At 42.7% G+C, this 144,179-nt stretch overlaps 1 protein-coding gene across 1 annotated transcript; it reads left to right on the top strand.

Moving 5' to 3' along the window:
* Positions 1–38,840: 38,840 nt before the first annotated feature.
* PALS2 (protein associated with LIN7 2, MAGUK p55 family member) lies at positions 38,841–138,971 on the top strand. Its single transcript, XM_074984621.1, has 12 exons — positions 38,841–39,003; positions 90,328–90,446; positions 96,203–96,355; positions 99,018–99,170; positions 99,814–100,041; positions 111,775–111,906; positions 115,868–115,967; positions 116,750–116,818; positions 117,417–117,578; positions 120,702–120,904; positions 121,359–121,487; positions 125,913–138,971. The coding sequence occupies exons 2-12, from the start codon at positions 90,330–90,332 to the stop codon at positions 126,087–126,089; spliced, it is 1,623 nt and encodes a 540-aa protein (XP_074840722.1). The 5' UTR covers positions 38,841–39,003; positions 90,328–90,329; the 3' UTR covers positions 126,090–138,971.
* The last annotated feature ends 5,208 nt before the right edge of the window (positions 138,972–144,179 follow it).

Raw genomic sequence — 144,179 nt, 5'->3', positions numbered from 1 at the left:
TAGTCACTTAGGGCAGGGGCCAGGGTGTCTCCACTCCAGGGTGCTCTCTCCTCACACCGGATGTTTTCCTGAGCCACTGATCACCTCATAACAGTTCAAATCAAATACAATTTATTCCACAGCAGCTGATTAAAAAAGAAAGGATAAGGAAAAATGAGAGAGGTTAAAAGAGAACAAAGAGCCCCACTCTGTGGCACGAGGCCACCCAAACAGCAGTCTCCTGAGTGTAAGCACAGTTCACAGTCTGTTCCTCTGGAGTCCCAGGGTGCTCTCTCAGGCTATGGTTGTGCTGTGGAGGTGAGGCTGGAGACTAAGCATGTTTGCTCAGGCAGTCACCACAGGACTTCAGGCTCTAAGTGGCAAAGCTCTTCTCCCAGTTGCAGTTACAATCCCTCTCCAAGTCTGGCCCGCAAGGCCTCCAGGCTGTGGTGTCTCCCTGCCCAGAGCCTCTTCCCCACTTTCTGCGTGTCCCAGGTGCTCACCATCCAGCTGCAGACTACAAAAAAGCAGTCCAGTAGCACTTTAAAGACTAACAAAATAATTTATTAGGTGATGAGCTTTTGCGGGACAGACCCCCCCCACTTCAGGGTCTGTCCCACAAAAGCTCATCACCTAATAAATTATTTTGTTGATTGTTTTTTTGTTTTGATAACATACAGACTAACTCGGCTATCTCTCTGTCACTATTCAGCTGCAGACTCTGTTGCTTTGCCAGCCTCCAGCTCCTTGCATTGCTTCCCTGATCCGTTTGGCTCTCTGGTCATGCAGGTCTGCTTCTTAGCACAGGATCGGCGCTCTTTGGGCTGTGTGGACCTCTGGTTCTCTCTCCACAGGTTTGCTTCCCAGCACAGCTGTGCTCTTTGGGCTGTGTGTGTCTCTGGCTCTCTCACTGCAGCTCTGCCTCTCAGCACGGCTGCACTCCTTGCTGCTTTTCTTAGCTCACTCTCCTCTTCCCAAAGAGACCCAGCCAAAACCCAGCTCACATGGAGGATGGGACCTGGCCACCTAATTCTCTCATTGGCATATCCAACCTGTCAGGCTGGCTGACCTGAAATGTAGGCTTCTTTCCATTGTCCCTGGGGACTGTCAGTCTCAGGGCCCTGGTTTCTCACAGACCCTTTCCCTTTTAATACTGGGAACTAGCCAACCAAAACCTCCCACTGAGTTTTAGTAAGGAGCCAACAGTCCCCTTACACACACATAGTAGCTATGACATGAGATGTCTTGTGACATTCCTGGAAGTGCTGACCACAGTGGAAAGCTGCTTTGGGCTTGGGCAACAAGCACTGAGTAGTGGGATCATTTCATGCAAGCCTATGATGAAGAGCAGTGGCTGCAGCACTACCGGATGAGGAAAGCCACTATCACAGGTCTGTGTGATGAACTCACCTCCACCCTGTGGTGCCAGGAAACAAGAATCAGAGCAGCCCTGCCTGTGGAGGAGTGTGTGGCATTGGCACTGTGGAAGGTGGCTGCTCCAAACACCTACCAATTTGGTCACCAATCAGTCTGGAGATGGAAAGTCAACCTTTGGGCTCATGTTGACGGAAATGTGCAGGGCCATTAATTACATCTTGCTCCTAAAGACTGTGATTCTGTGTAAAACGCATGAAATAGTGTATGACCTTGCACAAATGGGCTTCCCTAACTATAGAGATGTGATAGATGACACAAATATTCCAGTTCTGGCAACAGGTCCCCTAGTCTCTGAGTATATTAATGGGAAGTGGTATTTCTCCATGGTTCTCCAGGTGATTGTGGAGCACCATGAGTGTTTCACAGACGTAAATGCAGACTCATCCGGAAAGGTGCATAACACACACATCTTTCAGAACACTGGCCTGTTCTGGAAATTACAAGCATTTTCTTCCCAGACCAGAAGATCACCGCAGGGGGGAGTCGAAATGTCCATTGTGATCCTGGGAGATACCACCTATCCCTGAATGCCACAGCTCACGAAGCCGTATACTGGATGTCTTGACAGTGGCAAGGAATGTTTCAACAACAGGCTGAGCAGTGCAGAATGACTGTGGTGTGTGTTTTTGGCCATTGGAAAGCCCGCTCATGATATCCCTGGGGGAATCTGGACTTAACTGATGACAACATTCCTATGCTTATTGTCACATGCTGTACCCTCCATAATATTTGTGCAGGAAAGGATGAACGCTTCACTCAGGGCTGGACCACTGAGTCTCAGCACCTAAAAGCTGAGTCAGACAAGACCTATTAGAGAAGCACAGCATAGGGCCGTGAGGATCAGGGGTGCCTTGAGGAAGCAATTTGATACTGAAAGCCAGTAATATTTGCTGCTATGCACAGGACTGCAGAGGCTGCAATGCTTGTAGGTGACTGTGATTTGTTTGTATGATGCACTGACTAGAAAAGTACCTGATGCTTCACTGGGCTCTGCTTTCTCCATGTAATGGAATGAGATTGCTTTCAAACTCAAGATTTTCATTTACTGAAAACAACGAGTGTAGGATGCACACACAGCTTAAAACATCTGCACTTGGTGGGAGGGTGAGGGAAAGGGAAGAAGTGAGGTCCCAGCACTTTTACAAGTTTTTATGTGTCCAGGTATTTTATGCAGCACGTTCTCTCCCCAGCTCAGAATCTCTGCACCAGTCACCACTGAAGTCCGCACATTTATGACAGGTTGTATTCATCCTGGAAGATATCTTGCAAGCAAGGGAAGGTTTTCTACCACACTGCGGCTTCTGTCCTGGCCCTTACATGGCTTTCCTCTCTGCAGTTGTTCCTCCCACCTCTTATGGCACCTTGACATGGACATGTTACCCTTAAAAAGACAAGGAACACAGCAGCTTTGCCAAGGATTGCCCAGAATCAGAATGACACATTAGATCAGATCTGTGAGGCCAATTACCATGAAGTGAGAGCTTCTATCAACATCCTGTTCGCATCTGATGAGCTCTGTGTCAGTACTAGCACCACACAGACCCATGCCTGCTTCCTGCAACCCTCCCACCCCCAACAATTCACTTCAGTGCTTCCAAAAATCAAAGACATTCACCAGAGGCATCCTTTGGTGTCTGCGTTTCCCCAGGCTCTGCCTTCTGTAAATGGCTAGTCTCCTCTGGGGTAGAAAATTGCTCCTGACTACACGTGTCTGTGGACACCGAGGTGTCCTCTGGGTCTGGGATCCCCTCCCCCTCAACACCCTTGTCCATGTTTTCCTCCTCTTTACTCAATCTACTCTGAGATGGCCCCGGAGCCCCCCAAAGTATCCACAGAGATCTCTGGAGTGGAAGTGGGGTCCAGCACCTCAGCATTGGTCCAAGTAGGTGATCCCCTGGTATGTGGAGCAGGCATGGTCATCTGGAAAGATGCCCTTAGAGCACTCCAGCCATCACTGAGCAGACAGGAAGAAGACTTCCAAAATTCTAAAGGAATGTAAAGGGCAGGAGTGAAAATTGGTCACCTGAATGAAGGGCGGTAGAGTTCAAACAGATGACCAGAGAGGGAAGAACAGGTTTGTAGGACAGGTACTGGAGGCCAGTCCAAGCACTATCATAGACCACAACATCCGCACGGGCCTCTCATCGAGATGGTTTGCCTGACGCACAGAAACTGGTGTGCATTAAGTGCCTTGCCAGTGTGGACACCTCAGGAGTTACAGTGCTGGCAGCTGATTTACTGGCCTGTCTCTCTCTCTGGTTCTGGGTTCTGCTGGCACAGGTTCACGTAAGCCATTTTGTTTTAGATGGCAGATTTTGATTAATATATCTTTATAGGTAGAGAGCATGTTTGCACCCATCAATCAAAATGAGATTTCAGTTCACTTTAACCAGGTTTTACTTAGCTCATAACAATAGAATGTGTAAGGCCAAGGGACCCAGGTCACTGGCAGGAGCAAACGAACCTGCCATCTCAGGTACTAAAGCCTTGTGTGCTACTACATGAGCTAGAAGCCAGCTGGTTGTCAGACCAGGCTGTAGAGCAGTCACTCTCCATTGTCAGTGGTCCCAGTGCCTCTGGGGTTACAAATGAACAGCCCGCTGCCCTTCACACATCAGTTGCTTCCTTTCTTAAGAATTAACGTTTCCTTAGCTCAGGAATACCGCAGAAAAGCCTGATATGTGGCAGGTGGCAAACAGCACAGGTATAGGCAGGGTTCTTTCTAATTTTTTCCATCCATGAGCAGACTGATACGGTTGTTGAAAGGTATGAGTGATAATGCGGAGGCAGCAGTGAGAACATGAGGGGAGTTGGGAAGTTGGTTTAAAACAAGTAGAGGTACAAGACAAGGAGATCCAATATCGCCAAGTATCTTCATTGCACATCTGGAGAGAGTGATGGACAAGGTCAAGGAAGAGGTAGAAGGGATATCTGTGCACAGGAAAACAATTAACAACTTGAGGTTTGTGGATGATATAGTTATCATTGAGGAACATGAGGAGAAGCTAGCGATGGTGCAGGTGCTAAGCGAAGAAGGGAAGTGGTACGGACTGATTATGAACATTGATAAAACAAAAACAATGGTATTTGGAGATAAGGAAATAGGAAGGAAGATCAGTGTTGATGGTATTGAACTAGAAGATGTGGAGAAGTTCACATATCTGGGGAGCAACATAACATATGATCTAGACTGTAAGAAGGAAATAGCGACTAGAATAGCGAAAGCAAGAGCGAGTTTGAAGGCAATGGATGAGATCTGGAAAAGCAAAGCAAGTAGCTTAAGAACAAAGCTGGGCATCTTGAAAACGTGTGTATTCAGCAGCATGTTGTACAGATGTGAGAGATGGGTGATAACGAAAGATTCGAAAAGAAGAATATTGGCGTTCGAAAGGAGTTGTTATAGAAAGATTCTGAGAATAGGATGGATGCAGGTCACCAATGAGGAATTACATAGGAAGACACAGCTGAAAGAGAACCTGCTGCAGAAGGTTATAAAAGGGAAGCTACAACTATTTGGACATATTTGCAGAATGAATGACGAATGAAAAATCAAGACCCTGGTACTCGGCATAATGGACAGTTCCAATAGGAGAGGCAGACCCCACAGAGAATGGATAGATGATACAATAGATTGGCGTGGAGTTAGTCTACAGAAACAAAGCCGCTCTGCACTGGATAGGGAAAGATGGAAGGAAATAGTGAGAGAGGCATCAGACACCAACAGGCTTTGAGTCTACGGTTATTGATGATGCAGAGTAGCAGGGCTCCACCCCTCCAGCATGGCACTTACCCAGCTGGCGGGAGGCAGGATGAAGAGCTCTGTCTCCCTGTGGCCACTGGGTTCCAGTTGCAGCTGCCCCCAGTGGTCACTGCAGAATCACTGTTCCCTGTAGTCACTGCCTCCAATGGTGAGTCTGAAGTATGTTGCCCCTCTTCTTGGTGCTCCTCCCTTTCCATGTTCTGGAAACTCCTTGGATCTCTTGCACTTCCCTCTGTCCATGTGTAACTGCCTACAGGTGGACTCAAACCTGGGACCTCTTGAACTTAGTGCAGGAGTCTCTGCAGTTTGCTCTAAAAGCTGTGTAAGTGTTCTAGGTGCTATAACATTGGACAGAGAACTGCACTCCAAGGTGTGGGGGTTACCTATTTTCCCTAGCTGAGGACATGCATCCTCAAGCTTCAGAGACCCAGTTGAAATTCCAGACCAGCTCCCACTTGTAACTGTCCACAGGCAGACTTGAATCTGGGAGCTCTGGAACTTAGTGTAGGAGCATCTACATTTGAAGCTAAAAGCCAGTTGGCTTTCAGCTAAGGCTGTAGAAGAGATTCATTCTTTTGCTGTGTAATCATTCTAGGTGCCACCGCATGAGACAGCAAACCACAGGCCAAGGTGTGTGGGCTACATAGGCACATCCAAACTCTGACCTTAGTTCAAGTTAGTGTCAGAGGAAGCTGCATACTAAAATTTGTGGTTGTACCTCTTACAGTTTAAGAAGAGTTCTTGAACATAGCGCCAACAGACAGACAGAGGCACTCTTTAAAATATATAGATAGACTAAAATACACTTGGAGTACCTTTCCCAGACCTGAAGAACTGTATGTGGCTCTCAAAAGCTTGTCTCTCACACCAACAGAAGTTAGATCAGTAAAAAATACTACCTCATGCACATTGTTTCAAAGATACTAAACATTTACAATGCCATTCCAGACCTGTTTAGTGTAGCCACTGAGTAAAGGAGGCAAAGAAAGGCTTTGTAAGGCGCAAGATAAAATAGGCTGCAAAATAATAAAACAGTATGTGTGAATGACCGCAATTGCAGTGGGAACCTTTTCCTAAAAGCATGATGAGGCTGTAGTATTTTGTAAAGCTGTGATAAGCTCCAGTGCTTCTTTGCAAATCTCTAGACTACAGGCAGAAGTGAGCTAAGGTTGGTGGCTGGTTGCTCCCACAGCTTTCAATAAAGGAGCTCAAAATGGACCCTCTAGTGACAGCTCTGTCAAAGAATAAGAGTCCGAAATGATCAAAGACTCATCTCTCTCTCTCTAATTTATATACTTGTAGGTGCAGGAACAATAAAGTGCTGGTATCAAAGGAAACAACAATCTCAGAGTTCTTAAGATGAATGGTTGGATTCTAAACAAACTGAAGCTGTTACAGGTAGTGCTGGATATTTTTCATCTAGTTTCCAAAGCATGATTTTCACTTGAGATGAGAACTGAATACAAATATAGGCTAGGGAAGTGACTGAAACACTGACATCACCTTCCAATGGGAAATGTGATGGGTAGTCATTGTCAGTACCTTATGCTTTAAAAACAAAACAAAACAAAACAAAAAGTCCCCATTTCAGAGTGGATCAGCTGCTAGAGCATGGTTTCCCAAACTGGGGGGCATGCCCAGCCCCCCCATCATTCCCCCACCCAAAGAAAGATCCGGCCTTTGCTTCTGGCTGTCAGCACCTGCTATTTTACATGCGTGACCCAATTAAGCCACTATAAAAAGCAGGCAGCCGGTGAAGACCCACATGCAAAGATGAGTGAATGTGGGTTGGGGAGGGAGGAGGAAGATGGTGTTAGATGTGGGGCTGACGGTGCTTGGCTTGGATAAGGGGGATTGAGTAAGAGTGGGAGATGGTGGTGCTTGGCTTTGTGGGAGGGAAGGGGCTCAGGCAGGCGGCTCAAGGGAGTTGCGGAGCTCAGGTGGCCAGCCAGCTTTCAGGATTCACGGGGCTTGGGTAGTTGGCCCCAGCATCGCAGAGGTCAGGCGGCTCGGGCTGGCAGGCGGGCGGCTGACTCTGGTAGCTCGGGTGGCTTGGGCTGGGTAGGTTGGTGGCTGGCTCGGGCAGCGTGGGGCTTGTGCAGGCAGCTTGGGTAGGTGGTCTGCAGCTGGGGTGGGTGGCTGGTAGGTGAGTGGGTGGCTGGTCTGGGTGGTGTGGGGCTTGGGCAGGTGGTTCTGGCAGCGCAGGTCTCAGGCGAGGCTGGGCAGCTGGCAGCAGGAGTTGGCACAGGGCTCAGGTAGCTGGCCAGCTGGGCTGCACCAGGCACCCACGAGGGACCAAGGAAAACTATTTGTGTTTATTTTTAATTTTAAATAACATTTTTATATCAAGATTTTGTGTTTATTGTAAACTACAAATTGACTTTTTTGCTAAAGGGGGGGGGTTGAACGATGGTAAAGAAGAGGTGAGGGGCATGAGGGTTTCTCAAAAATCAAAAGGGGGGGGCGTGATGCCAAAAAGTTTGGGAACCCCCGTGCTAGAGGGATGGGCCGAGTGGTCTTGTGAATCTGACCTAAGAGCGAGCAATATAAAAACCACTTTCTGGGCAAGATATTTCAGATTGCAAAAAATCCGTTGGTGAGAGAGACTTAATCAGAACCAGATCAATACTTTGTGATGCTGCTGGTTTTTTGACAGACAGCTGACAGATCCCTCATCCATTTTGTAACTGGAGACTGTGGTGTGCTTCTTCTATTGAACAGTACAGCACAGCACAGCAGCATGAGTTCCAGAGGAGAACCAGGAGCTTCTCTGCAGTTATGGAGGGTGTGAGTAAATGGAGCTACATGTTTATATTTCTCACAGAGGAAATGGAGACTCTCTTTTGGCTTGTAATCTAGTCTAGTTACAGGAAGAATATCATGCTGCATTGTATCTTATGCAATCTACATGTATTGGGTGTTTCTTCACAGTCACCCAAAGAGTTAAAAACTCCTGGCTTAAAAGAAAGGCTTCCTCTTCTGGATTCTGTTCAAGAGTGGCTGGTTGAGCAGCCTGATGGAACTACTTGCTAATGGAAAAATTAAAATAGATCTGGTTTGGCAAATAAAGGGCTCTGAGTCCCAGTGTCTTTCTTACATTTCTCAGGAAGTTTCAATTCCCTGTGTGATGAAGACAAAGCCGTGGCAGATATCGGAAATCGGAAATGGAAATGTCACAGTGTTATTCTAGAATTGTTGTTAGGTTTACAGTTTTCAGTTTTTATCTCTGACCTTTGACAAGCAAATTTGTAGAGAATGTGGGAGCCGTAAGGATGGGATAATTATTTTGTGGGGAAAGAGGCATTAGTCCTTCAGCATTAAACCTGGCAGTTCAGTTTTAAAAAATCACACCACTTTATGGCCCTGATTCTCAGAAATACTGAGTCTGCACAGCTCCCTGGTTCATCATTGTGATATTTCTCCTCCGTGCCCTGCAATGAATTGCGCCGGTGCAGAAGGCATGTCTGCCTGGCACAAAAAGATGACTGTCACCTCTGTGTTGCGTCTGCAACAGCCCCCTGTACAGGGGGCATTCCAGGGGCAGAAAGTGGGTCACCAGCAGACTGGCGGTCGCTGCAAGCCTTGGGGGAGAGGGGACAGGATGCATGTGGGACAGGTCCTTGGCTCAGAAGGGGCAGAGCCTCAGGGTGGAAGGGGTGGGACTCTTAGTGCTGCCCAGAGCACAGTGCTCTCCACCCCTGCCCTAAGAAGCCATGTGGAACAATAATCCCATTGTGTTTCAAAGGGGCCCAAGCTCCTGGCCGCTGCCAGTGCTAATGCAGCCGCAGTGGTAGCCAGAAGCTCAAGGCCCCTTTGAAATAGTGGGCCCCTGTGCAGTTGCCTGCCCTGTACTGCTCTCCCATTGCCGGGCCTGGAGATCACCGTGGGAGCGTGTCAGAAGAGGGAGGGAGAGTGGACAGGGTAGACTGGAGCTTTGATGATCTTGCACCCCTGCATCGCTTCACAGTAGTCACTGAAATCAGCGGTACTCATAAAGGAAGCCCATGTGGGTAAAAGGGCTGAGCCAGCCTCCGAACGCCTTATGCAACAGGCACCATCTCCAGCAGCAGTATGTCCACCCTGCAGTCCTGGGGTGTGATTGCAGCTTGTGTAGACACACCCAAAACCAGCTTTAATCTAGGTGGCTTGGGGAGTGAAGCCGTGGCTGAACAGGCTTCTGTGTGGGCTAGCTGTCTGAGTAACTAACCCAGGTTCCCAGGTGGGCTCATGGACCCAACGCTACCATCACTTTATGATTCTGGTACCAGATAGATTAAAGCTAGCTTGTGTCTGTCTGCAGGAGTTGCAATCACATCCTGAGTCTGCACTAAAACACATCTGCAGGAAAGAGGGTGTCACCTCCTTACTCAAAACCACTGCCCGGAGCATGCCATTGGCTTGTGGAGATCTCCCACTGGAGTGCAGACCTGTCGCTATTCTATTTGTCTGAGAGCTGATATGAGGTGATCAGCCTCTGAAGTGGTATCTTGATCGTTGCTTTTGAGTGAGTAAACTCACACTTCTCTGAACATATTAGTGTTAAATCCACCCAGTCAGTCTCATGTAATAGTTCGTCCTTGTTCTGCTGCACAGACACACATAGAAAACGGCACCTCCTCTCAGTCACCTGAAAGGAAGCACTACCTGTAGAAATGACGATTCAGTGCGATGGGAGTGCAAGCGCTATCTTTAGTAAGAAATGTACTGTGTAGGAGATGACTCAAGGTTCTCTTACGTTAATGATTATAATAATACATCTTTATATAGAGCCTATCTGCATGGCGATCTAAGTGCTTCACAGAAATGAGAGATGACAGCAAACAGATTGAAACATTACAATTCATCTTAAAGGGAGAGAAAACAATCGAATGAATCACAGAGCCACGGAAAGACAAATCATTGTTTCAGAAATGCCATAAAATCAAAACAAATGAGGAGTATGCGCTATCTGATATGCTAATATCTGAAAGAATATATTAAGTGACATTCCCACCCCTGTGAAGGGACCCAACACAAGCTCTATGCAACATCTAAAGCCCACTTCAATTATGTTTGGGTGGCTAGAATGACACTTCAGTGGTGCAAGGATTTTGTGCTGGCCCCCTTGCACAAAAGTGATATTCATTCCTTGAGTGCTTACCTAACGCCATCTCTCCTAGATGTTACATTATCCCTGCGGGATTCACTGGTACAAAGATGGGACAACTAGATCTGCCAGATTTTAACCCCACCCTCAAACATAATGGATTTAAAATGTGACAATAATGGGGAAGAACGAGTTAATATTTAAATGCTGTTTTTGCCACATGAAATTCACCAACTTCCTCAGCTGTAATTAGGTTTCATGGTGCTGTTGGTCACAACCAGTTCTGTTGTCCTGTATTTCACTTACTCCTTCTGTTTTCATTCCCTGTGCCATTATTTATTGTTATTATTTTATACCCACCCTCAATCCCAACTTTTCTAGCCATTACTTCTCCACATTTCAAGTCCCTCCAATCTCAATTTTTGTGAAGCCCTCCAAAAGTGAAAAAAAAAAATCATACACAAATAAACTCTCTGCTTCAGAGCAGGAAATGTTCTCATTTAAAACAGAGCCAAACACAATGTTGGTACTTAATAAATAATGAGCCTGATTCTGCACCACCACTTCTTAAGGCACTGTACAGCACATGCATAGATCCTGTTACTTGATCCAAACCTGCATTTTTCAGCAGAGAAAAGCTTTGGCTGAAAAATGTTGCCCAGCTCTACTTACAAGCTGGGCAGCATAACAGTGTGAATGGTGTTTGTTTGCTGTGCTTCTGCTAGAGGACTTCTCAAATTATTGTAGTACATAAGGGTTCACATGTGCGGCCCAATAAGCCTGTGGGAGTCGTGGGTGTGTGTGTGTGAAAGAACCTGCTCCAGTTACAGAAACAGCAGCACTGATATCTCTGTCAAGTTAACAAAAATGGCAAAACACCACAGTTAGGATTATCTGGAGGCCCCTTCTTTGTTTGCATAAATCTAGATCTCTGAGTATAATTAACAGCTTAATTTTGCTGTTATACATTATACACTATATACATTAACAGCTTAATTTTGCTCAGTTGAAATTGATGGCAAAACTCCCTTTGACTTTGTGTATGTTCAAAGAGGGTTACAGTACACTTGTGGTTTTAATCCTGCTTTAAATATAAATGGCCAAGCTTGTGGAGGAGAAAAATGAGTATATCACTGATTTAACAGAGAAAAATATGAATACCTGAAATTACTATGTGTCAGATCCTTTCTATAGTTCTCCTAGATGTTGACATACAGGTAATGGCAGGGGACTTAGATTGGAGGAAGTATAGGTGTTAACACTAGGAACCACTAAGTTATTTCCTTGCCATTGAAGGGGCCTCAGTCACTACTGCACTTCAGTCCCTCCTATTTTCTGTCAGCAGCACATAACATTTGGGCTGTGACACTTTGGTCTACTTTTAGTTGTTGGCTTAGTCTGAGCAGGGTTGAAGGACTTTGGTGGCTTGTGGCAGACAGGATGTCAGACCAGTGATCCGGGAGTCCATGTGGCCTTCACCGCTGTGACTCCAGTTTCTCTTAAGTGAAAGTGAAAGACCATGTGCAAACATCATCATGTTCTGTTACAAACAAATGGGTGTGAAAGGTGTGTACCAAATTCCCAGTTTCGGGTGGGCTATCGTGAACATTATGTGGCTCTGTAGGCCATGAGCTGGTCGGCCATGAGCCGGCCATGAGTATCAGCGAGCTAATAGGCACCATGTCAGGGTATTATAGTTATCTTTGAGACAAGGTGGGTGAGATAACATCATTTATTGGACCAACTTCTATTGGTGAACGGTACTAGTTTCTGACTTATACAGAGCTTTTCTTTGGGTCCAGGGAAAAGAAGTAGATGGTTAAACAGAATAGGTAATACATGCTGTTGGTGGTTATTTAAAATGACATGGACAATTGGTTAATATGCATCAAGTGTTTGAAGTGGGCGCTGAAGGACGGCAGGTATTGTGCTATGTTACAAATTGTTGTAATGAACCATTAAACAGGCACCTCTGTTGTCATTTGGAGCCTAGTGGAATTGTGCATTTAAGTTATGTTGCTCACCTTTTGAAGGTGTTGTACAGGTCTTGCTTGAGGACAAGTAGTGAAAGATCAGATGTGAAGTGATCGCTTTGGGAAAAGCGTTCACCCCTCGGTGATATGGTGGCTTGTCTGTTATAATTTGTCTGTGTGAGTTCATTCAAGAATGTAGTAATTGTCTGGGTTGACCCATATATTGGGGCATTTGATGTACCAGATCATGTATACCATTTGCTATGATGAGCATGTGCAGGACCAGTAGGACTTGGAAGGTATATTGTGAGGATTACTCATGATAACAGTGGAGGTATGACATAAGTTCTGGCAGTGTCTGGTGCCACTTTGAGTTGCTGTGTCAGGTTCTGGGGGAGCTTGCTTCTGATGGTGAGACAGGTGAGGCTGGGGGTTGTTTGAAGGATAGAAGTGATTTAGGAAAGGTTTCTAGCAGGATGAGCTCACCATCGAATATGCATCATAACTGTCTGATGAAATCCTGTACTGGATACCATATGGGCTAGTAGGTGACAGTTAGGTGTGCTCAATCAGTGTTTCCTTTTCCTGTTTTGAATCATCTGTCCTTCCCATGATGTGACCTATTTCTCTAGTGGAGTGTCTTTGTTTCGTGAAGGTGGCTTTAAAAGTGTTTAGTTGTGTACCCTGGCCTTTTTCTTCCAAACAAATTCTGTGCTAGCTGACTGTCTGGGTCTAGATAATAAATTTTGAGGGGGTGTCTGTGAGGATTACTGGAACTGAGGAGGTAAGTGTGGGTTTCTTGTATGTGGTTGTAGATTCCATTGCTGAAGCTGATTATGGTGCTTAGGATGTTAGTGCTAGTGCATTCCAGAGAGAGTTTAATGGACAGGTGCTGCAGTTGTGGTGGCAGTCTATAAAGGAGTTTAGATCTTCAGCTTAACAATCTGTCCTAATGTGTACTCAGCTCAGATACTCTGCTTCTATGACTGCCCTCAGGTAGGCTCAAACCTGGGACCTCAGTGCAGCCACCTCTACAGCTTGAGCTAAAGACCAGCTGGTGCTCAGCTAAGGCTGTAGGGAACATTTATTCTTCCTCTGTGAAGTGGTCTAGGTACCACTACATGGGATAGTTAACCACACATAGGTGTGCGGGTTACACTTCCTCAGACCTGAAGAACAGCTCTGTGTAGCTCCGAAGCTTATATCTTTCACCAACAGAATTTGGTCCAATAAAAGATATTCTCTCACCTATCTTGTCTCACTCTTGTATCCTGGAACTAATATGACTGAAATATCTCTCAAATAGCTTTCCCTCTGACCCATACAAATCTTTGAATTGACCAAAGTCCAGCAACACACAGAAGTGCTAAAATGGGCAGGATGACTAATTTTGTTATATTGGTGGCTTGTTTAATTTAGTCACTTAAAAGTTAACCCCTGTTTAATATAGTTGTTTCTACAAATATTAAATATCAGATTCTTTATTTCTGCTACACTGCACTGCATATAGTCTTTTATTGTGAAAGGTGGGTGTACAATGCTACCAGATCAGAAGGGTAGTATTTTACACCCATTGGGCAAAGGAGCACATGTCTACACAAAGTGCAAGGCAGTCAAGAACCAGGTCATGTATCTGTGTGTGGAGGAACTGAGATTTTTCTTAGGCCAGGTCTACACTACAGAGTTAGGATGACATGAGGCAGTTTATGTCTACCTGTTATTGTCTACATTAAAATTTCACTCCTGCCCATGTAATTCACCCACTATACAAGCTTTTCCCAATTTTATTTGGCCACAGAACTCTTTTAAACTTGAAAGAATTTTGAGGACCCCCATCTCCAGGCTCTACCCACCTCAGCCCTCAAATCTGCCGCCTATCCCCAAGCTTTACCCCCCACATCCTGCAAACCTGCACCCCCATAGAATCATAGAACAATAGAGCTGGAAGAGACCTAAAAAAGACATCGAGTCCAGCCCCCTGCTCTAAGCAGGACCAAACCCATCAGATCAGCCCAGCCAGGGCTTTGTTGAGCTGAGACGTAAACACCTCCAGGGACGGAGACTCCACTACTTCCCTGGGTAGACCATTCCAATGCTTCACCACCCTCCTAGTGAAAAAGTTTTTCCTAATGTTCAACCTGGACCTTTCCAACTGCAACTTGAGACCACTGTTCCGTGTTCTGCCATCCGTGACCACTGTGAACAGACCCTCTCCAGCCTCTTTGCAGCCTCCCTTCAGTAAGTTGAAGGCTGTTATCAAGTCCCCCTTCAGTCTTCTCTTCTGCAGACTAAACAGTCTCAATTCCCTCAACCTTTCTTCATAAGTCATATGCTCCAGCCCCCTAATTATTTTGGTTGCCCTCCACTGCACCCTCTCCAGTGTATCCACATCCTTCCTAAAATTGGGGGCCCAGAACTGGACACAGTACTCCAGATGAGGCCTCACCAAAGCCGAGTAAAGAGGAATAAAGCCGAGTAAAGAGGAATAATCACTTCTCTGGATCTACTGGCAATGCTCCTCTTGATGCAAGCTAATATGCCATTAGCTTTCTTGGCTACAGCGGCACACTGTTGACTCATGTCCAGCTTCTCGTCCACTACAACTCCCAGGTCCTTTTCTGCAAAACTACTACCAAGCCAGTCAGACCCCAGCCTGCAACAATGCTTGAGATTCTTCTGCACTTGCCCTTATTGAACCTCATCAGATTTCTTGCAGCCCAGTCTTCCAATTTGTCTAAGTGATTGCGGACTCTGTCCCTACCCTCCAGCGTATCTACCTCTCCCCCTAGCTTAGTGTCATAAGAACATAAGAACATAAGAATGGCCATACTGGGTCAGACCAAAGGTCCATCAAGCCCAGCATCCCATCTGCCGACGGTGGCCAATGCCAGGTGCCCCAGAGAGGAGAACAGAAGACAAGTGATTTATCTCCTGCCATCCATCTCCTGCCCTTGTTATGAAGGCTAGGGCACCATACTTTATCCCTGGCTAATAGCCATTTATGGACCTGACCTGCAAAAATTTATCAAGCTCTTTTTTAAACCCTAATAGAGTCCTGGCCTTCACAGCCTCCTCGGGCAAGGAGTTCCACAGGTTGACTGTGCGCTGTGTGAAGAAAAATTTCCTTTTATTAGTTTTGAACCTACTACCCATCAATTTCATTTGGTGTCCCCTAGTTCTTGTACATCCACAAACTTGCTGAGGGTGCAATCCAACCCCTCATCCAGGTCATTGATAAATATGTTAAACAGAACAGGACCCAGAACCAAACCTTGGGGCACTCCACTAGTAACCACCGCCATCCTGACATCGAGCCATTGATCACTACCCTCTGGGCCCGACCTTCTAGCCAGCTTTCTATCCATCTTACCGTCCATTTATCCAATCCACATTCCTTTAACTTGCCAAAAAGAATATTGTGGGAGACCGTATCAAAAGCTTTGCTAAAGTCAAGATAAATCATATCCACTGATTTTCCCCTATCCACAGAGCCAGTTATCTCATTGTAGAAACAAATAAGATTGGTCAGGCATGACTTGCCCTTCATGAATCCATGCTGACTATTCCTGATTACTCTCCCCTCCTCCAAGTGCCTCAAAATGACTTCCTTGAGGAGCCCCTCCATGATTTTTCCAGGGCCTGATGTAAGACTGACCAGCCTATAGTTCCCTGGATCATCCTTCTGCCCTTTTTTAAAGATGGGCATTACATTTGCCTTTTTCCAATCATCTGGGATCTGTCCCAATCTCCACAACTTTTCAAAGATAACAGTCAAGGGCTCATCAACAACATAAGCCACCTCCCTCAGAACCTGAGGATGAATTAGGTCCGGGCCCATCGATTTATGTACATTTAGCGTTTTTAGATAGCTCCCAAACTGTTCTTTCCACAACAAAGGCTGTCCACCTTCATCCCACAATGCATCACTTATCGCATTAGCCTGGGAGCTGTCTTTGTCCGTGAAGACAGAGGCAAAGAAAGCAGTAAGTACTTCAGCTTTCCCTACATCATCTGTCACTGGGTTACCTCCCTCATCCAGTAGGGGCCCCACGCCTTCTCTGATCACCTTCTTCTTGGTAACACGCCTGTAGAAACTTTTCTTGTTGTCCTTCACATTCCTCGTGAGTCGCAATTCCAGTTGCGCTTTTGTCTTCCTGATAACTGCCCTACATTCTCGAGCTATATGTTTATATCCCTCCCTAGATATTTGTCCCAGTTTCCACTTTTTGTAAGCTCCCTTTTTGTGCCTAAGTTTTCCAAGGATTTCCCCATTAAGCCAGTCTGGTCTCCTACCATATTTGCTTCTCTTGCTGTGCATCGGGACAGTTTCTTTCTGTGCCTTCAGTAGGGCTTCCTTAAAATACTGCCAGTTTTCCTGGACTCCTTTTCCCTTCATGGTAGCATCCCAGGGGATTCTGCCCATCAGGTTTCTGAAGGAGTCAAAGGTGTGTAATTTGTTGCTCTCTTTCCTTCCTTTGGTCGGGATCCTGAAGTTTACCATCTCATGATCGCTGCTTCCCAGGTTGTCCCCCACCTCTACCTTCCCTATTAGTTCCTCCCTGTTTGTAAGCAGCAGGTCGAGCCGCGCACGACCTCTGGTCAGGTCCTTCAGCACTTGTACGAAGACGTGATCCCTGACATTCTCCAGAAATTTCCTGGACTGCTTGTGTACCTCTGTATTGGTCTCCCAACATATGTCAGGGTAATTGCAGTCCCCCATGATAACGAGAGCCCACGATCTGGAAACTTTTCTCAGTTGTCTAAAAAACGCCTCATCTACCTCATCATCCTGATTTGGCGGCCCGTAGCAGACACCAACCACCACATCTCCATTGCTGCCTACACCACTAAGCTTGACCCATAGATTCTCAACAGGCTTTTCTCCCTCTGTGTACTGGAGTTCCAAGCAATCATAGTGCTCTCTTACATACAGTGCAACTCCTCCTCCTTTTCTCCCTTACCTGTTCTTCCTGAGCAGTTTATACCCTTTCATGGCAGTGTTCCAGTCATGCGAGTCATCCCACCAAGCCTCTGTTATTCCAATCAAGTCATAGTTCTTGGACTGAGCCAGGGCTTCTAATTCCTCCTGCTTGTTACCCAGTCTTCTGGCATTGGTGTACAAACCCCTTAGGTAACCAGTCGATCTCCCCGCCCTCACTACTCGAACCAAGGGTCCACTTTTGTTGTACATTCCTCTTTGCATTTCTTCCTGGTCTCCAAGTTCCTTTCTACCCACAGGGTTTCAGTCACCTTCTCCCAGCATTCCTAGGCTTAACCCCTCTCAGCCCAAACCAGCCCCTGGGACTAACTCATCTATGGCGCTGGCTGGGGACCTTATGCCAGGCAGCCATGTGCGCCAGTGGAAGGAAGTGTTCTTAATGTGGAGGTGTTCTGCTGGGGGGATGAGCCGAGCCACACCCACCAGAGGGGTGTAGCTGCTCAGGTAGCAGGGCATAAGAGGGGCTCTCTGCAGCTCCCTGACCTGCTGCTGCTCAAATAATGGAACTAAGTTTAATTGATTTAATGGCCGTCTCCCTCCACCACCCTGCCAACCATTAAAACAATTAAATTTAGTTCTACTGTTTCAGCAGCAGCAGGGCAGGGAGCCACAAAGGAATTTTCTAGTGGAACCCTTATTTTCACTTCAGAGAACCCCGGGGTTCCGTGGAACACTATTCGGAAACACTGCACTACACCAACTTAAAAACTCCACCTCCACAAATGGCACAGAGTCAACGTCACCGTGGTTAAGTCAACACCATGTCAGCGTATATACTGTATTGCTTACATCTACTGTTGCTGGCTTTCCTAAGCCATCCTGCAATGGCCCACACTGATATTTCAGCTGGTGCGAATGAAGTAGGGCGCTGCTGACACAAGCAGCATAGTTTAGATGCTAAGAATCCCTTAAACTCAAGCAATAACTTGTACACGCAATGTAATTACTATGGTACACTTATGCCAACATAAATTAGATAGGCTTAATTTTGTAGTGTTAACAAGTCCTAAGTTGGTTATTTTTACATCCAAAAGTTTTAGTTCAGATATCATTACATTTTGCTTTACAGAGGTGCTAAGGATCAGCCTAAAATCACCTACAGAGGAAAAATATATCAGAAGTCTTAGTAAAAGAATAATTTAACAAAAATTTAACTCAGTATCTTCAAAATATATAAAGTAGACATTTTTAGCGTTAAGGTATTCTATTTTAGCATCAGAGGGGAAGCTGTGTTAGTCTGTAACTTCACAAAAGCAAGCAGTCCTGTAGCACCTTACAGACTAACAAATTTATTTTTTAGGTAATGAGCTTTCATGGGAAAGACCTACCTCTTCAGCTTTGGACTGGACACACCATCCAGGGGAAATAAAAGATATTTTTGACCGCCAAATATGGCTCACATATTTTTCCAGGAATACACATTATAGAGAACGATAAACAAATCAATTAAAAATTGAATATAAGGATTGTGAGGTACAGAGTGCATTTTATAGTGAATATCAAAATCAACACATGAAGTAATTTAGTAAAAATTTAAGTTAATAGTCTGTGCTTTAGTTTTTCAATAAAAATAGTCATTCATGTACTTTTGTTAAAAGTATTTTGGAATTTATAAGATAATTAAAGACTCTAACCTGCCTTCAATACCTCAATACCACAGCTCTCCAATATCACATTCTACAAGCCACTATCCCAGGATCCCACTGAGGAATACACAAAGAAACTACAGCATCTGCTCAAGACCCTCCCTATAAAAACACAGGAACGGATCTACACAGACACACCCCTTGAACCCAGACCAGGTTTATTCTACCTTCTACCCAAGATCCATAAACCTGGGAACTCCAGACACCCCATCATCTCAAGTATTGGCACTCTCAGCACAGGATTGTCTGGATACGTGGACTCTCTACTTAGACCCTATGCTACCAGCACTCCCAGCTTTCTTCAAGATACCACCGACTTCCTCAGAAAACTACAGTTCAGTCCTAAAAACATCATCCTGGTCACCATGCATGTAGAGGCCATTTACACCAATATCCTGCATGAAGATGGACTCCAAGCTGTTAGGAACATTATTTCTGATGAGAACAAGGCACAAATGGTGGCGGAGATTTGTGACTTTGTCCTCGCCCACAACTATTTCAGAGTTGAGAAAAATCTATACCTTCAAACCAGTGGCACTGCTATGGGCACCCACACGGCCCCACAGTATGCCAACATTTTTATGGCTGACCTGGAACAACGCTTTCTCAGTTCTCGTTCCCTAGCACCCCTCCTCTACCTGCGCTACACTGATGACATCTTCATCATGGGAAGGAGGCTCTTGAAGAGTTCCACAATGATTTCAACAATTTCCACCCCCTCATCAACCTTAGTCTGGACCAGTCCACACAAGAGATCCACTTCCTGGGTATTACTGTGCAGATAAGTGATGGTCACATAAATACCACCCTATACCGAAAACCCACAGACCACTATGCTTATCTACATGCCTCCAGCTTCCATCCAGGGCATATTACATGATCCACTGTATGCAGCCAGGCACTAAGGTACAACCTTATTTGCTCCGATCCGTCAGACAGAGACAAACATCTACAAGACCGTTACCAAGCTTTCCTCAAATTAAAATACCCACCTAAGGAAGCGAAGAAACAGATTGACAGAGCCAGACGGGTGCCCAGAAGCCACCTGCTACAAGACAGGCCTCACAAGGAAAATACGAGAACACCACTGGCCATCCTATACAGCCCCCAGCTAAAGCCTCTCCAATGCATCATCAGGGATCTGCAACCCATCCTAGACAATGATCCTTCACTCTCACAGACCTTAGGAGGCAGGCCTGTCCTTGCCTACAGACAGCCCGCCAACCTTAAACAAATTCTCACCAGCAACTATAGACCACAACACAGTAACTCCAAACTTAGAACCAATCCCTGCAATGGTCCTCACTGCCAACTCTGCTCACATATCTATACCAGTGATATCATCACAGGACCTAACATCAACCACACCATCAGGGGCTCCTTTACCTGCACATCTACTAATATAACATATGCCATCAAGTGCCAGCAATGCCCCACTGCAATTTACATTGGCCAAAGTGGACAGTCTCTACGTAAAAGAATAAATGGACATAACTCAGTTGTCAGGAATGGCAACATACACAAACCTGTAGGAGAACATTTCAATCTCCCTGGACACTCAGTAATAGATTTAAAAGTAGCAGTCGTACAACAAAAACATTCAAAAATAAAATGGAGAGAGAAATCTCTGAGCTGCAATTCATTTGCATATTTGACTCCATCAAACAAGTATTAAACAGAGACTGAGAGAGGCTGGCTCCTTACAAAAACAGTTTCTCTGTGATGGAAGTTCACACCTCCACATTAGAATCTGACAATGGGCCACATCCCCCCTGAGTGATCTGACTTGTTTTTTCTCCTCTTTTCATCTAGTAGTGATACTACTGATCATACTACTGATAATGGGACATTTCCTTCCTGACTGAATAGACCTTGTCAGCTCTGGACCTCCCTTTTACTGGGACCCCACTCTTTAAATACTCCTGTGAACCCCACCCTCCCACTCATGCAGCTGATGAAGCAGGTCTTTGTCCACAAAAGCTTATGCTACAAAATATCTGTTAGTCTACAAGGTGCCACAGAACTTCTTGTTATCCTGCCCTCAATTTCACAGGTGTAATTGTTATCATTCCTATTGCGTACCTAACAGCAGGAGAGGATCCTATGTAGCAATGGATTTGACACAAAGAAAATACAAAGAAGTTTTAAGAAATAAAAATACAATGTGCTTGATTCTCCTTTCACTTACAACTCTTCTACATGAATGTTAATTCTGTCATTGTTCCTTCTGATTTCCACTGTTCTAAACTAGCCCAGCTCCAACTTTTGAATTGGGTACCTTTTGAAATGGAAAACGATCTCTTTCTAAAAGCAGATATAAATTTGTATGAGCCATTCTTGCTGGAAATTAAGGACCTGATTGTGAAAAGTGTTGAATACCTCTTTAGAGGGACTGAGAATTCTTAACTCCTACTGGAAGTAGAGTACGTTAATGGTGTGTAGGCAATCCAGTCCTAAAATCTATTGCCTTTGACCTGTTGACCTCATTGGGAACTGAGCACATGCAGTGCCAGGCAAAAGGTACTCAGCAGAAGAAGGATTAGATTTTTCTTTTGGTTACTACATGAATTCCTATAATTTGATGATGGCAACAGAAATATATTGAATATTTTTTAAAATATTAACAGAAAATACATTTTGGAGCTCTAGGATGCAGTCCTGAGAGGTGCTGAGTACCTCTGGAAAGTTGCTGAGGCCCCTCATCTCCTTTTCAGGAAGCGCTTAGCTCTTCATCTGATCAGATTTCTGGAGTTTAAATTAAAATTCCCTTATTAATAGTAATGCACCATGCTCCTAATTAATAATATCTGTATTTATCCTAATTTAATGAAAATTGTCATTAATTTTCAGATTAAAAATGTGAGTTTTAAATGTTGGTATCAACAACACAAACATGAAGATGAAGAAACAAATTTCCTTCTCTTTTGTTCATACAATTTTCTGATAAATAGGGCATGCAGAACCACAGTTTTATCTCTCTCATGTTAAAGTATATAGGTACAAATCCATCCAAACAATACAACATTAAGGTTTAATACTGTCAGATCAATATGTCAGATTCCTCCTTGAGTTCATTTCTGAGTAGGGATTCTTCTTTTTTTGCTAACTTGGTTTGAATCACTTCCATGTCTCTCTCTATTGTCATAATTTGTTTGCTTCACAGTATTTTGCAGCACTAAGGTATTCTTCTAAATGCACTAGAATGGGTGTGTGTGTGTCTGTGTGTGTTTGTGTTCACTTTGGCCTATTTGCAAACTATCACGGTAGACTAGTTTTCGGGCTGCTATGATTATTATTTGTTTTGCTGAGAATTGAAAAAAGTATGACAAATATAAAGACAACCCTTGGCTCAAAGATCTTATAATCTAAAAGACAGACACATAAAATTGGATTAGGATCTCTAGGGTGAGTAGTAAATTTAGACTGTTTTAATTACTCTGCTCTCGTTAAAGAGATCCTTTCTGTAATTTGATATGCTCTGCAGTCTTGGAAGTAACTAATTTTCAACCCTCGTAACATTGTCTGAATGTTGATACAGGGAGAAGAAATAGGGACACATCATCATGACTTTAAAGCTAAATAGCTTAACCACCGGTCCCTGAAGAGATACCCATGGAAGGGATAAAGGACGCAGTGGATCAAAGAAACTCCAAAGATGATTTTTGATAGAAGTGTTCCTCAGCTCATCCTGTTTAGGAGGAGGGACTAGGGAGTCCAAGAGAGATGACTCAGAAATCTGTAGGATCAGGACTGAAAACAGCTGTACCCCTTAACCATTCTCACTCACGTTAAAGTAATACAGAGGCCCTACCTACAAGACTCCAGAGGAAGTGGAGAGAATGGTGGTGGTGGTGGGGCGGTATGTTTCCTATTCCTTCTGTCAGTCAGACTATCTATTCTTGAGTCATTCATGCACCCCACTGAGGAAGAGGGGACAATCTGACTCAAAATCTTTCTGAAAAGTTCTAGACCTTTTCAGAAATTCTACATTTTTCTGGTTCTCCCATCTAAAAGTGGAAAGTAGCATCTTTGGAGAACAGTGCTGTTATTTATTCCCTAGCTAAACGTATTTGATGTGGTGTCATCTGAATTCTGCTTGTTTCATTCCAAAAGAGCTTCCAGCAGTTCTTGTTAATTCAGATAATGGATTACTTCAGCAATAAGACGCAACAGGCCTTGCTTTAATGGTGTATTAAAATGGGCCTTATGTGCATTGTGATGCAAAAGAACAAGTAAAATTCAACCACCCAAGAAGTATATTAATGGCCAATTAACGTATGCCTTGTTGTGTCTTATCACTGTAACAATACAGATCCCCCTCCCCCCGAATTTACAGCTTTTAACTTTTTATTAAAAACCCTCTGAACTTTTTAAGACCCTTCAAAATTTGACAATTATTAATTTTAACACCCCCCCAACGAATATGGAAAAGAAGCACTGCGGTGGATGAAGTGCTTTTGAAAAACCACGCAAGCACTGATGACAGCAAGAGACCTGTTGAAATCTGGGGTCAGAGCAGGAAGTCTGAAAGAAGAAGTGAGAGCCAAAGTGGGCTTTCAGGTAACAAAAGAAATTAAAATAATATTACATTGTATTATTTTTATGATAGTGTCTAGGAATTGACCAAAGACAGGGCTCCATTGTACTAAGCACAGTTCAAATACACAGTTGTAGGCAACCCTTGCCCTGAAGAAGTGACAATATAGAAAAGACAAAGTGAGGAGAAAGATGATATAACATTAAAAACACTAACACAGGGATATTTTACGTTGAATTAACATATATTTTAAATTACACAACATTCTTCTTCAGAGATCTTGGTGTCTTCTAAACTCAGTGAAATATAAAGCATCAGACATACTCAGGCTAAGTTTACACCGCTGCTTTACTGTGCCGCAGCTGTCTGGTTCAGGGGTGTGTAACTGACCATCCCACCCAAAGCCAGCAAGTCCCAGCCATGTAAAGCACCAGTGTAAACCAGGCTACCGTGCTTGGAACATGCCCAGCGCAGTTAGCTACTCCCCTCACAGAGGTGGCTTACCTAGAGCACTGGATCGGGTTGTCCCAAGGGGCAGGCAGGGCCCGGGGAACCCCCTGTGCTGCAGGCCCTGCCTCTCCGCCACTTGGCCTTCACCCTGACCCCTTACATCTTCCCTGAGCGACCGGGCTGGGATAATCTGGGGCAGGGTGCAGTGGGTGGCGACAGCGACAGGGGTTTGCCTCTCTTCAGCTCTGCCCCACGTTCACTGTGCAGGAAATGTGTGTGGCAGCCTTCTCCGCTGCACTGCACCCTCCTGGCCTGCTGAGCTCCACTTCTCTGCAGGTGCCGGGGAGAGGAGACTACTTCCTGCTACTGTGGAGAATTGGGGCTCAATGGGCCAGGAGGGAGTGGAACAGAGCAGGCTGCTGCTCATGCCACCCACAGGGTGAGTGTGGGGGTAGGGAGGAGGACGGGAGGGGAAAAGGGAGGTGACCCCCTGCTGCTGCCTCTGCCTACCAGCATGCCCCACCCCAGCTAATCCTCCCACTTCCTATTCATAGGATGTCTGGGATGGCCGCCACAGCACTCCCAAGAGTGCAGGGCCTGGTGTGGCTGCCCCAGTTCATCCTATAAACAGGACGGCTCTGGTGCTCTGCGAGCTTCCTCCCAGTCCTCCTGTAGTAGCCACACTGCCACATTAAAGTGATGCTGCAGCAGCCCTGATGCGGCTGCGCCTTACAGTTGCAAGTGTAGACAAAGCCTCAGTTCAGTTTTGATTTTAGACTCAGATTAGTCACTGGATGTGAAAAGGGAATAGACTTCTTAACTGTGAGATGTAAACATTAACAGGGGAATTCAACCAGTGCAAAGGACTGGAGGGCTTCCACCTCCCCTCTTCACAGCACTGCCAAATTGCCAGTTAGGCCCGGAGTGCAGGCTACAGCTTTCTTAATTTTGTTCCTACTGCAATGACACTTATGGGCCATTGCAGCAGCAGAGAATAACTAAGGCATCAGGATGCCCTGAAACGCTTCTTGTGCCATAGCTTCCTGTCAGAGAAAAGATAAGCAGAGCTGGTTCTGTGGCTCCCAAAGAAGGTTTCTGGTATTACAGGTGTTCCCCATGGGTCATGCTTCTGATCTGCAGCCCACTTACATGAGAATAGCTGGCACAAAGGGACAAGAGACCACAACTCCACCTTGGCTTTCAGGGATTCACTTCATAATGTAAATGATGCTGTAATGGGAGTTATACCTGCGGACATATGGGCGATATTGGTCCTTATGAGCCAAGTCTTCACAACTGGCTTCCAATTTCATGCCTGAAATTAATCACAGGAACAAACAGCAGGATCTATATGCCAAACTAACTGCACTGGGTAAGCTAGATAGTTAGATTTCTGTATTTTACCACTTGCATCTACAGCTGTAATTGCAAAATTACAGTTTGGTTGAAGCCTCCCTGAAAATTTGCCCCCCAAAAGTCAAACCTCCATTCCAAAGTTAATATAGGACGAACTAGCCCACATCCTAAATCCACAGGTTCTGACTCTTACAAAAGTATATGAAAATTTATGAGAAAAGTAAGTAGGAAAGGTGTGCAAGGTTGAGCCAGATTATTTCATTGGATATACACTTGCAGCTGCCGGTGATGTCATGCCTATCTGAAGTGAGAATTTGGTCCTTAAATGTGGTTGTAATTAAAATAAACACTTTTTAAGTATGTGAAAGTCAGGTACTGTACAGTAAAATTCCTATCCTAATCTTTCTCTCAAAGCGTCTAACTTTGAAAGTTGCCTCAGATTTTGTCCTCTGTGATTTTCTTCTTTCTTCATTCAAGCAGAACATCTCCTTTGACACTGCTATAATTCTTGCCAGACCTGCTTCTAGTTCCCTTAAAATGAATTTGCCATGGCAGACAGCAGGGAACAGCAGCAATGTTTGCTACAGAAGATCCTCATTGTCTGTAAGATTTTCATTAGACACTTAATTCTTTCCATGGTATGCCAAGAAGCTGTGTGGATGCAGAGCAATATTTTCTGACTTGAGAAGATTTGCAGCAGGTCAAGGAGATCTGGAAAAGATCTGCCTTTTGCAGACATAGATATTCGCAGTACAGCGATAGTTTTTTGTTTGTTTGTTCATTTTTGTAATGTGAACACCAACCTATTTGGAAATTAACTAAGTCCATTCATGTTGCTCAACAAATTGTAGCTTTTCTAATGTGTTGAGATCCACAAATTATTGACTTCCAAGTTTATTTGAGGTTTTTAAATTAAAAGTCTTTGCCTTTGTGCTCTGATTCTACTGAATAAAAAAAAGGGCCTCTGGGGACTTGATTCTTATTTATACTAATGGCCCTATACAACATTCTGGCAGTATAAAAAGAGTGCTTAATACAAATGAGAATTGGGGTCTTTGTATTTATTAATTTTTAGTGAACTTTTATTTGTCAGAAACAAGGAAGTGTTGTTGAAAAAAGGAGTTGCTATATTTGGTTGGAAGTGATTATATTCAAATATGAACACCATAGTGACATCTGCCTCATTGAGGCCTAAACTGACTTCAAAATATGCAACAAGTGCTCAAATGAGGAACACAACAAAAACAGAGAACAAAGTATCAATAACCTGGATGGCCCTTGCAATTCTGCCCCTCTGGAATAATGGAACGATCAACCTTCAGGGTGAAGTCTGTCTGGCTGGAGACTGGGCTTTCTCAGAACTTTCCCCTATAACTGTGGAAAACACTACTTCAGAGAGCCTGATTCACCATTGCCCTGCAATTTTGTAATTATTTACAGTAATTAAAAATTGTCTTAAAATACTACCATTTTGCTCTGGTAGCCTTCTCACTTTGTACTCATTGTAGTGCTATAAATGACTATATACAGTGCAGGATAATGGTAAATTAGACCCTAAAAAGTAAACACAATCCTCATTTGTTTCTGGTCCAAATGCAAAACCCCATTTTCTTTCTTTCTTTCTTCCTAAAATACTTACATGGCATGTCTCACTGTAGTTTCCAAGCACCTAACAATCCGTGACGTGTTTATACGCACAATACTGCTGTGAGGCGCAAGAGTGATATTATTCCCATTTTACAGAAGGGGAGCTGAATCAAAGAAGTTCAGCAACCAATGCAAGTTCACGCAGAAAGTCTGTGGCAGAGCAGGAACTTAAAACTAGATCTAATTTCTAGACTAGTACCCTAACCACTGGAAGATCCTTCCCCTTTAATTGTGCTTTCCTGCATAGCAACACAGAGAATATTATTTAGATTTAAATTAATCCAACCCTCCACATAGATCATTACCTGTGTAAGGTACAAGTGCAGAGAGAACACATGATCAACATTAGTCTCCTTGTGTATTTTTTAACATTGGAAGCTACTTGGACATCACAGTGAATGATACAGTATAAGAACCTGAATAAAATGAAGCAAGGATGATTTCTTTAACATAAATGATATTATTACAGTCTTCCCAGGACCTCAGAATCCTTCATAAATATTAAAACATATAACAATCTTAAGAGATAGATACAGACTAGCATAATTTTAGTCCATTTTGGAATGGCTCAATCAAGGCAGTCAAAAATGGAGAACTAAAGCGACTTGCATACTCATGCAGACTTAGTGGAAGAATTAGGAATAGGGTCCAATAACCATGACTTACTGTTCTCTCCTCTAAACACTACCACTTCCTCAGTTTCATGATCCAACATGAAATATTAATACTGTACAGTAAGTGACACTGGGATAACACCGGATTTGTATGGGACAGGAAAATTTTAATCTGAACTAAATGAACTAATCAAATGCATTAAACAACATTCATACTTCTATGGGCATATGCACAATATTTTCAGTTAGAAAATCTGGATCTCATCTTGCAAAAACCAAGGAAGAATGTTATTGAATTTACACCCTTTTTGTAGGCTAGTTTGAACTGCATATGATAAAAGTAAATGTATAGCTAATGAGGAGATACATTTTTTAGAATTCCCCTAATTTTTATCTTGAATCGAAAAAGTCGATTATGTGGAAACAGGTTTTGAAAGGCACACTGCATTTTTATAGTATTTCATGATAGATAACACAAGTGGAAAGTGACTGGGATGCATACAACCAACAGGTTTGGAGCAATAGGTCAGCAATTGGTGGACAGCAGATGACTAGTCTTTTTAAAGTATTGTTGCACTGCAGTTACTGCAATTCTAAAACAATCAATTGCCTTCGTACGTAATGCCTTAAACAGTTTTGATAAATATAGTTTGTTATGTATTACTCCTTAACATTTTTGTTTAGGAACCCACTGGAACCTAAAACCCAATGTGATATTCCTTTGCGTCATGCCAAATCACCACATGAAGGTCTTTGGCTTTAATTGACAACTGAATGAGAAGTAAATGGCCCTCATTGCTCATTGTTAGAGAACAGATGGCAGGTTTGTAAGTATTCAGGAGTGAATGTTGGGCCTCTGTCCAAAATCCAATTTGGATGATTCCATTCTACTTATACCTATATTCTCTCTGCAGGTTCAGCTAGATATTAGGTTCTTTGTCATGTTCTTTCTTAAAGTGTTTTGAGGTGTTACGGTGTGCTGTTATGCAACTGCCAAGGATTTTTTTTTTCCCATAAGATTGTTATACTTCAGTCAGAAGTGAAATTATCCATTTTTTAAGATGAAAAAGGTATAAAAATGAAAATAGTATCATCATTCTTTTTCAAGTTTAATTTGCCTTGTTTCCCTTCTCTCTGTTTTTCGCTCATTTTCATATTTCACCTTTTTGGGGGGATGATGGAGGAGAAAGAGAGAATTTTTTTTTATCTGACACATTTTCCTTATTCTTTTTTAGTTTCTGTTTTCCATTAAAATGGCTAAATTGCATAAAATTAGCTTAAAGTAATCACATTTTTTCTTTCAAAACACCCATTATTTATTTCCTGTGCTTTATTCCATCTAGCTTTTTACAAGGTGTGGGGAACAGTTCACCAGTTGCAAGTTACGAGCAGGTAGCTTATTATCATTAGCTACACAATTGTCAAAGGACAGAGGGGGTGAGTCCCGCTGACAGGATCCAAGACCAAATGGAATAGCATGTATTTAATTTTTCATGGTTATGCTTTCCTATGAATAATCTTCGTTCAGTACTAAAACCTGCAAATATCTTGGGGAAAGGTGTAAGATTGGAAAGAAGAATATTGATCAGAGCATATGGCATTTTTAACTACAGGCTGAACCTCTCTAATCTGGAACTCTCTCATCCAGCAACATCCATGGTCCAGCATGATTTTCGTTAGCCAGACAACTACTTATCATGAGCGTGTCCAAGTTTCCCATGGTCCCATAAAGTTTGTTTACAGCCTCTAGTCCTGGGTCTCAGTGTTCTGTGCTATTATTTAGCTGTAGTTTACCCCTAAATGTCTTCTAAGAGCCCAGTAAGCAGTGTAAGTGCTAGACAATATTAAACTCCCATGGTTTGGAAAATTCTTTTATCCACACCAATCAGGTCATGAGACTGTTGGATGAGAGAGGTTCAACCTGTATATCCCTTCATTGTGAACATTATTTCAGTTTCTTTCACCTAATTGGACAAAATGTGTGTGTAATAGGTTGGCAATATTTGCCTGAAATACTCCAATCTCTTATTAGTTAGTGATCCTTCTGGGGAAGGCTTGAGGAGATTTGTTGAGGTTGCTCAGTGTCCTACATGAGCACGAGGATAGGATGGAGTTGAGAATGGTTGTCTATAAATAGAGAATCTAGGATGCTGTGTAATCCTCAAGTAAGACCCACTGGAACATCCACATCTGAGGATAAGGTCTGAGACTAATTTTATGTCATGTCATCTCATGCTGTTTTCTTTGTAAACAAAGCCACCCCCAAGTAGGGGGGAGAGATTTTGATTCGAAACAGTATTTGATCTGTGAGCTGAGAATGTACATGGGCTATGCACAGAGGAGCAGATTTATACACCAGAAAATAATAAACGTTTGAAATTAGTATAATTGTGGTAGAGAGCACAAATAGCAAAATATTTTCACTTATAACTAACATCTTCTCCCTGATGCACACACTGAAGGAAAATAAAATTCAAGTGTACACACAGAACACCTACAACAATATGTTCATGCAATTAAAGAAAATGAACAGTACTTCTACAACTAAATATTCCAAACGTATGTGACTTTAGCGTCTAGCTGAAACAGCCAATAATCATTTGAGATTAGGAGTTTCTGCTTGAGCTATCACACAGAAGCAGTATTTAGGCAGAGTCCTGAGCAATATTGATGTAAACAAGTTATGATATATGTCGCAAAAGTTAAAGACAAGCCACCTGAAAACTCTTAATCATTCCCATTCTTGAGTCCAATCAATGCCTGCTATTTTTGAGATGGTTTGCCTGGAGAGCCCTTCTGGGGAAGGTTTCTGACAAATAGTTGGCTATTGCATAATAATGGTTAGTGAGGAAAGTAATTTAAAATAAATCTTGGTTATTAGATTCCTAAAATACTAGACCTAACAGATGATCAAAGGGGTACAGAAGAGACATAGAAGATAATTGATCTTGCATATGTCTAGCCTACTGGTCCATCCAGTCCAACAAGTATGATATCCTGATGCCAACAGCAGTCAGTACTTCTTGCTTTAGAGGAAGTTATTTTTCCCTTCTACCCCATCCCAATAACAAGGCAAGCTAATTGTGCAATGTTGTATAGAGGTGAAAGACCCTTTCTTGATGCCACAGGCAAATAGTTTTCTGAAGCATAAGATTTTATTAGCTTGCCTCATTACCAATATTGTACACAATCATGCCACTATCCAACCCTTTAGAGATGTAGCCACAATGTTTATCTTGATTACCTCCTCCTGTGGAGCTGAATTCCTCATGTGAAAATAACACATTGATGGAATGAATGAAAGAGCCTAAAAAAATAAACTTTATATTTTATAAAGGTTAATTCCCTTTTACTTGTTCAAAATGTACTGCCTTTTAATATAACAGAATGTTCCCCTAAATATCTTATTTTGGGTCAGAAAAAAGGAGAAATTCATTAATTTTCACCTTATACATAATACTAATGGCCCTTTTATATTCTTTTTCTTTTCAGCTAGAAACTCCTAAAATTATGAAATTTCTCCTTGAATGTAGATTCCATTCATGTTGCTTAACACCTTCATAGCCTTTCACTGGCCTTTGTTAATTCTCAATTTGAAGGATATTTCATGAGGCATCACTTCATATTATGAGCTTCAAGCTCCTAGCTGGATCCTTTGCCATAAAGAAGAGTATAAAAAGATCACTAATGCTCATTATGATTGCCTTGCACAGTATGTCAGCAAAATAAACGAACTAGGGAGCCAATATCTCAGATGTTGGCAAACACGGCAAAGTAATTTGTCTGTGTATAAACTGCAATATATTATCATATGACATGTACAGCATACTCCACAGGTTACCCAACATGACTGTAGACTGTAACTCATCTAAGTAGTCATAACCACCACATTTCATAAAAAAACTCACTGTACTTTAATAATTTGCCTTCACAAAGCTTGCGTGAGGTATGTATGTATTATATCCATACTACAAAAATGCAAACAGAAGCACAGAAATTACAGTATTTGCACTGGTTGCATAGTGAACCAGTAAAGAGATGGGAACATTGCCAAAGAGTATACTGATGCCTAGTCCCTCATTTTAACAACTCAGTCTCAGTAACTCACAGCAGTATTATACACAGGAATCACTTTGCCAAAGGACAGGCTCTCTTGAAACTAGACTCTCAGCTAAATCAGCACAGGTTTAGCCTCTCTAGTCCAGCATTCTCTGGTCTGGCAACATCTGTAGTCTGGCATGATTTTAGTTAGCCATATATCCACTTATCATGGGCTTGGCCATGTTTCCCATGGTCCCAAAAGTTTGTTTACAGCCATCAGTCCTGTTATTTAGCTCTAATTTGTCTTTTAAGAGCCCAGTAAGTGGTGGGAGTGTTGGCAATAATGCTAGACAATATTGACCTCCCATGGTTTGGCAAATTCTATGGTTTGGCACTGGTCAGGTCCCAAGGGTGCCTGACTAGAGATATTCAACCTATAGTTATAACAAGTATTCAAACTCTGCTGGAATTACACAGATAGGAACTGAATTTGTCTAAAAGATAATAGCAACAGGAGCACAATAATAGATGCATATGCCTTTTCCACTTTTGACCCAATGCTGAGACTATTAGATAAGTGAAGAGACAGAAATATACCATTATGTAACACTAATATGCTATTTCTATGCAGCAGGAGCTATTTTGAGATACAGTGGTATCCCAAAAAAGCTGCCTCGTGTCTATGCAACACACCCATCATTTCAAATATTGTTTGAAATAACTGGCATGCTGTTTCAACAATCCTATATACTTCATTGCATTTCTATATGTAGTGCTGTTTAGACAGCACCACATGCCAAAATAGCCTATTTTGAAATTGACTGGAAGTAAGCTACACAATTTGCATAGTACTAATAGAGTAGCTTATTTCGAGTTTAGGCTGTCATGTAGGCATAGCCATAGAGAGTTAACACAAAACTAGCAACCCTCTTTCATTGTATTTAGAGGGGTGCTGAGCATCTGAGCACTAGACTTAGTAAAGAGATGATTTCACCCAAATGAAGCCCATCTCCTCAGAACACAGAGGACTGAACCCACAACTTTTTACAGCTGTGAATTCCAGTCTAGCCCAATGTTATGTGTACAAGACTGGATGACGGGGACAAAGCCCTATTCATGCTCCCATTCTTCTTTGCTGAGAAATTGTGAGAGCATTGTAAGCTCTTTGAGGCAGGGACCATATCCTTCTATGTGTTTGTACAGCTCCCAGTACAATGACTCATCTCTGATTGGTTGCAATTGTAATTCAAATAGTAAATACAGTAATTATAGAAGAAATTTTACAGCCTGGACTTCTAACCTAAGGCTGTACATACAATGGCAAGACCATGCTTACAGTGTGCATTTACTTGTTATTCTGAAGAAAATCTTTAACATGCTGGCTGCTATTTCACAGTTTCTTTTGCTGTGCACATTGCTTCCTTCGATTCTTCTGGCTGCATAAAAATCAGCTTGTTCGTTATCTAGTGATACAGCACAATGCCAATCTGTTAAATGAAAATCAAAATCTAGCCAATTTTTTTCCAAATGAACTCTACCCTAAATTGCTCTGACTGTGGAAACCCATATTGCTCCTCCCACTTACTGCTCCCGCTGCAAGAGCCAGCATGAATTGTATTGAGCCATTACTCAGAGTGATCATGTGTTCATCACTCTATCTGGTTTTCTTAAAGTGGTGTAATCATATAGATTAAGTCCAAAAATGTATGTTTAATTTCGAAAATGGTTTTACAAACTTCACAGTTTAAAAAAAAATGTTTTTAAGTGAATACAGCTTGTGGGATTTTTTGGTGGTTTTAGATTGAAATATTTTTCTTGAATTGGGTCTAATTCTTCCCTTTTATATGCATATGGCTTTTACTGGCTTTAGTTGGAGGTTTGCAGGCATATCTAATCTAAAGATATAAATTAGTCCAGTGTTTGCAACTCAGATATTGGCCGCAATGCGTGCCTCAATGTGAAATTCTCTGTGGCACAGACTATTAACGAAAGTGAGATTAGTCTTTTGTCATTGGCCAAACTGAGTAAAATGCAAAAATAAACCATAACTACATGTGGAGAGGGAAATAAGATTTTCAAATTTCCATTCTTTCCATTTGTCGGTGTCTTTCAATGGGTGGCTAAGCACAGCGAGTGGGACCCACCATGGGACTTCGGCACCGAAGTGCTCCACATCACAATGCCTGACATTTAAGTACCAGAAAATCCACAGAAAACACTCCATGCTTCACAAACCATGCATTAGCAACCTAGACTCCTTATATATAATGAATGGGGAAAGATACGTGTCTTAGGGCAGGCATTCCAAACCTATGGGTCACCACCTAAACATGGGTCATGATTAGATTTATGAAGGGTCACCAGCAGCTTGGAGCTGCATGTGGTTCTTAAAGAAGCTATTTGCATCTCCTTAACGCTGCCACATCCAGCAGCTATCTCTAGCAATAGAGAAGCAATTACACATTATAAAAACAGTTTCTTCACCTTTGATATTTGTAGCCATCCCAGGCAAGCCACTTAATAGACTCTTGGAATGAGTAACTTTCCCCTGGTAACTCCCTTCCTCCCTTTTGCCCCACCTCTGCTTCTGTTCTATGTAACTGATTCGACAGTTTTCATTTTTTTGTTTGTTTCTCCCCACAGCCTGAGTGTGACCACCCCAGGCCCTGTGTGACTCATCCAGACCCTCCAGCCTCTGAGTCTCATCTTCCCAGCCCCGCAGCCTTAGTGTGACCCCGCCCCAGGCCTGACTATGACCCCCAGTCCCCCAACATCCCCAATCCTGAATGTGATCCTCCCAGGTCCTGAGTGTGACCCCCCAGCCCCATGTGACCCCCCCCCCAGCCCCTGAGTGTGACTCACCCAGCCCCTCCAGCCTCTGAGTTTGGGGTTTAAGCTTGGGAAGGTGTGAGCGAGCCATTTGGAGATGAGGGTCTTTCCCTCACTACAACTCAGATCAACTATAATAAAAAAATAATAATAAACTATAATAAATGTAGTGTTATTATTTTATTAATGTATTTTCCCTTTTCCTATGAAATAACTACTAGTAGTAGGTAGTAGGCATCCTTCGATCCCAAGGGATCATGGATTTGCACCCCAGTTGGACTGATTTGAGCAGCATCTTCTGTGGCTGTGCAATCCAATCCGGGAATGGCAGTCCTTTCCGCACTGTGAGCAGCAGTAGGCAGATGTTATTCTGGTATCACGGACACGGATCTTCCTGAGGGCTCTCCTGTCTTCCACTTCCTTCACCAAGGTAATTTCATACACAAGAGCTTCCTTCACTCCCTGTTTCCAGGCATGCCTGTCTGAGGCGAGCGAATGCCAGGTGTTCACACTGATAGAGAGAGCACTGAGGTCATGCTTGCACATGTCCTTGTAGCGTAATTTAAGTCGCCCTTCTGGCCTCTTTCCAGATGCCAATTCGCCAAAGAGGAGGTCCTTCGGTATTCGGCCATCCATCATGCGTGAGACATGGCCCAGCCAGCGCATACGCCTCTGTTTGAGAAGGGTGAATATGGAGGCAGTGCCTGCCTTCTCAAGCACTGCGCTACTGGGGACCTTGTCCTGCCATGAGATACCGAGTATGCGCCTAAGGCAGCGCATGTGGAATGTGTTGAGCCGCTGTTCTTGTTTGGAGCGCAAAGTCCATGTTTCACTGGCGTACAGAAGTGTGCTCAAAACACAGGCTGTGTAGACCTGCACCTTGGTGTGTACAGTGAGCTTATTGTTAGCCCATACTCTCTTCGTCAGCCTGGAGAACGTTGTGGCGGCTTTTCCAATGTGCTTGTTGATCTCGCTATCAAGTGACAAGTTGTCCGAGGTTGTCGAGCCTAGGTACACGAACTCATGTACGACTTCCAGTTCGCAGTCTAGCACGCTGATAGATGGCTTGTTACCCATGTTTTGGCCCATCACCTGGGTCTTCTTTAAGCTGATTGTGAGGCCAAATTCCATGCATGCTTCTGCAAAGTGAGTTATGAGTGACTGCATTTCCTGCTGAGTGTGAGCAGCAACAGCTGCATCGTCAGCAAAAAGGAAGTCCCTTAGACGCTTTGTAAGCACCCTGGTCTTTGCTCTAAGCCTCGACAGTTTGAAGAGGTTGCCGTCTGTTCTCGTGTGGAGACAGATGCCCTCTGTAGCAGTTCCAAAGGCATATTTGAGCAAAACTGCAAAGAAGATGCCGAACAGTGTTGGAGCCAGCACACACCCCTGCTTCACTCCGCTGAGAATCTCAAAGGGTTCGGATGTGGATCCGTCGTATACGACGGTCCCCTTCATGCCTTCATGGAAGGACCTAATAATACTGAGCAGAGTTGGGGGACAGCCGATCTTAGCCAGAATCGCAAACAGACCTTTTCTGCTGATAAGGTCAAATGCCTTGGTCAGGTCGATGAAGGCAATATACAGAGGTTTGTTCTGCTCCCTGCACTTTTCTTGTAGTTGCCTAACAGAGAAAACCATGTCTATGGTGGACCGTTCAGCTCTGAACCCACACTGAGACTCAGGGTAGACTCTCTCTGCAAGAACATTGAGCCTCTTCAGAACAACACATGCAAATAGCTTCACCATGGTACTGAGAAGGGAGATGCCGCGATAGTTGTTACAATCACTTTTGTCACCCTTGTTCTTGTAAACAGTAACAATGTCAGCATCCCTCATATCTTGTGATACGCTGCCTTTTCTCCAGCATTGGCAAAGTATTCCATGCAGCTCTGAAACTAGGGTACCGTTGGCGCATTTGAGGATTTCTGAGGGAATACCGTCCTTCCCTGGGGCTTTTCCAGCAGAGAGTGCTTTTAGCGTGTCGCTGAGTTCCTCCAAGGTGGGATCAGCATTGAGTTCAGTCATGGTGGGCAGAGGCTTGATGGCATTCAGAGCTCTCTCTGTAACTACGGTCTCTCTGGCGTACAACTGTGAGTAGTGTTCCACCCAGTGTTCCATCTGCTTGGTTCCATCTGCTTGGCCGCACATTGACACTGGCAAGACTCGTGACCCTTCAAAAGCATGCGAGTTTGTCCAAGCACTTGAAGAGGCCTTGCCCTGCCCAGACAACACTGATATCAGCAAGAGATGGGAACAATTATAGGACGCTATCTACAATACTGCGATATCTACCTTTGGGAAGAAGACAGTCAAGTCTGCTGATTGGTTTGAAGCCCACACTGAAGTTCTGATGCCCCTGATTCAGAAGAAGAGACAGGCACTGGCTGCATACAGGTCCTCTCCCAGTGAGGTGAACCTGCAGGCACTCTGGTCTGCTCGGAGTCAAGTGCAGCAGGTTGCTCGGCGGTGTGCCAATGATTACTGGCTCCAACTCTGCTCCAAGATTCAGCAGGCCGCGGACACTGGTAACATGTGAATAATGTACAATGGTATCAAGCAGGCCATCAGTCCATTACAAAGAAAGACTGCCCCACTTAAGTCGGCCACAGGTGAGGTCTGGAAGGAAATAACTAATATGAATATATAAACATGAGGGGGCCCAATTTTATATTCTTGCCTCAGGTGCAAAGTTAGCTAGTTACGGCTCTACGCCCCTGCACACCCATGTTTGAATTGCCTTGGGTCACCAAGTCTTACTGAATTGTCAAAATGGGCCCCCATCTGGAAAAGGCTGGGAACTGCTGCCTTAGGGTATGTCTATACTATCCCCCCAATCAACACTCTAAACATCAATCTTCTAGGGTCTGATTTAGCGTGTCTAGTAGACTTAATTTGGCACTGAGCTAGGTGGAGAGGTAGATGTGACAGAGAGTAGGGACAAGGTCCAGAGTGACCTAGACAAATTGGAAGATTGGGCCAAGAGAAATCTGATGAGGTTTAACAAGGACAAAGGCAGAGTCCTGCATGTAGGACAAAAGAATCCCAAACACTGCTACAGACTAGCTAAGCAGCAATTCTGCAGAAAATAACCTGGGCTTTACAGTAGAGAAGAAGATGAACATGAGTTAACAATGTGCCCTTGTAGCTAAGAAGGCTAATGGCATATTGGGCTGCATTAATAGGAACATTGCCAGCAGATCTAGGGAAGTGATTATTCTACTTTATTTGACACTGGTGAGGCCACATCTGCAATATTGTGTCCTGTTCTGCCCCCCCTCCCTTTCAAAAAGGATGTGGATGCATTTGAAAGAGTCCAGTGGAGGGGAACAAAAATGATTAGGGGCTGGAACTCATAATTTATGAGGAGAGGCTGAAGGATTTAAGATTATTTAGTCTACAGAAGAGTGAGGGGGGATTTGATAGCTATCGTCAGCTATGTTAAGGCGGTTCCAAAGAAGATGGAGAGAGACTGTTTTCATGGCGACAGATGACAGAATGGGGATCAATGGTTTCAAGTTGCAGTAGAAGAGATCTAGGTTGCACATTAAGAAAAACTATTTCACTAGGATGGCGATGAAGCACTGGAATAGATTACCTAGAAGATGGTGGAATCTCCATCCCCAGTGGTTTCTGAGTCCCGACTCAACAAAGACCTGACTTAGTTGGGATTGGTCCTGCTTTGAGGTCTCTTTCAACCCTGATTCTGTGACATGCTAAATCCTACATTCAGGGCACTCCTGTACTCCTTGCAGTTGCACTGTGGGGATGGTAACAACATTTGAATCAAGGTATGCCAACTCCAGATACATAATTAACGTGGTGGAGTTGTGTATCCTCATTCAAACTTACCTCCTACTGTGTAGACCCCTCCTGTGAAAGGGAGCCACAAAACCAAGTATTTTAGAGCTTGTCAAATCAGCCAATGGGAGACACCACCCAGCTGAGTGTGTGTCAAAGCCCTAAATCAGGAGATCAGGCCCCTAAACACATTTGAGCCCATGCCTCGGGGCACACCAATCCTTAGCCTAGGCCCCACTTATTCCGTGGAGCCCCAAACCTGCTCAGCCAGCCGCAGAGCCAGGGGACTAATGTGCTGTGCAGGGCTGGATCGACAGCTGGGTTTTGCACAACCTAATGAAGGGTGCGACCCGGCCTCCACCCCCTAGCTCCAAGCCGCCCATGGCCGGGCCAAGCGCCAGCGGCTGCCCCCTGGACAGAACGCACACACCGTCCTTCCCCTGCAGGGACCGGGCCAAGCCTGCGACCCCTCCGCAGCGCGACGCCAGAGTATCACTCCGGGGAACGTGCCAGCACGCTCCCGAACTCCAGGCAAGCCGCCCGGGCCCGGAAGAGTTAAAGGGGCGGGGCCCGAAGGGGGCGGGAGGAGGCGTGCCCGCGCTCCCCGGCTCCAGCTGCTGGTTGGGCGCTCGGCAGAAGCGCGGCCGCCGCTCAGGGCAGCGCTCGCGCGCCATAGTGGCTGCGGCCGCGCGCGCCGTGAGGGAGGCGGGTGAGCGCGTGCGGCTGGAGCACGAGCCGCAGGCGTGCAGGCGCTGCCGCCTCGGCTGTCGGACCCCGAGCGGCCGACTTTGTCGATGGGGCTGAGCCGCGTCCGCTGAGGAGGAGCCGGGCGAGGGCGCCGGGGCCAGCCGGTGAGTGCCGCCCGTCACGCGGCGGGGTCGGCGCGGGGCGCTTGGCGGGCGTCCCTCAGAGAGGGGCGGGGTCCTGTTGCTGCTCTGGCCGCCCTGTGGCGACCCTCGCCCCCCCCCCGGGCTGCTCCGCTCCTCTCCCATGCCCGGCACGGGCGGCGGGAGCGTGGGGGCCAGCCGGCCTCTGCGCTGCCAGGCGGCTCCTGTGCTGGCGGGGGGCGGGGGTCGAGCCGCCCCGGGTGTGAGCCGCTTGCGCGCAGGCCCGCCCCGGCCACGTACCTGCGGGGAACGTGGTGGCGCTGGAGCGAGGATTTGCCCCCTCGGCTGGGCACTGGCCGCTGCCGGGTCCCCAGCCATTTCCTGGCCGCTCGGGATTCTCTGCCACCCCCGTCCCCTTTCGTCTCCTGGAGATTATCCGTTCTCGCCCTGGCCTCCCTCCCCGTGGGTTAGCCCCTTACCCCGGCTTCCCTTCTCCCTCCCCGCTCCATCCCCGCAGGGCTTCTCCTCCGGATTGTCATCCTTCCCGGCGGGGTTGTTCATGATCGCTGCCTCTGCGCGGCTCCCCCCTTTCCCCGAGGAGTTATCTCCCCTCCCTGCTGCAGTCCGCAGTGAGTTAGGGGAAGAGGCATGAGGCTGGCTGGCTGTAGTTGCTCCAGGGCCCTCACCTTGCTAGGTTTTGTACTAGTACTACAGGCTGATAGAAGTATACGATGTGTGTTTTTTGGGGCGGGGGAGGGGAGTGGGAGGATACATGGCAGAGTTAAGGCTGCAGTGTGTGTGCCAAATGCAGGAGGAACTGTCTCGCTTCACCAAAGCTTTAATGCTTTTGATGTTGCTGCTGGTGAGTGCAAAGAAGCTGGCTGCCTGGCATTCTGCTTTATGTATGCAAAGATACCTTGTTGTTGGCTTGTGGAATCTCCTTTCCAATCATTTATTTTTAGTTAGTGTCTGTAGAGAAAATTACTTAGTCTCCAGGTGATAAAAAACCCTGTCAAACACAGTAACACCAACAAGATGCTACATCAATGACATTGCTGTTGTGCAGGGTCACACGTGAACAGAATCATTTCTCTTTTGTTTTTTAAAGCATTTGGTTGATTAAGTGGAGAAAAAGCCAAATACCTTTTGCACCAGCACAGGTGTATGTGTATGGACTAGTACTGCAGTGACACTAATTGAGGGAAAACCAAGTTGGCGCAATAGGGTAGAGGTAAAGGTGACCCTTTATGTATGGCTTCCACTTGGGTCAGACCACTCATCTCTTTTCTCTCCCTAGTTGCTATGGTATAAGGTCATCTTTGCATGAGAACTGTGGAGATTCCTATTTGAGCAGATCAGGGCCCAGGATTACATCCATTAAACTTTCCTTGACTTCACACTGGGAGGCAGAGGGGCCAAGGAAATTGGAGAGAGGTTGGGTGGCTATAAATAGATGTCTAGAGGGGGCTTTGAACAAGCCTTAGTGTGTTTAGTTATGAATACACCATTAAACTGGTTGGTTGTCCATAGGTCGTAATGTTTCCTTTTATTTGTGTTCGACTGGTTGGCTTTTAATACTCTTCAGCGTTCATAGTTTAGCCAACATTTGTCACCAACCTCTTTTTAGAAATGTCTTAGAGAAACTTTACATTTTAAATATAATGTTGATTCATAGTTGGTTTGTGACTACTCTTTCGTACACATTGAAAACAATTTTAAAAGGCTCTTAAAAGACTGTTGACTATAGAGTCTCACTCTGCTTTTATTTCATGCTTGAGCCTCCATATGGAACCACATAAGCATAGATTATTTGAGATCGTGCATTGCTTAGAGATGTCTGCAGTGTCAAAGTACAATGTCATGAATAAGGCTGAACTGTCAGTCGGGGCTTTGGCTTTAATTGGCTCTATTTTAGAGGAGACTCTACAACTCTTAGTTGAAAATCAAGTATCACAAAAATCACTCCCCTGATATCTTATTGGATGTATTGAGCCTTCATCTCCTTTGAATTCAGTATATTTCCATAGGCTTTGTATCCCACTGATAACTGTTGTTTCAGTTTATCTTGTCAAGAACAACATTACATAAAGGTTATTGCCAATTAGATCATAGCAGCTCCTTAAGAGCTGTATTTGTTCTGTTGCCGTACTTGTGGACTATCTGTGCATACCAAAAATTTCTGAAATGATTGAAAAGCTGTTGCAGCATATGTGCAGTAGATCCTCTTCTGAAGAAAATTACAATGTATTTATTTATTTTGCAAACAGCTGATGCAATTATTGTAGGTGATGGATTAACCACCAGAACCTTTTCAATAAAAAAAGATAAATTACCAAAGTGCACAAACCTCAAGGTGTTGGTGAAGATCTAGAAAGGCTGAATCTTTAAAGAAAAATGACTTACAAGAAATTTTGCCTTTAAAAAAATTTACCTTTGGGTTAACTGTATCTCTGGTGGTTTGGAACAGAGCCTGGGTGAGTTTGAAGTATGCACAACTCAGATTTATTCTTGAAGTCCAAAACTAATTATAATAAGATAATATAATAACCTAATCCTAATAATATATGATGCACCCCCAATTATGATTCAGAGTGAAATGTGCCCATATAAGGGTCCGATCTCGCAAAGTTTGAATGCCATTTGCAAGCATCCTGCAGTTCTGTTTGTGGCACGCATCAAAATTCAACTTTGATTACATCCCCATTGTGCTAGGCACTGCACAAATTCAGAGTAGGACCATTCTTGGCCCAAAGAGCTGGCAGCATAAAGAGAGAAGATAGATGTAGAGTGGGAGGGTATACAGGGATGCAGGGATATGGCTTGGCCAAGGTCACAGCAAGAAGGTGGTAGAGCTGGGTCTAGAACCAGTGTGATCAGTCCACTTCCCTGCATCCCATTGCTTCTCTGTACAGGCTTGCTCATTTATATTTCAGTCAAACAGAGAGGTGAGTTTCTTTAATAGTTGAATGTCAGTGGTACCTATATGATCGTAACATTTTTAATTAATGCTATAGTAGTTGGATGTGCATGGGATATGGACTGTTTTTTCCTATGGCTATATCTACCCCTGTCCCCTTCTTCAAAGGGGGTGTGGTAATCAGCCTGAGCAGAGAACACTAATGAAGTGCTGTGATGAGTATGCAGCAGTTCATTAGGCTAATTCTCCCCGCAGCAATTTTGAAGTTGCAAACTGCGAAGTGCTGGCATGTCGTGTAACCGTGGGCACTGCGAAGTGCCCTTAGTCCCTAAAATTTTGCTGCTGTACTGACATATAGGCTATGTCTACCCTAGGCCCCTTCAAAATGTTGGGGCCTGCTGACACTCTGCAGTTTGCCACATCAAAGTTGTCATGGGGAGAATTAGCCTAATGAAGTGCTGCATATTCATCACAGTAGTATTCACTGCTCAGGAGGATTGCTGTGCCCCCTTTGAAGTGTAGGCATAGCCTATATGTAGGTACAGTAGCAAAGGGCTTGTGTGCAAAAGGCTGGGGTTGGGTTGGAGGCCATGTGCAAGTGAGAAGCCCCCCCCCAAAAAAAACCAAAAAACAAAACCTGCAGTGCCCTCACTGACTTGGCCCCAAAGTAAGGAGGAGGAAAAACTCCTCACAGGTGTGGCCTTCAACTGAGAAGCAGAAGACAATAAAAAGACACTTTCCCCTTACTGCCCTTAAGCTCCACCCCAGAGCCTAAGGGGACTGGTGGTAATAGATTTTCTTGAGTGTCCTAGACTCTGAGGTATCCCAAAAATGAGGGGTTCAGTGCGTGGGAAGGGCCTGTCAGGGCTCAGGCCGGGATGGGGTTATGGCACCTGGGCAGGAGGTGGGACATAGGAGAGGGCTGGGGATGAGGGTGAAGGGTCTTGGTGGGACTTGGGGTACAGCAAGGGATGTGTGGGTTCTGGGTGGGAGGGAGAGTACAGGAGTGGGCTGGAAGTGGCAGTGCAGGGTTGGGGAGGGAGGGTAGGTGAGTGGGGTCTGGATGGGAGTGTGTGCAGGAGGGGAGTGGGGGTAGGGTTGTGGGGTCTGGAAGCGGGGTGAAGGAGCAGAGTGGAGGATCTGAGTGGGAGGGAGGTACAGGAACGGAGTGGGTACTGGGTCTGAGGGGGAGGTGCTGGGGGATGGGATACTGGTACCTGCCTGGTTCAGCTCCTGGCATGGGTGATGCAGTTCAGCCAATGAGAGTGGCAGGGGTTGGTGCCTGCAAGGAGCGCTTGTCTGCAGTGCCCATAACTGCTTCCTCCTGTCCCTGCCTCCTCCCTGTCCCTGGCCACGCTGAATTGAGCCCAAGAGGGTTGGTGCTCAGCTTCCGCTGTGGGGAGTCAGGGCTGGAGCACCAGTGCTGGCTTGTGCCAAGGCATGAGCTTCATTTGCAGGATTTGGCCTGTGGGTTGTATGTTTACCACCCCTGCTATAGACTGAATCGGAGATGGGTATAAAATGCAGGAATTTGTTGACTGGCACTAGTGTGTGTTCCACAACTGCCACAGTAGAGAGCAAGTTTTTGTTATTTTACATAAAATACATAGTTTCTAAGGAAGGGATTTGAATGAGGAAAAGGTAGTGGGCCAGTGACCAGTTCAGCAGGAAGTGGGTCTGTCCCACAAAAGCTCAGCACCAAATAAATCAGTTTGTTAGTCTTTGAAGTGCTACATTTCTGCTGCTTTGTTCAGTTCAGAAAGATTGTTCCACGGAATAGGGGATGCCGTAGAAGAGATTGGTATCACTGCGAGAGTTGAAGAGTGTTTGGTATATTAGAGAATAAAGTTGGCTCAATAGGGAGTAGTAGTTACGTAGCATTGAAGGTAAAATGTTTCAATATGTGATGGGAAAGACATCCAGTGGTGGGATTCAAAGGATGTGCATGCACTACTGCTGAGGTAGAATTCCGAGCATGGGTAGACACACTTGTACTAACTACATTGGAACCAGCACACTAAATATAGCAGTATGGCCATTATGGGATGGGTGGCAGCTCAAACTAGCGCCAACTCTTGGCACATATCTAGGCAGCTAGCCTGTGCTGCCATAACCATATTATTGTGTTAGATGTTAGCTCAAGCAGGAAAAAAAAATCGTGTGTTTACCCTTACCAGGAATTACTTTCCAGTTGCTGTGATGACATACCCAACGTGAGGAAAGAAGGCCAGTTAGATGAGATAGCAAGGTGACCTTTGCAGTTGTCTTATGTGAATTGGAAAGGGGCATGGTGATGTGCATCAGGATTGAGAAGGCATAATGTGTTTGAGGGTGTTCTGAATCAGCCTTAGTTATATGAGTAGAACAAAAAACCTGGATTTCCGGAAATCTTGGTGCAGGGTTGTGGAGGAGGAGAAGCAGTAGATTTGGATATGATCTATGGTGTGGGGAAGAGTGAAAAATGACCCCATGATTAAGACCCTGCGTGAGAGGGAAGCTGATGGTGGTGTCAGCAGTGACAGTGGAGCATAGGAATGGTGAGGGAGATGGAGGAAAAGGAGTTTTGGTAGTGGTGATTTCATGGAGATGGGCTGACACGCAGATGTCAATGTACGGGGAATAGACACCAATGGGCTTTGTCTTCACTGACACAGGTGTTTTGTTTTTACTGCAGGATAATTAATTTACATCAACTTTCCTGCTTTAAGCTCCTAAATGGAGACAAGGCATTTGTAGTGTTTACCCAGCATAGTTAAGTGATGTCAAGATTACATTCATGCCAATAGTTGACCTCACATTAAATTTAAAACTACAGTTCCTTTTGCCCCTGCTGTGTTTTTACATCAAGATAGTTAATGCGTGTTGGCTGTCCAGAGGTAACAAACCTCTTTTTGTTAATAGACACAAAATATTAGTTGTTAGTATAGAGATGGTAGCTGAAGCTGATGACAGCTGAAGGAAGCATATATGAGAGGGTGTGTGTGGGTGGGAGAGGCGAGAAACAAGGGGACCAAGAATAAGATTGTAATAACTCTTCAAAAAAGAGACATACTGCTTTTATAGGATAAGTACTTGTACTTTCACAAGCCATATGAAATAATCCAAAATGGTATGGGTAAAAATAGAATTTAAGTTCTTAGAGTTTAAGGTGGAAGGAATTGAGAGAGCACTTCCTTGTAGTTAAATATGGACCATGTACTTTCAAGACCTAATTAAAGAATGACATGTCTAAACCATGAGGGAGGCTGCTAATGTGAAATACTCTATGTAATATAAACAGTTTTAGAGTGACTGCTACTTTTAATGTTGCTTTTGAGATTCTGTTGAAGTGCTATGAAAAGAAAAATATATTTCATTGGAATTAAGTCAGTTGATATCTGATAGCAACACTTGATTGATAAAACTACCAAGGTATGTCTCATTAAAGTAAGCTTATTTTAACTTTACTCATCTGACTCATCTAGCAGTTTTTTTGAACGGCAGGAATGGTATAAGAGTTCTGTATGCTTGCTGGCTGATTATCATCTCTTTTTTCCATAAGTTTTATGAGGCTTAATTTAGCTTTGACTTTTAAGGCTTCTTGCATCTTGCACTGACTGACCTGTCAGTTTCTGCTTTAGTTTAGCTACAAAATCTCAGAGGACCAAATCTTGCTTTAGCTTTTCTGCTAAATTCACTTATCCAGCACCTGGAGACAAATAGTCGATCTCAAATCAGTTTAAACCTTTGCATTATGATAGAGTGCTGCTGATTATGAAGTAAATGAAGACATGCTTCTATTAAAGTGTGCTTGACTGAGAAGCCCAAGAAGAGTGACTGCAGTCAATTTATTGGTTTATAAGTTGTCCTTTTATGGCTATATTGCCACCTTGTGGTCAGATGTGCTTAACAGAATATGTAAAGTGTGACATGAGAATCTAAAGTCCAGGTGCAGGAAAATGTACTAAGCGTAAGGAGCATGATGGGGTGTGGGTGTGTGGGGTGGTTTGTTTGGTTTTTTTTTTTTTTTTTTTGTGGCAAAGCTATCTTTTAAAAGAGAGGAGTTAATTGTACAGTATAGAATGTAGTCATGTCATGGGGCTCTTGTATAGCATCTACTGTCCACTAGAAAAATAAAATAGGAGAGGTGGGGCGTGAGAAATAGTTTTGATTGCCTTATTACTGATACACTATTGTCAGATCTCCAGAAAAGATCTAAATGCAGCCATGTTGATATGTTTATATTTATTTATATGTATATATTCTGATTATAAACAAAGAAGTGCAATTATTCAGTCTTTATCACACCAGCAGGATTCCATGGATTTGAAGAGGTCCCTGACAAATTTTTAGCTTGTCTTAAAGAAACATTGATTAAGTTGTTTGAAACTAATTTTTAGAAAAATCCAATTACTGATAAACCTTTAAATGGTGTCTTTGCTTAAACTTCCTTCAGATAACTTAAAATTTTCCTGATTTTCTGTTAATGTTTAATGAGACCTTTTCAACATGAAAAGCTAACTTGGGGTGGCCAACATGCAACTCTTGAGCTTCGTGAGGCTCTTTGAACAAAGAAATGCGGCTCCTGCTCAGAGCCATGCGACAGGAGTGCTTTCCGCCACTTTGCACATGCCCCCAGCACTTGGAGGGAGAAGCACGTGGAGGTGGCGGTGGTGCTGGCTCTGGTGAGTCACTGGCATTGGGTTAGAGCGGGTGTGGCAGGGGAAGAGGGAGGGTGGCTGGGGGTGCCTGGCTCTGAGGGAGGAGAGGGCAATGAGCCATGTATTGTACAAAAAAAAAATTATACATGGTTCTTTGCACTGTTCCAACATCTATTTTGGCTCTCAGGCTCTAAATGGTTGACCACTGCTGCACTAATTGCTTATACAGCAGAATCAGTGATGCTAATGGTACACAAGCTGCAGTCAAATATACAAATGGTCGGATAGAAAAACTAGAGAAATACTTCCTAGCAAATCTAGGTTACAGTAATCTTGGCTGTTACTTGTAACTAGGCATAGTGTTACACAGATATGACTTAACTCTGTGTCCAATACGTGTAACAATATCAGTCTGTACTTTTGCCATCCATGGTGGTTGAAATGCAGGGGGAAAAAGGAAATTGCCCACTTGAGTGGGCAGTCTTGGAGCATTAGAGGAGGGCACTCTTTCTTTATGTAGAATTTTGTTTGTCAGTTTCTATTCCTTCTGGCTGCAAAAAATACTCGTAGTATGATCTTCCTCAGCATTCAGATAGGCAGCTTCTGCAGCTTCTTGCTGATCGCAGCTTTGCTAAGCTACAGCAGAATAAAATGAACCACACTCACTTGGCTCAATTAATTTTTGACAAGGTTTTTAAACTGCCATCATCACCAGTAGCATTTGAGCACTTCCAGAAAATCATGCTGTTTACTCTACAGGCGCTGCAGGGGCACAGAAGTGGGTGTCTCTACCCATGCTGCTGTAACATTGTAGTGTAGACACTTCTTGCAAAGCTTTTTTTCCCCCATCTCTCTGAGTGGCAGTAGCTAGATCAACAGAATTTTTTTCATCAACCTAGCTACATCTTCATGGGGCTTAGGTCAGCATAGAGGCAGTGCTCAGTAGTGTAAATTTTTCATGTCCCTGATTGTCGTAGCTACATTGACCTAATTTTTAAGAGTAGACCAGACATAAGGGATGTGACGAAAACTTTTCATGCATGTACTTCTCTCAGGGGAAAACTGACTGTCTTTAGTATGTCACATCGGATTTAAAAAAATGCTCTTAAATAAAAAATCAAGTGGGGAGTTTGTGATATTTAATGTGAGTGTAAGTTCCCATGAGAATTTTTATGTGGCTGGTACACAGATGATATTTAAAATTAAAGTGGATTCATTGTGCCTGAGGAATGGAATTCTATTTCATGGTTTTAATTCTGGAGCTTCAGGCAGCCTTTTGGGTATGTGGGGTCCAGTTCCTTCAGTGCCTTGAAAATGAAGAAAACTTTTTGACTTGCCAGCCTATAGGTTTCTAGGTAGAAAATAGAAGACAGTTTGGTGTGATGAGTTTATAGTAGCCTTTGGAAGTAAGATGATATGACCCATTTGATGTTTCCCAAGGACTGATGGTAATGCTGTAGTCACCTTGATTGTTAAGAATCCTGTGGGCAGCAGGGCATGTTCAGGTTTGAGGCCTGTCAAATTCACACTACAACTTGGTAAATTTCACAGTCAGAGGATTTTAAAAAAACTTGTACTTCAAAAATCTTGCATTTCATATTTTCAGGTTTAAATATGAAATGTTAGTGTTATAGCTGGGGGCAGAGGGTCTGGCTCCAAAAAGGGGTCATGTGGGGAGCGGGAGCCAAAGTATTGCCAGTACTTCTGCGCTGCTTGTGCTGCCTTCAGAGAGAGGCAGCTGCAGAGTGGTGGCTGTTGGCTGGGAGTTCAGGTCTGGAGGATGGTGGTATGGTATCATATTGCCAAACTTACTACTGTGCTGCGTCAGAAGGTTGGTCTGACCTGGCTCTGGGAGCAGCCTGTGGAAGGAAGAGAGGAAGGCTTGTTGCGCTACAACTCTGCTGGAGCAGCTGGAGCCTGGCACGCAGTAGGAGCCCCCATCCCTGCTCCTCCCCATTGCTTAGAGGGTAAAAGGGCCTTGGGCTGGCTGTGTGTGCAAGTCGGGGTAACTACCCACCCTTGGCAATCACCATCTGTAAAGGTAGCCTGGTCCCCTCCCAAAACAGTGACAACTCCCCATACTATGCCATCCTTATTTCTGTGTTGCTGTTGGTGGTGGTACTGTTTTCAGAGCTGCGTGACTGCCTAGCAGTCACTGCTTTTGGGCCACCAAGCACACACAAACAAGAACAGTATACTGCAACTGACCTACAACAGTCAGATTCCATTGTCTGTGACATCTTTTTCACAGCCATGAATTTGATAAAACCATACTCCTTGTTCCTGCTTCCTGGGTTGGGGGGAAATGTATGAGGTGCAGCAAGGAAAAACTGTGGAGGTCCCAGAAAAGGAGGTTGTGTGAAGGAGTAAAACAGAACTCTGGAAAATGAACAATCTAGTTACTTTTAGGGGCCTAATTCCATACAACAAAAGCTATTCTCTTGCTCTTCTCACCTCCATTTCCACAAATGCAAGATGCAGAGCCCAGGGACAGTACCCTCATGGAAATCCCAGATACTGTAATGAAAGAGCAGCTGGCTATTGCTTTTGGACCTCTTGGGGAGTGTGTTGCTGGTGTTGAGGCACATCTGGCTAATAGGGTTATTACATGGTGCCTGAAAAATTTATCAGTATAGAAAGGGTTCTTTTTAGAAGCAGAACACTTGATGCAAAACAAATTAAGCTAGAATACTCCCTCTAGTGTTTGAGCGGTGGTATCTAAGTAGTCGTCCTGGGAGTGGTTGTAGGGTGTGGATGCTGTGTGAAGCTATGTAGGTGTTCTGTGGCTAACTTTTTAAAGTTATTTGTTGTGTTTCTTAGGGAAGCCTAATGCATTTTTAAAAAACAAAATGACAAAATATAGAAGGCTTCAGCAAATGTCATGTAACAGGTATGCAAGTGAAATTTGGAAGCCCAGTCCAGCAGTTCTTTCTCCCTGACAAGAAGGGAAGTTAGTACAACCCCACTCACAAAACACATATGTTTATTTTAGCTCTGATCTTCTGAAGAAAACTTTCTGAAGCTTAACACAACACACAAATATAAATAAACGGATATTTTTGTCAGGTTCACAACCTACCTTAAGGTTCTGAGTAGCAAGCCAGTTTTCACTCTTCTGCCATAAGAAAACTGAGCAACAGGAGTAGAGCAGTGAAGTTGTGTGGAGATTTAAAGAAGTCAATGCGTTCAGGCAAATTGGTGTGTGTGGGGTGGGGTGGGTGTGGAATGAGGGGCTCAAAGCAGAAGCTGGGTGAAGACATATAGGGTATCTGTTGTTCTAAACCCTCAGCAGTTATGAAGCTGTGGAGTTGGTGGTAGAACAGAAAATGTATTTCCAGCAGTTGTGGGCTTCAAACTAATCATGCACACCTACTTAAGCAGCAGTTGACAGAAAAAAATTGAACCCTTCAACAGTAACTGCATCCTGGCAGAAATCCAACAACTCCTATTCTTCCCAGACCCAGTCTGTATTTGATAAAATTGTGATGGCAAAATCTCCTTCTACCGTAGATTCAGTTATGTTGGCAAAAGCACTCCTTAGGGTAGACTACTAAGGTAGGAATTTTTTTTCTTCTTCCCCAAGGTCATTGGAACCCAACTACCTTTCATTTGTCTTCTGTCTAGAAATTTTGAGAACCTGGTAACTTTTATCAGGGACTGATTATTAGGGATTTTTAGTCTGTTAAAAACAAAACAAAAAAAAAAACCCCAAAAATACCGTCCAAAACTTTGCAAGTGCATTTTGTGGGAGTGAAAAAATGGACATGGAAGCTGATGTTGAGCAGCTCAATACCAGGCTATTGGAGAGCCACAGCAATGGACAGTTTGAATCAAGGAAACTGAGGCAGTGCTTTGAGAATGAGAACCAATAAAATATATTTCTGTGGTGCAAACTACAGTGCTTCATTAAACTGAATTTTCCTAGCAAGCACGTGATTCAGGACCTAGGATCTCAGGCAGCAAAGGATTATACTGCCTGTTGTGACAAACCACTCAACCATCCCCTAAAGGGTCCTGTGCTTCTAGATGGCTCATGGTGGGCCTCAGACTTCCCAAAGGCAAGGGACTCCCTTTACCAAGCCGTGTTCATCATAGGGCAGTCTGAATTTGGGGTGGAGGAGATTCCCTTCTCCTCCTGTCTTGAGCTGTTCTAGCCCTACCCCCTTGGTCAGCCCTACCAGGGAGAGTGAAGTGGGGGCAGGGGAATCCAGTCCCACCCACTGCCCTGGACTCCAGCCCCGGGACCCGAGGTAGGGAGGGAACCAGTGGAGCTTTTTGCCCCTGCCCCACAAGAGCTCTCTTTTCCTGGGCCTTTTCACCCCACTGCCTCCTTCTGAGACCTTTTCCTGTGCTGTGCTTGGGTCGGGTCTGGTCTGGTCTCCACACCTCCAGCCTCATTCTCTCAGGCCACCATGCCTCTCCCCTCTTGCTGCCTGGGGGGGAGCCTTTTGTAGAAGCGCCTGAAGGACTTTATTGGTTTCAGGTGCTTTCACTCCAGCCTGATGCTGGCTGACCCCTGATGAACCCCAGCTGCCTAAGCAGCCTGCAGGACTGCGCTCTCTGGGAAGTTGTAAGGGGAACAAAAAGGGGGTTCCTCCAATGCACAAAATGTTCCCCTTCCCCCAGGCACTTGTTAGCTGCAGACTGAGCTGCCACACAGTGTTATGTCTTGCTGCCCCAGTGTTTCAGCTGAACTTTATTCATGTCCTACCAGCTGTCATTCAGATTCCTTGGAGTTCTAATTATTAAAAAATCAACACGCACGTGCTTGATGTGAGGAGGGAGACCAGGGAACAGCAGACCATCAGAGCTATGTATAGGTCCAACTGTCATTTTGAAAGCTGTCCTGGGGGCGGAGTGAACAGGAAACTGAAGTTTTGAAAAGTGTCAGGGAACCTGTGGATAGGGTTGGAGGAGGAAGCATGGAAAACAGTTCTGAATGTGCTGCAAGGGAAGCTGGGCATGCATCTGTTCTGACTGCAGTTACGAGGGAGTTAAACATGTCTGTTTGCATTTCCATTATTTTTATAATTCAGGCAGTGGCATCCTTAACAAGAATCCTATTTTCTTTTCTGTCCTGCCTTTCTGTTTCTCTCCACTCTGTGTTCCCTTTTTTCTGCATCGGAATATTGCAGGATTTCTGGAACATATCCTCCTTCTCATATGGAAGAAGGTCCCCTGAGGGCCTATTGTTTGCACGTTATTGATCCGTTATAGTTTAGCCAACCTCTTCTTAACATACTAAACACTTCTACCTTTCGCACTGCCTATTGGCAAGCAGACATCTTGGCATGTACCACAGGCAATGGTGAGTTTAGCCAGGATGTTCATATTCTCTCTGGTGTAAGTGGCACTACTGCTTTTGAAAGGGTTGAGGTGTTGGTGAGTAGGAGCAACATTTGAAAGCTAGGAATGCTCACTCATCAAGAAGACCCTGGTAAAGATTGGGTTGTCATAAGCTGTTGCTGCAAGTATCTGATCACAGTGATGCTGTTTAGTGTTAGGAAAACAAGACTGAAGAGAAACTGGTGCGTTTTCAGGTTGGTTAAGACTGTAATATACAGGCTGTTTTGATCGTAGGTCTGGAATACTATCTGCTACAAGGTCTTATTTTAATCATTGACAGAAGATGAAGGCTGCCATAAGGAAAGACAGATGACACCACAAACACCATATATTCAAAGTTTATTGGGATTGCTAATTAATGGACTGATGTGTCATGTGGCACCTTAAAGACTAGCAGATTCATTTGGACCACAAGCTTTTGTGGGCAAAGATCTACTTTGTCAGATGCGTGGAGTGGAAATTACAGAGGCAGGCATAAATGTACTAGCATGTGAAAAGAAAGGCTGCTACCTTATCAAAGGGATATAATTTCCATTCCATGTATCTGTTGAAGTGGGTCTTAGCCTACAAAAAGCTTGTGCCCAAATAAATAGTTCTTAAGGTTCCACAGGATTCCATGTTGTATGTTTGGTTACATACTAACGCATCTACCACTCTACTTACACACTGATGTGTTTCAGTGGAGCATAGTTTGTATCCTGTAACTCTCTCTACATCTGACTCTTGCATACTTGTTTGGAGAGATCAAGGTCATACTCTCACATCTGCTCCCCTAACTGGTGGATGCAGAGAACCTGATGTTCCCCCCTGCTAAAGTAATTCTGCGTTTGTGGACAAGGCATGCACTGGGGATCCTCAAGAGCAGGCTTTGCAAGCTGGTAAATTAATCGGTCAAATGACCTACTTGTGGACTTCCATGATCAAATACCGCTGCAGGCATGCCCTGATGTAAACAACTTTTTTTTCCCCTGATTACATCATGGTACCATATGTAAGCAAGCCTGCTTTTTAATATTTTGATCACTCAGGATATTACATGCTGATGCCACCTGTCATGAGGGCAAAGGTGAACTAACTGAAGGCTAGCTAACGTTTTCTAGTGCAGATGTTCGTATTTGTATAAGAGGCTGTCAATGTATGTGGCAGTCTACGAACCACATTAAACAAATGAAAGATATGGGCCTGGCCTCAAACAGCAATCAATCTAAATTGAGGACAGGCAACGCAGAATAGTGGCTGGGCTGCATCAGTGGCTCTCCTTCACCTCAGTGGCCTGCAGGAGACTGTGGCCCACTGGGGTCCACCTGCAGCTCCCTGACCTGTGTGCTTCTCCCCCTGCTCCCACCTCTCGCACACCAGAGCTCTGTACTTACCTGCTCCTTCCCCTCCTTCTCAGCACTTTTGGAGAGCGCAAATAACTTGAGTTGCGCTCCTTCCCCGCTCCTCCCCTTCTGTTCTAGAGCTGGACGAGCTGGTTTGTGATGTTCCAGAGCTGGAAGGGAGTGGGAGGAGTGGGGAAGGAGCGCCAGGCAGGTGAGTCACACTGCTTGGAAAGCAGTGGGAGTTGGGGAGCAGAAGTTAAGAAGTGCGGGGCCCTGGTATGTGAGAGGCACATGGGGGAGGGAGGCAGCTGGAAGTCCACAGCCCATAGGTGGAGTACCTAGTGGGCCACAGGCTGCCCACCATTGATCTAAATCGGTACTTTCCAAACTTTAACATGATGCCCCTGCTTTGATTTTCACTAAATCCTCGTGCCCCCTCATGTTTTGATTGAAATGAATATAACCCATTGGACTCATATTTATATTATTCATGATCCATTAGCTTGTAATTATTTTTCCAGTTTATCTGGTGCATATGGAGAAGATTGAACAGTACGCATAAAACATTACATATTTATTGAAAAATTCCAAACGAACAAAAATTTCTCTGTCTGTCTGTATATCTATATATTGAAGAAAATGAGGAGAAGCTAGCAAGAGCGGTACAGGTGCTAAACAATGGAGGGAAGTGGTATGGACTGATTATGAACATTGATAAAACAAAAAAATGGTATTTGGATATCGGAAATAGGGAGGTGATCAGTGTAGAGAGGCTTGAACTAGAGAATATAGAGAAGCTCACATATCTGGGGAGCAACATAACATGATCTAGACCACGGGTGTCCAACCTTTTGGCTTGCCTGGGCCGCATTGAGTGAAGAGGAACTGTCTTGGGCCGCATATAAAATATATAATATAGTTAATGTATATAAATAACAAACTTCCTTTTTTATATTTTTTACTATAACATTAAAACAAAAGAGGGCAATATAAACATAAAACTAGTGGGATATTTGAGCTTGTTTTTGTGAAACCAATGCATCAATGTCTGGTTTGATGGAAGTGGTCGCAATTCTTAGTGAGTTCTCAAGGTGCTTGTCAGAACATTTTGATCTAATTTTACTCTTCGTGTGCTTCATCCTTGAAAAAAGTTGTTCGCAAATGTACGTACTGCCATAAAAACAATGACATGAATAAGGTGTGATTGTGAAGCGAGGGATATTTTTCTCTGGGAAGATACGACTTATAAAAGTCTAGTAAAGAGACATGATCAAATTTTTCTTTGAGTTGTGTCTGATTGCAACTCTATACATTCCATTTGAAAATTCGCAGGTAATGTATTTATGTTGACTGAAAATGGAGTCGCAAATATACCAAAAAATTGATTTTTTTCAAAAATCTTGAAACCTATTATCAAATTCCTGTATCAAAACGGAAAGCAAGGCTGCATATTTTTCACTGTTCACAGGACTGTGTTTAGCCAACATATCAAAATGCATAAAATTATTTGCCATAACTTGAGCTATCCATAATTTAAGTTTCATTTCGAACGCTGTTATGGTTTGAAACGTAGCACAGATAAGTTGATTTTCACCTTGAAGATGCATGTTTAACTCATTTAAATGAGTGGTCAAATCCACCAAAAATGCTAAATCTGTGAGCCATTTTTCATCGTCAAATTCTGGCACAAATTTTCCTTTTGATTCCATAAATGACTTGATTTCATTTCGCAAATTTATAAAATCTTTTCAACATTTTACCCCAACTTAGCCACCTTACTTCAGAAAAGTAAATGATGTCCCCATAATCAGCATCCATACTTTTAAGGAACTCCTGGAATTGGCAATGATTCAATCCCCTGGATCTTATGAAATTCACAGCTTTGATGACAATTTGCATGACATCATCCATTTTTAAAGCTTTCGCACATAAATTTTCTTGATGTACGATGCAGTGATATTTCATCAAATGTGAGTTTCCGGCAGCAATTGCTCCGTCTTTTATTAGTTTTATAAGTCCCTCTTTTTTACCAACCATAGCCAGGGCGCCATCAGTGGCTATACCAGATATGTTGGCAAAGGTTAAAGAAAATCCCTTTAATGTAATTTTTACTGCTTCATACAAATCAAGAGATTTAGTTGTCTTTTAATGGCACCAAAGAAGCCGCTTCTTCAGTGAGATTGTATTCATTATCAATACCCCTAATAAAAATGTCAAGTTGAGCCATATCTGTAGCATCAGTACTTTCATCTATCGCCAAAGCATAAAATTTGAAATTAGCAGCTTTACTCTCCAAATCTGTTTCGATAGATTTTCCTATTTCTTCAATTCGCCTGGCTATAGTCTGGCGAGACAAACTGATTTTAGAAAAATCCGTTTTTTTTTTTTATCAGGACAAATTATATCTGCCATGCTTTCCATACGTTGCTTAATAAATTCACCGTCAGTAAATGGTTTTGATTTTTTTGCAATCAGATTTGCTACCACATAACTAGCTTTTACAAGAGAGTCTGTTTGAGTTGTAATTTAAAAAAAAAAAAAAAATGTTGAGATGACAGACTTTTTTCAGTTCCGCTATTTTGTCTTTACGAAACATTCCTTGATATGCATTGAATTTGGCAGCATGTTTTTGCATATAATGTCTTTTCAAATTGTAATCTTTGAAAAGTGACACGATTTCCCTACAAGTTAACCATAGTGCATTATTTGTCTCGACAAAAAAGTATTCATCTGTCCATTTTTCGTTGAACACTCTTCCTTCATCCATGATTTTTCTTTTTTTTGGGTTCTGTTTTCTTTTGACACGACGTTGAAGCCATGCTTGGGTAAAAAAATTAATAAATAAGCAACCATTTATTTTTCTAGTATTAGTGATGTTGTATATGCAATTATCAATATCATGAGCAAAAAACTATTTGATTCATTTTTGTACTTACTCCACCACAGCTGCTAAAAAACTATTTTAACTTATTAAATTATTTTACGAAGTAATACAAGAAGCCCAAGTACAATAATTAAATAAGAAAACTTACGTCTGCTTCCCAGCAAAAAAAACTTAGCGTTTGTTTGCTGGGTTAATAACAATAAATGCCTGTCTTCACAGGCACACACACGTCATATTATCACACACGTATTATCGGCAATCATTGTGTGTTACTCGCCAAGTCGCACAAGCGCATATAACATCTGACACGCGGGTTTCGATGCGACTGTGTGTGGCGGGCGCGGGAGGCGAAGTTAGCACTGCGCTGTGCCCTCCCCTACACAGCATTCTGTTGTTGCCTACACAGTCCACGCTCGAGTACCATGCAATTGAGTCATGAAAAATATCGCTAAAAATAACATAATAATGTTAAAAGTGTACAATCTTGTGGGGCTGCATTACTAGCTGTCCAGGGCCGCCCGCGGGTTGGACACGCCTGATCTAGACTGTAAGAAGGAAACAGCAACTAGAATAGTGAAAGCAAGAGTGAGTTTGAAGGCGATGGATAAGATTTGGAAAAAGCAAAGCAATTAGATTAGGAACGAAGCTGAGCAACTTGAAAAGTGTGTGTATTCAGCAGCATGTTATACGGATGTGAAACATGGGTGATAATGAAAGATTTGAAAAGAAGGATATTGGCATTTGAGAGGAGTTTTATAGAAAGATTCTGAGAATAGGATGGATGCAGAAGGTCACCAACAAGGAATTATATAGGAAGATTCAGCTGACAGAGAACTTACTGCAGAAGGCTGTACAATGGAAATTATAGCTATTTGGGCATATCTACAGAATGAATGACTGACAAAAAAATCAAGACCCTGGTATTTGGCATAATGGATGATTAGAATAGGAGAGGCAGACCCAACAGAGAATGGGTACATGATATAGTAGATTGGTGCGGTGCTGTTCTACAGAAACTAAGCCACTCCATGCTGGACAGGAAAGATGGAACGAAATAGTGAGGGAGGCATCAGATGCCAATGGGTGCTAATCCCATAGTTGCTGAAGATATTTTAATCAACACTCGTATAATTCTTCAAATTTTGAATATAACACTTCAAATTCAAACCATTTCAAAACTTACTAAAATTGACGAAACTGCAGTGAACAGAATGAGACTGCAACATAATGGTAGTTATGGTTAACTGAATTTTTTCCCAGTCATTTACTGTTGAAGATAAAACAAAAATGTTTGGGGAAAAAAACTAAGCAAATGAAAACAATTTGAGTTAAATAAATTTAAGGAGACACTGTTTTTCTCACACAAGCTCAAAAATTCCAGGTATGCAGGATGAACAAGCACAACGCAAGTCATTTTCCAGTTACAGCTGATTTAGGTGTTTTTGTTTTTAATACAATGAGAGTTGAAAAACCACCTTCACACAGTTAAGTAAATGAAAATGGAGTGATCAGTTGCAGTGCTGCTTCTCTAACTTTGTGGTAAGTTGGAAGGTATTCTACCCAAAACTTTTCCAGACCCATGGTTTTGAAATTATCCTCTGCATTTGAATCACATTTCAGTTCAATGGCTTGTTCTTGCAAAGGGTCCAATAATGAATCTACATTAATGTTGAATAGATTTTGCACCAGTTTCCAAATGGGATTTTCAAAATTGGCATCTAGAAAATAGTGCATGAAATCCTCAGCAGGGTAATACAGATGAGATAAAATTTTGTTCTTTTGATCAGGTAGTGTTGATCAAGATCATCTTTTTCAGCTAGGAGTTTGTTGAGGTGAGGAAATGACTAAAAGTTTCCAACTTGAAGTTGGCACTTCATGAAATCTCTGATTGCGTCATAGTGGGCAATGATGTTTGCTCTTCTTCCTTCCAGCTGGAAACTGTGTTTGTTGATAGCCTCAAAAAGGTCCACAGGGTATGCCAGTGAAAGCTGAAACAGTCTGTGAAAGCATTGTACATTTTTTTTTTTCTTGACTTTGGAGAAAAATTTCCACTTCATGCTTGAGTTTGTAGAGTCAGCCCAGCATATTTCCTTTCAAGAGCCAGTGGACTTCCATGTGAAAAAAGAGCTTTATGATCCGCTCCCAAATCTATGCCAAGAACTGCAAAAAGCCTGGTATTTAAAGCACTTCTCTTCACAAAACTGACAACTTTGATTGCCAGATTCAGTGAATTAATGGGTTATCTGGAAGGGTTGTAGCAGCCATGTCTTGTCTGTGGATGATGCAGTATGTCCGACTAATGGTTGGATTCTTTTCTTTGACCTATATCAGAGTGGTAGCCAAGTTAGTCTGTATCTTCAAAAACAAAAGTCCTGTAGCACCTTATAGACTAACAGGTATTTTGAAGCATAAGCTTTCGTGGGCAAATCTGCTTTGTCAGCTGCATGAGTTTTGGGGCGGGGGGGGGAAACGGGGAGGTTCAGAGGAGGATTTGAAGAGGGAGTCTCAGTCAAGGGGGAGGGCAAGAGCTGACAAGGTCTGTTAAGGCATGATGGATGGTGGTTCATTATCAGTAGCTAGTGTGAAGGTGCGAACATCAAGTGCGGAGAGATTGTTTTTGCAGTGGGCCAACCACTCCCGGTCTGTTCAATCCTTTGTTGATGGATTGCAGCTCAGAAAGTTCTCTTTGCAGTTTATTTTCGATTTTTTTTTTTTTTTTTTTTTTTGCTGTAGGACTGCTACTTTTAAATCTGTTACTGAGTGTCCAGGGAAATTGAAGTGTTCTCCTATAGAGTTTTGTATGTTACCTTTCCTGATGTCTGATATATGTCCATTTATTCTTTTACATAGAGATTGTCCAGTTTGGCCAATGTAAATTGCAACGGGGCATTGCTGGCGTGTTGTGGCATATATTAGCATATATTATATTAGTAGCTATGCAGGTGAAAGAGCCCCTGATGGTGTGGTTGATGATAGGTCCTGTGATATCGCTGGTGTAGATAGCTGAGCAGAGTTGGCAGCAATGTTTGTTGCAGGGATTGGTTCCAGGTTTAGAGTTTACTGTGTTGTGAACATCAAGGGTGGCGAAACTATAGACCACAACACAGTAAACTCTAAACCTGGAACCAATCCCTGCAACAAACTCCACATTAACTGCCGATAATGGGCCACCCTGACTGAATAGACCTTGTCAGCTCTGGCCATCCCCTTGACTGAGACTCCCTCTTTAAATCCTCTTCTGAATTCCCCCCCCCCCCCACTCATGCATCTGACGAAGTGGGTCTTTGCCCACGAAAGCTTATGCTCCAAAATATGTTAGTCTTGTAGGTACCCCAGGACTACTTGTTTTCTTTGACCTGTTTACTGTTAGTGTAAACAGCAAGTAGCTGTATTTAGCTGTGGCACTCTGAGTGCCTTCCCAGCCCTCACAGAGAGCTCTGACTAGCTGCAATCTTTGTATGCCAACAAATTGGTACGTTAAAGGCATATCTACATGTACAGGGCTACAGTGATGCAGCTGTATTAATGTATTTGGCCATTGCAGTGCAACTAGTGAAGACACTGCTTTTTTGGGACTCCGTTTTGCTGCATTTAGCATTTTTCACGGCTAAAGTAACTCAGTTAACTAATTCGATTGTTGGTAAGTAGGCATAAATATCTATCTAGTGCTACTCTCTATTGTAGTTCTTGTTAAGAGGAAAGTCCTGTGGTACCATACAGGTTAACAGATTTTTGGAGCATAAGCTTTTGTGGGCAAAGACCCACTTGGTTGGATGCATCAGTTGTTTTTGTTGCTACTATTCTAGAAACTGATCCTTCTCTGGCTAACACACAGGGCAAGTCTAGAATATAACGCTGATATCAAACTTAATTTGACTTCATGTCCAGCTCCTGCAGCAATTAAATTGCTTTTGCATGTCTCCATTATGCTTTTTGTGTTAGTGAGCATCAATGCAGAAAGTGGTGCAATGTGGGTAGTTATCCTACTGTGCAATTTGCTACCATCTAGCACAGGGTATTTTGGTAAGGGTTTATGGGCATCATGGGATCCAACAAATAGTGCAGGGGTGTCTGGGAACATGGCTTAAGCATCCCTTAAAGCGGTGAGACAGAAAGAAACAACTCAAGGCAGTTATTGGCATTCACTGAGCAGCTTCATATGGTGGCACACTGGTTTTGAGCTTGAAAAGCTAGCAGTGACTAGTGGTATCACATTGTTATGCAGGAATGGGTTTGTGAGCAGTGCCTGCAGAACTTGAGGGAAACATAAGTGTGTGTGGAGCTTTCCCTAACCCCTTAGTGCAGCAACACCAAAATGAGAACTACACTGACAGTGGAGAATTAAGTGGTAATTGCTGTGTGGAAGCTTGTAACACCAGATTGCTTCCAGTCAGAAATCGGTATGGATTTGGGGAAATCTACATGGAGATTGCTGTGATGCAAGTGTGCAGGTCCATTAACTGCTTCCTGCTACAAAGGACTGTAAATCTGGATGATGTGCAGAGGAGAGTACATAATTATGCAACAGTGGCATTCCTGAATTGTGGTAGGGCAGTAGCGCATGTGGTCAGATTCCAAACTAGGGACACGTTGCTGAGACCATCAAAAGAAAGGGTTTTCTTTTCTGTGCTATTGCAAGCATGCATAGATCACCCAGGATGTTTTACCGACATCACTATGGAATGCTGCTTGCATCTTGAAGAACAAAAGTCTGTTCAGAAGCCTGCAAGTAGGGGCTTTTTTTTTTTTCTAGGCCCGAGAATGTCCCCTATGGGACATTGGAATGTGCACATTGATCCTGGGGGACCCAATCTACCCCTGTGGCTCATGAAGCTGCATACCACACATTTCAACAGTAGACAAGGAGCACTTCAATTACAGCTTTAGGTACAGAATGACAGTTGAATGCAGCTTTGGCTGTGGCTTTTGCTGTTTGTAAAGCTGCTGGTGCTGTGTGCTCCTGAGATTAGATTTCAGTGGGTGGGTGGGGGGAAACAAAACAGATATAGCTGTCTACTATGTGCTTCATAATATATATGAAGCAGAGAGAAGAAAGTCTTTTGCCTAGGTGGATTGACTGTTGGCTGATCTTGAACAGTCAGATAGATCCTAGGGTTGTAAGTACAGCTTAATGGGGAGTTAGTGTTCAGGAAGGCTTTGAAAGACAATTTTAATAGTGAGCCACAGTAATATGTTGTAGTGTTCTCTGCCTGAGATTAGGTTTTCTTGCATCCAGGTATGAACCTTGTATGAGTGGTTTGTATATTATAACATTACAAATGCACATATTGCTATTATTTGTGAACATCAGCCCCAATCAGCATATGTTGTGATCAAATAAAATGCACTATATTTCCATAAATTGATCCATATTCCAAACCCACAGAAATAAGTGCAGTAAACACTTGAAATATGTGGCTTCAAGTTGTGCATAACTCACTTTAATGCAAGTTAAGTGCAACTTGAAGCTGACCTCCTCTGCCCCTATGGCCCCCAAGCCACGCTCCCCCCGCCCGTATCTTGGGACTGCTGTATGCCGGACAATCAAATTTTGCCACATTTTCTCTATAAATGGGACTATTTTTGCCAGATGCCAGACTGTCAGGATTTCCTAATCATCAGAGGCTGGATTAAAGGAATTTTACTGTATTCTTATTATTAAGAACAAAGTACATATCAAAAATGCAATAGTTGAACAACAGTTGTCAACCAGAAGTCCAGAGGTCCCTGTGGGGCTATTATCCAAGTTTCAGGGGTCCACCAAAATAATCCAGAGAGTAGGGTTAGCGTTAGATTCACTGGGGTCCAGCACAAAAAGCCAAAGCCGTAGCAATTAGGCTTTGTGGGGTCATGGGCAGTTGTTCTGCTTGTTATCTTCTAATACTGGCTCTGGCTTTTAATCTACTGAAAAACAGTTGTGGCACAGGTGGGTCATGGAATTTTTATGGCATGGGGGAGGCAGATTGAGAACACCTGGTCTAGAATACACCAGAACAGTGGTGAGTAAAGTGGAGTGCGGGCCCCTTCAGGGGGGCATGACATTTTGTCAGAGGGAGTGCAGCACAATTAGCTGCTGGGACTCAGGCTCAGCCGTCTCCTTAAAAATGTTGAAATATGTTACTGTTTATATGTATGTGTATTCACATTTATATGTAGATTAATAAAGTTTTTATATTTTACACACTTACTTTCTTACACATGCTCAAAAGCTTTTTTCCCCCCCATAAGAACATAACCAAAAGTTCCATCAGTTTTGATTGTTAGACAGATTGGAGGCGGTGCTAATTGCAGGGATGCAAAGTGGGGCCTGACCTAAAAAGTTTGTTCACCCCTGCTTTAGAATATTAGTGTCCAAAATTTGAAATGGTGTCAAGTTACAACAACAGGTTTCTTGTGGCCAGCGTTTCTCTTAACTGCTGGAGAATTTTGCCAGTGAGTCCTTCACTCATGGAAAATCCAAACTGCTCCAAAGTGCACTCTAACTAAACTCTTTATATGATTTCTTCAGATCAAGGACATAAATCATAATAGTGCCTAATAAGCTTGCAATCTTCCTAGCAATAACAAATAGTTCATTATTCTACTTATCAAAGCAACTTCAGAAAGAAATATACAGATACAAGCACCCAGATCAAGGGCATCCATTCACTCTCCTTTCCCCTCTGTCCCCCTAGAATCTTAGTAACACTGCAGTTGTATAGGTGGTTTTGTTCCAGCTGCCTAAGCTAAGGTGAGATTTTCATGACTCTATCTTCACTTCCAGCTTATTGGAGCTAAGTGCAAAAGATAGTTGCAGGTTATGTCAAATCCAGTTTGCTCATGTACTGAACTGTGAGAGACAGTGTTGTGTGTCTGTCTGCTTTCTGTGGAGGCGGAGTGGTATGAGTAGTGCAGTGGTTCTTGACTCTGTGTGGAATTGTGGGAGTGAGGGGAGCATAGGTAAGACATAGAACGCAGTCTTTTTGGATTGTAGGGGGAGGTGAGCCTAGGTCTGCTGAACTTGAAAGGTCAGCAGGAGCTTCCAGCATGTTTGTTTGCTTGAGAAATGCTATCATCTCCTGCTACACCTCACTCTCTCCTTTTTCGGGTGCTTTTCTCCTTCCTGAACTATCCTGTTTGTTCTGAATGTGAGGGTGAGCCTCGCCGTTCAAAGCACCAGAGGCTTTCAGAGTATCTTGGAACATTTCATCCTGCTGGTAAGGATGGAGAGACGCTCCAAAACCATGTTTGCAAATGGTACAATGCATAGAGATACAGTGATACTGTTGTGAGTGTATTCATGAGATAAATGGGAACTTGGCATACAGAACAAACTCTCCTTAATTCACACAAGTTACAAGCACTATGTTCTCATTTCTTCTTTGGATTCATGCAGCATGATGGCAGTCCCAGCCAGCGTTTCCTCTAATTTTATTATGTCCATGTGCAGAATGAATTTTGTTAATGTGCATTAATTTGGAGTTGATGTGACAATCACCTCCATATTTGTGCACAGAAAATTCATTCTGCACATGGATGATCTGTGGTGAGTTTGGGGCTGAGGGTTCAGTGTGTGGCAGGGTATCTAGGGTTGTAGGGAGTGAGGGCTCTGGGGTAGGGCTGGGGATGTAGTGTTCAGAGTGTAGGAGGGGGCTCCAGCCTGGGCCCAGGAGTTTTGGAGAGTGGGTCCCAGGGTGGGAGACTGGGGTGGGGGGTGCAGGGTCAGGGCAGGAGTTAGGGAGTGGCATGGGTCTCAGGCTTGGGGTGTGAGGTCTAGGAAGGAGCTAGAGTGGTGAAGAGGGCTGAGGGCTGCCACAGAGGTTAAAGTGTGGGACATTTAGCTGGGGCAGCTCTTGTTTAGCAATGGTGGAGAACACTTGCTCCGTTTTGCCCTGCGGTCACTTGCAGGGACATTGCTTCTTGGCACAAGGGTATGGAGACGGTGAAACAGCAGTGCATGCGGCCCATCTCTCCTCCACACATCCCCACCCCTGCCAAGAAGGGCTGGCCGAGAACACAGTATCTTTTCAGGCTGCAGCCTCCGGTCCTGGGCTAAAGTGGTCCCTCCAGTCCAGGGCCTGGGGCTGCAGCCCCTAAAGCCCCTTTCCTTAATCCAGAGGAGCACACCTCTCCTTCTCAACTGTGGCAGCCCTGAATGCCTGCACAGGGTTTATTAGGAACCTGTGCAGCATAAAGGGAGCCTTGTTCCAACCACCATGAGTACAGCCTGGGGCAGAGGGCGAGGAATTTGACAGGGTAGCTTGTAGACCTGAGCAAAGTGGATAGAGCAATTGAGCTGGAATAATGGCACTGTTTTCATCAAGCAGCAGTGATTTTAACCAATAGCTTACTGCTGTGGATAATGGAGGCTGAAAGGAAACAGCTCCTGCAAGTATTTGGCTGCAGACTAGGTCTGTATGCTGCTAGCCAGCAAGCTCTAGTGGTGCCTTCTGAAATAATTGCTGAATGGCATTGAGAAGTTTCCTACCATGGCAGAAAAAGATAAGGCAGCCCTCCCCAGAATTCTTCTGCAGAAGATTGTGGACTACCTCTAGAAACTTTCATTGCAATGTTTATCAAGGATTCGTGGGACATCCTATTGCACATATACTGTTCTGCTGGGACCTTTCTTCTTAACTCTTCAGCGGAATGAGAAGCAAATAAGGACTCTACCTCTGTTGGTTATTTCACTGCCTCTTCTAGCACAATTTTAAAAAATGAATGAACAAGATGTGTGTCTGTGATATCAAACCAAACTTTATACTTACCAGAGGTTCATTCACCTGCCCCAAGTTCACCTGTGCTGACTGTAAAAACTGTCTTTCCTTCTTTGGAGACCAAAATGAGTCCTTGCTTGCTTTTCTGTAGTTGCTTATCTCTTTATATGCTTTCTTAACATCTCCTTATCACTGTTCTCTCATGGGAGCCTGTGACTCAATTCCTCTGAATTAACTTTTAGGGATGTAAAATGCCATTTAAATAATCAATCAGTTAAATGTTTAACCAGTTGACCAATTAAATGGGGGTGGGGCAGGCAGTCATGGTTGCAAGATGTGGCACATGGGCTAGATACCGCCTGACAAGCATCTTACTCTCTCTACTGGCCAGCCCTGCAGCACAGAGCTGAAAGCAACTGGTGGCTCCCTGTGGCTTGCTACATTGGGTGTGGGGGTGTCCCTGCCTCCATGAAAATCTCCCAACTCCTATTGGCCAGAGACTGACTGCTGGGAGTTAAGAGATTGTGCTGTAGGCAGTAGTAGTTCAGCACAATTTCTCAGCTCTGATTGGCTGGCTTTTGGCCAATAGGAGCTGAGATTTTGCTGGTGGTGTAGGTGGAAGAGATGCCTTCCCCCCCCTCAGAGTGCCACATGGAAAACACAGCTGCTTTGAGTGGTCTGGGTCTGCTGGTAGACAGGGAAGCCTGTGTCCAATGCTGCTGACTGGGGGCTGCTTAGGTGAGTGCCTCCTGGTCAGAGCTTGTGTCTGTCACTCCACCCTCCCAGCACCCCAAGTCCATCCCAGACCTCCCCCAAGCCAGAATCCTCTCTTGCACCCTTACCCGTTCTGAACCCTGCAGCCCAACACCCTGCCACGGGTCACAACCACCTTCGTTCAAAGTCCCTCTCAGACTCCACACCTGCACCCCAGTCCTCTTCCCTGAGCTCTGTTCTGTATCCAGCCTCCATCCCAGACCCCTCACCACCTTCATAGAAAAGTGCACCTCTTGACCATTTTCCAAAATCTTGGAGCGGGCCCAGATCACAAATTATTGCTCAACGCTGGCCTAAGGGAATTCATTTTCATAAATCTGAAGGAGAACAGTCAGCTCTATGTCGCAGAAAAATAAATCAACCTCTGCTAGATAGAGAAGTGATTCTTATTGCGACAAGCAATTTGTGGTTATAGGTGTGAATTGTCTCAAAGTGGCATATATTTAAATGCATTAGTCTTAATTAGGTCTGATTTCAAATGCAGTCAGTTTACTCGTCATCTAGCAGTCTGTGGCCACGAGTTGCCTGTAGGTTTACCTATTTTCTTGACCAAGAAACATTTCCTTGAAGTCATTCAAGCAGTATGATGAAGCTATATTTGCATGTTTTAGTCCTGTTTCTTCAGGCTGAAGTACCCTGTATGGTTTCTCAGAAGGTATTAGAAGGAGTAGGGTTGCTGCACTGTAAAACATTCAGTATGTGCTCCAGAAGTCATGATTTAGATGCTTGTAACTAGCTGTACCATTTTTTTTTCCCTTGCTGCTGCAGGATCCTCCCAGAGCTTCCTGCCTGGATTTGTGGCTTACATTACTTACAAGACTGAATTCTGGTCTTGGTCTGAACTTCCAGTGAGTGCCTGTATCAATATTAGACTTGGTGGGGCCCAGGGCAGAAAGCCAAAGCCCCACTGCATGCCCAGAAGCCAGTCTGAGCCAACTTACTTTTGTCAGGTCCTCATGATGTGAGGTTCTCGGCAGTTCCCGTTTGCCATCCCTTAGTGCTGGCTTTGGCTTTTATGTGTAGAAAAACAGTTGTTGTGGCACAGATGAGTTGTGGGGCTTTTTATATCATGTTGGGGAAGCCTCGAAGAAAAAGCTGAAGGACCCTCATCTGCAGCCTGTCTTTCAAAAAAAAAAAAAAAAAAAAAAAAAACACATTGCATAGCAGTATGCAAATAAGACTTAAGGCCTTTTTACGCATGTTGTGAAGTAGCTATTGTCAGCAGCTCTTCATTGTGAAGCTCTCATTGGACCAAAAGTACTGCATATTTCTGTACAACTTCTTGTTTAAAATATTCCACTTATTGGTCTACAACATGGGAGTCCAATGTGTGACCTGTAGACTAGAATCTGGCCCACAGGGCTAGTAGCTGCACCATTTTTAAAAGGCAGTTGCACAGCTCTCGGTGTTGGGTGTGGCACAGCTTGGTGTGGCTCTCAGGGCTCTGGCAGGAGGGGGTGGGGTGGAGGGTGCCTGGCTGCGGGGGGGGGGGTGGGCAATACACCTGGGTATGGTGTGGGGCTGTGGGGGCAGGATTTAAGCCTGGGGGCAACTTGGGGTGGCTGTTTGGGGCTATTTTATGTTCAGCCCCCAGAACATACAAAAAAATTGCCATGTGTCACACCAATGTTTTTTGTGCCCATAAAGACACCCCTGATCCACAAACGGGACAGTCAGCATTTTAATGGAGTGGGCCATTCTGTTAATGACTTAAAAGTTTGTGTCTTACTGAAGAGGAATTTTCATAACACTCTTCAAATAGAGGCTGCTGAACTCTTTTATATTCAAATTCGCCACATTAGTACGTGGTTTGAACCGAGATGGGAATTTTCTGGGTCATTATAGGGGCTCGTCTGCATACTTGGTTTAATCTAACTTTTGTCTCCCTGCCCCCCCGCCCACTCTCTGATTTGCTCACCTTGGTAATTTTTTTTTCTGATTTGTCCACCTTCATCACTATATTTTGGTTCTCTGTGCCTTAAATATTTAGTCTGTTCTGGTATGGCTATGGTCTGAAGAAGTGGGTCTGTCCCATGAAAGCTCACCTAATACATTATTTTGTTAGTCTTTAAAGTGCTTTAAAGTACTTGACTGCTTTTTTGTTTTGATAGCATATAGACTAGCATGGCTTTCTCTCTGTTACTATAGTGTAATAGTTATGCATGCTTTTAGTGACGCCATACAGCCAACATTTGCATGCCTAAGTAGGCATTTCCATATTTAATCTCATTGAATGTCCTTAAATTTAACCTTAATTCTGGCTGTCTTTTGAAATGCTCTATTTTTCAGGCAACTGAAATGGTTGTGATGCTTTTCTCTTACCTCCAGTTTAATGTGTATTTTTAATCTGGGAACTCAGTAAATGCTGTATTATAGCATTTAGGCCTAGATTTGTATTTGAGTTCTCTTTGTGGTGAAGAAATAAATGTAAATATTACATCAAAGAAATTAAAGTGTTCAAACTCTTCCATGCAATGTATTTGTCAAATGCAACTTCTTTTACATGATATCCCCAAAGCTACTCTTGTGCAAACTAACATTAAGAAGAGTGCATGTTGAATTATTTATGAATATTCTAGCTAACATTGTTATAGCTGTAAGCGTTATTAAAATTATGCAAGGGCTTATGGTGCCTAATTTTGGTAATGCATTGGCAAATTTCGGTAGACTTGGCTTGTGACTGAGGCTGTGGTCCATCGGTCTACCTTTCACTCTTTTTTTCTCTGTTTTCATTATCGAAACTGTGTTTCACAACCCTTTTACTGTTGGAAATGTCCTACAGGCCTCAGTTGGTGGCTTTTTTTTGTTTTTTTTTTTTCTTTTTTTTGTTGCTGCACTGACTGTAATCAACCCCCCCCCCCCCACATCACAAAAGATCAAGAAGGTGTTGTGGATTGAGGCAGTTTTCAACATTTCAGATGATTTTAGAACATCCATGAAATCGATAGAGAACAGAGAAGGAAGGTTGCTGGGCATGGGAACTACGAGATTATGCTGGGGCAGGACTAGTGGAGGGAGCTATCTACGTACCAGGGATACAAAATGTGACAGCTGACCATCTTAGTCAGAATTTCTGTCACAACCATGAGTGAAAACCCAGCTCAGAGGGGCTTTGACATTTATTTGCCTTTTGGGGAGCCCTGACTGCAGATCTTTATTTACTGGAACAAGAAATGTCCTCTTTACTGCCCCAGGCCTGGCTTGGAATAACATTCATTGGGAGGTGCCCTCACCCTCCTGTGGAACGAGAACCTCTTGTATGCCTTTTTCCAGTTTTCTCTTCTATCCGAGGCTATGTTGGAAATTCAGCAAGACAGTGAGTTATTCTGATTTATCCCTTTTGGTCAAGACACGTGTGACTCCTTTGCCTGACAGAGATGGGAGAAGCCCTCATGTTTCTCATGAGCTCATTCCTCACCTGGTCTCTCAAAACAGTGGGCTGCTTCTTTACTCAATCTGTGAGTCCTGCAGGTATGGCTCCTTTTCAGTTCCACGGCTTAGAGAAGGAGTGTTCTGATGAGCTAAAAGATGTGTTGCTACATATCTAAAGTTGACCACTTAGGCTATGTCTATGCTAGCCAAAAACTTCAAAATGGCCATTTTGAAGTTTACTAATGAAGCGCTGAAATACATATTCAGCGCTTCATTAGCATGTGGGCGGCCGCGACACTTCGAAATTGACGCGGCTCACTGCCATGTGGCTCGGCCAGACGGGGCTCCTTTTTGAAAGGACCCTGCTTACTTTGAAGTCCCCTTATTCCTATGAGCAGATGGGAATAAGGGGACTTCGAAGTAGGCAGGGTCCTTTCGAAAAGGAGCCCCGTCTGGACGAGCCGCGTCAATTTTGAAGTGCCACGGCCGCCCGCATGCTAATGAAGCACTGAATATGTGTTTCAGTGCTTCATTAGTAAACTTCGAAATGGCCATTTGCATGGCAGTTTCGAAGTTTTTGGCTAGTATAGACATGGCCTTGATGTACTTGCCTAGGAAATGGAAACAATTCCAAGTTGTTGTGGTTCTACACACACAGATCCAACCTCATCATCCCTCCCTCTTTTTTACAGTACAGGTGGTCCCCGGCTTACAAACACATCAACTTATGACCATCTGTACTAACGACCAACCTCCAGTTTAACACTCCTCTGTGCACCAGCCCACCTCCCCCAGTGGGAGGCTCCAGCCACTTGTCTGGGGCTCCCTTCCAACCCCCATGTTGCCCTAGATCACCCCCCTGACGTGCCTGGCTCAGCACACTTGGGGTTCCAAAATTTTGAGGAATAAGGGGACTTAGAAGTTGCCCCAGCACTTCGATGTACCGGCGGGTGTGCCATGGCTAGACATGTACCAGTACTTCGAAGTTTAAAACTTCGAAGTTGCTGCAGGGGGGAATTTGCTTAATGAAGTGCTGCCTCTGCAAGGCAGCACTTCGCTAGTAAACTCCCAACACACTAGTTAACATCCTTCCATCGAAGGAAGGTGGTAGTGTAGACACAGTCTAAGAGAGTTTGAAGTCTGCCCAATATACAAAGCATGTGGGCATTGTTGGCACATGATGGCATATATGATGTTAGTTGAAGAACATGAGAATGTGCCTGTGATTCTGTGAATAAGCTGGTTAGGTCTGGTGATGGTATCACCAGAACAGATATGTGGACAAAGCTGGCAACGGGCCTTGTTTCAAGGAAAAGTTCCGGGATTGGTATTCTTGTAGTATAGTCTTTAGTTGTTGGTGAGAATCCTCATAAGGTAGGGAGGTGGTTGTCTGTAGGAGAGAACAGGCCTGTCACCTTGGGCCTTCTGGAGTTTGGCATCCTGATTAAGGATAGGTTGTAGGTCTTTAGTAATGCGTTGCAGTGGTTTGAGTTGAGGGCTGTAGGTAATGGCCAGCGGTGTTCTGTTCTTGTTTTTTTTGGGCATATCTTGTAGTAGCTGGTCTCTGGGTATTCGTCTGGCCCTGTCAATTTGTTTTTTTTTATTTCTCCTGGTGGGTAATTCAGGCTTATGAATACTTGGTAGAGATCTTGTAGTTTTCAGTCTCTGTCAGCAGGATCAGAGCAAATGTGATTGTATGTAGGGGCTTGACTATAAACAATGGGTCTAGTTGTGTGTGCAGGATGGAAGCTAGAAGCGTGTAGGTAAGTATAGTGGTCGGTACTTTGTTTTATCTAATTCTTGACTTCCCCCGCCACCTCCTGCCTCTCTGATTTGCTCATCTTGATAACTTTTTGATTTTGTCAACCTTGATTACTGTTTTTGGTTCTCTGTGCATTAAATATTGAGTCTGTTCTGGTATGGCTATGATCTGAAGAAGTGCATCTGTCCCACAAAAGCTCTTCACCTAATAAGTTATTTTGTTAGTCTTTAAAGTGCTATTGCACTGCTTTTTTGTTTTGGTAGTGTGCTAATAGTTCTTGTGTACATAGCTGTCTCCCAGAGTTGGGAGGCTGGTTTCCTTTCTCATGGCTCTGGCTTTAGGGCCTATGGAGAAAGTGGCAAGCACATGCTGAAGAGCAATCCCCACTCAACCTGTCTGCAGTGCTCGGGTGAGAGCCATCAAAAGGATCACCTGTGCGATTTGTAGGACTTTTAAACCAAGGGACCCCTCTCACAAGAACATGCTTGCTCAGGAGGTCCAATTGCTCCTCAGGCATGGCACAATAGTGGAGGTTTCCCCTCAGTTCAGGAGTCAAGGTTTTTATTCATGTTATTTCCTAATTCTGAAATCGAGAGCGGGGTGTGAGGCCCATCATGGACCTTCAAGGCATGAACTGGTATGTTAAAAAGATCAGATTTCTCATGGTCTCCCTGGGACTCATAATTCTCTTGCTGGATCAAGGGGATTGGTTCGCTGCTCTTGACTTACAGGACACCTCTTTTCACATTGCAGTCCACCCTTCTCACAGGCGGTTTCTGAGGTCTGTAGTGAGTCAGGGGACTTCATCCGTTCAGTCCTCCTGTCTGGATTTTCAATGGCTCCAAGAGTCTTCACCAAGTGTATGGCAGTAGTGGCAGCCTTCCTCCACAGGCACAGGGCCTAGTTGTTTCCATACGTGGACAACTGGTTGGTCAAAGGGAAATCACAGAACCAAGTTCAGCAACAGTTGAGGTTTATTAAACAGACATTTGACAGTCTCAGACTGTTAGTAAATGAGATGAAGGAGATGCTAGTTCCCACCGAAAAGAATTAGTGGGGGCGCTCTTGGACTTGGTGCAGGCTGGGCTTCCCTGCTGGAGAGCAGGTTTCAGGCTATGGCCAGCATCGTAAACAACCCAGTGTGGTTCCCCACCATGATGGCCAGATGCTGCATGACACTCCTCGGACGCAAAGCAGCATGCACGTTCATGGTGCAGCATGCCAGGCTTTTCCTGAGCCCTCTCCAGTTTTGGCTGGCTTCAGTGTATTACCGTGTGACAGACAACATAGACATTTTAGTGACTCTACAACAGCAGGTTCTGCGGACTCTGCATGGTGGCTGGACGCTTAGACAGTATGTGCGGGGTTCCTTTTGGACCCCCACAACCTTCCCTGATAAATGTGTGAGACTTAGGCTGGGGGGTGCATCTGTGAGAGTGACAAACTCCTGCTCCTTGGGCGACATCAGACCTCAAGCTCTGCATCAGTGTGAGGGAGGTCAGGACCATCAGGTTGGTGTGCAAGGTGTTTTGAGATAACCTGGTGGGTCATTGTGTATTAGTAAGCAGGGACAACACGACATCAATGTATTATATCAACAGACAGTAGGGTGCATGCTCCTCTCCCCTGTGTCACAAGGCCCTCAGACCTTGGGAGTTTTGCATTCAACATCATATTCTCTTGCAAACTCACTACTTGCTGTGGGGTTCACAACACCATAGCAGACCACTTTATCAGGTCCTTTATGTACAGGGAGTGGTCCATTCACCCAGATGTGCTGCAATCAGTTTTCCACATTTGGGGCTCTTCGCAGGTGGACCTGTTCGCCACTCATCTCAGTGCAAAGTGTCAGACGTTTTGCTTTTACCGGAACCCAAGCCTGGGATCTTGGGCGGATGCTTTCAGCATTTCATGGGCAGGCCCGCTCCTGTATGTGTTCCCTCTGGTTCCTCTCATTCCCAAGGTCCTCCTAAACATTCAGTTAGATCAGGCCTTGGCGATCCTGGTGGTTCCAGTGTGGGCCACGGAGCACCGGTGCTCAGTCCTATTAGGTCTGTCAGTGAATGAACCAATAACACTCTCTTCACACCTGGGCTTCTTGACACAGGATGTGGGGAGGATGGTTGCAGCATCCCACTCCCTCTGTCGCTGCACCTCACAGTGTAGAAGCTTCATGGCTGAGCACCGTGGAACTTTCCTGCTCAAAGCCAGTGAGGGATGTGTTCCTAAACAGTAGGAAACCCTCCACTAGGGCCGTGTATTTGAGAAATATCAGAGAGATAGCCATGCTCGTCTGTATCTTCAAGAACAACAAGAAGTCCTGTGGCACCTTGTAGACCAACAGATACTTTGGAGCATAAGCTTTTGTGGGCAAGGACCAGCTTCGTCAGATGCATGAGGTAGGTCTTTGCCCACGAAAGTTTATGTTCCAAAATATCTGTTAGTTTGTAAGGTGCCACGGGACTTCTTGTTGTGTTTGAGAAAGTGGAAGATGTTTTTGGAGTAGATGGCACAAAGAGGTTTACCTCTACTCCTGGCCTAGGTCTCAATCCCAGTCAGTTTAGACTACTTGTGGCAGCTAAGTGAGGAAGGGATGGTCCCTTCTTCCATAAAGATGCACTTGTGCACTTGGCGGCCAATTCTGCTTTTCATCTTGGCCGAGGTTTTTCGTCTGTGTTCTTGGACCTGGTAGTGAAAAGGTTCATTAAAGGCCTAGAGAAGGTCAAGCCGCAGGTAAAGGACCATTTGCCCTCATGGGACTTCAGTCTTGTGTTATCTAAGCATATGGGGGCCCACTTTGAGCCCCTCACTTCTTGCTCCCTCTTGTTTTCATCTTACAAAATGGCCTATCTGGTGGCCATTACATCAGCCAGTAGGGTGTCCAAACTTAGGGCCCTAACTGTGGACCTACTGTACCCGGTGTTCCACATCTGGCCTTTTCTGCTGAAGGTGGTCTCCTTGTTCGAGATCAATAAGGATATTTCTCTGTCCTTTTTTATCACGACCCAGATGCCACCCCGAGGGAGCAGAGCCTGCACACTTTAGATGTCTGCAGGTTGTTAGAACCAAACTCGCAGCAGCTTTTTGTCGTGGTGTCGGACAGGGCGAAAGGTCCTCCGGTTTCCTCCCAAAAGATTTCTTCCTGGATAGTGGCATGTATTAGGGAATGCTACAGACTAGTGGGGTTGCCCCCTCCCCCACTTAGGGTTCATTCTGTGAGGGTTCAGGTGTCCTCAGCAGCATTTCTGGCCCATGTCCAGATTCGGGAGTTAGAACATAAGAATGGCCATACTGGGTCAGACCAAAGGTCCATCGAGCCCAGCATCCCATCTGCCGACGGTGGCCAATGCCAGGTGCCCCAGAGAAGGAGAACAGAAGACAATGATCAAGTGATTTATCTCCTGCCATCCATCTCCTGCCCTTGTTCTGAAGCCTAGGGCACCATACTTTATCCCTGGCTAATAGCCATTTATGGACCTAACCTGCAAAAATTTATCAAGCTCTTTTTTAAACCCTAATAGAGTCCTGGCCTTCACAGCCTCCTCGGGCAAGGAGTTCCACAGGTTGACTGTGCGCTGTGTGAAGAAAAATTTCCTTTTATTAGTTTTGAACCTACTACCCATCAATTTCATTTGGTGTCCCCTAGTTCTTCTATTATGGGAAAAGGTAAATAATTTTTCTATATTCACTTTCTCCACACCATTCATGATTTTATATACCTCTATCATATTGCCCCTCAATCGCCTTTTTTCCAAACTGAAAAGTCCCAGTCTCTCTAGCCTCTCCCCATATGGGACCCTTTCCAAGCCCCTAATCATCTTAGTCGCCCTTTTCTGAACCTTTTCTAATGCCAATATATCTTTTTTGAGGTGAGGCAGCCACCTGCTCCTCCACATGCACGTTTGCAGCTCATTACACAATTATGCAGCACGCTAGGGAGGATATGGCAGCAGGCAGGACTGTATTGCAGTCATTCTGGGACTCTGACCCCACCTCTTAATGTCAGTGTGTATTCTGCTACGTTGGAGTCCACATGAGCAATCACCTGAAGAAGAAGAAAAGATAGTTACTTTATTTCTGTAACTGGTGTTCTTCGAGATGTGGTGCTCGTGTTCATTTGAAAACCCATCCAGCTTCCCCACTGTCGGAGTATCTGGCAAGAAGGGAGTGGATTGGGCAGTGTCTATATTGGCAGCCATAATGGTGCCACTCCAGGGGGCACTGCACTGATCCGATGGCTACTGGCTAGGGGAAAAAGACTTGCGGCAACTTGGCATGCGCGTTGCGTGCACACCTGTATTGGAATGGACGTGAGCGCCTATTCAGTTAAATATGGGTGTGTATTAGGAAATGTTGGAAGAACCATTATTTAATCTTTTTACACAGAAAAATAGTCTAACAAATGTATGTATATTATGATTATTCATTTTGTGTGGGGTAGTAATGTGGTATGGAATGTGGTACGGAAAGTGGTACTTGCAGCAATGAGTGATGCTTAGTGTGACTGATGAACGCAATAATACTTGTTCCACATTGCTACTACAAATTGATTAAATGATTCAGCAGGATCACAGCTGTAACTGCATCAGTTTTATGACTCCTGTGAAAAGGTACATTGAGATGAGAGAAATCGAAAGGGTAAAGGTACATTTTAAAGGATTGCTGTGCCTATATTTGTTACCCTTGTTTTGCTCTATTTTGAACTTTGTGCATATTTAAAATGTTTGCAGTTTTTGTTTCAAATGTTAAATACCTTTTAAAGATATTAAAATAAATGTATGGTATACACACGCTTTCAGCTTGGGAAAGAAATCCCATGCTTTAAATCTTGAGGATTAAAAACGGATGAAATATTTACACACACAGGTTTTTAATATTACTTGTGTTTTGGCTATGATTTGCTGTTTACAGAATTAGTCATGTGTTAGTCTGTGTGTGGCTTTTTAAAAAAAACAAATATAGTTTGGTTTTATGTAATTTTAGCTGTGTTTTCAGAAAAGGGATGGGTGGTAAAAAAAATCTTAACAGATGATTTTAAACTTTTCTTTTGTTCAAACTCTTATCCTACTCTTGGACAGAAGAATAGGGAAATTTGTGACCAATGTAGACAATGGGTAACGTTTTCTAAAGTGCTTATGTGACTAGATTAATCTTAATAAAAATAAATGGGGCTTAAGTACCTATCTTACCAAGTGCTTTGAGTTCAGAATTCTTAAATGTTTGGGACATTTCTGGCAAATACACATCAGTGAGAGCTGAGTCCAATGGCACTGTTTTTTGCTTAAGTGAGCCTCTTCTCTCATTCTAGGTGAGAAAAGAGTGTAGTGCTAGAAGGGTCTTCCAGAGATTCTCTAATCCGGTGATTCCCAACCTGGGCTCCACGGACTCGTGGGGTTCCACAAGGGTATTGCAGGGGTCCATGGAAAAATTGAAGATAGATAAGTGATCATAGAAAATAAGTTGTTTTTTTTTAAAATAAATTGAAAAGTTACAATCTATTATTATTTTTTAAATTAAATATCTTCCAATAATGTTAATTGATGTCCAAAAAGCTTTGCAGTGATTTCCTTTCTCATTAAATGAAGTGTGCATAGCATCTAGAATTGGCTCTGATAGGGTCTGCAGTTTAGGGGGGTGATTGGGGGTCCACATTAGTGAAAACCACTCACGATTCTAGTCTAACCTCCTGGTGCTGAGGAAGGACCACATATAGCTACACAATTGCTGACTGGTATGTCACTAATCCAGGTGTCTGCAACCTGTGGCTCTGGAGCCACATGCAGCTCTTTAAGGACTTTTTTGTGGCTCCCAGCATTATAACTGCAAAGTTTAAAAAAAAAAAAAAAAAGCCACACCCCTCCTGTTTATTTTCTATAAACAGTGAATGTCTCGAAACCCGAAAATGAGCTCGTATCTAAACAGCAAATGATATGTGGTCTTGAAATGTTGGATAACTCATTGTAGCGTCCTGCAGAGGGAGTGAAAGTCAGGAAGACAGTGGTACAAACATACACATTAACTCTGTCTACATTTACATTCCTCTTTCGAAAGAAGAATGCAAATGCAGGAAATCCAAAAATGCACATGAAGTGCTGATTTACATATCTCATGCTTCGTTTCCATACTCTCTTCGGAAAAGAATCTTCTGAATGAAGAAAAGCATTGTAGACGGGGCCCTTTCGAAAATAAACCCTGTCTTCAAAAGAACCCTTCTTCCTATTTTGTTTCAGGAAGAAGGGTTCTTTTGAAAACAGGGTTTATTTTTGAAAGAGCCCTGTCTACAGTGGGTTGGTTTTTTTTTTGAAGTTTCTCTTCTGAAGAGCATGCAAATGAAGCACAAGATATATAAATTGGCATTCATTTGCATTTTTGATTTCCTACATTTGCATTCTTCTTTTGAAAGAGGAATGCAAGTGTAGATGTAGCCAAAGTGTGAGGGAATAGAGTATGTAAGAAGTTCGTGAACATACTGCAGAAATCACTGTACTAGTCTTAAAATAGTGGTTACAAAAAGTATGGTTTGACATATCTATTAAGGACCGTCTTGTACTCACACGCATTATAGCTCTTGAATTAGTGAATTTTCTTTACCAAATTGGAAAAAATGGCTCTTCATGCTATTTTGGTTGCTGACCTCTGCTCTAAGCTGTTTAAAATCATCGATGATTAGGATTCTGCAACCTACTTTAGAAGTCTCTTCCACCCTTTAGAGCCACCATTTTTTCATGCTCCCTTGGGAAGTGGAAGATAGGTTTAGTTGAGTTCCTGAAGATAATACCAAATTACAAGTGGGTATGTGATGCTCCATCAATCTAGCTTTATCTGTCCACACCAGCATTGTGTGGCAGAGATAGTAAGGTAACATTTTTATTTTGTTCATTCTGATTGTTTGCTCTCTGACCTAGTTGAGACTTTTCAGCCACAGTGAAAGTCTAGGCATACCACTGCTTTGAAATATAGACTGCATAGTAAATACAGGAATTCAGAAAGATCCCAGAACTGTGGTGGAAGAACTCTTATTTTCAGATGTATAATTGGGAGCAAAGACTCATGTTCTCAATCTCAGGTACTGCTATGAAGTACAAATATTTCCATGCAAAAATTCTACATGTTACTGACACTTAAATGGAAGATGGGTTCTGACAAAACAGTGGGTACACAGTTGGGGAAAGCAGAGCTACAGAAAAAAAAAATTATTCTTCAGTCCCATGGGGTATCCAGTTTTCTCAATTGCCATGGTGTTGAAGATGGCAAAAATGGGGAGATTTATTTTAGACTAAGTCGAAAGAAAGAGTTCTGTCATTCCCTCAGTTTCATACTTTACCTTTTCCCATCTTATGTACTATCACAATTTAAATAATGGGTGTAGGGAAATAAGTTTATAAAATTTGCATGAGATACCACACTGGGAGGGGGTTGCAAGTGCTTTGGAGGGTAGGGTCAGGATTCAGAAGGATCTGGATAAACTGCAGAAATGGTCTGAGGTAAATAGGATGAAGTTTAATAAGGACCAATGCAAAGTTGTCCACTTAGGAGGGAACGGTCAGTGTCATGTATACAAAATGGGAAGTGACTATCTAGGAAAGAGTACTGCAGGAAGATCTAGAGGTCATAGTGAACCACAAACTAAATATGAGTCAACAGTGTGACACTGCTGCACAAAAAGCAAACCTGATGCTAGGACGCATTAACAGGAGTGTTTATGAGCACGACATGAGAAGTAATTTTTCTGTACTCTGCAGTGATTAGGCCTCAATTGGAGTATTTGTGTTCTGGGTACATTTCAAGCAAGATGTGGAGAAACTGGAGAGGGTCCAGAGAAGAGCAACAAAAGAAAACATGACCTGTAAGGGAAGACTGAAATAATTGGATTTGTTTAATTTGGAAAAGAGAAGGCTGAGAGAGTACATAACAGCAGTTTTCAAGTGCCTTTAAGGGTATTACAAGGAGGAGGGAGGACTAATATTTCCAAAAGGGGGCTGGGGGCTGCAGCTTCAGTAAAACATGTTTAGGGATCTGCAAATAAAGAGTGAAAGCTGCAGTTCTAAATTAACTCTTGTAAGGTTATGCATTTGAAAAGCCTTTTTAAAAAATCATATTGAAGACTTGACATCACTTTTCTTGGGACCACTTCTGTGACAAATTATGCATCTATAGTGGTGGAATTTCACATGCAGCAGGAACTTAATATTTTTGGTAGGTTAGAACACTGACTAGGGCAATAAGAATACAGATTTGAGAAATTTTGACGAGTAGTTATCTTCATGTATTGATGTCAGCCCATCTTCAGTGTAAAGTAGTATGAGAGAAAGTTTTGAGTTGTTGCAGTAAAACCAATTGTATTATGCCTGTCCCTTTGCTAATACTAAGTAAGCTATTCTACAAGGCATGCAATAATGCACTAACTAATGTTTTGTTGTGTGTGTGTTTTTTTTTTTTTAAATTGGAGATGCACATCTCCTAGAACTGGAAGGGACCTTGGAAGGTCATCTAGTCCAGTCCCCTGCTTGCTTGGAAGGACCAACCACCATCCCTGACATCTTTTTGCCCCAATCCCTAAATGGCCCTCTCAAGGGTTGAACTCATAACCCTGAGTTTAGCAGGCCAATGCTCAAACCACTGAGCTATCCTTCCCCCCTTTATTAATGTCATAGTTCACAAATCCAGTGTTAGACAAAAAATATACTCCCTCATTTTAAATCAAGTTCCCAAAGGTATCTAATGTCCAGAACTGCAAAATAAAATAACTGAATGGTTTTTCAGGCCTACTTGTTCCTCCCACAAATGGCATTCAGATGATCTGGTTGTCATATGGTGACTTACTTGATTTGGGATGAGGATAATGTGAATTTGTATGTGTGAAATGACAACGTTTGTGGCTGCATGAGCTTAACTCATCTGGGGTTTGTAGCTTTGCAGTGGGTGTTTTTATTTTTTGCCCATAAAGTATGCATATCACTGAATATATAATTGTCAAGATAATGTGATGCTACTGAACTAAATGTGGTGTGTGTTTGTGTTTAATGAAGATGTCTAATAAGTAGTGGATGGGGTTTTTGGAAATCCTCTCAAGGAAGCAGGTGCCTAAGCTCCATTGAAAATCCATTTGATTTTTGCAAACCGCCTTGGGTCCCTTTGGAAATTGTATCCATATTGTAGGATAAAGATACTTATGAAACAGTAACTCTGGAAAATGTGCAGGGCGTAGTGGCCAGTTTTGCTGTGATGGGGTTTCCTGACTGCAGGTAGTAGGGCAATAGATGCAGCCTATCCTGGCACCAGACAATCTTGCCAAAGAGCACATAAACTGCAAGGGGTATTTTCTTTGGTGTAGCAGGCACTGGTAGATCACAAGGGCCATTTCACCAACATAAATGTGGGATGGTCAGGAAGGGTGCATGATGCATGCATCTTTCGCAATTCTGGTCCGTTCAAAACTGCAGAATGGACCTTTCTTCACAGACCAGAAAATCACCATTGGAGATGCCAATAGTGATTCTGGGTGATCCAGCTTACCCCTGGGTCCCCTGGCTCATGAAGCCATACACAGGCAACGTGGACTGCAGTATGGAGCAGCTCAAGTAGAAGCTGAGCAAATAGAGGATGGTGGTAGAATGTGCCTTTGACCACTTAAAAGCCAAATTCAGGAGCCTCCTGAGACATAGACCACAGTGAAAGAAACATTCTTCTTGTGGTGGCAGACTGCTGTGTGCTTCATAATTTATGTGGGAGTAGGGGGAAAATATCACCTCCGTCAGGAGGGCAGAGGGTGCTGACGCTTTATCAGTGATTATGAACAGCCAGACACCAGGGGCAGTAGGAGAGTACAAGTGGTGCTGCTAATCAGGGAAGCTTTGAAAAACACCTTTATGAATGACTAGACAGTGACTTGACAGTCATGTCTGCTGTTAAGGAGGTGCTTCCAAATGGTGTGTGCTTGATTGTAAAGCTTGTGAACCACCCCATGCAGTGCAAGCAATACAGATACTCATTTTGAGAGCTGAATTGTTTTTATTCAGAGAACACTAAAGGAGTTTGTGGACTGGGCTGCAGGGGTGGGTAAGCAAGCGCTCTGTTTGCTGACCTGTCAGCTGCATCATCTCCTCCTGGGTTGCCACAGGGTGGGGGAATGCTTCTAAGCTTGTGATTGCAAAAGCAGTTTCTGCATCTGTGCATGCTGCAGGTGTGTGAGGGGTGGTTGGAGCTATATTTTTAGTGTCTGTCACCATGAGCAAATGGTGAAGGGGTCCAACCACCCCGTCTTCCCCTTTGCTGGGTCATTGAGCCTTTGCCTTCTCCTGGGGTATGGGGAAAGAAAGGTGGGGGGCAAGCATGGCAGTGCCGTTATATTGTCAGGGCCTTTTGTCTCTTGCAGTCACGGTATGCTTCCCTCTCTGCTGGGAAAGTGACAATTTCTTTTCCCCTAGCAGCCTGGGGAAGGGCAGGGGTCATCTGGACTTGGTGAAGCAGCTTAAACTACTGATAGCAGAATGCTCCTTCCCCTGCTGCTTCTAAGCTGGAGAAAGAGACATAAGTCTGAATAAGAAAAATTGATAGGAGTGAAAGATAACTCAGTGTGGGCACAGGACTGGTCATTATGTTGCACTGCTTTGTGGTACCATGATTCTAGAATACTTACGGGTGGCTTGGTGTGGAAAGGTGTCCTCCTGAGGTGGCCGTAATAAGGTTGGCCTCCCAAAAACTTTGCGAGAAGAATTAGAGTACCTGTCTGAGAGAGTTATGGAAGTGTCCAAGGAGGATTGGCGCTCTGTCCCAAGACACATTAACAAACTGTTTTGGGGGCCCTGATCCATGTAGGTACAGCACCTGCCACAGATCACACCCAATTTCGTTAACCCACATGTAGAATTATTAAAAAAGAGACCTGACCAGAAGTGCCGTCCTCGTCATCAGGGTCCAGCTGCGAAATGTCCTAGGAAAGGGGGGATGAAATCTAATGTTACAAAAGCTGCTGGCTGTCGGCAAGATGAGCTGCTCCATTTTTCACCTTCTGACCATTATTGTCCTCCTCCCCCTTGTCATCCGTGCTGTTGCCAGATGCTTTCTGAAGAATCTCTTGGAAGGTTTCCACGGACTGTGGGGGGACGGTGATTGGGTCACTCCCTTGAATCCCATGCAGTCGTTCATGGGAGTGGCACATTTGCAGCAGTGGCCGAGGACATCCGTTTGCTTCCTTTATTTTATGGTTCACCTGCCTGACCACCTTTATTTTCATGCGACACTGCTGGGTATCCCTTGTGTACCCTTTTTCCTCCATGCTCTGTGAGGTCTTGGTGTATATGTTGCATTTCTTTTGCTGCTTTGCAGTTTTCCCAACACAGATTCATCATCTTCCTCCTCCATGCCCCCCGTTTCCTTAAGCCATGAAGTCCTGGATCTCTTGCACACTCCGTGCTAGAGCTCCTCTGCAATCCTGAGAATTCACAGCCAGATGTACTGCTGAGGTGTGCTGCCTGCGCCACTCACTGTGCTGGCCAAACAGGAAATAACATTCAAATTTTCCCACGCTGCTTACTGCACACCTGGAAAGCTTCAGAGCTGAAAGTGATGACCAGAGTGGCCACATTGGAGCACTGTGGGATACTTCCCAGAGCCCAATAATGTTGAATTTCCCACTCTGTCTGCAGAGGTGGTCATGGGATAGGAGGAAAGGTCCTTTCATGGATCGGGAATTGGTTAAAAGACAGAAAACAAAGGGTTGGAATAAATGGTAAATTTTCACAATGGAGGGGGGTAACTAGTGGTGTTCCCCAGGGCTCAGTCCTGGGACCGATCCTGTTCAACTTGTTCATCAATGATCTAGAAAATGAGGTAAGCAGTGAGGTGGCAAAGTTTGCAGATGACACCAAGTTGTTCAGGACAGTCAAAAGCAAAAGGGATTGTGAAGAACTACAAAAAGATCTCAGCAAACTGAGTGATTGGGCAGCAAAATGGCAAATGAAATTTAATGTGGGTAAGTGTAAGGTAATGCATGTTGGAAAAAATAACCCAAATTACACGTACTGCATGATGGGGTCAAATTTAGCTACGACAGATCAGGAAAGGGATCTTGGAGTTATAGTGGATAGTTCTCTGAAGACATCCACGCAGTGTGCAGCGGCAGTTAGTAAGGCAAATAGGATGTTAGGAATTATTAAAAAAGGGATCGATGATAAGACAAAAGATATCATACTTCCCCTATATAAAACTATGGTACGCCCACATCTCGAGTACTGCGTGCAGATGTGGTCTCCTCACCTCAAAAAAGATATATTGGCATTAGAAAAGGTTCAGAAAAGGGCAACTAAGATGATTAGGGGCTTGGAAAGGGTCCCATATGGGGAGAGGCTAGAGAGACTGGGACTTTTCAGTTTGGAAAAAAGGCGATTGAGGGGCGATATGATAGAGGTATATAAAATCATGAATGGTGTGGAGAAAGTGAATATAGAAAAATTATTTACCTTTTCCCATAATACAAGAACTAGGGGACACCAAATGAAATTGATGGGTAGTAGGTTCAAAACTAATAAAAGGAAATTTTTCTTCACACAGCGCACAGTCAACCTGTGGAACTCCTTGCCCGAGGAGGCTGTGAAGGCCAGGACTCTATTAGGGTTTAAAAAAGAGCTTGATAAATTTTTGCAGGTTAGGTCCATAAATGGCTATTAGCCAGGGATAAAGTATGGTGCCCTAGCCTTCATAACAAGGGCAGGAGATGGATGGCAGGAGATAAAGCACTTGATCATTGTCTTCTGTTCTCCTTCTCTGGGGCACCTGGCATTGGCCACGGTCGGCAGATGGGATGCTGGGCTTGATGGACCTTTTGTCTGACCCAGTATGGCCATTCTTATGTTCACTACTCTGAGGTTGACTATGCAAGGTTGAATTTGGTGTTACTCCTCCTGAAAAGTAAGAGTACAAAAGTTGACCTTAGGAACCCTTAAAGTCAATGGAACGAACCTGTAGTGTCAACTGATTGCTTACAAATTCCATCTAAGTAACCTAAATTCTAATTGATCTCCTAGTGAAGATCAAGCCTCAGCCCTCTCTAGGCTGATGGGACCACAGTTTGACCTTTTGGCCACAACTTGAACTGTTGGCCCCTTGCTCTCTGCTCTTCTTGTCTTACACCATTGCCCTCATGGTTGCAGTAACTTTGGCCAGGAGAGCGTCCAAGCTTAGTCCTGTCATAGTCCTGTCATTCTCTTATAAGGACAAGGTACAACTCCCTTCCTTCTGAAGGTGATGTTGCATTTCCCTATGAGCCAAGATATCTGTGTGTGGCTTTTTTTAACCCTAAGCTGCTGCACTCTCACACCCAGGAGCAGAGTCCACTCTTTTGATGTGCGTAAGGCACTGGCCTTTTATGTTGACAGAACAAAATAATTCAGGAAGATGCTACACCTCATTGTAGCAGTAGCTGATAGAATGAAAGGCCACCCCATATAATCTTGTTGTGGATAGTGTCCTGTATCTGGGAATGCTAGAGCCTCACAAGTGTACACTCATCCCTCGTTAAATGAGTACTTCATTTACGAGTACTCACTTAAACGAGGGACACACTTACCTAACTTAATTCACTCTACGAGTAAACTTCCCCCACTCATGCGAGCCTTACCCGCCCCCCTGCGGCTCTGACCCCCTGCAGCCTGACACCCCACTGCTGCCTGCAGCCCCAAATGGCAGCAGCCTGATGCCCCTGCCAGCCCCATAGCCAGACTCCCGCCACCTGACACCCCCCCCGCCACAGCCCTAAACCACGGCAGCCAGACCCCCTTACTGGCATCACAGCCTGAACCCCCCGTCCCACCGCAGCCTGACCCCGCAGCCGCTTGTACGCCCCGCGGCCAGACCCTGCTGCCGACCATAACCCCCATAGCCACCTCTATGCCCTGCAGCTTGACCCTACAGCTGCCTGTACGTCCTGTGGCCAGACACCACTACTGACTGTAACCCCCACGGCCACCTCTATGCCCCACAGCCCGACACCTCTGCTGGCCCTGTGGCCAGACCCCCCGCCCCCACGGCCATCTGTACAGCCCCCACGGCTGCATGTACCCCCCCTCGCAGCCAGACTGCTCTGCGACCATCTGTAACCCGCACAGCTAGGACCCCCCCACCCCATGGCCGCCTGTACCCCCTGCAGCCAGACCACTCCGTGGCTGCCTGTAACCTCTGTGGACAGAACCCCCTGCGGCCATGCAGCCTGATGCCCCTGCTAACTGTAACCCCTGTGGCCAGACCAGCCCCGCGGCCCCAAACCGCAGCAGCCAGAACCCCTTACTGGCCCACAGCGAGACCCCACCCCCACTGCCTGACCCCTGCAACCTGAACCCCCACCGGCCCCAAACCATGGCAGCCTGAACACCCCCCCCCCCGCCAGCCCCAGCCTGCCACCAGATTTTAACCCTCCCTCACGGTCACAGCCCAAACTACTCCTAGCCTTTAATCCTCCCCAACCCAAGGTTCACTCACCTTTCAAAAGCAGTGCTACCTGCTGCCACTCCTTCCCCAAGCTGGGAGCCCTAGGATCTAATCAGAGACTTCTACGCGTAATTTAATAGGAATTTAGTGTCCCTCTTACAAGTTTCTGCCTACAAGCAGAAAGATGGGAACCATCTGTGCTCGTAAAGCAAGGGATGAGTGTACTGCCATCTCCATTCACTGTGTACTTCATCGGAGCTCGTGCTTTTTCCCCCAGTGTTCCTGTCTCAGATCCTGACTCAGGAAACCCACGCAGCGGCAACATGGTCCTTGATAAAGATTTGCTATGTATTACACAATTATGCATCAGGCTAGAAATGATGCAGCATTTGGACTGCAAACCTACCTCCTGAATATGGGCTGCTGAGCATGCCCTGGTTGGAATACCCATGAAACAGGGGTCTGCAACCAAAACAGCAGAAAGACCTTTTTTCAACTTAAATTACAAATTAATATTTCAAGAGCCACAAGGTATGTGAACATGATCGTCCTTAATAAATAACGTCAAACCATATTCTGTCGCCCATGTTTTAAGAGCCATACACACAGCGATTTGTATCAAAAAGTTGTTACCCCCATTTCCAGGCGTTACCTGCCTCAACCCCCAAATCTGCCCCCATATCCACAAGTGTTACCCGCCCCCGTCCTACAAACCTGATCTCCCCACCCCGCCCCACCAAAGCCCCAGGTTTAACCCTTCAGCCACATACTGCCCCATAAATGCCTGCTTAACTCCTCCTGCCTGTGCATGGATTCACCCGGTGCGACTGAGCAGGATCTGTCCCCCAGCTGTGGAGAAAGGCAGGCTGGTAACATTAAAGTTAAGCTCTCTTGGAGACCAAGCATTGTGATTTGAAAGGAGTTTCCAGGTCTCTGGGTAGGAACTAATTTCTGATGAGCTGTCAGGTTGCTCCTGTTAATGACTGTGTGGTGTCAGCACTCTGCCACATGGACACAGGACAGGCAGTTGTATGAGTGTCTTTGTCTGTGCCCTGGGTGTAGGTCACTGTCACTTCCAAGGCAGCCAGCTGGGCAGGCCCTAGAGTGGGAACCTTTTGAACTAGGTCACCAGCCTGCTACCACACTGGATGAGCTGCAGGGTCAGAAATTCTGCAGGTGTCCAGTAAAGTGTGTGTGTCTTAGAGTAATTCCATCCCTGCTGCATCTGAGCGTCACCCAGTCTTCAGTGCGTTTGTACTCACAACAGGGCTGTGCTGCTGTTCTTTTGGCACAGAGGCGACTTTGGCACTAAATGGCTTGCCAAAGGTTGCACAGGGAATATGTGGCAGAGCAGGGACTTGAACCTGGAGCCCAGGCTAGCTTCCAAAGTGCTGACCTGTTTCATTGTCCTGACCGAGGCCCCTGGTGCTGTAGATAATAAATGCATCTTTTTATAACCCCTGCTGTTGGCTAGCCCAGTGTGAGGTTATTCAGCAGAGGGGAAGCCTTGTGAAGTCTTAAGTAAATTGGGAGACTAGGCCTGAGTCTCCTTGGTGTGCTCTGTGTTGTGTATTAATGCGTGTGTAACTCAGACAAACCACCAAGAACAGGCTCTGTTCTGTTCATTTAAAAAAACAAACAAACAAAAAAACCCTCTCGCAACAGGACCACAGTTCTACAGCCCCACTCCTCTGCCTGCAGCCTGCATGCTGCTTCAGCTTAGTCTCTGCGGAGGCCCTGCTGGGGACAGGGTGCGCATCCTGGCAAGAACTAGGAACTTCTCCCAGTTGCTGCAGTTTGTAGTACACAACTTGCAGTTCCCTGGGCTGGGGCTGAAATGCACTGGTCCTTAGGCTGCATTGTCAATATAGACCAAAGCAAACCCAGCAGCCTCTCCAAGAGGGGAGAACGCCCAGCTCCATGCCAGCCTCTGGAACACCCGGCTTCTCTTCCCTGAGCCTGCAGGCCTGGGCTGCTGGCCCTGCTCATGAGACGAGCCGAGTGCATGAGGCTGTAACCCCGTTGGCCTCAAACCCACCCCTCATCCCCAGGATTTACCTGCCTGAGTCTATGAGCTCCACATGCTGCCACCCCTTCCCCCTCTGCTTTCTTCTCTACCTGCAGTGCAGCTCTAGCAGGTGCAGGCTCAGCTGCCCCTCCCCCCAGCTCTCCTGCAGGCTGGCTTCCCCCATGTGGGGCAGCTCCCTGCTTTGCCGGCTTCATCTTCTGGGGCTGCCGGTGCTTAAACAAACAAACAAAAAAAACCTAAGCAGCTGCAGCCTCCAGAGCTGCACGTGCAGTCAGCGGCAGCAGTGCTTGGAGGCGCAAGCGGCTCCTTAAAGAGCTGCATGCGGCTCCAGACTGCACATGAACAAGCACTCGAAGAAGAAATTTACTCGCCACCTCATGAGTGTTGTTCTTCTAGATGTGGTGTTTATGTCCATTACAATATCCATCATCCTCCCCTTCTGTCAAAGTAGCCAGCCCCTAAGGAACTGAGTAAAGGGGTGGGTCAGCAGTGCTCTATAGAGGGCACCATTCCTGTGGATGCCCAAACTGACCCTCTGGCTAGCTGCTGGCGGGGGGGAGTCTTGCAGCTACTGTACATGTGTGTGCAGTTGTGCACCTGATTGGAATCGACATGAACAAAACATCTTGAAGAACAACAGTTGCCGGAAGGTGGGTAGTGGGTTTCTTTTGTTTTTTGCTTATTTTTTTTAATATAACGTAACTGTTCACAGGAGCGTTTAAAAATATGGGCCAAGTATAAAGCTCAGATTTTTTTCCCCAAATATTTTTACTGAGTCATAAAAGGGTGCCCAAGCTTGTGATTTTTGCTTAACATATCTCTGACGAAGGAGGGGGAGGGAGGAGGGTCCAGCATCCATCCACAGCAGCTGGGCTGTTTTGGGGTCCTGGTGTTTGGGCTTTTGCAAGGGCACTCTGACTGCCCCCTGTGGCTGGGCTGTTGGAGTGGGGGTGGCGGGAGGGAGGAAGGCTCCTGTTAGCTGTGGCTGGGAGTGGTCTTTTGTCATGGCTGGGCCAATGGATGTGCGGCGGGGGGGTCCCCCCACTGCCTCTTGTGGCTGGGTTGATGGGTGTGTGGGATGTGGAGGCTGCTGCCAGTCATGGCTGGACAGTGCAGAGAGCCCAGTCATCCATAGTGAGCATGAACTTTTGGACCTGCCTGCTGCCCAGTGGCTAGCAGCTGCAGGGCAGCCTCCACTGAAGAGCTGCAGGACTGTCTGTCTGCTGGCAGCAGTTCAGCCCCAGGGCAGAAAATGTCACGGAGATGTCTGTTAGTCACAGATTCTGTGATTTGTGACCTCCGTGACATCAGCGTAGCCCTAGCTATGTACAGTTTGATTTGGTTGCTTTTAGTCATATGGTGTGCGTCATGAATCTCACAATGTGGTTGCCAATAGCTTTTATCTTTTTGCTGCAGACTGGAAATAATATATTTCCGTCAGAATCCATGAAAGCATAATGCAACTGTCATTTCCCTCCTACTCATGCGTTCAGGGAGAATTCACTTTCTTAAAGTAAATGGTGGATGTATTTATGGTAAAATATGGTGAGAGCAGACTTTTTAAATATTAAAAAATGGTTCGCAAACCTGTTGATTGACACAAGATACTGTACTCCTGGAGAGCATTTAACTGTGTTAAAACATTTACTTACGAGAGTGGCCAGTAAATATTTTCATGAAATGAATTTTTCTAGGAAGGATAGATATCAGAATGTACGTGTTTTGAATACCATCCATTCTGTAAAGTTGTTGTTACATAATGAAAGCTATTGTGGAAAGCCATGAAGAAGTAATGCAGATTTGGGAAACATTCCTGTGTGGGAGTAAAGGGTATGCATGTAGTTGTCTGACTTTTATGAAGCTTGTGGACCACTGCTGTATAATAGCTTGACTATTGTTTTAGTTTTTGTGTGTGGAATAGATGCACACTCATTTATATATGCAAATTTCAATTATTCATCTGTGTACAGTTGAACAGGTACAACATACATGTGTTTGGACCTGGAGTATGTGAGGACATGTGTATGTGAGGACTGAAGACGCTTCCTGAACGTGCAAGTTGAAAGAAAGTAATCATGAATACACAACTTCTAACGTACAGATTTTTCTCCGGGGATATAATGTATAGCACAGTCATATATGTATTTCCTGACACCTTTAAACCTTGGCAAATATTGGAAAAAGTGTGCTGCATCTGGCATCAAAGCAATTGGTAAAACTCTAGATCGGGGTCAGCAACCAAAATAGCAAGAGCAGCCACTTTTTTACAGTTTGGTATAAAAACAAACAAACAAAAAAAACTCACTAATTCAAGAGCCTCAATGCATGTGAATACAAAACTCTCCTTAATAAAAGTCAAACCATACTTTCCGTAATCCCTATTTAAAGAACAGCACGCACACAATGATTTGTAATGTGATACGTGTTTACTGCAGGACATGCAAAAACTTCTTACATATATTATTTCCTCACACTTTACATGTGTGTTGTTCATTCCACTGTCTTCCTGACTTTCACTCCTGAACCCTCTCTCTGTGTCTTTGGTGGAATCTAAGGGGAGTTATCCAATGTTTTGAGATCATGTATTGTTTCATATTTAGATGTTCACCATTTATTGAAAATAATCAGAAGGTTTTTTTAACTCTGAAGCTATAGTGTTGAGTCATAAAGAAGTCCTTAAAGAGCTGCATGTGGCGCTGGAGCCACAGGTTGAAGACCCCTACTCTAGATGGATAAACCCTCTCCTCCAGCCTTCCCCCTCTCCCATCCAATTTTCTGTCTAAGCTGCTTTCTTTGTAAATGCAAGTGGAATGTTGGCTGCTCCACACTCACTCCAGTGTGCTACATATGTACAGTAGGGTTGCAACATTTGTGAGGGTTTGGTGTTGAAAACCCTTGCAATTGTTAAATTTCGTGAATATCTTTCGCCTGGAGGCCCAGCAAGGCCCTGGGGGCCTGGCAAGGTGGCGGCCGCTCGTGAATAATTGAATTCGAGAATGTTAAAGTCGCAAATGTCATGACCTTGCTGTATATAAAGTATCTACAATCCAACTAGAGCAATCACTGCGTCATTAGTCTCTAAACATCTGGGGTGTCTTACAGAATTTGGAGTGTCGTTGTATTTTAGTTTTTAAAGGCTTGTCCAGAGTGTGTTTGTCATTCCTTTTTCTTTTTGTCAGCAGCAATGCAGCAAGTTTTGGATAACCTCACTGATCTGCCCACATCAACAGGAGCTGAAGCAATAGACCTAATTTTCCTCAAAGGAATAATGGAGAACCCTATTGTAAGATCACTTGCTAAGGTATTCAGATTTATTGATAGTTTGATTTAAATTTGACACTTTGGATGTTTTTCACTTGGAATTGTCAGTTTGAGAACTATGACTGATAGCATATATTCTTAGCTTTTTTCCAGAACATATTGAATACTGGTAGACTTGGAGGAAACTGAGACACAAGATTTAGTTCTGGACCCCTTCAGAGTGATCATTTCTAGCATTGAAAAAAGGAGCTGGAAGATAGCGGATGAGAATAAATAATGGCATATTATTTGTATTATCAAAGAGCCTAGGGGCTCCGGTCTCAAGCCAGGATCTACTCTGCTGGGCATTGTACACACACAACAAAAAGATATTCCCTACCTCAGAGAGATTACAATATAAATAAAAGAAAATTGACAGATGGAAACAGACCAAGAGGAGAGTGCAAGAAACATTACTGGGCAGTGTATTGGGCTGTGGACTCAGCACACCATCAGCATAACTATTCTCAGGCTTTCATAAGCACTTCAGTGAAGGACAATTGGAGAGAAGTTTGAGGAAGGATAGTTAAGTGAGTGTGGAAGATGTCATGGAGTCTTTCTTCCAAGCATGAAGGGAGAAAGCCCAGAGGATGCTTTTTGAAAATTGAGTTGATATGCAATATTTTGATTAGTTTTATATAATTCTAGTTTTAATATGATACAGTTTTAAAATCCATTTGTCTGTCTCAAAATTTAAGTGTAATGGGGAATTGTCATTAAGCAGGTGTATTTCCAGTGTGGACCATCAAGGGTCAGTGACCTAGAAGACAATATAAATAATTGAAAGTTTGCAGTTGACACAAATATTAGGGGAGGAGTGAAAATGAAGAGGACAGATCACCAATTAAGTGATCTGGATAGCTTGGTAAAATGGGTGCTAGCAAAGTGTGTATTTTGATAGCGCTAAATGTAAATATATACAACTAGGAGCTAAAAATGTGAGTCATATTTACAGGATCGAGGACTCTATCTTGGGAAGCAGTGACTCTGAAAAAGATTTGGGGCTTGTGAAGGGGTGATGTTGTGATCAAAAGAGCTAATCTATCCTAGGATGCATAAATGGGAATTTTGAATAACAGTGGATGATATTTTACTTTCGCAGTCTTGTTCTGGTGTCCACAATTCAAGAAGGATGTTGATGATAAACTGGAGGGCTTCAGGATACCACACGAGCTTGTGCCTGTGTATATCTCCACGCGGAACAAATATTTAATATGCTAGCAAAGAAAGATGTAACAGGATCTAATGGTTGGAAGTTTAAGCTAAAGAAATTCGGACTGAAAATATGGTATAGCTTTTTGGCTGATGGTGATTAGCCACTTGAACAACTCACCAAGGGTGGTTGGTTGATTCTCCATCACTGCTGAGCTTTAAATCAAGGTTGGATGTTTTTCTGACTGAAAGATAATCTCTAGGAATTGTGAAAGGGTAAATCACAGAATTTTCCTTAAGGTTGCCCCCGAGTGTTTTGATCTTGCCTCTGATGTCTGCCTCCCTACTCTCTGGGACTCCCCACAATCCTGTCTGCTGGGCTCGATCTTCTGGTCTTCCCCAGCCAAACCAGAGGATTGGTCACCATCCCTCCCACCCCTCTTTCAGAGCAGCTTAGACACTGAAATAGGTCAAAGTCAGTTACTAAATCAAAGTGAACAAAAAATGCTTAGCTAATTCTGATCCACTCAGTGTCCAAGCCTGGTATCATATCACTAGACTTCAGAATTGGCCTCTGGGTTGTCATTAAAAAATGACAGCATAAGCTAAGTGACTTTTTGTAAGTCGTAGAGTAGAGCTGGAAAAGCACTTCTTTGGTGTCTTTAAGGCAAAGGCTGGAGTGCTGACAGCTTAAGCCATCTGATCTGGTCAGCCTTTATTATTGTTTTTCTGAACCTTAGATTGTAGAGGAGTGTGTGTCAGTTCTATGTGAAATCGAACAGTAATTCACTGTGGTTGTAGTTACATTTCTCTTACAGTTCAGGGTTGGAGGGAAGGGGTCTTTTATGGAAAAAAATGCTGCTTCTCCATTTCTCACTTTCTGCTAGTGTGGAGGATTTACTGGAGAGAACCGGGAGATATGGAACTGACAGACCTGGTTCTCAGCGCATATTGCTCTTTTCATTAGTTCACCCTTTTACTCTTTCTCTTGAGTCTGGATTTCTTGTTGGAGCAGAACAGTTCATGCAGATTTCATTTTCAAAGACAAGAACTTTTTTCTTTGAGGTAGTCTGGTAACGGAGAGGTAGCTGTGTTAGTCTGTACGCCAGCAAAACAAAACAGCAGAAATGTAGTAATTTAAAGACTAACAAAATGATTGAGGTAGTCTGGCTCACTCAGTCAGAGATTAGAAAACAGTCTCATAGGGCAGCGGTTCCTAACCTTTTCACTAGTGGGTAACCCCAGTCACACACCACCAACCTTTCAAGGACTTCCATCAAAGCCAATTCTATTTTCTATGGTCTTTTTTTCCCTCCAGGTTGGGAACCACTGTCATTGGGGATGCCAAAGTAAGAACTGGCTTAAAATTGTTCGAGGCAGGAACTTTGACATGGTGGTTATCTGATTCCAATTGTCTTGGACTTTCTCCTATGTCTAGTATCACTGAAGCAATTCTTGCAACTGTGCATATGTATGGAGCTGTCTGCGAGATCCAACTCTTTTAATGCCATAGTCCACAAAGAAGAAACATTGTTAGCTTGCATTCCAAGTTTCTGGCCAAAATTGTTTTTCATCTCAATAAGTCAGTTTAACTGCCTCTGTTTTTTCCCCAGAGCCCAATATCTGTTGTGGGAAAGAAAGGTTAATATGTTTAACAGCTCTTAGCTACTACAATATACTTCTGGTTATTCGGATTGCAGGGCAGGGGGACAGATTTTATTCAGATAACCGAGAATTTGGATAATGGAGAGGGCAGGATCTGTCCAGCAGTGGTGCCTCCCCTCACCCCCCGACATCTAGGGGATGACTTCTCAGAGTTCTGCCCAGAGAGTGGAGATCTCTTCTCTGGCCCGTCATGAGTGTAGCCTTCTGCCTGCGCAATTGCACCTGCCGTCAGGTGTCATCAGGTTTGCAGTGGTGTAGAGAGTCCTCTGCAGTTCCACTGTCATATCACCACTTCACCCACTTGCATGACAACAGAGCTATAGAGGATGTGCTGGAGTGCTACAGGAGCCATTCCACCTTATGGTGGCTTCCCTTGAGGATGGGCTAGGCTGGTTTACTGAACATGGTCTTTTCTCGGTTATCGGAATCTCCGTGTTATCCAAATCGTTTTCTTGGTCCCTAGCCTGAGATTCAGGCCCCAAGCATCTGGGGGACAAGGAGGGAATTCAGATAATGGGAATAAGATTTTGGCTAAATGGGAGTATCATGTATTTAGAGCAGGGGTAGAGAACCTTTTATGGGCCAGGGGCCAGTGGCCCAGAGAATAATCATTTGGTGGCCACACAGCAGTGAGATGCAGACATAAACAAATCTCAGTGGCCTGACCCTCAAGAAACACACTCCTCATTGGCCTGGTCCCGAGGTGGGGGAGAAAAACCCTCAGGGTACTGGGACTCCCTTGTGCTTCAGCCCTGTGGGCTGGATTCAGTGTCTAGTCTCCCTGGATTCAGCCTGTGGTGAGGCTCCAGGCTTTCCTTCACCCTCTGCCACTACCGCCAGTGCCACCCCAGCCCCCAGGAGGGCGAGCCAACACTAGCATTCCAACTTGGTGGTGGTGGGAGGGTGGGGCAGGGAGACTTGCAGTGGGGTGGAGCATTAAGTAGGGAAGGGGATAGCTCCAAGCCTTGCTATGGGCCAACTCAAGGGAAGCTGGGGGCCAGATAGACCCTGCAGTACCCTGTAGTCTGTAGGTTCCCTACCCATGATTTAGAGCAGTGGTTCCCAATCTTTTCGCTAGTGCAGACCACCAATCACTCCCCTCAGACAGTTCATGGACCACCAATCACTGCTGCAAACCTTTTGCAGATCCCTATCAAAGTAGTTTCTAGCCACTATCTATGCTTAATTAAATGAAAAAGGAAACCACAATATAGATTTTTTTTGGGCAGCAATTAATAACGTTATTGAAATATTTAATTTACCTTTTTATTTTGTCCACAGACTCCTTGCAGTACCCTCATGGACCCCAGGGGTCCACAGGCACCAGGTTGGGAACCAGTGATTTAGAGCAGTGTTTCCCAAAGTGTGGTACGCTTACCACCAGTGTATGCAAAAGGATTTCAAGGGGTAGAGAGCAGAAAATAAACTACTAAAAATCAGGAGACAAGCACTGGGATGGGGGATATGCCAATAAGGCCAAAGTCCTGAAAGGGGTACGCAAATGTTAAGTTTGGGAAACATTAGTTTAGAGGAAAGTCGAACTACATTGGGTGACATTACAGGGGAGAAAAATACTTCTGAAAAATCTCTGTACAGAGATGTAAGTGGATAAGTTGCCACATCTAGTCATGTCTGAAGTAATTGGTGGTCCCAGTGTTTGAATGCCTCAGTGCTTGCTCTGTAAGAAAATGGCAGTCTCCGTGACACCTCTTTTCTCTATTGAAAGACTAGCAATGTCCTTCTGTTAGAAATCTGTAGGACTGCTGTCTGTGCCTTGATTCACATGTTCTCAAATTGTTGTTCAGTTGATACTGCCTGAAGAGGAGATGCTGGTTTCAGAGGGGCAATGGTTCAGTCATTATAGCACTAGCAGGGCTCTTTGGGCCCTGTTTTCAGGGAGATCACTGCTAACTAAGGTGACCAGGCCTACTGATATCAGGGGCTTTGTCTTATACAGGCAACTGTACCCCTGCATAAAATATCCTGATTTTTTTCGTACTTACTGTCTGGTTGTCTTAATGTTAGCTAGTCTCTTAGCCTATGTCTGGATTACAGCAATTTGTCAATGGAAGTTTTTGTCAGAAAACCTGTTCTGACAAAACTTCTGTTGATGGATTATGGCCGAACTGCCAAGAGGCTCACAAGAGCAATCCACTCTGAAAGAGTGGCTGGACTGCCTGGTTGCTCTCTCGACAAAATGGCCAACTGGGAGCACAGCAGACAGGGCTGCCCAGTGTCCTGCAAGCCCTGTCTGTTGAGAGAGGGCCCCTGGAATGTCCACACTGGCTTTCTGTCAACAGAGCCATTATGCCTCGTGGGCAGCATGATGAGACCGTCAACAGAAGTGCTGTGTTGTGGCAATTTACTGTTGACAGAGCATCTTGGCAATCTGGACACTCAACAGGTTTTGAGTTTCGTCAAAGAAACCAACCAACCAACCAATCCTCTAGGATGAACATAGCCTTGAAGTGGGGCATTAGGCTAGAAATGTTCAGGCTAAGGAAAGAGCTAACATCAGTAAATTTTTGTTCTCCAACAGTATTGCCTTCATAAAGTAACATTGATCCTCCCTTCTCTTCTGTTTCAGAGCCCAGGTCTAGTTGCTCTTCTAGAAGTAAAGAGGAACCGAGAGGCAGTTCAGAGATTGAGCTATTAGATGTTCTGTTATATGGAGTTTGAGGGGACCCACGTGTACACACAAACACATCAGTCCAGTGTTTTAAAATGGCTTTGTGACTACGTGATAAAATAGGATAATCCTATGATGATTTTGTGAAGGCAAAACAGTAAACTTACTGTAGAAAAGACACTGTCTTTTTAACTGTCTTGTTGGAGAGATTAATCATGAAATGCAGTTAATCATAGGACTAAATTAAAATTGCTGTTCTGTTGCATCTTGTTGGCTCTTATTATTATAATCTTGTTTTTAATGGCTCACAGGCTCATGAGCGACTGGAAGATTCTAAACTTGAGGCTGTCAGTGAAAACAACCTGGAGCTGGTGAATGAAATTCTTGAAGACATAAGCCCTTTAATAAACAAAGATGAAAATATTGCAGAATTAGTTAGTATACTCAAGGAACCTCATTTTCAGGTACATTTATTCAGTTTGCGTATTTAAATGTGTTACTACTTAATACATGAACATATGCATATTCATCTAACTAGGAGTGAAAAAAAATCATTGTAACCTCTCCAACCATAGGAGGAAGAATTGAAAGGAATGCCAGTCAGTTTTCATCAATAGTGAAGTTTAAAGAGAAGTAGGATAAGACAAAACAGAAGACCACTTGATGGGGATCAGCTACATATGTTGGCTAATTCGTTATGATCAAAAGTATTATATGTTCTTTGACACATTCCCAAAGCTTTCCCTAGACAAGAACTTGCCTTTTTTATTCTTCTGGTCTAAATTTGCTATGCCAGATGGATGACATATATCACATACGGATTTGACATCCTTTCACCTGGAAACCTAGTTCAGCTAAAGAATCTTTTTTTGGGATTCTTTTAGAACCGGCCACACTGTTGCTCTTGCAGTACAAGGTTGTTTTTTTTTTACTAGGCAGTTTTATGCTTCCATGCTGACACAAGATGTAAAAGGGTTTCTCAGACTTTTTCTCTTGAGACTTAATTTATCTTACATTTTGGACTTATTTTTCTGTACTGCTGGTGATGTGTTTGCAGACATTTACTTATACTATTTATGCTAGTATCCTGTCTCTGACAATATCCAGTAGAATTAGTCACAAGAAGGTGCAGGAAGCCCCCTATTTAGAAGTCTGTCTCTCTCATCTGTCAGAAAAGCAGTTTCTTAAGGATCTGGGAAATACTCAGATCCAGTGACTTGCAGCATGGCCTCCCTGGGCACTATGGAAGCTCATGCAACCACCTCACCCCGCCTGCTCAGTGGCAGGGTTTGCAGCCAGTGGCCTCTCTGAAGTGTCATGCCCCCGCCCTGAGGTGGAAATACTGGAGGCAGAGCCATCCTGTTCATAGGATGATCTGGGCCAACTGCTCTAAGCCCAATGCATCAGGAGCCTTGGGCACCCTGGGGGGACCAGCGATGGGCCTGGCTCCAGCAGCATGGGTCAGGCCTGCCCCTTCATTCAGAAAAGAACTGAATTATTAAACTATGAAAATACTTCATGCATAAAAGGCCCACTAATTCAAATTTGCAGTAGAAGACCAAGGTCTGTTCCACAGAAGACTGGCTCTGTACAAGAATAGTACCAAGTTCTGGAACTACCAGGTTCAGTCACAGACAATTTGGTGGCAGCAGTTAAAGCACATTTTTGCTGACACTCTAAGAGCTTACCAGGAACCCATTGCTGCTGTTTTCTGCTTCCGCAGCTGGACCAGAAGTTCCTTTTTTTTTCCGTTGTCTGTTTCTGGTAGACAAGCTCCTGAAGCATCCTATGTGGGTTGCTGGAAGGCCTCTGCTTTCTGTTTGTGCTCTAGTAGGCCCATGGAGGCTGAAGCATTAGAGTAGTACAGCCTGGCTCAACTATGGGCTCATATCCTCTGGTTATCGTGTGTGTGTGTGTGTGTGTGTGTGTGTGTGTGTGTGTGTGTGTGTGTGTGTGTGTGTGTGTGTGTGTGTGTGTGTGTGTGTGTCAAAGCTACCATCTGTGGTATCTTGTACAAAGCTTTTTCTGTTTAGCAATTTACTGTGGTGCCTGGGATTGGCCTTGCCTGTGACCGGAGCTCCATGATGCCCTTTAATGAAATAAACTGTTGCTACCCCACTTTAAGATTTGGCAAAATTAAGGGCCATCCCACTCCACAAACTTGTCCAGGGCCCATATTTCCTGTACGAATGAGATTCTCCTCCCCCATCGAATTTCCTTTCTTAGAGGGCCCAGTGTTTCCATTTCACAGGAGTGGATTATTGTCAGGTTATACAGACGTGGGTTAGAGTACCCTTCTTTTTTCATCATTTCCTGCCTAGGCCTGAGGTCACCATAATCTGTCCCCTGAAGTCTGGTGTTTTTGCTTTATCCGGCAAACCTAGATTTGTGTTGATTTTTCATAAATGTTAGATTAACTCTTGTGGTGAAAGATACCTTAAAACTGTAAAATAAATTATCTTCCAGTAGTATTCACCTGAAGATTTCCGTTTTTTCAAACGTGTCCATGTATCTAGACTGGGAACTGCTTTAGTTCAAAGTTCTCATCATTTGTTTTCATCAGGTAAAGTCATCCCAGATTATACATATCCCAAACTGTAGATGGTACTATAATTGTCTCTTGAGCTTCTTGTAAGAAGGAACCACACACAACCTGCAAAATCACCAAAAACATACATTTTCTCCTTATGACAAGTACTTTTACCTTTTTTTGATTGGGTGAGGGAGTGTTTGTTTCGCTTCCATCACTTTGTGCTCATGAGCCTCCAAGTACCCAATGAGACGGCTCAAATACTTCCTTATTAATCGAAGAATATTTTAGAGGGTGTGTGTACGTGCATGAATATTCAACCTATATTTATTCTGACTCCTACAATAATTTCTTAGAGGAAATAGTATTTAAGTGAGTAGTGCCATATTTGTTCAGATAGTATGGTGATGAGGCCATGTAAATACTTGAATACATTTCTTTGGAACATATGAGTATTACTGTGCTTAGAATGAATAAGGGTTGCAAAATCTGGACTTAAATGTTACTGTAAAACCTTTAGATACTGAATTATTTAATAACCAGTGCTCTCCATGGACATTAATAGTAAACATGCTTTATTCACTCCTTGTTTACAGTCACTTTTGGAAGCTCATGATATTGTGGCATCAAAATGTTATGATTCTCCTCCTTCTAGCCCAGAAATTAATAATTCTTCAGTGAACAATCAGATAGTACCAGTAGATGCCATTCGTATACTTGGTATTCACAAAAGAGCAGGAGAGCCACTGGTGAGTATATGTAATTAGGTGTGTTTGACTTTCACCTAAACAATAAGAAATATATCTGAGATATTTTGTACCTTCTACGCTGTTCTAATTACTTCGTTTTACTCGTTCTGGTGTATTATATTTTTGATTACTTCCATTGATTATAATGGGCACTACATTTTTTTTCTAATTTCAATTTGACAAGAGATGCAATAATGAAAGACTGAAATATGGAGATATATGGCCATTCTACCACATTTTTCTGTCAAGGACAAACAATTACCTTGTCATTAGGTAGGATAATGTGGTAGTGTAGGTCATATGGAGAAAGCTTTCTTTCGCATTTGCTTCTAGTAAGGAATGATGGAACTTAATTCAGAGCAAATGGTGTGATTGGTGTATGCTTACACACCAGCTTCCTGTCCACAATACATGATTTCCATTTATCTCATTTGCTCCACGTGTTTATTGAATAATATAGTACAGTAATGTCAGTATGTGTTTGCTGTTGTCACTATTAAAAAGGTCAGCACTTTACTGTGGATGAGAAATAATGAGGATAGCTCAAGAGAATATTCTGTAGTAACTGTTAGGTAAATGTTAAAAATTAAGGTGAAACAGTGATATTAAACTAAGTAATGGTGTTACTCATGGCTTCCTTTAGGGTGTTACATTTAGGGTTGAGAATAATGATCTGGTAATAGCACGAATCTTGCATGGTGGAATGATAGATCGACAGGGTCTTCTGCATGTGGGTGACATCATTAAAGAGGTGAATGGCCATGAAGTGGGAAACAATCCAAAAGAACTACAAGAATTGCTGAAAAACATTAGTGGCAGTGTCACCCTGAAAATTCTTCCCAGCTATAGAGATGCTGTTATTCCTCAACAGGTTAGTAATATATTTTCATTACTACTTGCAAAAGTGTTTGCTTTAGCGATGTTGCCTGGAGCACCTTTTACATTGCTCACACACAACCTCCAGCATATAAATTGTTCCCAGCTATACTGGGTGAGTGCTATGGCCAGCTATTCTTGAATTACACTACAGAACAACACCAGTCATAGAGTCCCTCAAAAATGTGCATCTTGTACTGCGCAGCCATCTCCTAGACATCACAATATCATGCAAAGTTGGTTGTTAATAGAAAATACCACTCTTGGGGGAATTCAGTACCACTGCATATTGCAGATTTTGCAGAAATTAACATTGTGTACACAGAGCTTCCTTTCTTCTACAGAAATCAATTGCAGTGCTGCTATCCTTATTAGACGCAGACCTGGCGGAGCCCAGTTTACACATGGACAGTACTGCTGGGGGCTGGGGAAGGAGGTAGAGCGGTGATGGGCAGCCTATGTTAGTGAGTGGATGACATGAATGGCGCTCATTCTTCATCTCAGTGGGCCACTAGATTGTGAGATGGCAAAACTACTCCATACTAGGAGTCTAACTGTGCTTCCATAATTATAATTTGCATGGTGTGGTGATTGAACTGTAGCAGCACTTTGGAGGCAGAGGAAGTGCATAAGTTCCCATTGTCACTTGTGTGCAATCAGCCTGCACCTCACTTCACACGTCCTTGCTTTACGTCCATGCCGCTTTAGTAATACTGGTTGACGGGAAAAACCCTACATGGATGGAAACCAGCAGAATCTGCAACCCTGCACATGGGCAATGGTAAACAAAACTCATATGGGCTACATTTAGAACCCTGATGGGCTGCATGTTGCCCACCACTGAGCTATAGGGTTCCTGGCAGCTGTAGTTTCTAACGTGTCCTCAGTGGAGAAGAGGGTGGCAGGCAGGAAACTCTGTGCAGGTCCTGGGACCAAGCATCAGGCTGTTTCTCCCTCTGGATCATGGGCTCTGGGGAATGGGGTGGGTGGTTGTCCATGGATGAGATCTGAGAGGGAGGAGGTTCAGGTGCATTTGCCCTAGGGGGCACTGCAACTGGGCTCTGGGGGGTGTGGGTGTCTGGCTTCCCAGTTGGGCTTGAGGTGAGGGAGTGGGGCACTGAAACAGAACTGGGATGTCATATAGGGTTTTCTTTAATTATCTACTCCTGGGGGCAGAAAATTGTGTATTATTGTTAGACGTATTTGCTGATAGGCATTTCAAAATAATTAAAACTGGCATGGCTGTGTTGTTTTGACAAATAAAATGCACAAAATTTTAGAATATTATGCACAGAATATTTAATTTTGCTGGCACAGAATGCCTCCTGGAGTAATGGATAGGTACAAACCTGTTATTTCAAATGAGGTTTCCGAGACACTTCAGTCTAAGCATGTTGGTCTAGATAAAACATACACATTAAAAACAGATTTTAAGTGATTACAAGTGGAGGCATAATATTCAGAATTGGTAACATAGAAATAAAAGGTAGAATACAACCAATGCCTAATATCACAAGCTACATGAATTCAAAGCAAAGGTTTCTCTCTAGAAATGCTCCAGAAATCTTACTGCCTGAATCTTTCAGTTAGGATCTTCTCTCCTGGTCCAGTACTATTTACTTCTTTCTTCAAGTGCTGTTGATGTCACTAGTAGACATGAAGGCAGATTTGGGGCATCTGTTCCATATTTTTATGTCTTGTCCTCTTCTTTGAGAATGAGGAGACAAAGTCTGTAGGGATGAGAACTTCCAGCAGTGCTTTTGCCAAGATATAAATTTTTCTTACCCTTTTTCCTGTCAAAGAATGGCTACTTAATCAGGTGATGGTCCTTTTGATTTTGTTGACATATGACTGAGACATTGGTTTGCCTTTTCGTTTCTGATGAGCTGGCTTATCGTTGCTCTTAATAATATCACGCAGTAAATCTTTTTACATAATGTTGCCATACATATTTTACCTGGACAATAATCAGCCTCTTACGAGTTTTCAAAGAATATCTTGCAAGGCATATTTTGCACAACACTTACCGTCCTGAAAAGGAAATAAATGTAGGGGTACAGTTCAACACATTGTTGGAAATCTGATTGTCTGAAGTGCTAAAGGGTGCGTATACACTTTTATAGCCAGATTTCTTATTTTTTGGCAAATCTGTCTTTCCATTACAATTCGTGTATTTTGTTTAAAATCTTGAGCTAAAACAAATGCCCAAGTCTGTTTTTGGCAATAGATATAATTTTGCCTTTTGTGAATTTGTAAATTAATAATTGAATCCTATTTGCATATAGTAAAGAAATTAAAATAGACATATTTAATCATTAAGGCTTGAGTAAAATTAGTGTCTTGTGATATGCTGTTTTCTCTTACTTGAAGTCTTGTTTTTGAAAATACATATTTCACCTGGATTTCTGCAGTTAGTTTAAGCAATAGGATTGTATTCATTGCAGGGGTGGGGTAAGGTTTGGAGAGTGCACATTTATTTAAAGGTGCTACACAGTGAACTCTCACTCTTGGGCAGAGCATCCCTTGGGTGCGAGTCAAGATGACTGTCCCAGTCCCTGCGCTTTGCTGGGAGGCTTTGGGGATCCTGTTAGTTAAATTGTGAGGAGGTGGTTGGGAAGGTGGGGCGGGAAGTGGGCAAGTGAGGAGGCAAATGGCAGGCAGGTAGGCAGGCAAGGGGAGGGGTGAAGAAGGGAGCGGGGAGCAGGTGCTGAGCACCCAGCAGCAGGTCCCCCACCAGAATTTCCCCTCCACTGCCGCCTCCTCACCAGTGGGTTCCACTGGATCAGTGATTCTCTATCTTAGCACCTACTGCTTGCCGCAGATCAGATATTGCCCAGCACGTCAGGAAGTGCTGGGGAAGAGGGAAGAGGAGTAAGGGTATTGTGCACTTGCAGTGTGGTGGGGAGGCAGAACGAGGTAGGGAAGAGGTGGGTAGGGTGTGACCAGAGTGAGGGTGGGGGGGAAAAGCAGGATGCAACCTTGGGGAAAGGGGTGAAGAGGGGATGAGGCCTGGATGGAGCCTGGGGTGTGTATATGCCCCCCAGCTGATTAGGAACTTGGTGCCTATGTCCCAGGCCCCACACCTCCCTAAGGGCAGCCATGGGCTAGGGTATCCTATTCCTGTGAGCAGCTTTTATTCTCCATATGTAAATAATTGGTGTTTCATTTGGGGAAAGAATCTTCCCTTCTTCCTGCAGATATGCAGTAGTTCCAGCACCATTTAAGAAATCCACATGAGATAGGTCAGATTTATCTTACTTAACAACTAAGTGTGAAATGTTCTGTTCCTGAGCACAATTGTAGAGAAGATAAAAGCTAAATTACAAGCCCAGAACCTAGAGTTGAAATAATCTTAATGGCACTGATTTTAATGCTCTTCTCCTGTGAATGGATGGAAAGAAGACATCCTGCAGTATTCAGCACTGCTGTTCATGAGATACTGTTCTCCCATATGAGAAAATAATCAAGGATCCATAAGAATGTGCTAAAATGGTTTAAGTTCGTTGTGAAGGGACACATTCAAAGCATAATGATGCAAAGCAACATCTCTGCCACCAGATTCACCATTTACGGAGTCACACAGGATATATTTTCTCTGATCTAGGAGAACTGGTGAGATTCCATGGATTCTAATTCCAGCAATAGGCAGGTGAGACAACTTTTACCTCTCCTTCCCTACGTATTCCTGATAAGAGACCTTAACTGATGAAAAGCTGATTAAACTTGAACCTAATCAAGATGAAGATTATGCTGATTGGCAGCAGAAAGCACTTTGGGAAATTTTGAGTACACTTTAGTTAAATGTACATATGCACAATTGGTTACTTCATGCCATAGTTTAAACTGCCTCTTGGATTTCAGGTTGATGTGAAGACTCACGTAGCAGCATCCATTAGTAATACTTCCTATCATCTTTATTGGGCAAGAACTAAGTGTATACACTGGTGAGTTACAGCACCTTAAATGAGGTCACAACACTAAAGTTCAAGGTGTCTGCACTGGAAAGGCAGTTAGTGTGCACTGATTTCACAGTTGCTGCACTCTAGGAAAACTGCCTCGACAAGAAGCATAGAGCTTCCTGTGCTCTGGCTACAGCACTGGGGTGCCTGTGTACTACAGCACTGTCAGGCCTTCCGTACCTGTCCCACAATGCCTTTTCTTGCCTCTGAATTCACCTGTTTGAACTTTACTCAGGTGCCTTCACATGGCCAACCCTCAGACCTGTCCTTTACGTTCCTAGGGTATTTTGAAAGTCATCTTCATGTTTGCTCAATGACACATGGAGTGCATGCCACACACCTTTCCAGAAGACCACACCCTCTCCACGCACCGTGATCCCCCTCCTTGTAGCAGTGCTGAGGTGGTGGACCTCTGTCAGCAATTGCGGCGAGCAGGCTATCCAGGCCCAGAGCACTTCAGCTGTAGCAATTATACCGTTGGACAAATATCAAAATTCATGGCCAAAAGAAGCCATGAATGGGGATGCACAGCAGAGCAGGATCATAGTGAAGGACCTGCAGAATGCCTGTTACAAGGTGTGGGAGGCAAACGGCCATTCTGATATTGCACCCACAACATGCCAGTTTTCCAAATAAGATTGTGTTTGTGGGGGGAGGAGGCAACTCCACCTCTTCTCCAAATATGCCTGTGGATAATTTGGAACTTCAGGGGGTGTCCAGAGTGGACCAAGCCAGGAGGAGGAAATCCTAGACAAGGGTGCTGAGAGAGAGTGGGACTCGGAACCAGAGGATGATTTTACGTTTGCAGATACGTGCCAGCGGGAGCTCTTTTCGACCCCAGAGAAGACTAGCCAGTTGGGGAAGTGCAAGCCACAGAGGGTGCCTGTGGTATGTGGCTTTGATATTTTTGGAAGCATTGAAGTGAGTCGAATGGGACAGGACTGTTGCAGAAAGCAGGCTTGCATCTGTGTGATGCAAGTCAGATGCACAACACGGCGTTGATGGACTTTCTCACTTCACGGTAATTGGTCTCACAGATCTCATCGAAAATGTCATTCTTTTGCTGGGCAGTCAATCTCCACAGGCTCCTTGGTAGAACTGCTGTGTTCTTTGTCCCATGAAGAATAACATTCCCATGCTACTGTGCTGTGGGGGATAGGGGGAGCGTTGCTGCACACAGGGAAGCCACATAAGGGCCAGGATGGAAGCCACAGTCTCACAGAAGACCTTTTGCTTCCCTTCTCACCCTCAGCACTGACATCTTCCAAGATGAGTGCAGCCTGTGAAATGTGTGGACATTACTGATCATAGGGCCCTTGTGCAGTGTTGGCTCTTCCCAAGATGTGTGTCCAGGCTACAGTAAGGCCTTGCAACAATCAGTTCTCCTGTGCCAGCAGTTAACTCACCACTGTGGAGGTCTTATGTGCATTTACCCAGGGAAAGCCAGTCAGTCATAGGTATGTGAACAGTGCTTGTGATTTAATTGGGTTGTGTGTGTGTTCTGGCTAGTGCTAACAATGGTTCCTCTGCAAAATGTTGTATTTTTGGCTTCACAGATTTGACCTTTAGATCCCAGCATTCCTTGTTACTGACAGCTGAATGGCTGTGCAGGGCAAGGAAGTGACCTCTGAACACTAATGAGGTCTTGTTGCATGATATTATGCTGAATGCTACTGCTGAAAGCAAATTTAACTTAGAGGGACAATGAGAGGAGGATATGGATGTAGACCATGGAGTGCCAGAATGAAGCCAGAGTGGCTCTTATACATTTCAGAGTGCCAAACTGACATGTTCCAGGCACTGCTAGCACTGTAGAGGGAGCAGCTCCACTACCAGCCTTCCCCTTCCCCCTTGCCGCCAGTGTTTTCAATGGGCCCTGGTCACTGTCAGCACAGTTTGGATATGATCCTGTCCCCAGTCAGCACCTGCTGTGTATGCCTCATCTGCTTCTTTGCTGTCCAGCCCTGCAGTGTCCTTGAAGTACTCAGTCCCTATCCAGTTTATCCCTTCTGAAGTGCACCATATCAGATGGCAGGGCTGAATATACCTCGACATACGCAAACCTGTAAATTTGCTGAGGCCTCACCTCCTCCCTCTTCTTCCCTTTTCTTCCTACCAAATGCAGCTGTATCACTGGGGTGTGTGATCTACATTTGTTGTTTTGAATAAATGAAATTATGTGGGTTTGAAAGCAATCTTTTGTACCAAGGGCCAATGACCAATATATATAATGCCCAATCAGCCCTACACTAGTATTGCAGCCACTGCACTCCTGTGAATGACAACAAATTATTACTTTGCTTCCACAAGGCATCACTGATCCCTTTGGCCTCATACTGTGCATCTAATATTCCTGGTCTCAACCTGTAAATACTCTCACTGGGCACTGAGCCTCAGCAAGCCAGCCCTGAGTGAAGCTTTAACCTTCCCTGTCGCAAATATTAAGGAGGGTACAGCAGATAGCTATAAGCATAGGGGTGTGGTCATTGGCTCGGCCCAGCTTCTTGTACATATATCACTAACAGAGTTTTAAATGCCAAAAGCACACTCTGCAGTTATTGTGCATCTCTTCAGCCTGTTGTTGAATCACTCCTTGTTGCTGCCAAGACCCCCAAGCGAAGGCTTCATGAGCCATGGCATTAAGGGGAGGTAGGACCTCCCAGGATCACAATGGGCATTTTCTTTTCGCCTACAGTGATTTTTCTGGTCTGGGAAGAAACTCCTCACTTGCTGAAGAGTCCAGTCTTTGAGTGGAATGCAGTCCAACAGTAGACTTCCCCACTGCAAACAAACTAGCAACCGTTCTGTTAACTGTCTGCAGTAGGCAGCTTCCACGTTGCAATCACCGCATGCTTCTCCACGGAGGGCAGCTCTCATTCTCATGTCCTTGTGTCACAGTGTGCAATCCCATCAGTCCCAAGAAAGCGGCTTTCTTCATGTGAAAGTTCTGCAGCCACTGTTTGTCATCCTAGACTCACATGACTCTGTGATCCCACCACTCAGTGCTTGTTTCCCAAGCCCCAAAGCAGTATTCCACTGTGGTCAGCAACTCCCATGAATGCCACAAGAATTCCTGTGTCTTAGGTACATGTGTGGGGTAAGATCACTGTCTGGCTTCAAATGCTGCCCAAGTGTTGTCATGCTGTTGTGCTGGCAGCTGGCATTGTGGACACACAACAGTGAATTTGTTGCTGCACTCTGTGAGCAGCACTTTACACATGCCAGTGCAGAGAGAAGCTGTGTCTGAGAGTGAATGACCTGGTTCTTAGTTATATGTTACCTTTAGCACCTGTTTGAATGATTCAGTGGGTGGAATATGAAGCTAAACAAATTCAGCCTGGAAATAAAGTAAATTTTTTAACCCTGAGAGTAATTGGCCTTTGGAACAACTTACCAAGGTGCGTGGTATACTCTTAGTGGGAATTTTTCAATCAAGGTTGGAAGCTTTTTATGAAAGATCTGTTCTAGGAATGATTTTTGATAAGTTCTATGTCCTGTATTACACAGGAAGTTGTTGTAGTTGATCACCAGGGGTCTTCATTGTTCCTTGAAATTTTATGATTCCTGCAACAAAATATACCTGGACAAGAAGCCATGAGTCTTTAGAAAACTTCAGCTACTACAGAATGTGTCAGTGTGTTTTCCTCAGAAGCGCAGGTTACAGTGAGCACATCAGACCTCTCTCCAGTGATTCCTCAAATAGTGTGTGTCACGTTCAAGTTCTTGATCCTTACCTTTTGAGGCACTTTAATGGCTTGGATTCTGGATTTCTAGACTTTCACTTGTAGCTCTGAGATAAGGATCACTGTTGACAGCTCTGCTCCTCAGGCACAACAGAGCTGTCTGCTGGAAAGTTAAAGCTCCTTTTTGCAGGAGACAGCTGCTTTGGGAGCAGAACCAAGACTCTGGAACACACTTCTACAGGAACTGAGAACACATCTCTCTCTCTCACACACATACAAATGTGCCACACTATTTTTCCTGTGGGGCATGATGATGAGAAGATGAACCACATGTTAAAGATGTAATATCACATAATGTGTTTCTGAAGGACACTTAAATGATCATGAGTAAAATAGAGTAGAAACATCCCCATAGCAGTGTTCCTTCTATTAATCCCATGGATTGAAAAAAAAAATAAACAGAATTGTCTAGTGGTTAGGGCACTGGCCTAGGATTTGGGAAATATAGAATTCAGTTTCTTTGCTCTCCAAAAGACTTCCTGTGTGATCCTAGCCAAGTCACTCAGCTTCTCTGTGCCTTAAATCCCCATCTGTATAAAGAGGGAAACGGTACCGTCTTCATCTCAGTGGTATTTGTAAGAATAAATACATTAAAGATTATGAAATGCTTTGATATCTACTGAAGAAAAGTGCTGTACAGTAGGCTGTCATGATTTGCAAACTTAATGTTCACGAATTCAATTTGCAAGTGGCCACTTCCTCCAGGACCCAGAGCACCCCCTCCCTCCCATATTCACAAAAAAAATCAAGGTTCACAAGGGTTCTGAACAGGGAACCCTTGCGTATGTTGAGACCCTACAGTATTAGAAATAGGTATTGTATAATATGCTGAGACAAATAATAAAATCCCCTTTAAACTGTTTTCAACCCCAGATGGACTATCTGTGCACAGGATGAGAATTAGCAACTTGAGGTTCACAAATGATGTGGTTATCGTCGAGAAAGATGAAGAGAAGTTTGTGAAAGTGGTGCCAGTGCTAAATGAGGAAGGGAAGAAGTAAAGACTGATTATGAACATTGATAAAATAAAGACAATGGTATTTGGAGATAAGGAAGATCAGTATAGACAAGATCGAACTAGACATTCATGTATCTGAGGAGCAACGTGACTTATGATCTAGACTGTAAGAAGAAAATAGCGACTAGAATAGCGAAAGCAAGAGCGAGTTTGAAGGCGACAGATAAGCTCTTGAAAAAGCAAAGTGATTAGCATAGGAATGAAGTAGAACATTTTGAAAATGTGTATTCAGCAGCATGTTGCACAGATGTGAGACGGGTGATAATGAAAGATTTGAAGAGAAGGATATTGGTGTTCAAGAGGAGTTGTTATAGAAAGCTCCTGAGAATAGGATGGATGCAGAAGGTCACCAACGAGGGGTTATATAGGAAGATACAGCCAAAAGAGAACCTACTGCAGAAGGTTATACAATGGAAGTTACAGCTATTCGGGCATATCTACAGAATGAATGACGAGCAAAAGATCAAGACCCTGATATTCAGCAGAATGGACAGTTCGAATAAGAGAGGCAGACCCCACAGAGAACAGGTAGATGATATAGTAGATTGGTGCAGAGCTAGTCTACAGAATTTAAGCCACTCCACCACTGGAAAGGGAAAGATGGAAGGAAATAGCCAGGGAGGCATCAAACACCAATGGGTGCTGAGCCCCTGGTTATTGATGATGATGAAGGTTTAGACTAATACAAATCAGCATGTGATGAAAAACTAAGAAAAAATATCTGTCTTCAATCAGCGTGGCTTGATGGATAGTTCCTGCTGTGTGTATCTTAATAGGCAGCAGAAAAAGCCAATAGAGCACCAGTGGCAAGATTTTAAGTGACGAGGGTTTCCCTCCTTCCAACCAGCTCTTCTGTGTTCACACCTCTGCATTCAGCTCATATTGCTTCCTCCTTCATGATGCCTTGATGGTTGCAAGGGGAGGATTGAGATCACCAGAGGGACATTCTTTCTGCTCTCAATTCCAGTTCCTGGCAGCACAGAATTGTTCAGCTGTTGAGAGAAGCAATTGCAGGAAAAGTCTGCCCCAACTCCTCATCTCTGGAATGGCACATGACTACTCTGGTTGGTCCACAGTAGTTGTATGGGGATGCAGAATCTTCACAGAGTGATGCTACGGTCAGCCTCTAACAAAACTATTGAACATGTGCAAACTGCAACTTGGGTACCATTTCAGTTTGAGAGAGACTTCCTCAGAAATTGATTTGCTTGAGAGAATGAGGTGCTGAAAGCTCAATGGTCTAACTGGTTGTTCCTGCAGCCTGAGAACATGCGTGGAAATTACTGAAGGAATAAAATGCATTTTCCTAAACTGATGGATTTTGAAGAGTCAAAGCTCCTTGCCAATGGTAAATTTCTCTTTCTGCATGTGGCTATTGGAAACAAATTCTCCAGGACCAACCTTGAATATAACCAAGACAAAAAACTGCTTAGGCTGAGCAGAAGCTATAGGAATGCATTGAGCTTTACTGAGATGCATTTTCTTTAACGGGGATAAGGCACACAAATCCATATCCCCTGAAATATTGGAACCACAGAAAAAGGGGGGCAGTTGATAGTCAAGTCGCTTTGTAGTAGTGACTTTGAGAGGAAGGCCTTTTTAATACAAGAAGACAAGTGATGACTTTAAACCTCAGTAGTTTGTAGTCTAAATTCATATTTAGAATTTCACAAATCTCAAGGCCAGTGCTCACATTCTCAAAAATGCATATAATTTCAGGTGAGAACATCAGAAAGTTGAGTTGAGTTATGGTATATACTGAAGTACAAAAATGAGTGTTTCAGTTCCAGTTAAAAAGTATGTGCAATTGAAAAGAGATGCCAAATTTTGTATTTGTCGAGGAGAGAAACTTTTCACTGTTGCTGCTTGCTTTATTGCATTCTTTGCTGGTATATCAGGCAATGTTTTTTACATTTTCTCTGGTAGCTTGTACACTCATCCCTCGCTATACAAGCACAGTTGGTTCCCAAATTTCTGCTTATAGGCGAAAACTCAGAAGAGCGACACTGAATTCCCATGAGAATACATGTAAAAGTCTCCAATTCATTCCAAGTGCTTGTAACTTGACATAGACCAATTGAGTTTAGGTACTTTTCTGATGTATAGGATGTAGTGTAGGTATGTAGAGCGGGGATTCTCAATCTATGGGTCCCATTAGATTTGTTAAAGGTTGCCAGCTGGACAGTTTCCGGTTGCATGTGACTGTTAAAGAACGCATTTTCAGTTAAAACCTGACCGAGGGTGAGGTCTGCAGGGTGGGGGGATACTAATACAGTAAACCCTCAGGTTATCCAGGGGTTGTTCCTGCAACCCTTGCATAACTTGAATTTTCCTGCAAGGGGAGGGGAGCCAGGAACTGCCAGGGCTGGTCAGTTTCCTGGCTCCCAGAGGATAGGAGCTGGGAACCAAGGGCAGGCAGGTTCCAGTCTCCCCATGGCTTGTGGGACCTTGAAACTGATCAGCTCATGGCTGGTCAGTGTCACATTCCCACCAGCACAGGGGAGGGAACCAGGCTAAGAGCCGCCTTCTTCTCTTCCCCCAGCCACAGGGCTGTCAGACAGCTGCATGTCTGAGGGAAGGGAGGGAAAAGGCTCCAGCCGCAGGGCTGCGGGTCTCCCTGCCCCCTAGTCAGGGACCCCGTGGCTGGCTCTGCTCCAGCCCTGGGGCTGCGGGTCTCCCCATCCCCCTGCCCTGGCCAGGGACCCCGCAGCTGGCTCATATGGGCGGGGGGGGGGGGCAGAAATTCATGTGTTTTTAGTGTGAACAAAGGTTAGTGTGTGTGTCCCTCGTTTTAGCGAGTGCACATAAGTAAAGTACTCATTAAATGAGGGATGAATGTATTTGGCTTGGCTAAGACAAATGGTTAACAAATAATGAAATTTTATGTTCCTTGGCAAAGTTACTAAGTGTTTGTGATTTACTAATAAAAGTAATGATACTCTTTGAGGTCAGTAACTATATCTTTGGTATCCAGTCTTTTAAAACTTTAAAATTTTGATGTGTTTCAGGTATTTGTGAAATGTCATTTTGATTATAATCCATACAATGACAACCTGATCCCATGCAAAGAAGCAGGTTTGAAATTTTCTAGAGGAGAAATTCTTCAGATTGTAAATCGGGAAGACTCAAATTGGTGGCAGGTTGGTAAAATGCTGAAACTTTTATTTATTTTTGTGTGTTAATATAACTCTGTTTTGATGAGTTCAAAGTCTTAAAGCAATCTTATCATTTAGTCTTTCACTTCAGTATTATCTATACCACACTATCCTTTTTGTACTGCTACTTAATTGGCCTGATGCCCACAGGACTGATGGTTCTGGTGTGGAGACTATTGGAGGTAAAGGTCATCTCTTCTAGAGAGCTGACAACTGGGATTTTGCTTGGGGATTTTAGGAACTTCTGTATCAGGGCAGATACTGTACCTATGGTGTACTTGTTTGGCTCTCAGAATCAAAGGGCAGTCATCTGAGCAGATTTTTTTTCCATTAGCCATAAGTAGTCCCTAAAGAAGTGTGTGTTGCGGTCCATTTTCCAGTGGAGTATTCGGACCATGGTTGTTTTTTGTTTGGCGACAAAAGAAAATGTCATGAGTTCTACCCTTGGGCATGGCTTAGCCCAGGGTCTCTTACAATGGCCTTCCATCTATATTGAGAAAAACTGATGTATGCGTGTGTGTCGTCCCCCCGCCGCTCCCATATGATTTCATCTGATCCCTAATGCTATCCTCAAGCTCAGATGGGATCATGTCAAACTGTTTGATTGCAACAGCATGGCTGAGGCAGTGCTCATTTTCCAATCTCCTCTCTCTGTTGCTTAACTTCCCAAGCCCTTTTTTTAAAAAAAAACAGACTACTGATTTAACCTCTCAGCAAGGTTGTTCATCTGGCTTTGAACAGTCTGCACTTTACTGTGTGGATGCTGCATGGCTAGTTCTCAAAGGCAGTTAGATACTCTGGTTAGCTGTAAGGACCATTAATTATCTACGTGGAAACAGTTTTCAATTTGAGTGCCTTTCTTACAGATTCATCAACCTACCGTCCATGCAAATTTAGCCCACGTTTTGGGGCATATCAGGTCTCACTTTGAACTCACTGAAGTCTCCATCCTTCCATTGAGGGTAAAATTGGTATTCTCAAATTCTGATGGTGAGATTTTTGGAAAGGATATATTCCATCTTTTTCCACTGGCAAAAGAAATTGTGCCATAGTGATACCTTAACATGATCCTGTCAGCATTGGTTGGTCTGCCATTTGAGCTGAATATCAATATGTTCATGGGCTTTGCTCTCTCCAGTGTGTGTCTTCCTAGTGGCTGTAACATCCACAAGAGGAATCGGCATATTGTAAGCCTTAATGGTAGATTGTTCATACACTCAATTCAAGTCGTAGGTGGCTTTAAGACCGCACATAAAATTTTATTCACTATAGGATCTGTTTCACCTTAATCAGATTATTTACTTACCTACATTCCCACCCCCCACAACCACATTTATGTGTGAGGGAACAGTGTTTGTATAATCTAGGGCTTGGAATTTTATTTAGAAAAGACTAAGTAAGCAATTTTGTTCATTGCCTCAACACTTTTTCTGCCATGCTGAACAGATGAACCAACTATTCTCTGTTCAGATTATTTCCAAGTGGGCAGCCGCCTGCATTATTATGGCTTATGAAGTGATTCAGCAAACACATCCAACATAATTATGAGCCTGTGCATTTCTTTGTGGTGTTTCAGTAACAGATATGTGAAGGGCTGGAATGTCTTCTCTGCATCCTTTTGCTAGAATTGTACTATTACTAAAGCATCAAGATTGCATGCAAACGTTGAGCATTTTTTCCCTCAATTTAAATAAATCCAAGTCTGTTTTCCCCTGGAACTGCTTGAGAGTCATCTCACTGGAATACATGTCTGCTACCACTTAAAGAATAAAAGATGGTTGCTTACCTGTATCATAACTGTCCTTTGAGATATTGGTGCAGCCGTGTACTCCATGAATCACTCTACCCCTGTGCAATTGAGTCTTCAGCTGGTGATTTTTGGCATCAGAGACTTGGGAAGAGGGAATTAGGGCTGGAGTGAGCAAGGTGAATACTGTTAGGAAAACTAATCCCAGTTTTGGTACTCTGACATGCGCACCTGTGTGGAATATATATCTGCACCCACATCCCATAGATCAACAGTTTTGATACAGGTAATTAACCATCTTTCCTCTTGTCTGCTCTGAGTTGGATTTCCCTCTCACTCCTTTTAACCAGCCTGCTACAGCCCTTACAGAAGGGAAAATAAAGAAAAATAAAATATGCATAATTATTTACTGTCAGATAAACATTTAAAAAGTTAGGCACTCTGAATCTCTTCACAAGAATGTATTGGAAACATACATCATGCATGCCGTCACTTGTCTTTTCAAACTCCTCTAGTTAGCAGCTTGCCAAGAATCCAAAGAAAATAAACCAAAAGCCCTCTCCTACAAATCATCTGTAGTGTGTTATTTCATTTCATTCTGTCTGCTGACATGAACACCGATGTTTTTGTTGGAAGTAGTAATTTGCAGGTGTACCAAACTAAATGTCCTCTAATTCCTACAGTTAGAGACATTTCAGCATCCCTCCAGTATTTCTGGAGTGGCCAAGAAGTAAGGCATTAACTTCAATCCATCTGGCTCTTATTAAGGTGCAAGTGTGACTCAGCCTGCTAATTATGCCACTACTTTTTAAGAGAAATGGATCCATGTAGCTGCTATTGAAATGACCAAAACTGTAAAATTTCACATTTTTGTGTTCTAAGTTGGACAGTGGAATCTCACGATAAAATGATTTTTGTAGGGAATGCATGACGTCTAACATTTCATAACTAAGTAAAGATATTGGTTTATAAAGCCTAGATCTGTGTTTTCTTTCCCAAGAAGCAGTAATGTACACAGACAGTGGAATTTTAAGATATCAGTTATTAGGCAAGTTTGATATTCCATGTTCTTGAAATGACAGAAAAAAAAAACAGGTGCATCAGGTGCTTGTATCTAGAATCATGCTTAGCTTTAGGCCTTCTGGATTCCAGCAATACATGCATAAGCGTGCAGCAGAACCCCATAGATGTTTAGCCATGCAGAATCCTTTCAAAGTAGATATGTTTGCATTTAAGTGTTTTCTGAGCCATTTTGGTCACTTTGGTAGTTACACATTTTAGCAAATTTTTTGTATGCAGCTAAAATATAAACATCCAGAATTAGGGATTTAATAATTAAAGTAATAAACAGTATCATTTCCTTTTTCAATAAGTAGATTTGTTTGTCTACTCTAGCCTTCTTTCTTGAATTATGATGGTTAATGGATTAGAGCAATGTTTCTTAACCTTTTCTATAAAGTACTCCTTTAAAAAAAAAATCCCCTCAGGCTTCTCTTGTATACCCCTACATATACCACCAGTTAAGAAGCATGGTCCCATGGTAATCTGAGGTCTTATAACAAGTGCTATTCAACCTTTCCAGATTACTGTACTCTTTTCAGGAGTCAGATTTGTTTTGCATACCACCAAGTTACACTTCACTTAAAAACTGCTTACTTACAAAAATGTGCAAAAATATCACAGAAGACTACCACTGAAAATTTGCTGATTTTTCTACTATCTTATTACCAAATAAATGAATTGGCACGGAAATATTGTACTTACATTTCAGTGTAGGGTAGGTGAAGCTGTAGAAATAAGTCATGGTCTGAATGAACTTTTTAGATTGTTCTGCCTTGCTTGTATTTTTATGTAGCCTTTCATAAAATTAGGCAAATACCTAGAAGAGTTGATGTACCCCCGGAAGGCCATGTTGTAACCCCTGCCCCCCAGATACATGTACCTCTGATTGAGAGACACTGGACTAGAGAACCTGCAAACCCTAGCAAGTTTTTTGGGAGGCATGATGTGTTAAACTTGGATGTTTAGGTATCTGTCACTGGTATCCAGAGTGTGATATCTGTCCAGAAATCCTGAGTGTGATATCTTTTGAAGGAACCCATTTCAGGCATGAATAATTGAAACTTTGGTGCTGGTTTAAAGTTTCTATTGCTTATGATGGCTTGATAAGGGATTTATAGTTTATTAACTTGATTTCAGGCTAGCCATGTCAAAGAAGGAGGAAGTGCTGGCCTTATTCCTAGCCAGTTCCTAGAAGAGAAACGGAAGGCATTTGTGAGGAGGGACTGGGATAATTCAGGTAAGGTTTAATGCACGTTCAGATATGGTTCCTTTATGATTAGCTTGTTTTTATTTGCTTTTTTCCATTTACACACAAAGGCATACTATATAAGAGTCTCTGCAGGTGGTTGCAGTATATAAAATAAATGCTGGTTATTACAAATGCATATTATTTTGACCTTGACTGAAAGGGCAGATTGGAATGTACACTCACTGTTTCCAAAGTGTCTTGTGGCACCTTATAGACTAACAGATATTTTGGAGCAATATTTTGCTTCAAAATATGTTAGTCTATAAGGTGCCATAAGACTTCTTGTTGTTCTCGAAGCTACAGACTAACACGGCTACGTCTCTGATACTTGTTTTCAAAATGATGTTTTTTATTTATTTATTTATTTTTGCAGTCTGCTAGTGAATGATAACATTAAATGGGAAAATCAACCCCAGGGGGACTGTTTTGTTATGATTATTTTTTCAAGTTGCTTTTATTTTTATATATATATATAAATAAATATTAAAAAAAAATAAAAAAACTGGAATAATATATATAATACTGGAAACTGGTTTTTGTACAGCATTTAAGGTATATATGCAAAAGATTAATAATAATGATTAGTCTTTCGAATAATACTTATACTGTGTCACTGGTTTTTTTAAAAAAAAAAAAAAAGGTACAACCATCCTTCAAAATATGGATGACTCATCAATCCTAATATCTGCATAAAGTAAGACCCATGAAAAGATATTTATCAAAAAATGAATTTGAAAGCTTTCAGTATTCTTGTTTTTTTTTGCTTTTAGGGCCCTTTTGTGGAACAATAAGTGGCAAAAAAAAGAAAAAGATGATGTACCTCACAACCAGAAATGCAGGTACTTTTTAGTTTAACATTGTGTAAATACCGGCGTAAATACCAACATGTTGTAGAGTTTCTGAATTTTCATTTTAAATTCATGATCTCATCCTGGGTACTGCTGATAACTTAATCATGACAATGAATGCATGTGCTACTGCAGAAAATTTTAAAATAAATTAGAGTAGCTTGATTTGTAAGTCAATCAGCTACATCAGAAATTATAAACAGTTTTTTGTGGTTGTCACATTACCCCTAAAAAAGGTTGTTGCTCTTCAGCAGGTGCCTCAAGGGACAGAATAAAGAATCAAAGAATGAGTTCCTGCATACTTATATACCATAGACACAGTGGCAAATGCCGGCATGGTGTTGTAACTATTGCCTGAATTTCACAAAAACAGTCTTGTTTTGTGTAGAGTCGATGTTTGTTGAAAGAATCTATATTACCATTTCTGTTTGTATGATATTTTTATCACACTTCACATATGTATAAAATACCTCTAGAGTACCATTTACAGTAATAAGTAATATATCAATACAAAACAGAATTGCTAGTTTTCTACAAATGGTAATGATTTGGTCTGTATTTAATGTGTTTTTACTTTTTTTCTATGTAGAATTTGATCGTCATGAAATCCAAATATATGAGGAGGTAGCCAAAATGCCTCCTTTTCAGAGGAAGACGTTGGTCTTAATAGGGGCCCAAGGAGTAGGTCGAAGAAGCTTGAAAAATAGATTTATTGTATTGAATCCCACTAGGTTTGGAACTACAGTGCCATGTAAGTTATTAGCACTCACATTGTCAAATTTTATTTATAGAAACTTCTAATGCAGATAGATAGAAAATCTTACTCTAATCTGAAGATGTTTGTAGTGATTTAATCTGGGAGGAGTAATTGTGAGTTAAAACCTTTGGCTGGAGAATGAAATATTTTCAATCTCCTCAGCATGTAGAAAAACCCTATTTCTGTGTTTAATGACATCTAACTATCAGCAAAACTTCTGTCTGCTCATGCTGAAAACAGGAGTTCCAGTGCATGCATGTGGCACAGTTATTAAAAAGTATCTATTTTGGGCTTCTCCTGTAGTCCAGGTTATCATCAATATCTGACTGATTCTAAAAATTCCTGATAAATTTTAATAATGAACATTTGTTAGAATTTTTCTTAGAAATTCATTTAATTGTTTAAATGAAGCCATTTATCTTTCTCTATATGTGAAACTAAAATGTCGTATGAAGTTCTTAGGTCATGGATTTAAGACATAGTCGCAGGTGTATCCTAGGATACTATCTATCCTAGACGTAGTAAACTATGAATTTTATTTTGATTGTTATAAAATGAGGGATGAGAGGCTAGTTAAGGTCATTTTTTTCCCACTTCTTTCTGCACTAGCTCCTGAAAGGAGGTGCCCCTTCCTGCAGTATCAGTTTTCTCCTACTTGATACTTTTTCAAATAATCCTTTTTTTCCTTTTTGCCAGACAACCCCTTCTGACTAACTTCTGAGCACAGAACAGCTTTCTTTCTCCACACTGACTAGGCCCAGCAACTTTCACTTCTAAGGGTCATCTGTTCTAGTCAATCTCATTCTGCACAGTGAGGAATGGTGGAACTGGCAGTAGAGGGGAGGAGGGCAGAAAAGCCATGAGTGTTTTATGACTGAGGCAAGCAAGCTGGATAGTCCCAGGTGTCCTAATTTGTTTTGTCAACTGTAATGATCCCCAAACCCAAAATTGGTCCCTGCAGTTAGAATCAGTGTGCATATTTGGTAGCATAATCTGTCCAAAGAAACCTATGATGGGAAAAAAATCAATAATCCATTTAGGCAAAAGAATAATGTACAGCATAACATTAACAACAAATTGTCTGAAAATTAACAAATTGTAGGTTTCTGTCAGATGTCATAACTGCAGATAAAAAATAAATGCGATCTCACAATTTGTATATGGGCCAACGTTGTATCACTGAATCTTTTTATAGCGCACATGGCCAATTGAATAGGAACGTCACAGAACTTAGATATGATACATGCTTTAAAGATGTGACAACCTAAATAGACAAATTCTCAAACATTAAATGAGCAATGTACAAACAAAACGTGTAAAGTTAAAAGCTATTTAATCAAGCAACCATAATAACTTATTTGGAGATTTATATAAGTATATCAACAGTAATATTTGTGCCTGACTTGTATGTGTGTGTAAGTGATGTACATTTAAAATTGCTTTCATATGCAGAATTGCACCTAAATGCACGCACGCACGCACATTCTAACTGAGAGATAGGAATGGTATCAGAGAGACTTCAGTTTCTGTAACTGCACTATAAAATATTTTCACTCTCTGTAAAAGTTTTCTTTCTTACATTAAGGTAGTGTTCTTCAAATATTGTCACTATTTATCCCTGCTTTTTAAATGTATATTATCAATATTGGTATCCGTTCTTGGGATGTGTATGTGTGTAACTTTTTTGTTATTGAGTTTACAGTATAGTCCATCCAGGTTCTTGTACCATATTGATCATTGTACTATCTGATTAAATCATAAGAAGTTAGTGGAAATTGTCGTTTTCTATGATAATGGTTAACTATAATAACCATTTAATATTATTCAGCTCCATCACAATATTACCTAGAGGCCCCATTCAAGCTCACATCGTACTCTGTTCTGTATAGAGTAAAAAGACAGTCTTTGCTCTGAAGAGGTTACTATCTAATTTACAACAGACTTTAAACAGAAGTGGGTTTTGAAGGAGGACTGGGCAATTAGTGTTTTCCCGCAGCTTTTCCACCTCAGCAATGTGGCCATGTCTGCGCTAGCAAGTTCTCTTGGAAAATCAGACCCTTTTCTGAAAGAACACACAGAGCAACCATGCACAAAATGTGCTTTTTCGATCTGAAATCGCAAGAATGTGGCTCTTCTGGAAGTACTCTTTCGCTCCTGGATCAGGAAGAGTATCATCTTTTGAGAAAAAGTATGTGTAGATGCTGCATGGTCCCTTTTCCCCCCCCATAAGAACAGTCCTCAGCTGCGTCTACACTACAGTCCCCTTTTGAAAGGGAGATGCAAATGAGGCAAACCAGAAATGCAAATGAAGCACTGATTACATAGCTCATGCCTCATTTGCATAATAGCATTTTCAAAAGTCTTTCGAAAGAAAAACAGTAACGAAGACAGGGTTCTTTCAAAATAAAACCCCGTTTTCAAAAGCATCCTTCATAATTTTTTTTCAAGAAGGGTGCTTTCAAAAACGGTTTGATTTCAAAAGAACCCCATCTACACTGCTGTTTTTTGAAAATGTGGTTATTCAAATGAGGCATGAAATATGTAAATCAGCACTTCATTTGCATTTCCAATTTACCTCATTTGCATTCTCCTTTCAAAATCTGGCTGCAACTACATTACAGTCCTCTTTCGAAAGAGTTGGGGCTGCATGGATGCTCTCTATCAAAAGAGTGGATCTATCTTTTGATCCGCTTTGTGTGTGGATGTGCTCTTTCAAAAGAACTTCTGGAAGATCATCTTTTAAAAGACTGCTGTAGTGTAGGTGCAGGCTATGTTTCTGAGAGAAAAATAATAGTTGTGGGATAAGCTGGAAAGAGCGCCTAAGTATCAAAGTCTCAATAGTGACTGGTAAAGAGGAGGCGTAATGAATTTGGGATATGGAATGATAAAGGTGAGGGAAGAAATGAATGAGAGGGTATATGAAATGAGGGAGTGAAGAGTAAGGGCAGAAGGAAGGGGTATGAGAGGAATTGTGCTCTTGAGTTTCAGACATGAGGTTGGACAATTCCACACACACAAGACACACACAGACATGGCTTTACAGTCAATCCAATCTTCAGATATCTTGGGGAGGGGGGATGGTTTATATCTAGTGATTTGTCAAAAATTTGTATTTAGTTACTTCCCGGAAGCCAAGAGATGATGAAAAAGATGGACAAGCATACAGATTTGTGTCACGAGCTGAAATGGAAGCAGATATTAAAGCTGGCAGATACTTAGAACATGGAGAGTATGAAGGAAACCTTTATGGCACTAAAATAGATTCCATCCTTGAAGTGGTTCAGACTGGAAGGACTTGCATCTTGGATGTGAACCCACAGGTATGTTGTATGTCATATACCCTAAGATGAGTATCAAAGTGTTGAAGTATGTTTAAAAGTCTTCAAATTTAAATCTAGTCTACAGTACCACAGTAGACTTGCAAGTTCATTTGGATTTTTGGCATTTTGAGGTGGAAAAGGTCAGGAATGTGCAAAGTTAGTTCAGATCTGTAACAGTAAGTTTTGTATTGCTGATCAGTCATCCATTTGGCCAATGTAAGAGCGATGTTGAACATTTCCAAGGGAAGTCTCATACTGTCCATTGGCAGGGTAGCAGATTGAGGATGGGATAGTTTTTGCACATCTATCTTGTTTTGTTAATCGTACCAGATTAAAATTGCAATACTTCACTGATTAGTGACTGAGAAGTACGGTGATATATTCTCATTGTAATTAATTCAGTTTAGTACTTTGTGGGGGCGGTATTTGTTTTTGTGTTCTTTCTTGTTTGTAGGCCTTGAAAGTATTGAGGACTTCAGAGTTTATGCCCTATGTAGTGTTTATTGCTGCTCCAGAGTTAGAGACTTTGCGTGCTATGCACAAGGCTGTGGTGGATGCTGGAATTACAACCAAACTTCTAACAGTAAGCAATTTTTCCTTTTTCACAGAATTTCTTTAAAACTTTTTTCCTTTGAGTGCTTTGTAACACATTGCTAAGGAGCGTTAGGCAGGATTTATGCTAGATTACATAATGCACAATGACTTTAAACTCAACAGATATTGTTAATGCTAGTTATACTGAGAAAAGGACTGCTAGATTTTTAAATACAGGTAATTAATTTATAAAGGGCTTTCATAGTATCCCTATAATTTGGGTTGTCTAACACTTTATAATAAAGGATTCTTGCAACTTTTCATTGAGAGGTTCTCACACCTCCACTATTTGCAGCGGACCTTTGATATTTGAGTGGGGGAATCCTTTTGCACTACAGAGGCACCTTTCCTGTATCCCATGAAGTTCCAGAGAGATTTGCCTAAAATGATAAATGGTTTAAACATCAAAATTGTCCTCCTCACTTTGTACCTTGGGAAGATTATGGAAGCCTGTCAATCACTGAGCAGGCTCAAGGTGCTGCCTTTGCAGCAACAACAAACACATACTGCCCTGGTAACACCTGTGAGCTGCTGGGTGGGAGTGGAGAGCCAAGCTGTGCTCATGAATCCCTGAAAATTACCTGACTGCAACACATGGAGCCAAGGGCTTCTCCTTTGTGTGGAGAATAGGAGGTGTGGGAAAGTATATGATCTGTGCTCAGGTCACCCTGTTGCCCTAGAATATGATACCAATCCACCCTCTAGGTCAACACATTGGCAGGAACTCCCATCTCCAGAAGCATTTGGGAGAGAGCTGGGCTGGGCTTCCCCAACTCCTCCCTGGATCCACCATCTGAATCCAGCGAACCCATATCTTCCCTTGTCAGATCTGGGAAAATAGCTTTCTCCATCTGCCAGTTGATGATGATCTTAGTCCTATAAGTAGCTCTGGTAGTAGCAATCTCTGTTTATACCAAAGATTGAAACCTGACTCATGATTCATCTTTGTGGTAGGATACTGTGGCATTTCCACATGAAACAATTACCTTCTATATTTTTTGTATTTTACAGTTTTTCTTTCTTTTTTACATTTGGAAATAGGTTGCACTTGGAACTGTTAATCTGGCATTTCCTGACTTTCAAGTGTGTGACTTTGCAACCTTAAGAATGTCAGCCCCTAGCACTACTACTTAGCTGCCACCCAGGGCATCATGCTGTTGAATGTCTAAAGTTTCCTAATGGTTCCTAACATTCTGTAAGCTTTTTTGATCTCGACTGCACATCCAGCAGATGTTTTTAGAGAACTATCCACAATGACTTCAAAATCTTTTTCTTGAGTTGTAACAGCTAATTTAGATTCCATCATTTTGTATGTACAGTTGGAATTATGTTTTCTAATGCTCATTACTCTGTTTTGATCAACTTGTGAATTTCATCTGCCATTTTGCTGTCCAGTCACCCAGTTTTGTGAGATCTTTTTTTAACTCTTCAGTCTGCTTCAGACTTAACTATCCTGGGTAATCTTATATCATCTGCAAACTTTGCTGCCTCACTGTTTAGCCCTTTTTCTGGTTATTTATAAATATATTGAACAACACTGGTCCAAGTATAAATCCCTGAGAGGCACCTCTATTTACTTCCTCTGGTCTGAAAATTGACCACTTACCCTTTGGTTTCCAGTCTTTTAACTAGTTACTTATCCATGAAAAGACTTTCTTTTCTATCATGATTCTCCTTACGTTGCTTAGAAGCCGTTGATGAGGGAACTTGTCAAAGGCATTCTGAAAATCCAGCACTTGTTTGTGTGTGTTGACCTTCCCCTCCTCCCACAATTCAAATAGATTGGCGAGGCATGATTTCCCTTACTGTTTCCCTTACTCTTCATCTGTGCATCTGATCATTCTCTCCTGTTATATAATTTCAACTAGTTTGCCTGACATGGAAGATAGGGTTACAACCCTGCAATTGCCATAATCACTCCTGGAATTCTTGTAAAAATTGGAGTTGTATTAGTTATCTTCCAGTCATCTGATACAGAAGTTGATTTAAGTGATAGGTTACATACCTGAGTTAGTAGTTTTGCAGTTTCATATTTGAGTTCTTTCAGAACTCTTGGATGAAAACCATCTGTTCCGTGACTTATTACTGTTTAATTTATCAGTTGTTCTAAAATGTCCTCTATTGACATCTCCGTCTGATACAGTTCCTTAGATTTGTCCCCAAGAAAGAACAACTCAGTTGTGAGAATCTCCCTCTCAGCCTCTGCGGTGATGATTGATCCAAATAATTCATTTAACTTCTTTGCAGTTGTCTTAACTTCTTGAGTGCTTCTTTAGCTCATTGATTGTCCAGTGACCTCACTGTTTGTTTGTCAGGGTTCTTGCTTTTCTGTACTTAAACATTGTTTAGCTGTTAGTTTTTGAGTTACTAATTGCTCTTCAAATTCTGTGTTGGCCTGTCTTATGTTTGATTTGCCAGTCTTTATGATCCTTTTTGTTTTCATCACTATTCCAGTATACAAAGGATCCCTTTTGATGCTGCTTCTGCTACTTTATCTGCATTCTTTTTTTTTTTTTTTAAATTTAGGTGTACATTTAATTATACCCCTTTGTCTGATGTTTTTGTGAATTTGCATGCAGCTTGTAGGCGTTCCATTTTTTATTGTACCTTTTTTAATTTCTATTTAATTGGCCTTCTCAGTTTTGCCTAGTTTCTCTTTCAGAAGTTAAATGCTGCTGTGGTGGGTTCCTTTGATAGTCTACACCACTCTTCCAAGGATATTAAATTTAGTTCTATTATGATCACTATTATCGAATAATTAAATATATTCACCTCTTGGACCAGATCCTTTGCTCCACTTAGGACTCAATCTAGAATTTTCTCTTTTCTTTTGGATTCTAGGTCTTGCTGCTCTAAGCAGTTGTCATTAATGTTGTCTAGAAACTGATTGCTTCATTTCATTGTGAGGTGACATGTAGCTAATCAATATGGAGATAGGTGAAATATCTTATTATTACTGACTTTTCTAAGAGCATTTCATAGTCATTATTACCATCATGGTCAGTAGTGTATTCCTACTGCTAGTCTTATTGTGGAATTCCTACCATACAGATTTAGTGGTACAGTATGATTGGTTTTTTTTTTTGTTTTTTTTTTTTTACTGTATTTGACTTTGCTTTTTTCACATACAGTCCTGTCCTCCAACCAGTGTGAACTCCTCTGTTATTCCTATTTATTTTGAACCCTGGTATTATCGTGTTCCATTAATTATCTTTACATTGTTATGGTGATTGTGTGGATGTCTCCATTTAATACCAGACGCTCAAGTTCACCCAGCTTAGTATTTAGATTTCTACCATTTGTATATAAGCACTTTTAAAATTTGTCACTTTTTCTATCTGCCAATGTCATGTAAATGAATGGGATTCTTTCATTAGACTGTTTCTATCCATTTGCTACCTGGATTTGTTCAGTTCCTACCTTCACCATATTATTATGGAAGTGCTACTTCATTTTTCAGTGTGGCTTATGTGACTTTACATTAGTATTGGGCCTTGAAATACTTCTTTTTATGCAAGAGAACATTGGAGTAAACCAATTGGCAACTGCAGAGTTTTTTTTAAACTGGCTGTATGCAGAAATAACTTTTGACACTCACAAATTGATAGGAGAATGCAGAAAATGCAGTATTGACAAGAGTGCAAAAAAATGAAATCTTGTCTTTAGGCTGAATGACCATTTCATAATGGCTCTTAATCGTCTCTTACTTCAGAGAAAATGTCCTCATCAACAGTCTTGTAACAAGCTCGCATACCTCAACATTTCAAATAAAATGGTGTAGTGGTTGTGCACAAGGGGGAAGATGTTTTACAGAGTGGGTGAAATGCTGCTTAAAATAACAAGGAGTGCCTGCCAGAGTTTATTCTTTAGTGCTGGAAGGTGTAATTGTAAAAATCATTTAACAAAATGCTGGATTTGGTGGCAGTAGCTGAGGAAAAATTAAGTGTATTTAGGGCTATATAAAAGTGGCAGCCCAAATTGTTCCTGAAAATATTACATCCACATTCATTGCACCCATCAGTTCCAAATAGAAGACAAATAACTGTATTCTTGAACTGCATCCAAAGGCCTCTTTGGGCAGGTACCTAAATGTCTGATGACCTGTTTGCTATGTGCTTAATTTTGAGCACATACTTATGTGCTTTGCTGAATTGGGGCTGTAGTCACCGTTAAATTTAGCAGATTTAGACAGTTTTGCTTTTAATGTTAATCACATTACATTAAGCATACCTTCGAAATATTTGTAGTAAATGAAAGATTTTATTCATTACTGGAACTAAACCATATAATGTTCAGTTGCACTATCTGGCAAACAGATGTTAGTAGTAGTTACATTCCTTCATTTATCTTCGTTTGGTCTCGTACTGACCTGCTAATGTCCTAAATTTAAATTCTCTCCAAATCTTTTCAACAGGACACTGATTTGAAAAAAACAGTTGATGAAAGTGCACGGATTCAGAGAGCATACAACCACTATTTTGATCTCATCATTGTAAATGACAATCTTGATAAAGCCTTTGAGAAGCTACAGACTGCTATAGAGAAACTGAGGTTGGAGCCACAATGGGTCCCAATTAGTTGGGTATACTGACAGATTTCTGAAGATGGGGTTATCTAACCAATAAAATTAGCTGCAATGATCAATCTCAGAAGACATCGTGTAGAGATGGAAGTTACCTGCAGCGAGCTCCCTTGCATCTTTACTCTGTGTATATATTCAGATAATAGTACACTATTCTGGGTTTTTATATAACATTGAAGGAAAAGTGTACTTAAATATGTAATTTATTTTAATTTTTCTAACTTTATACAGATAACCTTTCTATTCATATCACACAAAGGAAATGCGTTGAAGCATTTTTATATGTTTTAATTTAGTACCTTTTGCCTTTTTCATCTGAAATTTCAAGTCATTCACTTTAACATTTTATGTTTTGGTCTTACATTTTCACTGTGATAAGGAAGGATACTTGAAACAATTTTTGTAAAACTCGTGTTCAAGTTAGTGTTTATCTGGTCAAATGCCAATTATTCTTATTAGGAGAAAACACTATTTCTTTTCCTAATAGGCACCTTTAGACTAATTTTTATGGGAGCAGAATTTTAAATATTGAAGCAGCAACCAGCACTGTTTTGCTACATTGCTCTCAAATTTTTCTGCTCAGTGTTTATACACTTTTGTAGTTTCATGGTTTCTTGTCTATTTTGATTTAGACAGATGTACTGTAGACACACCCTCTGCGTACCTTTAAAAAACAATGTCAAACAATACTTTGCACTCTTACTTATTAACTATTCTTGGGAGCCATTATAGTTGAGGTACTGATGTTGGAAAGGTTGTATGTAATGTAAACCATTGTAGTTAGCATCATAGTGAAGTAGCTTGAGAGCCTTATATTGCAGAGCCTTATTATGAGGCTTCTTACTATGTCAAACTAGTCACACTTCTGAAACCACATTGCTAAAGTAACCTGCTTTTTTAATCAAAACATTGATAGGTATTTGTATATTAATCTGTGAATTCAATTACTAAGGTATTTAACTGGCTCTTATTTTACATTTTGAAATATTGTAAGTGAACAGCTGTTGTGTTTTATGAAATGTGGTGTAATGAGACTTTAGTGCTATTCATTGTTGTGTTTAACCTGCATTCATCACTGAATAGCTTGTGAAATTGGAAGGGTTTTGTCAGATGCTAAAAATCAATGTTGTTTATATTTTGTTTTGTAACTTTGTGTTCAGCGATGAACTTACTCTCCTTTCAGTAGAATCATTGGCATAATTTCTATTATCTCCAAGTTCATATTAACTGATATTTTCAAGACTTTTACAAGTAAAAATTCTCCTTGTGTTTAAAATGAAGAAAACAAATTGTCTCTAAGATAAACCTTTCTTGTGACCAGGTTTTATATTATGCTAGGTATTGTGTGTATAATCCCATTTCTTCATCAGTTACCAGATTTATGAACCTAAATTAGTCATCTGGCCACTTAATTTATTTTCTATGTGGTGACATGCACCTGTCTTCTAAATGTTTTGTTTGTTTGTTTGTTTGTTTTCCATGCCAAAGCATATGATATCAACAAAAAACTTCTTCTGAATTCTTTCTTATGAAAAAAACCAAAAGAGCAGGTACACTTTAAAAGCCCAAGGATACATTCTTGTTTTTAAAGGTTTTTTTATTATGCGTGCAAGAAAACAGGGTTTGGGTGGTTTTATGTAATTACTTTGTACAAAGAACCCATGAGTCTCAAAAGTTATAGTTTAAAAAGCCTCTACAGTATTTTTTAAAAATTCCAGTATATTTTGTAAATGTTATATAAAATCTTGCATAGCCTTCAACTTCTCTGTGGCTCTTCGGGATTGAGATTTCAGTCTTTTAAAGTGAGTCTGAAACTTTTAATGAAAACTTATCTCAACTTTTGTTTTTATTCTGTTAAATTTATGAAGTATATTCAGTTAATCAGAGTTAACTTGTGACTGATGCAGAAAAAATCATGATTTAAAAATGAACTGCAGTTGCTGGTTTAATTGCACTGTTAAACAACAGAATGCCAGTTGAAATTTATTAATTTTGGTGTTTTTCTACATTTTCAAATATTGTATTCCAGTTTATAAAACAGAGTATAGGGTGCTCTCTTTTGTATTTTATTACAAATATTTGCACTGTAAAAATGATGACAGATCTTTTCAATTCAGCTCGTACAAGTACCGTGCCATCTTTATTGTGAAAGTGCAACTTAAAAATGCACATTTTTCTTTTGTTACGTAACTGCACTCAAAACAAACCAGTGTACATTTTTAGATCCTACAGGTTTACTTAATCTTACTTTTTGTTCAGCCGGTAATTAAGACAAGTTTCTTTACGTTTAAAAGAAACTTCCTACTCCATAGTTATAATATTACCTAAAAGTCAGAAGACTTGTGGCACTTTTGTAGCCAGTATTGCTAGGTATTTACATAGCAGGCACATAAGTACTCATGCACCCCTTCGTGCTTTGGCCAGTGTTTCAGAAGCATGCTTCCGTGCCTATGGCGCCCAGTAAGAAAATACTGCATTAATTAATTTTGTGACTAAATTCATTGGGAGGAGGATTGTATGTCTCTGTTTTGTGTTATGGCAATTTTGGGTGATGACCCAGCACATGTTCAATTTTTTTTAAGAACACTTTGACTTCAGATTTGACAAAATGCAAATAGGGGTTTTCTAAAGCTAGCAACAGCACTCCACCCAAGGTTTAAGAATCTGAAGGGTTTTTTATAACCTAAGCAAGGTGTGTGGAGCATGTTTTGAGAAATCTTAAAAGAGCAACACTCAAATGCAGAAACTACAGGACCCAAACCACCAAAAAGGAAAATGAACCTTTTGTTGGTGATATCTGACTGAGATAATGAAACGTGCATCAGTCCACACTGGTTGGGATCTTTGTCAAGCAGAACCTATCATAAGCATGAAAGAATGTTGTCTGGAACAGTGCTTGAAGCATGAAGGGGCATATAGATCTTGTAGTGCATCTGACACACAAATATCTTGCGACGCCTGCTACATCAGTGCTATGCCAAGACCTAGTCTTGCTTCCAGGTGACATTGTAATGATGATGAAGAGGGCACCATTATTTCCTGCAAAGGTAAACAAACTTGAGCAATTGACTGAACAGGAAGTGGGGCTAAGCAGATGTGCAGGCTCTAAATTATCCATTGTTTTATTGTTTTAGTGCAGTTACTTTTTTGTACAGAGTTCTACATTTGTAAAATCATCTTTAATGTTAAGGAGATTGTACTTGTTTGAGGTGACTTGAAAAATACTATTTTTACAGTGCAGATATTTGTAATAAAAATGAATATAAAATAAGCACTGTACACTGATTTCAATTACAGAGAATACAATGTATTTGAAAATGTAGACAACATAAAAATATGTAAGCAAATTGTGCTCTATTATTGTTTAGGAAATTAATTAATCATTTTTTAATATCTCTTGACAGCCATAATGAGTGCGGTGTTTTTGTTTTGTTTTGTTTGTTTTTTCCCCCAGGTGTGGTAGGTTTCATAAGAGGTGGTGCCAGCACAATACTTTTCTGTTTGGTACTCTCAGACTAGGTTTTGTGATGCTACTGCTCTGGTGGAACTTGGAGGAACAGATTTATTGTTGTTCTTTGTGCCAACAAATAGCAGAGCCTTTGAATGTTTTAAAGATTGTCTTGCTACTATAGATTTATAGCTATGATTCATCTATCGGTGTCTTTGTTGTACACTGTGTATTAGGAGATAAACATTTCCTACACATAGTACATGTTATCTAGCTTCTACCTTTTTATGTTACAGATAATCAACTCCTGAACTGTAATGCCAAAAGTGGCTGGTGATAGCTCCTCCTTAATGAGTGGTATTGGAAGATTTTACTTTCTGCCCTGTAATGACATATATTGCAAACTTCAATTATTTCACCAAGTGGAAATACAGACATCAAGGTCTAATCAGAAAACTACATGCTGAACCTCTCTAATCCAGAACACATTCATCTGGCAACGTCTGTAATCCTGCATGATTTTAGTTAGCTGGATGGCCACTTGTCATGGGTGTGGCCAAATTTCCAGTGGTCCCATAAAGTTTGTTCCCACCCATCAGTCATGGCCAGTATTCTGTGCTGTTATTTAACTGTAATGTACCCCTAAAGAGTAAAGAGTCCAGGAAGAGTGGAATGTTGGTATTGCTGCTAGACGGTATTGACCTTCCATGATCAGGCAATTCTTCCTGCACCGAGGGTGCTGGATTAGAGAGAGTCAAAGAGTGCTAATCCCAGTACCTTTATTGTACTAGGTCTGTCAAGCCAGCCAGTGGGGTGGTGTGTTGCACTGGGGGCTAGGACTTCCTGTGTTTGAGTGTAAAATGTGAAATTGATCCCGCTGGAGCCTATTGTATACATTATCAAGCCTTCTAAATCCTTTTTAGATATTCTTTTTAAAGTAGAAGCAACTGGGGAGTGTGATAGTGGCACAGCCTCACAAGGAGTATTGTCTGCCAGGATGTATGTAAGAACCTGGTGTATCAAAATAGGTATGGGGATTATCTGGATCTCTTCACTTAAGGTGGTAAGCAAATAAGCTCCTTTTTTTTCTTTACCAGATCTTTCCAATTTAGCAATGCACACTTTCTGCATTGAGTAAAAAGTTCTCTGTAATCACACCTGCTTTGGATTTAAAACAACTCCTCAAGAAACATTGGAACTTTCCTTTAAACTATAAGGTAGAGGTTTTCAGCATGTGGTCACTCAGAAATGGCTAAATCACTTTTACGCTTATATTTTTAAGTTCTCTAGTCTGACAGCATAGAGAATTTTGAATTCAAAGAAGCATTTTACAGAGGTTAAGCCATTCACCATCAGATTTTAGAGTGGAGATGCTATTTCCACCCTAACATTGGTGATGACTTCATGTCATAATACATATTGGTAGGAAGGATGGTAGGCTGAAACCGTGATTGTCTACCCCTTTCGGGAATCTGATTTGTCTTTCATACCCCTTGTTTCACCTCACTTAAAAACTACTTGCTTACAAAAAATCCAACAAAGACACAGGTGTCATAGCACACTAATACTGAAAAACTGCTTACCTTCTCATTTTCACCATAAAATTATAAATCAGTTGGAATATAAAGAATTGATTGTACTCACATTTGTGTGATATTTGAGCCTCGTCATTCTGGAAGGCCTTGTAGTGACAGCCACATTTTTTCCCCTATGTTGTCGATTCCTACTCCTTGTTCTGATGTGGGCAAATGAGACTCACAAAAATGTTGCCCCTAAAAGAAACAGAATATTCAAAGCATGGTTCCCAAGGTCACTGATTTTTCTGTATTACACACCAGAATGTGGTTAGTGTAGAGTCTTTAAACTTCATTTGCAGACCAGGTCTTAAGATATCTCAATAAGATTTTCTTGCTGACTGGTAGAGAGGTTACTGCTGCTAACATCTGACAAAATGAATGGGTTTTTTACCCAGTGGAGTTGGGCTAAATTATATTGAATGTTGGAGCAGTATAACTAACTGGTGTCAGGTAGGCCAAATGATCTGTTACATCTTTAATTTTACTGTGCTCAGTTTCTTTGTGCAGACATTGCTGATGTGCGGAAAGCAGTGGAAAAATATTTTTATCACCATATTTTGGACTTACAGAATTCAGTTTTCTTAATGAAAGCATTCACTTTGCCATAGAGATTTTGGAACATTAGTGTTGCGCCTTTACACTGACAATAATTAGATCATTCAGCTAGCTAAATATATCTGCAAGGTAGGTTAGTTGTTACCCTCCCCCACCCCCCTCCCCACAGTAGCCTCAAAGTACCATTACAGAAACATAATGCTTCATATGCTGCATCTCTTCTTGAAGCAAAATCAAAGAAACCATACACTCTTGTCTAATTCTGCCCGCCACTGTAGTACCTGCAGAAAATACCCTTCGTTTAAAACAAACAAAAAAGCCTGATACTCTCAAACTACTCATATCACATGACACTGTCATAGAATTGAAGAAATAAGGGGATAATTCTGAAGAAATGTGAAACTCTCATACTTTCCCTCATGAAACCAGTGAACCTCTGTGAATCAACAGTTGTTGATGTTCTGACCCCATCTCTTCTCAAGCAATGCAAAACAGGTGAACATCGGGGCAGGTGGACTAGATAAATTTGACAGGTGACTTTCATTTAAGAACTAAGAATTCAACTTACCTTTTTTTGAAGTAAGTACCTCTCTGTCTGACAATATATCCAATGTGAGGAGGGATTTTCTTTCCTGATTCTAGCTACAAATCCATTCACTCTGTTGTTGCATTGGCACCCCACAACTTCTTCATGAATTCCAAGTCAAATTTTGTTCAGGAGAAAAAACAAGTTTAAAAAGTCATCTCTGATTGTAAAAGTTTTAAAGGCAAATTTGGAACAGTATATGCTCACTGATATTCATAGTTTCAGAGTATGAAACATAATCAGCTGAGCTTCTTAACTAATATCTATGTACTCATCAAGCTCTGGGGCAAATGTCCCCCTCCCCCTCATTTTAAGTTTCTCTACAAGTTGAGAGAGAATTTCCTCAATCACTTCTTCAGTTCTGTGACAGTGTCACTTTATAATGGTACTTTTTTGAGTATCAAATGCTTTTTTGCCCCGGAAGGGAGACCGTATGCTTCATGCCCTTCTGTAGAAATAATTGAAGATTTTTTCATTTTAAGCTGGCAGGTTTCTGAGTGCTGGACTTTCCTTTGAAAAAATTCTGCCCGTTTATCCACACGTTAGTGTTTTGTCTTCAAATGTTGCAAATGTGGTAGCTTTATACTGTTGTTTAACACACTTTTTCACAAAAAACCCACAAAGGCTGGGTCTACACTTGCCACCGACTCTTGGGGGGCATGTTAATCGAGGTGACAGGAGATTACTAATGATGTGCTGTGCTGAATACGCAGCACGTCATTAGGCTAATTCTCCCCTGCGGCAACTTCAAAGTGCCTGTGGCTACATGCATGCCGGCACTTCGAAGTTTTGAAGCTTTGAATTTGCCGCAGGGGAGAATTAGTCTAATAAAGTGCTGTATATTCACCCCAATACTTGATTAGTAATCTCCCGTTGCACTGATTAACATGCCCCTTTCGAACTAGGGGGCAAGTGTAGACAAACCCAAAGTGAAGTGGATCACTGTTTGTAGATGTGAGTCCAAAAGCACTGTATTCCTTTTAGAACTGATGGAGTTATTTGTCATTTGCAACTTCTTACGATTTGCATGTTTCACTACCACCACTTCCAGCATCTTGTTTTTAAAATCTGTCATTTTTATATTGGAATCATGTACACACTGACAACTTCAGCCTCATTAATGGGTTTGCATCAGTAAATGATATTAAATGCATGTTTAATAGTGTGTACATGCACATTTATGTGGTATAATAGAGTACAAAGAGTAATATAAATAAGTCATTCATTGTGTGGCATTTTGGTTTGGTTTGTGCTCACTTTGCTAGTGTTTTTTAAGTAGCCTGTTGTAAAACTAGCAAATATCTAGAATAGGCGTACACAAACTGGGGTGAAATTTCAAAAGGTGGGACACAGCGTGATTGCCTCCTCCCCACTGCGGGGGCCCTCCACCATCTCCCCATAGCCTCTCTTGGCTCAGCTGCCTGCCTCTGTGGTCTCTGCCAATGCTAGAGAGCCAGCATAATTTCTTGTCCCTACTCCTCCCTGTGAGGAGGCCTCTGCTGCTTCCCCACATCCTCTCTGGCTTCTGATGTCTTATGCTGCCATACCTCCTGCCTCTCGGTGTCTACCAGCCGTGGGAATGCTGGAATCATTTCTGGTCTCCTGGCCACTTATCTGTGTCTCCCAGCAGGAGCGAGTTGGGAGGCACATTTTGCAGAGGCATCTGAGTGGAGATATGTGCTTTTACCGGGACACCAGCTTTCTGAAGAAGAGTCCAGCAGGCGTTTTTGTTTGTTTTTTTTTTAAAGTGCAATTGTTGTTTTGCTTTGTTCAATTTTGAAAGGGCTGCCCACGAGGGCTGGAGAACGGGTGGTGGTTTTTAACCAGGGCAGGGAGTTGTCCCTCCCCTGCCCTGGCTGCTGGAGGATGAGGTGGGCTCTTTAAACAGCAAAATAAAGAACTACTTGGGACTGCTGGAGAATGAGTTAGGTGGGCCCTTGAAACATGCTCTGTTGCCTCCCTCAGGGCTCTAAGCATGAATTGTCTGTTTTAAGGGTTGCCTGGGAGTGCTGGGGAAGGTGCTAGCGCAGGGTCTTTAAACAGCAGCCTGTATTCTTGGCAACCCCCTGTTACCTCAGCAGGTTGCAGATCCTCTGCTCCCCCTCATTTCTGGTGCCTCGCCGTGGGGCAGCAGCCCCCCTCATTGATGAGCCCAGACATGGAAGAGCAGCTCCCACCCCCATCCTTGGAGAACAGTGTCCCATATTTGCCATAGGGCAATATGGTCACTCTAAAAAGCACTCTCTAGAGTTCCTTTTTCACACAGTCCAAGTTTCCCTCTACTATTCCTACTCCATACTGTCCATCCTTAGCTTTAAACCACTTCTCCAGCTTGACAGTAATTTCCACATACTGAGATCCTGGATCCCTATCAAGGTCACTTCCCTTAATGCCAGGTTGCAGCCCTCACACACACAAGGTGTATACACCTGGTCCAGATGAGAGGATCCAAGTCATAGCACTACTGCTTCGGGGTTCCCGAGTCCTCTTCCGCTCAGTTCCCAAAGAACACGGTTCAACTCTAGTCTTGTCATTTAATTTTCTTTGTCAACTTTTACATAGGCAGTCAGAAAAAACAAGCATTTCTGTAGTATCCTAAACACTAAGTAGATAATGAATCTCCTTTGCTGCCTCCTCTCCCCTCCTCCAATCCCCCCCCCCATTCCCGTTGCCATTGCCAAGGGAGTGTGGTCCATCGCTTCTGGGTTGGGGGGCCCAGGCTTAATGCAAGGATGAAATGTGGGACCCTATGTAAAAAATTTGCTTACCCATGCCCTAGAAAACCTTTGCATACTCCCAGGGGTAGGTGTACCCATGGTGGAGAACCACTGGGCTAGAAGATAGACTGAACTACAAGTGTAAGATGTTCTGAATGTATTACACTTGAACAAATGAAAATAGTTCTCGTAGCATGTACTATATTGTAGCATGTTCTAGTTTTTTGAGAGTTTAAGTTTATAACCTTTCCAGCTGTCCCGAAATCACTTTTCTGCTTGGTTCATTGAGTGTTAAAACACTTGCTCTCTTTCTCTTGGACACTGAAATATAAAATAGCTAAACTTGGTTGGTTGGCCATAATACAAAAATGGGTATGTGAGAGTGGATTAGATACACTACTACATTGGTAAGGTATGTGGAAAATATGTATTACTGTTATCTTCATAATTATCAAATGCATGAGAGGTGAACATATGCATGTTTGGATGGTAAAACAGATGTTCATGTACACCATGGGTGTCCAACCTTTTGGCTTGCCTGGGCCGCATTGAGTGAAGATAGTCTTGGGCCGCGTACAAAATATGATATAGTTAATCTATATAAATCACATAATAATCTTAAACGTTTATGATCTTGTGGGGCTGCATTACTAGCTGTCCAGGGCCGCAGGCTGGACGCGCCTGATGTACAAAATCATATTACTGATGTGTAACTTCCATTTGTAATAAGGAGTTCATGAGGCAACATAAAATTTTGTATGTGTATGCATAGATTTATAGATATATTGGATTCATCCTGAGTGACCAGCTTTTTCCTCGAATGCAGCCGGAATGCCATGGACCACAAATTATTCAATAGCTAGATGGGAAAAAGATACTTTCTTTTAAAAGATCAAAAAAGTGGATTTTTTAAAAATGTAATTGCAGGCTTATTTTTAAAATGTTTATGAAGTAGACTTTAGCATAGGCCGTCAAGCTTGTTATCTTTGCAAATTGTTTATTTTTGTATTTAGCCTGTTTGCTCACAAGCCGCTGAAAAGGTGGTAATTGCTAGCTACACACATGGAACCAAGGTCTATATAAGGGATGATGCGTCAGTTTTGACAGCAGTAACCTCCTGAAGAGGTGCAGAGACCATTTTGTTTAAATTTTATTTTAAGTTAGCACAGTTCACTTCCCACTTCACTCGTAGTCAAGAAACCAATTGGGAGTTGAAGAAGCTTGAAAGCTGCTTTTGCTCTTCCAACCTTTGAATACAGACTAGATGCATATAGCGCATTTAAGGTAGTTTTAGTTACAGTGTAAAAAATGCTGGGTTTGTGCATCTTTATTTGAATTAGAATATCCATCCAAATACATTTTGAAACAAAATACAAGTAAAAATCTAGTAAATAAATGCATCGTTCACCACTTTCTAATATCATAAAAATGTAAAAATTAAGCCTGAACAAATATGTTGATATATATTTGCTTAAATATGTAGAAATATATCATATCCTCATGGCTACCAAACCAAACATGCAAACCTGATGTAAATGCTATATTTAGTTGCAAACGAACATGTCTTAATGGTTACCAGCCAATAAAAATCAAAGTGGGTAAAAACTTAAAGTACACACAAAACACAATTAAAATAGAATATTTAAATAAAGGTTTCACATTTCTGATTTAAGTTGGTTTAATATAAATGAATCCACCCTGATTGGTAGATGGACTAATTTAAGTAAACACCAACCTAAACTTTAATGAAAATGCTTGGGCTACATAGCTGACTAGTTCAGAATAGCTGTCCTCTAAAAGTTACTGGTTCAAGTTAAGTTTATAAATACTGTGACAAGCCAAAGTCTGTTTCAGATTGTGTGGTAAACCATAACAGAACATGTCAACTTATGTATATTTTATGAAGGGCATATAAAATGATCAGTCTCATATTTTATTTTATACCTACTGAACAATTTCACAAATTGGCACAGGCAAGGAAACTCATTCTGGGCAACAGTATTTTTTCCCTTGTGCAGTGTTCTGTGATCAGAATTACTGCATGTGCATTGAGGTGCAAGAATTGTGTGGAACAGGACGTCAAGTCAATCTTAAATTTGAATTTCTCTACTTATAGACACTGTCAAAGCTTGTGTAGGCTCAAAATTTGACCTACTTTTTTCCTGCTCCCTGCATCTATCCTCATTTTGTCTTTTAAAAAAAAATCAAACATCAGAATGTTTTATTGTACAAATTGCCTGCTGCTGAGCACTCAGGAGCTGCCCTCAGGCCCACTGAAAGGGGTGTGGAGGAGGGAGGCAATTGCCTTGGGTCCTGATGATTCAAAAGGGCTCAGGGCATCTGGCCTCTGCTGTTGCTACTGTGGCAGTGGTGGCAGCTGGGACCTGGGACTCTGTAAATCTCCACTGGAACCCCACACAGCATGCTTTAGTAAGCATTAAGGGCTGGCTGGTGCTGACGTCTTTCTGCCCCCCTGCCCTTTCTGGGAGCACACAGCCAGGGCCTCCCCACTTTGCCCAGCAGTGTGGCAGTTCTGTCAGCTCCCTGGCTGTCCTAGGTTTCCAGGATGGTTGTGCAAATATGAAAAATGGCTGGCTGGGCATCCATTTTAAAGTTTGTGTGTGAGTTACTTTTGCTATTCTTCAGCTACAGCAAAGATAATGTGGTCTCATGAATAGGGCGCCAGAATGGGATAAGGGGCTGGTGCCAGAGATTTTGCTGGAAGAACTATGTTTATGTGGCTTGATTTCTTCTGTGATTATGCAATGAGCAGCCATTTGCAATTTTGTGAGCCTTCATTTGCATCATGCTGCTGGCAGCCAGACAATCTAGACGCAGCCTAAGATTTTTGGTATTCACAATTTTTAACTTTCATGCTGAGGAGGGCATGGATTCCTCTTCTTTTGCTGCTAACGTTAGGTTGGGTACCATAGGGAGTTCTACCCTGTTCTTAAGCATGAAAGAGAGAAAGTGGTAAGGGGACACGTTCTCCTAGACTCAATTTAAAAAAAAAAGCAAAAATATATTATACAGGTTCAAGGAAATTATAGTTGGGCTCCTCCAAGGCTGACCTAAATATTGCTCCATCAGATACCTAATGGGCGCACTTCAGGAATATGAAGAATAATAAAGCTTTCTCCAGAACCCAGCTGTCTGTTTCAAAACTCAGTCTAGTAAGTCAGTGTGTTCATGACGTATGAAATATTATTTCCATGTACTTGTTCTTGACTTTTTAAAATGCATGTTGAGTATACCCTTCTCCCACAAATCTTACACTTCCTATGAATAGTGGTTTTTCTATATTGTGGTACAGTAAGTGGAACCATCATTATTGAAGGAGTTTAAAATCTGGCTTTTCTTTGTCAAGGATTGTGCATAGAAATTCAAGATTGTGGTAAAGCTCTTGGTTTATATTAAATGTCACATTAAGATTTTATTTACCTTGTGTGTTTTCACAAGTGGCTTTTATTTTGGATATTAACATGCATGCTTTTTGTGTAATATTAAATTTTAAAACAGGACTTGGTACTTGTGAGTTTTAAAAATTGTTCTCCTGCTGTATGCAGAACTCAGCAGTGCAAAAAACAAAACTAAAAATCTTGTTGCCACATTAACAAACTGAGTTATATTTTCGATAGACTGTGAAAAATCACTTATCAACTAACCTGTTGCCTAAGAAACATATTATGGAACAGGTCCTACAAATGGAACCTCTTAGTATATCTTCACATAGATAAAATCAGCTAACATGTTGGACTGTGTTTTTAATCATTTTGTATTCTAAGATATCCCCCAACATGTTGTCTTTTACGCAGTTAAATTTTTCATGTCATGCATACTCCAGCATAAAAATTTTAATGTACAAATGTGAAATTAAGTTAATCACAACAAAATATTTTTGTATATCATAAAATAAAGATTTAATATTGGGGAAAAAAGTAGTCTTTTGTATGATGATAGCTGTAGTGTGATTAACCAAATAGTAAAGTTAAAAAGATTAGATCCAACCTCAATAAATTCTTAAGTAGAGCCATCTTATGCTCTTGAATTCAGAAATTCTTCTGGTGTTGCAAGTGGGCTGTCAACCAATGCTCATAATTAACATACCTTAAAATTCTGGTACAGCAATCTTGTAGGCATCTTACAAACCAAAGTCCTGGATCTGTGACCTGGTCAGTACCATCTGTGGGAGGTGGTGGGGGAGTGAATGGGCAGAGTGCCATTTAAGTCATGTGGTCTTTCATATGGACTAGATTGCAAGATTGAGCCATAAACTACTCCATCTCTGTGTTTGCCTTAGTTACTGAAAATCTGTGTTAACATTCATTCCAGAAGTATGTTACCATTCTCAGAAACAGGAAGAGAAAAGGGCCAGATGTAAGAGTGTCTCCAGTTCTACAAAAGTCCTGTGGGCACCTTATAGACTAACGTATTTTGGAGCCTAAGCTTTCGTGGGCAAAGACTCACTTTGTCAGATGCCTGAGTAAGGGGGTTTCAGAAGAGGACTTAATCCCCCACCCCAACTCATGCCTGTGAAGAAGCGTCTCTTTGCCCACAAAGGCATATGCTCCAAAATATGTTAGTCTGTATCTTCACGAGCAAGTCCCTGTAGCACCTTACAGACTAACATGGCTACCCCTCTAATACTTCCAGTTTTACAGAAACATCTTGAACCTATTTCTTCAAACAGATATTGTCAGTGGTTCTAATGTTTGTCTCAACACTTCCCCTGCAAATTATATGAGAAACTCGTTTTAGACATGGCTGATCCAAAATTCTCTGGGAGTCCAGAAGGCAGTGTTCTAAAATGTAATTATCTTAAGACTCATCCCACCATTATGTTCTATGTTTATAAATTTAAAAACAGCTAGGGTAGAGAAATACCCTTGGATATCCATGTGCACTTTGTGGAGTTATATAATCCCCAATGTAGTTTTTTTTTGGAAAATCATGCTATTCCTTTGAAATAGGTCCATAGGAACATTTTCCCACCTAAATATTGTTTTGACAGATCTCCTGGCTTTTGTGCTCTTTACAGGACAAATCATTGTCACATGTACGTTTTCATGAAATGATCACTGTATCAACCTTCTCACCATGCTCAAAGGAAATCTACACAGTTAGGCATGGTCTATGCTGGAAATGAATTTTGACCTAATATATGCAACTCCAGCTTCTTCTGCAACAAAACTACTGAAAATTTCTTAGTGAAGGAACTTCTTCCCAGCCCTCTACCAGGAGCAGGTCTGGTCAAGATTTTTCAGGCACTTTTCTCAGTTTCCTGGGCCAGACCTTGCTAATGTCTATATTTGCAGTACTTCCTTGTTTTGTCTCATAGCAGGGTTTCACAGAATTATCAGCTGGTTCTGGTGCTTCAGTGTGGGTTTTGGTAACACTGGTGCATTAGTCCCTGTACTTGGTCTCCTCTAAGAAACAGTATTAAACCCTCAGTTGTCTCTGTGTGGCTTCTGAGTTTTGGACTTAAACTGCCTGCCTCAAGTATAGTTTGTGTTTTGGGATTATAAAGAAACAAGGTGAGGTGAGGTTATTTCTTTTGTTGGACTAACTTCTGGTGCTGAGACAAGTTTCCCAACTACTTAGTTCTTCCTCAGGGCTGGGAAGTGTACTCAGCATGCCACAGTTAAATACTATGTCCTACAGCTAGTTGTAGCGCTAGTAGCACATTCAAGGTGAAAGGGCCTGTTAATACTTCTGTAGTTAGAAGGGAAGAGTAGTTTGTATTAAGACATAAATCCAGCTCTTCCAGTACTTGCTCATAGCTATTTGAGTTAATATTTGCATGCATGGCTCTTGGAAGGTTTTCCCTGTGGGAGTTAGAAAGTAAGGGCCTGTCAGTCTTATGGGGAAAACTGGTTGAGTTGGCAGTTTTTCAAAGAGATGTTATGGGCTCAAGAGCAACCTATCCCATTGCACAGCAAAGATAGTAAGTATGGGAAGACAGGCCACCCTGGCTTAATGAGATTTCAATGCTCTAAAAAGCAAAATCTTTAAAAAGTGGGATGAAGTCCAGTTACAAGAAAGATACATAACTATATAGGGACAAAATTAGAAAGACCAAGGCACAAAAATAATTTATCTGGCAATAAATCAGAAGAAACATGTACAAATAAATTAGAATCAAGAGGAACACCAAAGAGCAGGCAGGACTATCAATCTGGGATAACACAGCAAAAGTCTATTTGAATAAATAAAACAGTTTCCCATGCTCACTTTGGCTGTAGTCTGTTACTTCTGTTCCTTGCCTAGTAGTATGATCACACAAACATCCCATCACGTCTCTTCTTTCCAGTCCACTGATTTCCACTCAGTTTGGGGTCTGTGGTTGGCATCACTTAGAGACTGCACCCCAACCCTTGCTTTACTGAGTTCAGCTTTAGTGGCTGTATAGGAAGAAGCCCACACAAGTTGATTCAATTCTGGTGCTGCCCTCTGCTTTAGCTTCCTGTGAAGAGTACCCACAGCCAGTGGAAACTAACCACTACCAATAGGACCCTTAGACACACACGATCCTTGCTACAAGGGCCTAGTTTCCTTCCTGTTCCATTACCCAAGCAATTCTGAGTATGTTGTACTATTACATTGGTTCCCTAAGGGTGAATTATAGAATTAAGTTTATGAACATCTCTGAACACCCATAGCTGAGGGCAGAGCGTTCCTTCCTCTGTGGAGCAGCTTGTTTACCATTCTGCGCTCTAGATTTGCCTGCACACCATTTAAGCCACCAGGCTCAGCTTCCCAGCTGTGGCCTCAGATTTGGTTTAGCAAGGCTTGTGCCAGTGCTCTAAAGGTAGCTATGTAAGCAGCACATTGCCTCCACAGCTCACACAGGTTCTGAAGCCCAGGGAAGGGATAGGGAAAGAGGGGGAATAAAGCGCTCAAAAGTCCATCTGTTTAACTTGTCACAGAAGTACCCAAGGAAAACATATTACACAGGCTTATCCCACATGATTTAAAAGCTTGGATTTCAGTCAAATGGTAAATAGTGCCACAGACTCAAACATTCTCCTAACTGCTCATGTGTGGGGTGATGTTATGATGCCCAAAAGAATTTCTGTATCCATAATGTGTAAACACAATGCAAACAAAATGAGACAGACTACTGTTTTCACAGCAAATGTTAGACTGAAAGAGCTTTCAAACAGTGTTTAGCAGAAGTAGCAAATATGAAAAGGATTTCTACCACTTCACTTTTTGCACTTCAAATAAACACATGACTAGAGTGAATGACATTGTTTGTAAAAAGGTGGGGCCTTTGACACCCAAGTGGCTGAGCACCTCATGATCATTAGTGTTTATATGCTCAGAGCATCATGTGCAGTAGGGCAGTACTATTTTTTCTGATTAGAGACTGATTGGAGGCCCAGGTGTTTAGGTGCCCACAGTCACAGTTAGGCACCTAAAGACCACTGCAATTCAACTTCTAAACCCACTGGTGTCCATCCAGTCATCCTTGAGAGTCTGGCCCTAAATGATGGGCTCAAGGTCACAAAGAACTGGCTGGCAAACTGAAACCCAATCTCATAGAATCACAGGGCTGGAAGGGACCGCAGGAGGTCATCTAGTCCAACCCCCTGCTTCAAGCAGGATCAACCCCAAGTAAGTCTTCCCAGCCAGGACCCTAGCAATCCAAGATTTAAAAACATCGAAGGATGGAGAATCCACCACCTCTCTAGGCAACACATTCCAGTGCTTCACCACCCTCCTGCTGAAATAGTTTTTCCTAATATCCAACCTACACCTCTCCCTCTTCAACTTCAGACCATTACGCCTTGTTCTGCCATCTGACACCACTGAGAACAGTTTCTCACCCTCCTCTTTAGAGCTCCCCTTCAGGAAGTTGAAGGCTGCTATTAAATCACCCTTAAGTCTTCTCTTCTGTAAAGTAAACAAACCCAAATCCCTCAGCCTTTCCTCATCAGTCTTGTGCTCCAGCCCCTTAATCATTTTTGTTGCCTTCCGCTGAACCTGCTCCAGCACATCCACATCCTTTTTATATTTGGGGGGGGGGGCCAAAACTGGACACAATATTCCAGATGTGGCCACACCAGTGCTTAATAGAGGGGAACAACCACTTCTCTAGATCTGCTTGAAATCCTCCTCCTAATGCACCCTAATATGCCGTTAGCCAGCTTGGCTACAAGGGCACACCGTTTACTCATATCCAGCCTTTCATCCACCATAACCCCTAGGTCCCTATCTGCTGTACTGCTGCTTAGCCAGTCGGTCCCCAGCCTATAACTGCTTGAGATTCTACACTTCTTGTTGAACTGCAACAGATTTCTTTTAGCCCAATTCTCCAATTTATCCAGGTCACTTTGGATTCTCTCTCTACCTTCCAACACATCTACCTCTCCCCCTAGTTTTGTGTCATCTGCAAACTTGATGAGGGTGCAATCCAGTCCCTCATCCAGGTCATTAATACCGATGTTGAACAACACTGGGCCTAGAACCAAGACTTGTGGCACTCCACTAGAAATTGACTGCCATCCAGATATTGAGCCATCGACCACTACCCACTAGGTCCAACTGTCAAGCCAGCTTTCTATCCATCTTATAGTCCAAGGATCCAATCCATATTTCCTTAACTTAGGGGCAAGAAGGTTGTAGAAGACTGTATCAAAAGCTTTGCTGAAGTCAAGGTATACCACATCCACTGACTTCCCCATGCCCACACAGCCTGTTACTTCATCATAGAAGCTAATCAAATTGGTGAGGCAGGACTTGCCCTTGGTGAATCCATGTTGGCTACTTTTGCTCACTTTCCTCTCTTCAAAGTGCTCCAAAATGGATTCCTTGAGATTTCTCTCCATTATTTTCCCAGGGATTGAGGGAAGGCTGACTGGTCTATAGTTCCCTGGATTGTTATCCTTTCCTTTTTTTAAAGATGGGTGCTACATTTGCCTCTTTCCAGTGATCCAGGATCCCCAAGAGTCTTCAAAGACAATGGCCAAAGGCTCAGCAATGACATCTGCCAATTCCCTCAGTACCTTTGGGTGCATTAAATCCAGACCCATGGATTTGTGTATATGTAGTTTTTCTAGATAGCTCAGAACTTGTTCCTTCCCCACTGATAGCTGCCCTCCACCTTCCCATACTGCATTGTCTAGAACCATAGTGTGGGAGCTGACTTTGTCTGTGAAGACTGAGGCAAAAAAAGCATTGAGTAATTCAGCTTTTCTTACGTCTGTCACTAGG

This window comes from Carettochelys insculpta, chromosome 2 (assembly GCF_033958435.1).
Source record: "Carettochelys insculpta isolate YL-2023 chromosome 2, ASM3395843v1, whole genome shotgun sequence".
Classification (NCBI taxonomy): domain Eukaryota; kingdom Metazoa; phylum Chordata; order Testudines; family Carettochelyidae; genus Carettochelys; species Carettochelys insculpta.
The sequence above is the reverse complement of the archived record's forward strand: the minus strand, read 5'-3'. Positions and strand labels throughout refer to the sequence as shown.

What these genes read in the sequence shown, in the direction of transcription:
- PALS2 (XM_074984621.1), top strand. Translation starts at nt 90,330, where the DNA reads ATGCAGCAAGTTTTGGATAACCTCACTGATCTGCCCACATCAACAGGA. An exon ending in GAGGGACTGGGATAATTCAG is followed by an intron (nt 115,968 to 116,749) that starts GTAAGGTTTAAT and finishes TTTTGCTTTTAG; the next exon opens with GGCCCTTTTGTGGAACAATA. An exon ending in TCTTGGATGTGAACCCACAG is followed by an intron (nt 120,905 to 121,358) that starts GTATGTTGTATG and finishes TCTTGTTTGTAG; the next exon opens with GCCTTGAAAGTATTGAGGAC.